This window comes from Macrosteles quadrilineatus, unplaced genomic scaffold (genome assembly GCF_028750875.1).
Source record: "Macrosteles quadrilineatus isolate MER2022 unplaced genomic scaffold, UCM_ALF_1.0 Scaffold_1__1_contigs__length_201487025, whole genome shotgun sequence".
NCBI lineage: Eukaryota > Metazoa > Arthropoda > Insecta > Hemiptera > Cicadellidae > Macrosteles > Macrosteles quadrilineatus.
The window spans coordinates 176777939-176922117 of record NW_026542594.1 but is presented as its reverse complement, the minus strand read 5'-3'; the positions used below and the strand labels follow the sequence as shown (position 1 = coordinate 176922117).

The window sequence follows — 144179 nt, the reverse complement described above, 5'->3', positions numbered from 1 at the left end:
TGTTGGTAAATCTTATAACATTTTAATGCATTTGCTTATCATAGAACCAACTTTTTAGTTGAAACAGCTGACTAAATTCTTTAATTCCCTTTAAATATGAATACTCATAAGGTTAACATGGGGAACTGCAGAGCCACTGGGGCAGAGCCCGAAAGGGTTTTTGAGATAAGAATATGTATATATGTTAATAGGGAATGTGAGCTATCATCTTGCCAAATTTCAGCCCAATCCGTCCAGTAGTTAATGCGTGATTGAACTTCAAACAAACAAACACACAAACTTTCACATTTATAATATTAGTAAGATAATCATAACTCATGTAAAATCACTATACAATAGCATTATTCAATTGTACAGTTACATACACTTTGTCGCGTAATTTAAGTTGGACATGAATAAGGGATGGGTGTAGAATAAAATGAAGTTATCTGTGTGGCTTTGTCACTGTAAAAGAACAGCTGATGTTTTGTCAGGACCATTTATTAGTAATGAAGTTATGATTGGATATGTTACCGGGCAAACCCGAATTTTGGTAAAACTAGTTTGGACTAGGGTGATCTAGTTTTCCCTGATCATCCTAGGATAAACTATTTTGGTCTTCTTAATTGATTTATGGAGTTATATGAAATCTTGTACCTAATAATTTAGTGACTCAAAACAATTTTGTACTCAACATGATTGTACAGTAAAATCTGTTACCAGTACAACAAGTAGAAGCAACAATCTAAACTAAAAAACGATCAAGATTTTTACGTAATTATGTTGGTTTAGGTGCCTTATATGTAATTTAAGGAAATAAGTTTATTATAAATATTGTTATTCTACATAACTAAAAAATTTCGCAAGTGCCTAGGGTTTAGTAAAAATTGTTGTAGGAGTATATTACTTTCATAAAAATTTAAAGGGTAAATTTTTTTTTTTTTTATACTTTCTTATCTTTTACTTTTTCCATTCTCAACCGAATTAAAAACATAAGTTATAAATATAACGTATGTTTAAAGCTGATATTCAAAATGTGTGAAATTGACTGTAAACACTGGAAGGAAGTTGGAATGTTTCCGAACAATTTACCTTGTGTTTTACACTCTAGCAGGCCCGACACAGTTAAATTATAAAGTTTGTACTTCTTCCCATCTTCCCTACACCATCAAAAAATATATTTCTCTAGGTTTATGTATGTACTTAATAAGACCTATAATTCATCTTCGTCTTGGTTTCAAAGCCTTTTAGTTTGTAACATTTTTACTACTTCTCGTTCTGAAACAAATTCTCAACATTATTCTCAAACAAATGCAGAGAAATTTCAGGTTGTTGATAAAATATGCTTTACAAGTTAATGTATAATGAATTAATATAATACTTTCATTAGCCAAACCTACTCTGATACATATTATTAATTTAGAAAAATTATTGTCAATAAACTATACTAACTACAACTAAACATTTGTCTTTTTTAACCTTTCATAGGTAAACTCAATTTTATCTAATGCAATCCTATAATTTATATATTTCTTTTATAAGTAATACGTATTTTCATATACTATTAATAAAAATAATCAAATGTACAGTTCATTTCAATTTCTACTCTTCTTTAGTATTCCTTTTATCAATGAAGAATTAAAGGATATAATTTATAGTTTATTCTTACGAAATGAGTGATCAATATAGGATTTAATTATTCACTCATACTCTCATTTTGTAGCTTAATAGAAATTTGTTTAGCTTAGACCTATATGGCATTAATTTAATGATGCAAATAAAACTTTTAAAACTATTTAAGATGTTAGAATTAAAAAGATTTACAATACCTGAATATAGATATCTTTGGTTGTTGTAGTGGCAATTAATTTCAGTTCTTAATCGAAACTATCATTAGACCTACAATGTGTCAGACACGGAAAAAAATTGATTTACTTTTACAAAAAAAATAAAAAATAAAATACTTGAAACAACCGGAGATACATTGACAAAAGGGAACGTTGCCGGGCTGAAGTAAATTCTAGACTAGTTGCCGTTACAGCAAACAGGGATTACTATATGCAGATATTATAAATAATTTTAAGCATAATAAAGTAATCGGGAGGCTAAATATTAAACAATTCTTTGGAAATAGGGTGTTAGATTCACAAAACCTTAGTACTACCATATTATGCACACATGGTGTTTATCTGTAGTTAATTTTATATCAATCATACATAAAAAATTGTCCTCTACTTGATAAATCCAATTCGCTTACTGAAATCAAAGTCATGTATATTTATGTCTCAATATTATTCCAATACTGTTTTTATTTCTATATGTATATTTTGAAAGCTTTTCAACATTATTAAAGGCTTAAGGTAGCGAAAATTGAATTTGTCACTTTTAATTCCTAGCAATAACTAGGTCCAAAATCACTTAATAATTGTTTACGATACTGAATTAATTACGATGTTAATACAGCGATAAGTAAATGCGGTAAATTAAGTAAGTCCTGTAAATTAACTTACCATAATGTCATTTTTAAATAAATGTTGAAAGACAGTCTTTATGAGATAAAGTTTTATTGCATCCCTAAAGAAATAAGACACTTAAAACAGGATATATTGTAGCTGGGAGCCTGTACCTTGTTAAGCGATTGAATAAAGTGCGTTTTCATTTAAATAGTAAAAAATGAGCTTCGAATTGAATACTCCAATATAAAAAAATAAATAAAACGTACGATGAAAGTACAAGTGATATTTTTTTATATCATAAAATAATTGTACAAATGTATAGTATTTTATTTCAAACTACTCAACAACATAATATTAACTAAAGAAGGTGTTTAAGTATAGAAAATGGTTCGGTTCAATTTAATTTTATTCAGAAATATATACATTACATATATTATTTAGAACAAGTACTCTGAAATATATGAAGTTATATTTGGGATATTAAATCTAGAAACAATATCAATACAGTAGTAAATGTGCTCCAAAAATAAACAAACAATAAGAATTTCAGTATACTTCTGACCCTACCCAGTAAAATGAAATGAAAGCGATAAAGAGAGATTTGCATGTTGGCTGAACCATTCTGTTAGTCTTTGTTTGCTGACTGAGATAATTATCTTTCTTTTGTCTAAAGTTAAGGAACTGTTAACCTTTTCATTTCAGAAATAATCTTACAGGATTTTTTTTTAAACCATCTTGTATCCATCTAATCAACAATTTTTCAATGGTTTACGTGATTCATTTAGTCAAAAACATAAAGAGACAGAGTTTTTTTTCTAGACAGCGTTGATATTAAAATTATCCGTAGAAGTAATTTTTTTAATTAAATTGAACAATGTAAACCTTAAACTTAAGTTACTAAAGACTGTCACTATAGTATATTTAATGTATTGTACATTCTTGACTTCCAAATAATAACAGTTTTCTGTTTTAGGATATTTTTTAGGATTCAGACACCAAAGGTGAGAAGGAAAAATTACAGGAGCTTCACAAGGAACTAGAAGTATTGGTTTAAATAAAATTAAATAAAATGTTTTTTTAATATCCCTATTTTTGGGTGAATTTGCTAATATTTAGAACTGAAACACTTTGGAACATAACCATAAACAAATGGCGTCACTAACACAAAATCAAACAAGTATTTATTATTACTTAAATGGAAGTGACACAAATTTTCCACATATAAGATTCAACCGATTACGTCATTTGTTTATACAGGGTGGGGCAATGAAAGCGCCCCAATTTATAAGTAGTACAAACTCAATAATATTCACCCGAAGGATATAAATAGCACATCAAAACACAGCTCATCTTTTGCCATTTCAACTTAACAAAGTCATTTTTCAATTTATTGAAAACAAAATCCTGCAATTTACGTCCTTATCCTACTTGACATTCCTTTTTAGTCACTTGAAAAAACAATTAAATACTCCTCCGGCATTTCTTCAGGAATCACTTTAGTTTTTGGACAATTCTTGGCTTCGGTTCAGGCAAATCTGTGGGATGACTTTGAAATACCTAAAACTTTAAGTAGCTTGTTAGAATAACCCCCCCCCCCTCCAAAAAAAAGGTGTCAACGTAAAGCTTTCAACGACAAATGCTTCGTGACAAATCTCTTTGGACTTTGAGTTACTGCGACTCACACTCTTTCAACATTTGCTGGTGTACAACGAGTTTTGTGGTACCCACCGATTAGTTTTAGGTTCAAGCGTTAATCCTAAATAAGTTTACCCAATTCACAATTGTTTTCCAATCTGGAACAGCGCCATGTTGACCAAGGATGGAATGTGGTCCAAACAATCTCTGGGTTGCACAAGAATCACTATTTTAAATATAGGTTTCCACATCAAAATCTCAGTGTTAATAGCCTCAGGCATAATATTTACTAAAATTGCATAGCTTAATTGATGTTATAAGCACAGCTGTTCATTCGCTGTTGCTTTACTTATAGTGTCACAACGAAAGAAAATTGGGGTGCTCTGACTGCCTCACCCTGTATTTATGGTTCATATAGTTTCTGTTCTAAAATCCGTTGATATACCTTTCTCTTTGTTAATGGATACTATTGTAGTATGGTAAAACTAAATGGCTTTTACAAAGTTAGTTATCTGGCATCCGAAACTTCTACATATACTGTAGGCTCTGTAAGCATCCTTACATTGATATATTACTAAGCCTATAAGCTTACATAAAACAAAAACTTATAAAATGTAGAAAATAAAAATAAATTAAATGTAACTAAAACCTTCTTACGTGTATACAGGGTTAGTAAAAAGTGTGGAGACCCCCTGTTATTTTTTTTAACGACCCATACTGGAAAAACTAAACCCGGCACATTGATGGCATGTTATGAAGTACTTTTTGGGCATAACTGCCACTTGGTGTACATCCCAAAAATAGGTGATTTTGGGGGAAACTCAAAAATGTCAAATACAATGACGCCATTTTTTACTGGATCGAGATAGAGACCTATAATTTGTGTTGTTGGTTTTCTTTTACCAGGATGGTTCACACGATGGGTCTTTGTATTTGAAATTTTTGAGTTTCCCCCAAAATCTCCCATTTTGGGGATGTGCACCAAGTGGTGGTTATGCCCAAAAAGTACTTCATAACATGTCATAAAGGTGTGCCGAGTTTAGTTTTTCTAGTATGGACCGTTCAAAAATAACAGGGGTGTACACACTTTTTACTAACCCTGTATATGAAGTAAAAAAAACTAAATTAAAACACTACTTGTTAAAATGGTAGTTTTATTTTACCAAACCAACAGATGTCCCCTATGCATACTGGTACATAACTTTATTATGATGTTTTGTATTAGTTGGAAGTAAAATATTTTATTATTTTTCTCATACAACTAAAATAAAATTCTGACTTTATTAATGAACCGCCTTCATTATTTGGATTAACTCAAAAATCTATATCTCTGTTAATTGCATTAGTTAAGGACGAAATCAAGTCAACCACGAAAGAAAAACTGTTTTGTTTACAGCTGAATATATTGTAAGACGTAAACAATGTATATAAGACGTATTAGACTTGCATTTGGATTGTAAATATGCGCATTTAAATTGGGTGTTTTCTTACATACCTTCCCGACAGTATTCATAGGTTTTCGAATTGTGATTGATCCCCTCACAAGACATACATAATAATGAAATCCATACGTTATCTTTTAAGAACTTAAACTTAAGCGATTTTAGCTGCCATTTAATGGTAATCGTTCTTTGTAAAATTACTGGGAGGGTGATAAATGTGTACTTTAAGTTTCAAGTTCATTGTTAGTTATGGATCGTTGTTGTTAAACAATTATTGCGAACATTATTCATCACTAAAATAAACCTAAAACTTTCTTAGAATTTGAGGGTCAAGATTCTCACCTTGATTTCAATAAAGAATACACCCAGAGTATTTAATGTTTTGAAGAAACTGGACAAAATTAAACTCATTGCACATCGCTGTAAGAGATAATACATTTTTTATTGTTTTTAGAATAATAATAATAATAATAATAATAATTCTGTTATTGCAGTCGACAAAGTAAATTGCATTACAAACGTCAATAAATAAGGTTTGTGAAAAAGACCATGTTAAATCTTACATTTTGTCACAATAAGTGTTATTAAACAATAGTATAATAGTATTTATAATAGTTATAATAGTACACATAATATTTATTATGTGTTAGCAGATTATTAGACATCGTACAGTAAATGATTGACTTTTAAAGCGCAAACACCCTTATTTGTAATTTGTGGAAAATAGTTCTCTCTTAACAAAGTATGCCTAAAGTTAGTTCACTCTACCCAACCAATCTATGCCGTTTAACCAAATGAAATTGAATAAAAATGAAAATTATAATTTAAATTTGTGTACTTCTTGTCCTAAAGATTGCTACTTTTTAGACAAGTTAAAGTAATTCAGTCACCTATTTTTTTCAGAAAGCTTGTTCCAAGGTTCCATTCAAGATATTGGGAAACTTCTAACGCCTCCCAATCACGTTTACGTTCACACGAATATTCGTTTTAGTAAAGATAAATTTAGTAGGAGAATAAGCAGTAAAATGTCAAAATACTTAAACTACACCTGTACCGTTAGTGTAACTATTTCCCCTCAAATTATTCTATAGATAAAATGGATTTTGAATAGAGTTTGATCTTTTAAATCTAAACACATTGATGAGCACAAGCCAAAAATATTTGGGTATGACCAAGTGCAATTTACCTAGTTGGACTTACAAAGGAAACTACGAACCAACAGGATAAAGTTCATACTCTCATTATTTCTCTGTAGTTTGAATTAACCTGGCAGAAAAGTTAACACAACGTTCTTGGAAACATCCGTTAATGTTTTTGAAGCTTTGCAGTGTACACTTTCACTATGAATAACAGTAATCACTTATCACTTTCATACAAATAACAATAAAAAAACTGAGACTTTTCATTTTTGTAGTAAGGTTTTGATCATTTTAATTCAAGTTTACTCACTAAGCTTCAATAATTTATCTTAAGCCGTTTCAGAGTTATAGAGTTTTAATTGAAAAACACAAACTGACCCACATATGGAAATAGGGTGAGACACACCCTATACATAAAAGTATAGGATGTACATATATCACCCTAATCTTCCTACAAAGCATACAGTCGAAAAATATAAGTCCTTTATACGTTTTTTTTTTTTTTGCCACACACGTTTGAATGTAGTAACTATTCGAAAATAACATTTTTGATAATTTTATCCATTAAATTGGCATAAAAATACTATATCTTACCTTAGCTAATCTTATCAATACATTTTTTATCAAAGGTATCTAATTGAAACTTATGTTTAAAGTATTGATCATTTTATGCATTGATTTTTACTTGATATAGTTTTTAGTGATTGAGCGCTTTTAATTTAAATCAATGGATGTAACGATATGGTGTAACATGGTGTAATATGATGTAACAATGAGCAAAGCTAACATAAATGAAGCAAAGGATGGTTTACGTTCACACCAAAATTACAAAAAAGAAATAAAACTCGTTTAAACATTTGTTATCATTGAAAACCTCAACATAGCTTTTGTTTATAGAATTATTTTACATTTATATTCATATTTATTTAATAATGTCTATAAATTGATTGGCAGCTTACGAAAATAAAAATCTTATAAACCATATTAAGTGTCAGAAATAACTTGTTATACGAATAGATTGCAACTAATAAAATTAATGTATAACAAAATGTCTAATGACTAAATAACTGCAAGTTGAGTTAAATGGAATATTATCTGAAAGCTTTTTGTTAAACATAAGCAGGTGTGAAATCTGTTAAAAACTAAATTACAGATTAATTATTTAGTTAAGGTAAAATAGGTAATCCATGGGCTGTGGCAGACTTGTTGGATTTGTAAGTTTAAATGAGAGAACACAGATGTTGATTGAAAATGAAATTGTCTGTTAAAAATTCAACCACGCGAGTAATGTGAATAGATTGTGAGGATAATTATCTTTATTGGAAATGCATTATTAAATTAAATATTATAATTTTTCACTTGAAGGTTAAAATGGAATATTTTAAATGTATATATTTTTTTACATCATGAACATTATATGAGTTATTCATATCTTACCGAATACAATATGAATCTACATTTTCCACTTTGAAAATTTTAAATAGCCGTTAATGATTAAATTAGGGTATTTTCGTGTTGTTTTAGTGCAGTTTTGTAATTTTAGAGCAACTGGGCAACTAATTAAGTATTTAATAAGGATATTAACATGGTAAACCTAATCCTAAAACTCTTGGAAAATCTTGGAATAATTATGTATTTAACAATGATATTAAAATGGTAAATCCTAATCCAAACTTCCTGGGAAATCTTGGAAATGAAATATAATTATTATGCCACCGTTTGAGATGGTCACCTAGGTGTGTGTTTTACTTAAAATGTGAATGAAGGGCGAGTGTAGAATGGCGTAAAGATGATCTGTGTAGCTTTTCTACTGACTAAAATCAGCTGTTCCTTTAGTCAGGATCATTTATTTGGAGTCCAATTATCAGAAAACAAATGCCAAATGATCGAAGAACCAGCTTAGAACCTTCAAAAACTAACCAACTATTCTTAGGAATGATCCAGAGACCTTTTGATTGTTAGGCGAGCACTATAACCACTAAGCTACCCCGCATATAGTTTCATTTAAACTCCCCTTACACTACAGTCAGCCCATACCAACATTATTTACATATTTTGTCAAAAAATTGGTTTTATTATTTTGCTTTTCTATAGTAGCATTAAAAGTGATGTTCACACTGAAATAATAGCCTGGTCAATTGGCTTATAGCTGCATAGTACGTAACAATATAGTAAAACTTACTGCTTGAAAAAAATTATTTGTTGTCTTTTCAAATAAATGATCTTTCACTATTTGAAATGTCTACTAGTATGTAATAGGCTTAGAAGAAGATCGAAAGAACATCCATCGATATCATTATGCAATAGCCTCTAGATCGTCATAATTAACGTGTATGGGCTTATGTATATATTATTTTGTTACTGTCTAAAACATTCTTTAGAACCGATGATGTGCTCCATAAGAAACATCTGTAGTCATAAAAAACTACAAAGAATCGTTTTGGAGAGTAATAAGGTAATAAAAGCCACTATACACCTGTGGATAAGTGATAAACTCAATTCACATAAGCTGTATTAAGACTATGAGTTAAGGCGAAGGTTAACATGAAGTTATGAGTTAACATGAAAAGGTTGTTTTGTTGCATATAAATATAGTTTGACCTCTTTTAGTGCAAGAACATAGAATAAGGAGTTCAGTCACCCCCGTTCTCAGACACCTTTGTTGCCGTTACAAGTTTCTGCTGAAGTTATTGGAAACTTCTGCTAACAACTCCTACGTCCCATTTACAGGAATATTCATTGTAAGTTCGAACCAGAAAATGGTTTTAGATGATGAATTTAACACCGATCAAGATACTTCATACTGAATTAGTATTTCCTTTAAAATAATCAAATAATAAATCAAGAAAGTGTTTAAAACTCTTGTGAATCTAATTTTTTTTACAAACTCTCTCTTACTGTTTTTTGCTTGCATTCAATACCTGATTTTCCAATTAGAACTAAAACTAATAATGAGAGAGTGTGAAGATTATAAACTAATAATTTTCATCTTTACGCAAGGCAAAATCAAGTTTTCTTAATATAAATCAAATCAATAGATTTTTTACTTTAGTTTTTAATTGTGCAGGCTAGCAGTTTTCAATGTTAAATATCTGTATTTTGTCTGAATAGATATCAAATGAACCTACTTTCAGGAATTGACAAAAACTCAAAACTTCAATCCCAAGACCGTATCCTATCGCATGAAAATATACATCTTTTTATTTGTGGTTAATTCGGTCCCTTAATAATCTTGCAGTCTTAGCCCTGGCAAGGCCTTAAGTTTATGACGGCCATTTGGGATAACGCCAGCATCTTGTATTATACTTCATTCTATAAACATTGTTTTACAAAGAGTAAATGTGTGGTTGGAGCCAGTGCTGTTCATGCATATTAAAATATTGTAAATTATTGGCTGTTTACTTCACACTGTTGGAACCTTTTCCTTTTAGCGAATATCCTAGGGAAGTAGCTTTTACCATAGGTGGCACGGTAGGAGCTGGAGTCGGGACTGATCTACTTTTTCATTTTGCTATGTATTATATACGTCCGTGAACGCGATAACTTGTCATTTTTGTCCGATTTTGATGAAGTTTGGCTTAGAGGTTTGGGATGGTATACTTGAATGAGTTGGCGAACCAGCATGATCGGCGTAAAACACTTGCCTACCAAATAAGTGGTTTTCTCAAAATTATTGTAATGTTAAAACCACTTTTAAAGTAACACAAGGTTATTTTCTTTTAAAACATTAAACTAACTCATGTTTGTTTACAAAAGTAACAATTTTAAAATAAACATATGAATTAAAACATGCGACTTGATTACATTTATCAAGCCAGGAGAACGAACACCTTAAAAGAACATTTTCTAATAATCGGACTATGGGAACGGGGTTTTATGGGGTAAAAGTTGGGTTTTCTCACTTTCGACCCTCAAATCATAAAAATTCCCAATTACTCTTTCAATATTTTTAAAGAGTTAAAAAACAAATAATTTAGTATATTGAAGTGTTATTTTACAATATCATTGGTTACGGATAAAATTCAATAAATTGTACATTTAAAATTCCCATGTTATTCTTTTGTAGAATAAGTAAACTGCTATAGTTTGCTTGTTTATGGATATAGTTTGACAAAACGTGGCAAATTTATTTATTTTACAGTTAGCTAACAACATTGCACGAAAAACAAACTTTATTAACCTCCGCGTTGCAGCAACCCTAGGTGCGTGTGGAACCTAATGTTATTTAAATAGATTTAAGTGAAATTCAAATCAGGCAAATGGAAATTTGCTTAGTCTACAGGTTTGCTATGAGGGGGGTATTTGTAATATTGTGATATTAAAATCCAACCTATGTATTAGCATTACATTTTTAACTTCAATATAGAAAGTTCTTCTCAAAACCTTCCCAGGAATGTTTGGCTTCATATTTCGCGGACTAACACATATTAGTACGATGAAACGTTATTAACGTGATATTACACGTAACCATGGAAACGCAAGCATCAGATGCACCATGTTATTAAACACGTTTACAATTTTCTTTCCTGCACACTATAAGGAAAAATAGTTATTTGCATAACTAGTGGGCAAAGGCCTTTTGCACTCGTGTTACACATTATATTTTTCCTACAGGCACTATAAAGCATATAAATATTTAGGTTTTTTAAACACTATACAACACGTTTTTAGGCTCAGCTGGCAACACGAATAGGTGCCCTAGAGAAAGTAGTACCCGGTCCGTATCACTCCGCTACTTTTCCTCGGCAAGAAATGAGCTCAGCGTTTTGAGAATATAGTTCCGTATGTGATTGTAATTTGAAGTGGTTTCCGGGCCCAAAAAAATGCTTTAAAGGTATTTTCTTGTTTATTAAGATCGTAGGAATGTTTTAAAAGCGTTTAGAAGAAAAATGTATTAAGTTCAGAATTACCGAAACTATAAACACGAAATGACAGGTTAAATCGTAGTTATAATGGTCAATCAGCTGCTCACAGTATTATTATCTTTAAGTGTTGCCAACCTATTTCCAAGCGTACACGGATTACGTGCATAATAAAACCAAGCTGTTTTGTGTTGTTTCGTTGGAATCCTGATGTGCGGCAAAGTATAAACCGTACGGCAAAGTATAAATATGCAGCAATTAGCAGCTTTCTGTACTATAAACAGTACAAGGAAGCCAACTTTGACGGGTGACTGTAGCAAAAGACACTTTTTTGACACCATTCGCCTATTTAGTCTGATCAATTGGAGTGTCCAATCGAAATCGATCACCGATTACCATATTTTTTTTATATTTACCATCTTGTGAGTAACAGTGTATACGTAAATGTATGATTTAAGTGTTATACGACGTTTATTTGATTTACTTTCCGTAATATAGTATAATAGGAGTAGTTCGTTTCTCCTCACCTACTTAAAGAAGAGGTTCCTTTTTATTCTATTTTGTTTGTGTTACTACTTTGTATTTTTAATATTAAAGCAGACCTATTCATCATATCTATATATAAAACCTTCTTAGAAACCCCTGGATGAGTTCATACCTTATCATTTTTAATTTTTCATTTAGCAAATGTACTTTTGTTAGATTAAAACATCCAAAGCTATTTATTGAGAAAAAAAACGAATCTATTAGGCCTTTAGTTTTTCCTATTAATTTTGGTCACAGTTAAAGGTAGTGGACTGGTATGTTCGGTTCAATAGAATGGTTGGCAGATCAGTGTATCTATTGAACTAAGGATCAAAGCATTCTGATGTTCATTACTTCACCAAGGACCAAGCTAATTATGTATACACAGTGTCATAGGGAAGAGACCCTGTCTATACATAGGTGCTAGAGTGTCTAGTACATAGTGAATTATTGTAAGACTGTCCTTGGAAAAATATTGACGAAAAAATAAGCAATAGTGCTTTTATTTTGTTTATCTTCTTTGATTGAACTAGAAATGTATTTTGCGCCTTGTGAATTACGCCATGTTCCGTGTGTATTTGTGTAATTGTGTGTACAAACCTTTTTTGACGGGAAATACATTATGTCACTGTAATCCGATGTTAATTCTACGTAATTATAGGCTTTATTGCATTCAAATGATCAATGGTTCATTTTTAAAGTGGTATTTATGGTTACTGTGGAATATAAGTATTTGTTTCATTCCTTGAATGTCATAAAGAACACAAATTTGATTTCATTTCTTATTTACTTATACATCAAGCATATTCATAATGTTTCAAAAAAACTAAAATGTGTCTTTGGTATCTTCGTTTCTATTTAAATGTTATGCATTTAAACTTTCCATTTTTTTTTTTATTTCGGCTAACTTTCCATTCCAGATATGACCAATTCCTTTTCCAAAGAGATTTATCTTAAATGTTAAATGTATCTTTGATGTTGAAAAGAGTTTTAGATAATGTTTTTTGCAATTTATAAAAGTGTTCAGTATAAAAAACAATTTAAATTAATTTGTAGCTGCAGGGCACTTATTTATAATCTTAATTTACCCGTTATTTATTTTTATAGTGGCATTGAACATTTGGATTTACTATGATGCAAAATATGCATTTTTGGTTATACACTTGTAGCCCATGTTATTATTTGTGACTTTAAATTGAACTTCAATGGGCTTATACAAAAGTTGTCAACAATTTTATATTTTAAGGCATTATCTTATGTATATTTTATATCTTAAAGTTTTTTATAACCCTGTTACGTAAACACGTTAAAGGTATTGTACTTATGTTTTTCCTAAATGTTTTTATATCTCAGTGTTGCATTTACATATTGCCTGACATTTGTTAGCTCCTCACATATTACCATATATTTGTGATCGAATGCTTGGTACACAATATCTATTTTATACACAATTCCTATGCGGACCACAAGAGGTTCGTGCCAACCTATATCACCATGTGGCTCCCAAGATGGCGCTTTGACATGCTACTTCAAGGCTTAAATTATGACTATATCTGAAAGCAGTACCCTTTAAATATATAATACTATTTCCACATTGCACAGTATGCAATAAAACATAACATTAAGTTAAACACGCACATAAATGTTTTATCCTGTTCTAAGGTTGATAAGACCAAAAATACACGTGAATTTAATCAAGAAATTTAACGCGCTCCTACAAGCTAGGGACGTCCTTATAACTTTTCATAAAAGATAGGGATGAGAATGATCTATAAGCAATAATTATTATTTTAAAACTCAATCTTAGAGGTGATATATAAATAAAAAGGGTATTATTGAAACGAATCAGTCTATGATCAAAATAAAACATACTACATTTAGCTTAAAGAAATGGCATTTAATTATTGAGTATGGGTAAACTAAATATTTACTTAAAAATTCTTAGAATATACTTATATAGTTTTGTTTAAGTTTAGTCAAAAATAAGTTGCCTGGAAAGAAAATATTCAGATGCATTCCAATTAAAAACAAGGTCAATGACAGTGAGTCCTGAATGTATAGCATTTTGTTTCAAGTAGTCGAATTCTTAAAGCTTTCCTTTGACACCAACCAAACTGTGTTAAGGTAGTTAACATTTTAAAATTAAAAGGTATCCCTAATGAATAAAAAATAAATTTATATTTACCTAGACAAAATTGTTAAGAAAGTCTACAAAAAAGTTATTTTGATCAGTAATACTTAAAAATATTGTTATATAGGCTTTCCTATAGATACATGAAAGCAATAAAAACATGCAATTCTATAAAGAAGTATCAATCTAACTTTAAAACCAATTAAAAGCGCCGTGATATCATGGGATTGCCAAAATTGGTTGGTTGGTCTCTGATGTCCATCGAATTTATTGCCTTCTATAACAAACAGTTTTATTTAGTGTGGTAAATGTTGGGGTTGTCAAGTGTGTACTTCAACAAGTTTATCTAGCTAATTACTAATTTTAAAGTTACCTAGCAGTCTTTTTGCATTACTTTTACAAATATCTTTAGAGTTTTAAAATATCTTCGACTATTAAAACACAAATTTGTATTTTCATAATAAACTAAACGGATCCTTTTTGCTCAGTGAACTTTTACACTAGAGTTTAAAAAATGCACATATTATCGTAGGATAATTAACATAAATTAATGTATTACAAAGTTCAATCAATAAATGCTGAAAATAGGTTAAGATTTAAAATAATTCACAAAAAAAGTAAATTAATTTCAGGAACAATTTGTATTCAATAAAGATATTATAGGGAAAATATGTAGTGTGTTTTTATTAATATTCCAGAATCACTACAATCATTCCATCACAGTGTTCAGAGTGAAGAAATAAACAAAACTTTAACTTATTACGACCGCAATTAAAGTCTGGAAGGATCGCGTTCCGTAAAGTTTAAGACGGGCGTTAAACCTTAAATAAGCTTAATTGTTTCACAACTCGCTGACCTTTAGGAACTTGCGTAGAATACAAACCTTATATTTACCTTATGAAAGTATATGTTTAGCAAATGTTTTCTTGCTTGGCTACTTTGTATATCCTGTACGTTAATCTATATTGACACTAATGTCATAAAATGTCAATAATGTCTGCATTGTTGTTTTTGAGGAGTTATTAAACATTAGGTTAAAGGTTGAAACCGTCATGTTTGACTTACAAAACTATTTTGCTTAAAATAAGTAAAGTTACACTACGGAATCGTAGTTTTTTATTTTCTCATAACAACTTATTAAAAAATTCCTAAAAATATTTTAAAATTATATTTATCATGAGGTTGCTGAAAAAATGCCTTAGAATAAGATGACACCAAGCCAAACCTAAAATATTTGCACTGTTATCAGAGAATTTATAGAGAAAAACTTAACATAGCATTTTGTTAAACTAGTTTTAGTAAATTTTCCTCATGGGGAGAAAGTTTATCGTATGTGTCACCTCATCATCGTAGCATTAACTATTGGATACAGAAGAAGACATCCCATCTATACGGATCAGCTATCGCAATTTTTTTACTAAAAAAGAATGTAGTTGTGTGAGCCAGTCACAGATTGCGCTAGTGTCTAAAAGTCTATTTTGTACCTTATTTTTTGTTACTGACATAGTTGCTGGGTCACAACAACTGCTATAGCTCATAATAAGCCGTTCCATCAGTTTTGACTTGGTAAAAACCATCGTGTAATCAGCAGAAATCAGTAATTTAGATCAGCGCAATCTGTAGGTGGCTCACATCAACTAAGAAAAATTTTATTAAAAACCTGGCTACAACTTTAACATGGGGATGGAATGTCTAATCGTAGGTATAAGACCTAGCCCTGGGACCGATTTATTTTTAATTTTTATTTTGATGTCCCCAGAGGTCAAAAACACTATTCGTCCAAACTGTCATGTATGTATAAACGTTCTTTTGGTATTGCAGTACTCATAAATATTTAGTATTGTAGTAGCTATATAAAGGAATATTCAAGCGGTTTTTTAAGTTCAGTTTGTTTTAAGTTTCTTTAAAAACCGTTACACCATTATGTTCAATCCTATGTTCCGTACAAAGTTTATCAAATCTTTATTGAAAGTTTTTTAATTAATATTTAGAAATAGGTGAAAAAAATAGTTAAGCATCAGAAATTGTTTGTGCAAAAGGATTTTCATATAAACAGATAAACTTGACCACACAGTTATCTATGCCCTCAGTCAGGAACACATCTTACAGATTGATATGGTTCATTTGTCACCCTTTTTAAGCAAAGGAACTTCGTACCTTTTTTCCTCCAAAATTGTAGAGTATTACTAACAATTACCTAAAGGGGTATTTATTGCAATTATTTCCCTATTCGCTTTAGCATTTTTTAAGTTATAATTTATTCCGTTTAAAAACTAATTGCTTATAATTTATGTCCATTCATTTTTTGCTTTCATAATCGATGTTAGTGACCTAATCTTGCTGTTACGTGTATTGTTTTATTTATGAAACAGTTTGTGTTTTCTAACTAATGTCAAAGTTACACCTTCTGACAAGAGCTCAAGTGAAAAATAAATGACAGAATAGGACATCATTACATTTAGATTATGTAATATGCTGTGAGGGAATTTTTATCTCACATATTGATAAGGCTCGTTTTCACCCTTTTTAAACAAAGGGACTTTTTATATCTTCTTTCTATTTTTTTGTATTTTCTAAAATTGTAACGCAGATATTTTTCCCACATTAGCTGTGGCACTAGATGTCTAATGATTTGATATATTTTCAAAATTAACTGATCTGTTCAAAAAACCATTTATGTTCGTTCCTTTTTTGTTTTTATAATCGGTTGCATTGCTGTTAAGCATCTAGTTTTATTTATAAAACTGATTTTTTGTTTCTTAATTGATGGCAACGTTACTCTTTTTGACTAGAGCTCAAGTGAAAGATTAGTGAGAAAATATGGCATTATTACATTTAGATTACGTTAAATACTGTATGGGTAGTAATTAAATGTTATTCATAAATTATATTAATAATAATGAAGGTCATTCACCTTAAGCCTTATTGCTATGATGATTTATTATCATTACAAACTAAGACAGTTAACTATAAAGGGACACAGGTAATACTCTGTACGCTCCCATGGCTTGAAATAATTAATGGACCCTAGATCTTGTTAGTTAGAGCCAAGGGAATGAATAATCTATTTAGCTAACGTTCACTGTTTCTTAATGTAGTACTCAACTGTGAAAAACTAACTCATGAATAATTGAATTAGTTGTTTCCGATAGCAGTTAATATGGATAAATAGGCCGATTTTTAACTACAATTTGAAAAATTTGACTTCATAAATTTACTTAAGGTAATTCCATGATGAATTAAAGAAAAAGAACGAACGTTTGCATTGAATCTAGTCTTTTCTGTTTGTTTACTAAAACATAATATAATATAATAATTATACACTAAGAAAGTTTTTTTTTTAATTTTAATGCGTTTGTGTGTGCAAACAAAACCTCAATACAAAATCTGTATATTACAAATGTTTCCCAAGAGGTTTTCCCTCTTATGTGTGTTGAAATTACCCGTCTTGCTATTTGATACAGTTTCTCCATTCCTTAAACAAAACCCCTGTAGTATTCTTTTTTTTAAAAAAAAACTGATATGATCTATTTTATTCAAGTTGTAAATTATACACAATCTAATATATTAGTAAAACCAAAAGGCTGATAAAAATGGACTGAACAAATCGTTTCACATCGATGACTTCCCTTCGCATAAAATGGGCGAATCATTGCAAAAACTTGAAAACTTTAATTTATTTTACAACAAACAAAATTGTCCTACTTGATCAAGTTCAATGTCATCCAATACAACGTGTTGAAAACGCGCTTGATGTATTGACAGTACATATACAATAAATTATGTTTACCTTAGAATATCATAAGTAAATAATGGACGTCAATTATTATAAGCCATTTAAGTCAACAATGTTAATTTTGCTACCATGAAAAGTTTCAGTTATAAGTTAAGGGACAGACGTATCAATGTGCAGTAGACCCCACAGTACTGAATATTTAATGAAAGGGAACAGGTCAAGTAAAAAGTCCTGTCTTCAATTGTCGAGTCTCTTTTATATATTTAACTTGAGATAGTAGTAATTTTCTGTATTATAATTTTCAGTATTATAATTTTTTGTTATTTTTAATTAGTATTTTTTTTATCATTTTTCTCCGTAGGATTTATTAAGGTATGATTATTTGTATTATGCATGCTGAAGCAATGTTTCACATGGATATCCATTAACATACTTTAATAATTACCTGACTAATTATACAAGTTGTTTTTCGAATTCACAGATTTGTAATAAGACGAAGGGAGGGTTAGCTATTATAAATAAAATTAAATAAAACATAATTTTGGAAACATATTACAGAAAAATAAAAAACAATAATATTATAAATCATGATATGATTAATAGTATTTAGATTTATATATTATAATGAATAGTGGTATTGTTTCAATGATAAAGAAAATATATATTTGCACATCTCATAGAGGAAGTAAAACTGATTTTTTATACAAATAAAATATGGAAGATATATAAAAAATACAGTATAACTTAAATAACAATGCTCCTATCATTAAATATAAAATCCATAATTGTACATACTGACTGTCAAATTCGAAAAGGAGCTTTTATGAATTAAAATTAAATTTTTTTAATTTTTTTTTCAACTTATTGAAATGTAATAAAAACGTCAACCCCCAAATTATTACTACCTACAGGAAATAAAATGAAACGAAGTTATTGAGGACGTAGAGATGTTCTTTGTAGGAAGGCACGAGACATAAGACATACATTCAGAATGTAAATATGCGCATTTAAATTGAATGTTTTCAAACATACTTCGACTTCGCTGACAGTAAATAGGTCTTCAATGTTTAACAAATTTCTTTAAGGGCGGAGATACAAAGTTTTGTAAGTAAAATTAAAAAGGGAGCTATTATGGTACTATTTATAATCAAGTAAATGAAGAGTTTTAGCTTGTGAATACTGAATAGTTATAACAGGAGAACAATTTTGAAATAGTATCTTTTCCATACATTTATGATTAGACAAAAATATATATTACAGTAAATAAATCCATTAAATAAATAAATGAAATATAACTTTCTTAAATGTAGCCATAACCAACATTACAACTACAACAATGTTTGGTATTTTGCTCTTTAAGACTCCGTTTTGCAATATATAACGTTTCTTTTACGCTGTGTTCTGTAAAGCTTTCTCAAGTTTGAGTCTGAATAATTTAGAACTCAACTCACTCGGCCTGGACTCCTTGCCTCTCCTCAAGATACCGTTTAAGCTTTTAACAACTGGTCTAGGACATTGCAAGAAAATTACAGTGAGTTATCTCTGGGATCATTAAAACACAATTAATACGTTTGTAGCGAATGTAACTGAATTAATTCGAAAAAAATAAAATGTTAATTTAAGTTATTATCATTTAACGTCAATTCCTTTTGGAAGTTTATTAAAATTTAGTTTAAAAAAATTATAGTACTAACTATACAGGGTGATTGATATAATAGCACCAGCTGTTTTTTTAGAAAGTTATAAGAGATATGAAAAATGTTGAATTGCAACTGCCTTTGATTTTGTTATTGGTCAAGTTAAAAAAACTATTAAATTTTTTTTAGTTTTTTTTTTCAAGACCATATGTTTTATATTTTTTTGGAAAGTAAATGAATTCAAAAACGTTTTTATTCTTTTCTCTCTAAACCTACTCGTTTAGGAGCTAGCTACATGACGCAGAATGTACACCGCAAGTCATTTTTCTTAGTTTTAACACTCTGCAGGCCTAAAAGGTTTAGAGAGAAAATGCAAAAAAAATAATTGCATTCACTTTCTAAAAGAATTATAAAATATAGGGTCTAACGTAAGAAAATCAAAGTTGGCGGCCATAATGAAAAAATGATGGCTAAAATTATTTTTCAACTTGACCAAAATTTGTTTAAATAAAAAAATTATATATATATATACAGGGTGATTGATATAAGTGTGCCAGCCGTTTTATTCGAAAACTATAAGAGATATCAAAAAAAGTTAAATGGTAAGTGCCTTGGATTTTTTATTTAAAAAATTATAGTCAAGTCAAAAAAATTATTTTAGCCGCCATTTTTCCAATATGGCCGCCAACTTTGATTTTTCTTACGGAATACCCTGTATTTTATGATGTATTCTGGTAGAAAAAGTAATTTTAAGACGATTTTATTCTTGTGATTTTTTTCATAAACCTAACCGTTTTAAAGATAATAATGGTTAAAGTTTTGAAATTTCTGCATGAGAAAGAGTTTCGGAAGCAAGCATGCCAGCTGTTTTGCTCGAAAACCATTCAAAATTTCACAACTTAAACCATTATTATCTTTGAAACGGTTAGGTTTATGAACAAAATCACAAGAATAAAATTGTCTTAAAATTACCTTTTCTACCAGAATACATCATAAAATACAGGGTGTTCCATAAGAAAAATCAAAGTTGGCGGCCATATTGGAAAAATGGCGGCTAAAATAATTTTTTTGACTTGACTATAATTTTTTTAATAAAAAATCCAAGGCACTTACCATTTAACTTTTTTTGATATCTCTTATAGTTTTCGAATAAAACGGCTGGCACACTTATATCAATCACCCTGTATACAGTTAGGTTTATTCATGGTTTTATAATAACGGTGTTAGGTATAGGAATGTACCGTTGTATTTAAAAATATCTTAAAGCAATCGGATTACAAGTTATAACAAGAAAGTAAAAATATGTGCACAAAATATTTTATACAAGTTGAATTCTCAATGGGAAAGTAACTTTTATTTTTTGGCAAAATGTAAAACTATCATAGCATAATCATTTTCACGTATATTTGCAGAACATTTAATACTGAAAACAATACTGAAAAAGCTGTATTGTTGTGGTGCGTCCATAAGCAACGTAGGATTAGTGGGACGACGGAATTCGAGAGAAACTAAATCATAAAAAATTTTGTATGACTCGCTACAATATAGAGACATTTTTTACATCAATATCAAAATTGTGCAACAATTTTACTTTTTGCGACACCAAAATAAACATATGACATACAAGTATGGACGGTTTACTAAGCCTGTTAATATTTATAGTAATTTTTACGCGCAGTCTACAACATTTTGTTTTATTTCATTATTTATCTAATCACTAAAAAGATTGTATAGTGTATAAAGGATTTAAAAATTAATGCATCATTTTAGTTAAATTTATGTATGTAAGTAATTGTAAAAAAGATAAAACACAACAAAAGGCTGTTAATATTTATTTACACTAACCAAGATTAGACATTAAATCCTAGAAATGTATCTAAATATAAAATTGAGATCAAACGAAACATCCTCGTACTTCATTATTTGTTTCGCTCTATAAATAACAAATTATACCATGATTTAATCCAGGTTGTTTGTGGAATACCAAGAACTAGATTAAATAAACACTACCAAATTAAGTTTTCGACCGAGTTTATCCTTTCTAGCTTGATTCTATTTCCGGCACTATTTTAATGGATTACATATAACACAATTTGTTCCAACCTACTGAATAGTTTTTCGTTCGATTTGGTATAGATTTTAAAAACGGTTTCGAATTAATAATGGGAAATTTATCATTGACTAAAACTCTAGTCATATTAACAGTATTGCGTATTTGTATAAAGATTGACCATTAATAGGCAATATTATCACCGATAAAAGTTGAGTATTTATAAGAATTTCGTAGCTTATTATAACATTATTTTAGTTCTTTTAGTATGCGTTGTTATTCGTTCTGCAAGAACAAGTAATTCTGAATTCTCTCAAATCCGTGTTACTGGTTGATACAAGTTTCTATTCAAGATTTCAGGAAACTTCTCCTAACGCCTTCTCGACTTCGTTCTTGTGTACCCAAATATTCATTGTGGAATAAGTTTCCTTCAGTTAGGGTATTTGTTAATGAATTAGTAGTTTGTAAATTTTTCTTAGATACAGTTAAGAAAGGTAGTAATCTTTCTGGAAAGGATAAATATTTTATTCAAACTAAATGACTCTTGTTAAATACTCTTGTATACTCTGTAATACAACTCTCTGTATACTCTCTGTATACTCTTGTATACTCTGTAATAGTCTGTAGTTTGGTACTTTGTAATACTCTGTTAATACTCTTGTTAAACAACCACAACAACACGCAGTATGGCAAAGGGAGTCTTACTTATGTTTAGAGTCTGGAGTATTTTATAACGAATTAATTGCTGAAATATTTTTTTTTTTTTAGATAACACTTTTTTCTCAAAGGGTTTATTCCACACATAACAAATTTTGTTTTAACTGCCCTCGTAAAGAGCTTTATTTATGTAAAGCAAATACAGAGGGGAAGAAACTTAATATTGTAAATGTTGATTTCATTTTTACTTTCTCCCCCTATACCATAGTATATGGAGAAAGTATTGTTTTCGTCAAAATTTTCGAGTTTGAGTTTTGAGTGGATATATTCGTTTTGGGCCCCCCTGGACCCAAAAAAGTGGTTTTTGAAGTGATGTCTGTGTGTGTGTGTGTGTGTGTGTGTGTGTGTGTGTGTTTGTATTCACCGAATAGTGGCATCCTTCACAGGCACACGGCCGTACTGTGGCACCTTCAAAAATTGTGGCACCTTTTTCAGGGTGCCACAGCTAATTCGATCATTTTTGAGGTTTTCCAGCATTATTACGTCGTTTAAACATCACATGCCACAATTGAGTATTTTTGAACTCGTTGATGTGAGTTTAAGTAGCGCAGGTACACACCGAATTGTGGAACACGAAACCATACAGGTAGCTAGCGCGCCTCGCGCCGTCCGCCGGAACTATAACTTTCCAAATGCTACGTTGCCAATTCTCGCGCCAGCCTACACTCGAAATAGTGGCACCATGCCACAATTCAGTACTGTATATATCAACAGTGTGTGGACAGGATGCCACTTAATGAGTTGTAGAGCTTGAGCAGTGTGTAGAACAGTGCAACAAGCAACTAATAAACTAATAATACTATACTGCCACGTACTATAAAACAATTTAAGTACCATAAATAATATACTTTTGCTCCGAGTGCTGAACAATGTTTTACATTACAAATAATTTGTGTAGTAAATAATAATTTAAATTGATTTTACCTAACCTGCCATGTTAAACTTCCCTATCCCAAGCGTGATGTATACAACTTCCTTACTTCTCGAGTGATGTAAAGTATCAAAAACTCACTCGGTGATGTAAAGAAACCCATTTAAATAACATTGAGTGCTTAACTTAAAAAATATGACTCTATGGAGCCAACGATGTTCAACGCTAGAAATCAGCTGTGCGCTTGAGTGTTATTATCATGCTTTAAAGTATTTTCCTACCTAACCTAGCTTTTGTTAGTAAAAGAACGTTACTGATAGAAGATGAGTGAAATGGAAAATGAAAAATATTGTACGTAAACCCATGTTTATTGTCGGGTCAGGTAAAATCTTGTACGTTACACGTTACGCAAGAGAGTGCTGTTTACATCACTTAGGTGAATTATGCAACTCGCTTCCGCTCGTTGCACAACATTCACCTGCGTGAAGTAAAAACGCTCTTACTACACTTGTAATGTAAATAGCTATTACGCAACCATTAAAAAAATTGATTTTTGTTTACAAACATAAATTGGTAACGTAGTTATTTTGTATCAATTGAATTTGTACACTGAAACAATAACAATGTTTGAGGTTAGAACGCCATATAAGTTGTCCTAGACTGTTTTTTTTATCTTACAAACTATTTCGTGCTGATACATCTATTTTTTTAACATTTTAGTCATGTTGACAAAATATTTTGCAATTACATTTCTGAATCAGTCAGTAAAGGTAGATTTCGATGCATCATTGCTGAAAGTTATGTTTTGCTTCTCACTCTCAGAGTATTCCAAAGACATCTAATGTTTCAATCCATGTTCAAATGTTATATGAGGTAAACATATAACCGAATCAATTAAAGTACTTAAATTAAAATACATATTATTATCAACACGCATAATCTAGTTCAGATTATAATATCATCTCACAATCATATTTGTAAAACCTACTGTGGTGTTTTAACCAGTCCCCACTAACAAAAGCATAAAATGAAAGGTCCTAAAGAGGTTAACATTGAGTCATAACAAAAGTAGTTTAAAAGTTGTAACCATGATACTGTAAATAATTTGATATTGTTAGATATTATACGATCGTTTTACAATTTTGTCAATCTATCTGTTACTTTCATACAAATGTATTAGCGAATTTCCCTATAGGGAAGTAGCTATTACCGTAGGTGGCACGGTAAGACCTAGACCCGGGACCGATTTACTTTTTCATTTTGATGTCCCCAGAGGCAAAAAACACCATTCGTTCAAATTTTTATATATGTATATATATATATATATATATATATATATATATATATAGACTTATATATATATACGTCCGTGAACGCGATAACTTGAGTAATTTTTGTCCGATTTTGATGAAATTTGGTTTAAAGGTGTAAAGCGGGATAAACTTGAATGAGTTCGCGAACCAGCACGATCGGTCGGACCATGGGAACGGGGCTTTACAGGGGGTTTTATGGGGTAAAAATTGGTTTTTCTCACTTTTGACCCTCAAAACACAAAATTTCCCGATTTCTCTTTAGACCTTTTTAAAGAGCTTAAAAAAACAAATAATTTAGTATATAAAAGTATTTTTGTTCGATTGTTAGTAACGGAGAAAATTAAAAAAATTGTAAATTTAAAATTCCCATGTTATTCTTATGGGGAATATTGTCAAATGTTGTAGTATGCTTGTTTATGGATATATTTTGATCAAACTTAGCAAATTTATTTATTTTGTACTAAGCTATCAATATTTTACTCAAAAACACACTTTATTAGTTTCCTTGTAGCAGCAAACCTAGGTACTCGTTAAACCTAATGTTATTAAAATATATTTAACTGAAAATCAATTCAGACAAATGGAAATTCGCTTAGTCGGCACGTTTGCTGCGGCCTGGGGTATTTTTATTATTCAATGTTTTGTTTTGTAGAACCTTTAGTATTCTCAACTTTATTAATAACTAGTAGAATACCCGTCCTTCGTACGGGGTTGGCATATAAGTAGAACATGATCATTGCAGTGATGGGAGAGGAAACGGTTTAAGAAAATATGGTCTTTTAATTTATACGGTATCCTATAGTGTAGCACACATATCCCTATAATAAAAGAATGTGTTTAATGGTTTGCACTGTAAACAAAAACCTATTACAATAGTTCCAAACATGTTAATAGGGCAATTTTCTAACATATTTTAGTGAAATTATAATCAGGCAAACGGGAATTCGCTCAGTCTATAGGTTTGCTGGGGCAGGGGGATTATATTACTGTTTACAAACAAATAAATCAAAAGAATATACCTCATAGCTCAGGATAAGGGCCTAGGTTGATAAGGCAATATAGAATGTTGATTATTTCCTATATCCATCGAATGATTTCTTTTACAATGAATTATTATAAAAATAAATAAATATTATTACAACATTTCACAAAATTAAGTATATTTAAGTATAATTAACAAACAGACTCAGTATAGTTAGATCATAAACAAATGAAGTACAGTTACCGAAACAATCCTATAATAATGAAATTACATTTACATATGGTTTGGCAGCTCCTTTAGGTAATGTTAAATAATGTTTACATTCAGGCTAGTGACATCATTATTTTAAATTTATTGAGCGGAGCGAGCGAAGCGAGCGAAGCTCTTATTCGTCGACTCTTATGCATTTCGTAATACGCAAACTCCTCCTAGACGGCTGAATCAATCGTTTTCAAATTTTGCATGGTGATAAAGACCATATCGGTGAGTGCCAACATCTATATGGCGTTAAAAAAGTCTCTCAGGAATCCGCCCCACTGGGTCTCAAAGTTTCAATGTAATCCTAATGGAAGCAGTATTTGACACATAAACAAAGACATATGATCAGCTGTTGACTTTTGAATGCAGTAGATAAAGAAATAGCTGATAGCATTATTCCACGGATACTAGAATAGAAACGGTATGGATTATAAATATAATCAAATGACGACACTAGCTTGAGATCCGTGAGGTAGGAAGTGGTAAAGGAAGTAGTAAAGGTGAGCAGTCTGGAGTGTGGAAAATGTCTATGACGATTAGATTAAGGTATCTGCATTCCTAAAATTCTATAGGAAGGGAGGAAAACGGGTCCGCGACGTAGGAGGTGGTGAAGGAAGTAGTCGAGGCGAGCTGTCCGGAGTGTGGGAACTGTTTATGACGATTAGATTAAGGTATCTGCAATCCTAAAATGCCATGGGAAGGGAGGAAAACAGGTCCGCGACGTAGGAAGTGGTGAAGGAAGTTGACAAGGCGACCTGTCCGGACTGTGGAAACTGTTGATGACGATTAGATTAAGGTATCTACTATCCTAAAATGCTATGGGAAGGGAGGAAAACAGGTCCGCGATGTAGGAAGTGGTGAAGGAAGTAGTCAAGGCGAGCTGTCCGGAGTGTGGAAACTGTTTATGACGATTAGATTTAGGTATCTGCATTCCTAAAATTCAATGGGAAGGGAGGTAAACGGGTACGCGACGTAGGAAGTGGTGAAGGAAGTAGTAAAGGCAAGCAGTCCGGACTTTGGGAACTGTTTATGACGATTAGATTTAGGTATCTGCGTTCCTAAAGTTCTATGGGAAGGGAGGAAAACGGATCCGCGACGAAGGAAGTGGTGAAGGAAGTAGACAAGGTGACTGGCGAGCTGTCCGGAGTGTGGGAACTGTTTATGACGATTAGATTAAGGTATCTGCAATCCTAAAATGCTATGGGAAGGAAGGAAACAGGTCCGTGACGTAGGAAGTGGTGAAGGAAGTAGTAAAGGCAAGCAGGCCGGACTGTGGGAACTGTTTATGACGATTAGATTTAGGTATCTGCGTTCCTAAAGTTCTATTGGAAAGGAGGAAAACGGGTCCGCGACGTAGGAAGTGGTGAAGGAAGTAGTAAAGGCGAGCTGTCTGGAGTGTGGGAACTGTTTAATACGATTAGATTAAGGTATCTGAAATCCTAAAATGCTATTGGAAGGGAAGGAAACAGGTCCGCGACGTAGGAAGTGGTGAAGGAAGTAGTAAAGGCGAGCAGTCCGGACTTTGGGAACTCTTTATGACGATTAGATTAAGGTATCTACAATCCTAAAATGCTATTCGAAGGGGTGGAAACGGGTCCGCGACGTAGGAAGTGGTGAAGGAAGTAGTAAAGGCGAGCTGCCCGGAGTGTGGAAACTGTTTATGACGATTAGATTAAGGTATCTACATTCCTAAAATGCTATGGGAAGGAAGGAAACAGGTCCGCGACGTAGGAAGTGGTGAAGGAAGTAGTAAAGGCGAGCTGTCCGGAGTGTGGGAACTGTTTATGACGATTAGATTAAGGTATCTGAAATCCTAAAATGCTATTGGAAGGGAAGGAAACAGGTCTGTGACCTAGGAAGTGGCGAAGGAAGTAGTCAAGGCGAGCTATGCTGAGTGAGTGCTGTATATGACGATTAGATTAAAGTATCTACAATCTTAAAATTCCATGGGAAGAGAGAGAGGGAAACAGGTCCGCGACTTAAGAAGAGGTGAAGGAAGTAGTAAAGGCTAGCAGTGTAGAGTGTGGGGAATGTGTGTGGTGATTAGATTAACGTATCTAAAATACTAAAATGCTATGGAAAGTGATGAAATCAGGCCCACGATGTAGGAAGTGAATTAGGAAGCTGTAAAGTATGAGCGTAGTGTAGAACCGTCCGTGGCAGTTAGATTAATGTATATTCAATCCTAAAATGCTATGAGAAGGGAAGGAAACAGGTTCCACGACATAGGAAGTGGTAAAGGAAGTAGTAAACGCTAGCAGTGCAGAGCGGGGGAACCGTTTGGGCAGTTAGATAAATGTATCTAATACTTAAATGCTCTGAGAAGGGAAGGAAACAGGTCTATGACGTAGGAAATGGTGAAGGAAGTAGCAAGGCTTGCAGTGCAGAGTGTGGGACCTGTCTTTGGCAATTACATTAGTGTATTTGCAATCCTAAAATGCTATGGAAAGAGAGGGAAATAGGCCCACGACGTAGGGGGTGGTTAATTAAGTAGAAAAGGTTAGCAGTGTTGAGTGTGGGAATGGATCAATGTATCTGCAATGTTAAAATGCTATGGGAAGAGACTGTAGACTTTAGGTTAAAATGATTACGAAGCAAGCATCGATACATATTTCGATACATGCAATCGTTTACAATAGAAATTTACAACTGAGTTGACAACAGCAGATTTTTACTCCATAGAGGCTAAAAACGATTTTTACTCCCTAAAGAGTAAAAATGCTATTTTGGACCCGCAACGCATGCATTAAAAACTACTGTTTTTACTGCCGTATGATAAAAACAATATAATATGAACCCTTGATGACTCCGCTCAATTTGTGGATGCCTCTGCGAACGCCACCTAGTAATCCTTACCCCCTCTGTTCTAATATTCGTGCAGTATTTAATAAGGTTTGAACCAGCTGTGTTGAATTGTGAAATCAAAATCAATTTGACAGTTGGTTAGTTCTGCTTGTTTATATTTTTAAACTTACTAGGTTTGTTCTTTGTTACCATGGATACCATCAATCAATATTTACTTTTAAATCTCTCATCTCAGATTTTTGAAAGCCCACGGGGCAAAGCCCTAGGTGAATATCGAAGCGGCAATAGTTCCATATGTATCCTCGGAGCTGTAGCTTCATTTGTGTGCAATTTGAGCATAGTCGGATCAGTATTTTTTGAGATTAGCTCATACAAACACACACACAGACACCCCCTCTTCTTTATAATAGTATAGAATATAGAATAGAATAGATAGATAGATAAACCTATTTCAACGTACAATATCAGTTTTAGGAAATTCCTAGTAAGGTTGTTAGAAGTATATTGGCATCCGTGAAGTTTGTGTACTGTAATGTTTTTTAAAATCACTGTGGGATATATTTAACTTCACTTATTATTTATTTAATATGTTTTTACTTCTTGAAATTCTCAGTTAACTGGGAGGCGGAGCAAACAGTTTGTTCTAAAATGAACTTGAAAATTTTAAACAATCTTTTTCTGTTGGTTTACTTAAAGTATATAATGTTCTACTATGAATGCAAATCTTTAATATAGTCTAAATTTCCAGTCCCACCCTAAAAAACTATGATATTTAACAGTTGAATCTTTATAACGTATAAACACATTATTTTTAATCGGTCATCAAACTGATTCTTGAATTAGTAGTTGCAAGAGTACGCAAAACTGCAGAGAGTCCTTGAAAATGCTTGTGCAATGATATAGTTTTAAATTATAAAAGAAACCCTTCAAAAAATTGTATTAACAGGACCAGAGGACCAATATGCACATGGTATTTCATTTGTGTAAGGCAAAAAGTTCAAATCATTTTAACTTATGATTGCCAATAGATTTTGGGTTTCCTTAAAACAATTATATAAAACTGTCTGCAAACGTCAATAAAACAGATTTTATAAGAAATTGTAGATTCTTCTGTTGCTCTGTAGGCGACCATTTTGGTCACACAAGGAAGTCCAAACTTATATCTTAGTTTGAACAACGTCATCTTGATTTTACATTGCTCAAGATACATAACCGACACATAGGCTTTCAAAAAAAAGTAAAGAAAGTAACTAGTGATGGACCGCGCAGACATAGGAACAGTCTAGACTTGCCTCTTACTGACGTTTTCCAAACGAATATAGAAGTTAGATCTACATTCTTCATTTTTGGCTTGAAATAAATTTGTTTGTGGGTAAGAGCGAATGAGTAAGCATGAACAATAATTTTACCCTTCTCCCCGACGCGCTACCATACCACAGCATCTTACTAGCAGAGCTCAAGGTCATTCCATTGACGTAATTGTAATGAACTAAATTTAGACTTCCACCCTCCAATGTCACCAATAGGCCCTAAAGGTTTGTATGTAACAATTCATGACGGTTGAACAATGGCCTTTAAAATACGCTTTTAATTTGTTTCCTAGCGTTTACCGTATCTTAGAAAAAGTTTGTTTACAATAATTACAAAAACCTGTTGGGCGAAAGAAAAATTCTAAAAAGCCACAAATTAATTGATAGTATATGTATCTATATCGTATTAAAGTGTGTTAAAGGTTTAGCGTTTGGTTTACAATGTAAAAATTTTCAAAGTCATAAGATGGTTTCTGAAACTCTTTATACAACTCTCCTTTATAAAAATTAAAAAAAAAATATTATCCAAGAAATTGAGCTCTTTAGCCACAAAATCCACCGTTTTTTTACTTACCTGACGAAGAAATAAAAACAGTAGCAGCCGACGAACTTTGTTATGTCATATTTAAAAACTCATTTAAAAGTACCGACTTAATTTCAAGATTTAAAATAGAAAATATAAACTTTTAAGCTTTTAATTAGAACCAATAGTGTCCTAGACTAATTGACATCTTTCACACGAAGTTTCAACGATTTACCTTTAGTCTAAATGTCAAGTTATTTTGAAGCTGGATATTGAGTTTTGGTGCCGTTTTCATTGGCATCTACCACTTCTAACCTGCACTAAGATGGCGGACCTGGCTTCAACTGCTTGTATGTGAGTTATATAGATGTGCTCCATCTATTGGTCTTATGTGATCGTTGATTTAAACTAACGGAATTCTGATGAAAATTTGATCATGAATTATTAGCAGTTTTGCAGGGATGATTAACAATAGTTTTTTTTATTTGAATTGCTTGTTAGTTGGCAACAAATCTTAGAGATGTGTATACATTTTTTAGGACAAAATTGAATTGGCAGATGCCATGGTAAAGAAGCGTAGTAGAAAAAGTTACTGTCGCCTCATCCAATGTTTACAGCAGTCAGCTGTTGACATGCTAGGCGAGCAACCGCGACAGTGAGGACGGGGAACAGCTGATTTCATGTTCCTAGTTGGCAAATTGTCTGCTAGCTACTAACGTACACATGCATAAGCCATCAGCGGTAGCACCAGTAGCCTCAATGAATATATAAACACTTGTGTTAAGGTTTAAATACAGTAGTCAATGTTATTACTGAGTTTGATACTATACATATTGTTACTAATATATAAAATGGAGAAAAACGTTACCTTAAAAATACAAAATTTCCCAATTTATATCCAGACCTTTTTAAATAGCTTATAAAACAAATAATTTAGTATATCAAAGTGTTTTTGGACGGTTATTGATAACAGGACAAATTCAAAAATTGTAAATTTAAAATTCCCTTGTTATTCATATAAAGAATATTGTAAAATGTTGTAGTTTGCTTGTTTATGGATATATTTTGATTAAACTTGGCAAATTTATTCAAACAATTACAAAACTATTTGGATCATGAACGGTACTCTAGTTTTCCCAAGGTAGGACACGTGAATTGGAATTTTGGCGTTACAGGCACAATGACAGTAAGAATCAAACAAACGTACAGATATACACAAGACTCGTTTCGGCTATCTTATTATATACAACGTAGAAATAACCAAACACTTCATGAGTCTACGCAATGTACAGACAAAACAGTAAAGACTTTATAATCTTATAACTAACTATCTGCCCATGCTTCGCAACGGGGTGAGAATCTTTGGGTCTCTAAATCCACCGTAAAAAAATAGTATATTTCGTACCTAGAGCCTACAGTGAGGTTTTGCCGACTCGATATCGGGTTTTAAGTTCGGGACGAAGTCGAGAACGTGAAACGATCGAGAGCTGCAAACCCATTTTGGCTCGTGGTACGAGCGCTATTTTTCACCCAAGTATGTTTTGCAATATAACGTCCCTCTTATTTATGTGAAATATTTTGAGGAATCAGCAAAATCAAAAATAACAATAAATAGTTGTCTAGGCAGCTGTGACAAAAAACAAGTCTATTGCAATGCCATGGATACAGCTTGTGCATTTAATATACATTATTGTTTTAAGTAAATAGGCGAACAAGTGATTTTGCGGCCCTAGGGATGTAAACCCCTGCTCGGTCCCCATATGACGATGACAGCTGACATGGCCAGCAAAACGTAACTTTCAGCCACCAATATAAACCAGCTAAATGTATGTAAAACAGCTAAAAACATCATAGTGAGGTGAAAAATTCGTTACGCATACTTTTACATTACCATGAATTAATTATATGCATACAGAAAAAACGGAGTCATACTTATTGCGTATTTTAACGTAAACTAGTGGCTTGTAGGGACATAGTCCCTAAAAAGCTACGGAAAAGGAATTATTGTTGGAATATTTAAACAAACTCAGAATCAAATTATCTATATGTCAGGATAGGCCTAGATATCCCACTACAACATATCTTTTGTGCAAAAAAAAAACAGTTTGTTGTTTGTCTTTGTTTGCTTTTGTTGATAACGTTATGTTCAATAAAGAATTTGAATGATTCCAGAGGTTTAACTGCTAAAGGCAGCAAACATGTTTATGAATAAATATTGGTTTATTAAGGTAGCTTTGGTTTTAGCGAATTTCCCTATAGGGAAGTAGCTATTACCGTAGGTCTCATGGTAAGACTTAGGCCCGGGACCGATTTACTTTTTCATTTTGATGTCCCCAGAGGCCAAAAACACCATTCGTTCAAATTTTTATATATGTATATATATATATATATATATATATATATATATATATATATATATATATATATAGATTTATATATATATGTGTCCGTGAACACGATAACTTGAGTAATTTTTATCCGATTTTGATGAAATTTGGTTTGAAGGTGTAAGGCGGGATAAACTTGAATGAGTTCGCGATCCAGCATGATCGGACCAGGGGAACAGGGTTTTATGGGGGGTTTTTTGGGGTAAAAATTGGTTTTTCTCACTTTTGACCCTCAAAACACAAAATTTCCCAATTTTTCTCTAAACCTTCTTAAAGAGCTTAAAAAAACAAACAATTCAGTATATCAAAGTGTTTTTGTACGGTTATTGGTTACGGAGAAAACTAAAAAAATTGTAAATTTAAAATTCCCATGTTATTCTTATGGAGAATATTGTAAAATGTTGTAGTTTGCTTGTTTATGGATATCTTTTGTTCAAACTTGGCAAATATATTCATTTTCTACTAAGCAATAATTATTTTACTTAAAACACACACTTTATCAGTTTCCTTGTAGCAGCAAACCTAGGTACTTGTTAAACTTAATGTTATTCAAATAGCTCGATTGAAAATCAATTCAGCCAAATGGAAATTCGCTTAGACGGCAGGTTTGCTGCGGCGGGGGTATTTTGGTTAATGCTGATAACAAGGCTTCCCCGATTGAAATACAGTATTGGAAATTGTCTTCGTCAAATAAGAAAAGGCAAAAAATGGTGTGTTGAGATACCCTACCCAGTTATTATTTCTAAGTCTATGCTCATTTTGTAAAGGTTTAACAAAATTATTCTTAAGTAAAGGCATCCCATTGACAGAACTTGGACCTAAATTTGTTTGTGATCAACATTAAAAAACCACTATTAGCCTAGTGTAAGTATGTGGTGTTAATCCTCCTAAAGGTGCGATTGATTTACATATTCTACCAAAAAAGGGCCTGGTCAACGTCTAATTACCAACTATTTTGCGGCTAGTTAGGGTTCCATTACCCAGTTATCGAAACTAATCACGACATAAATATTTTTGGTTCGTTTAAATACCTGTACGAACCTACTTCATCTCTATTCCCAAATTGTTTTCTAAGAGTAACCGTTGAGGTTATTCCACTTCATACAAAATATTGATTAAACACTACAATAAATCTCAAATATAAATGTTAGCAAATAAAAAAAAAATGGAATAAATCTTTTACATATGTTTTTAAATAAAAACAAAGAAGATCTTCTTTTAATCTTGAATCGTTTCTTAAATCTTGAAAACAATTTATTTCAACTTTGACATAACTAAAAAGTCTTGATTATTAAAGGTAACGTTATCCCTTTATATAGTTGGTTTTATAAAGTATACATTACATTGCAGAATTGACTGGCAAATGAGTAATCCAAATGTAAGCTTACTTGCTAATGATAAAATCACGATCAGCTGGATTGAAGTAAACAAAAATCAGCAGTAAATGCCTTCTAATGCTATTCTCATGGAGAACACTGTACGTTATATCTAATTTTGTGTTAAGATTTTGGGAATTTCACTATTTTTCCCGCCGTCACGGGATAAAGACCATTAATTTGAGCCCTCTCACGTCGTTCTACGACTTCCCAGTCGCCCACAATTTTGACGCAAAGAATTGGCTTACGTAATTAATATATAGATAGAATAGATTTCTTGTATATTCCCATGAAACTGATAATTTACCCAGCACATTAAGGCCTTTATTCCAAGTATCTCAGTTCGTAAACCATACATACAATGTGACGATAAAATATCAACAAAATAGCATGTAGTTCTATGTAATCCTCACGACATTTCATTTGGTCCATTGACTTTAAATCCAATAATTGTAAAAATTATTGGAGCTTTGAAAAAAACTTCATATAAAATCCTTACACTAATAAAAGACGACGTCATGAGCGCGGGAAATGAGCTACAGCGGCTAGGGCATAGCCACATGAATACAGAACGGAATGAAGGAACTAGAACGGAGAACTGGCAACAGCGCACGCGAGAAGTAGGGGGGGGGGCGCACACACCGCTCAAGCACTACAACGCATTAGTGGCATCCTGTCCACACACTGTTGATATATACCGATTTGTGGCATGGTGCCACAATTTAAAAACTGGAATGTTAGATGTTAAAATGGAGTGTTCATTAAAAATATCGATGCAGACATGTTTCTACCACCTTCCTTCATCCACTGGTGGCCGCAGGTTGAAAGATGCCACAATTAGGTGTTTGCGAGTATTCGGTAAAACCCCGTATGTGTGTGTGTGTGTGTGTGTGTGTGTCTGTGTGTCTGGATGTGTACAGAGCTAGGGACTACACCTGTGGTCCGATTTCAATGAAATTTGGTATGTAGGTTCTAATCCGTGGTATCTCCAGGCGTTTTTTTCATTTTTTTGAAATTTTGATTTTTTATGGGGATTTTCCCATAAAAACCCATAAAAAACAGGAAAAATCGGATTTTCTCAAAAATGGCCCGAACGATTTTGATAAAAATTTAGTATGTTGTAGCCCTTTAAATTCTGAACAAAATGCTACAAATCCCATTTCTGTAAAAATTACGGTTCAAAAGTTATGGTAAATTATGTTATTTTCCCATAAAACCCCCATAAAATAACAAAAAATAGGATTTTAGACAAAAATCCGGTTTTGATTTAACAGAGTATGTTATGATCCTTACAATTTTGATAGTTTTTGTCATTTTTTATAAAATTTTATTTTTTATGGGGATTTTCCCATAAAACCCCATAAAAAACTGGAAAAATAGGATTTTCTCAAAAATGGCCCAAACGATTTTGATAAAAATTTAGTATGTTATAGTCCTTTATATTCTAAACAAAATGATACAAATCCCATTTCTGTAAAAATTACGGTTCAAAAGTTATAATTAATTATGTTATTTTCCCATAAAAATCCCCAAAAAATAATGGAAAATCGGATTTTCCCAAAATTGGCTAGAACGATTTTGATAAAAATTTAGTATGTTATAGTCCTTTAAATTCTGAAGGAAATTGTACAAATCCCATTTCCGTATATTTACTCTCACCGCTTACTCATGAAAAAGGTTGTTGACAATCTTATGGGAGAAAGTATGTGTCAGAATGCTGATACCGTTTATTTATTTGAAATTTTTAATGAATTGTACAAATGTAAATGCTCCTTACTGCATATTTAGATATAAAATTATTTTATACTTGGCATGAATTTAATTAATACTTATTTTGGACATATTTTACTTTTAAAAGACGTTCAAGGAATGGTATTCAATATAACGTATTGCATTCAAACAAAACATAGAAATTACCAACTATAATATTAAAATTAACTGACAAACTAAAACCATTTTTAAAACTGAAATTATTATATAATCGAAAGAATAATATGTACAAAACATAAATTCAGGAACATTTTCTGAATATTATAACTACTTTTATTAGATTTCTATTACTAGACTTAATGTTCATCCCATTTTTTATCATAGGATACTGAAAAACAACTATAGACCATGTTATGCCATTATAAAATCTCATTTAAAGAATCTGGTTTGTTGTCAGACTTCCATATAAAGAAAAAAAAACACCTAATTTATGATCAAAGCGTAAATATAAGTGTATAAATCAATATGACGTTCTTCCCAAATTCCCAAATTTGCATGTTTAACCAAACCAGATATTCCCAAGTTAATATGCGGCTAGACACAGTTTATCATGAAAAAAGGTTCATAGTTTTATTGGATAATCGCAGTAATGTAATTTTTATAGAATGTTATATGGGCACCAACAATATACTTGTTAAAAACCCATTATTGGCATGACTTAGGAGAATATGGTACTTTTTTCAGTTAGTTGAATAAAAGCATATTTTATCTACCAATTACATTTCACATTGTGCTGATAAAAAAAGTGTGTTGTAGATGCAGAAGTTAAAAAAATATAAGTCACTTTTACTAAATGTTCGATAGAGAAATTATAAGTGCGACAATATACGTGATACAAGCTCTATACAATTTCGACAATTTTATATCCAACATACATATTGAAACTGTAAAAGAAAAAAAATTATGGGACCATTTCAGAATCGTATTTTTCTGAAGTGAGTTAATTATTATTTTAAAAATGGGCATGGTTAGTTTTAAATAACTTTATCTATTTCATCTATTACAATATGAATGAATTATTTTATAACAAAAATATTGATAATAACTCCTTAGACCACAGAAAATATTCAAAAATGAATTCCTGCGAGTCGATGATCATTGATTTTATTAGAAGGGTTAGGTCCATCCCCATGACACATAGGTTATTGTTGACACTAAAGGTGATTAATGATATTTACAGTGTTTTACTGACAATTTTAACTTCAATAAACAAATTATATATTAGCAGGCCTCACAAATGTCAACGCAATTACGTTGGCACTCATAAGCTCTAAGTATGCAAATGAAGTGATGTATTGGCTAAATATGTCACAATGGAATCCGATTCCATCATCTGCAGTTGGGGGAACGAATTTAAATATTTACTGTGCAATTGTAATATGCAGTATGTGAAATCTACATCTATCTTTGCAGAGTAGCTATTGCTTCTTAATGCCCTGGAAAATAGCTCAATTAACATTATTTGTTGATGTACATACCTTTCTCCATGTGAGCTATTGTTATGTAAGCATATTTGTATGCGAATCCTAAAAATACAATCATAGAGTTTAAAAATTATATGTGTATACACAGGGTGTCAGTATGTTAGTAGTATCTGTAAGTAAGTAGAAACATTTTGGTATAAAGCTTAAAAACAAAAATGAAATACAAACATTTGTTTCCTAAAGCGTCATGTTGCCGATATATCCACATTTTCCTATTTTTATGCTTTTAAAACAATATTTAACCTAAATACCAAATCCTGTGCCAGATTTTATAAAGTTATCTTGAATATTTTTACGAAATATGCCAAAATAAAAAACACAAAATTGGCAGTAGTTTGCTAACGAGTTATTTGTGCTTTTCTTTTTATTTCGATCCATAAATCTATTCCAACCCTTTTTGTACTTAACTCCTGGACACGCTGTAAATTTAAGCTTATCTTTATCTAAAATATCAATTTCATGATTAAACTTATTTTAAATTTCAGTTAAGAGCCAATGAGAAACATTAGCAAACATAGAACTATATCGTTGTTAATACCTTACGTTTACTGTGCTTTGTAAACCTAAAAAAAAAAAAAAAAAAAAAAAATAAATAAATAAGGTCTTTATTTGCAAGCGTTCATCAAAGTACAAACTCTGTTTTTCATGACAACTTTTGTCAAATTAAGTAAATAAAACAATACAATAGTCTATTCATAAAATCAAAAATAAAATTATCTATACAGTAAAGGTAAACGTGTCCTTTACACATTTCTTAAACCTATTACAACTGTACTCTTTTAAAGTGGGTGGCAAAGCATTGTACTTTTTTGGGCCAAAGAAACTAAACCCCTTCTTCCCCGTTTCCAGTTTTGTCTTTGGCAAGTGCAACAGGCTGTCCTGTCGAGTACTGTGTTCACTTATTTCATGTCTAAATACCAACTTTTCCTAAGGTATTCAGGTTTTCCCGTCTAAAGAACTTTGTGGACCAGATTTACAGTTTGTATGTCAGAGTACCCCATGATTGACAACACCTTGGCACTCAATCTGTGCTCACTAGTGTGATCAAATTTTTATCAGATTGTAGACAAATCTAAGCACTCTGTTCTGCAGCCGGGTAAGGATCATCAGATTTTCCCGAGTAAGGCAACAGGAAAAAGCAGGAAGAGCATAGTATATAACAGGAAAAATGGTTGAGCGGACAATTTCCAACTTAGAAAGTTCTGGCAAAATTGAGCTTAGTGTGCGAAGAGTTTTCAAACGTATTGTTACTGTTTTACAGATAGCTTTGACATGGTGAGAAAAATCAAGTTGTGAATCGAGAGTGACACCGAGAATCTTAAGAATATTACTTGAAATCAGGGGTTTTCCATCAACAAAGATACACTGTTCAACACAACTATTCACTGAGTGGGCACCAGAAGATGGCCTATCTACAAGCAAGACAGAACACTTAATAGCAAACTATGGTCATTCGACCATCTATTTACACTCTCTAAATCATTGTTGGTACAATACAAATACAAATACAAATGTATACCCAAATAAAACTATGTAAAACACATCTCAAAATACTCTTAAATATTTTAACAAACCCATAAATAAAATATAGTTAATTTTAATTATTAAATGAGAACCACGCCAAAGAAATAATTACTATGACATTTACTACAGCAACTTATCAATTATGTGCATAAATGCGTAACCTTATTTACATAATTATTTTACTGTCGCGGTCATTTGGACGTCAATCTAATTATTCTCTCATTCGTGGGTAAACAAATTAATAACCTATCATTTTAGACAGGCAATTTGGAAAACGTAATTTAATTTACATTATACAAGGGCGTATTATTTATAGGTACGGTACCAATTAAATATTCTCTTGATTTAACATTTGATTGATGAAAAAACATTATACTAAAAAGCCACCTTAAGCCTTAGGTAATTTACCCTATGTGATAATGTAGTCGGATACTATAGGTAATTTTTACACCTTCGTGCGATTTTTTTAGTTTTTTTCATATTATGATTTGCATTTATCTCAGCGTGAGATCCTTGCTTCGTAGGGAACTCGTAGTAGTATTTAAGCTTTTAACAATAGATTAAGTATGTTTGCTCTATGCTTCTAACAACAAAATTAAAATACCTATGTCCAAGCGAACCTAAAACTGGCGAAGTTGTTAGTTGCTGCTTAGATTTTTTAGAAGACACTACTTAAACAACTAACTAAAATACCTCTGCTACATATTTAAATTCTTAATTGGTATCCTAATTTGTCATATAATTCAGAACAATCCTTTTCAATAATATATATTGAACCAGGCAAATGTAAAGGACACTTTCCTATAACCAAAGTACAAGTTTCCTATGGTTAAAAGTACAATTAATTATTGCATAATATATCTATGTGAATACAATGATTACTAATACATATGTTGTTATTGTTGTCACTGATATTTAATGTTATTAGAAAACAGTGTTATTTATAACGAAGTATTTTTCAGAGACAGCGAAGGATTAGTGGAGCTGAAGTGTAATCTAACATCTTATCCCACGAGCTTTGTAAATAAATGTCTTTTGTCTACCTCTTTCTAGAAAGCATTTTTCTAGAAGGATATAGTATGTACAATAGAATGAGTTCTAATGCATCAATGAGTGCACATTTTCCTCAAAATATACGACTTATTTTTTCCATTTAATACAACGTTGACTAGCCAAGTACATTAAATGTAATCTTTATGTATTTATTTAACATTGTACGCGTTACAATTTCCAGCAAATGATGAGCTCATAGGTGTATACTATTATATTATAAATAATTTCAATATAGATTGTAACATTGTTATTACGCTGAAATTGGAAGTGCATGTTTTTATGCCTCCTAGAATTGCGTAAGTTATTAACCAAACTTTTATAAATTTTCAAAGACATGGCAATAATTCTTCAAACAGCTGTATTGTTTCAGAACATGTGATATTTTATGTGACAAATAGAGTACAAAACCTGGTTAAGGACCTAAATACATTATTTGGTAATGTCATTTTGTGTTAAAACAATTCTACTATTACTTCTCTATTCGTTCCCCTGATTATAAGGTTTTGAACTAATGTAATAAATCAATTACCAATCTGAGGGCGAATTTATGAGATTAAGAATATAAAATAATCTGTATAGTATATTCCAAAGGACAAACTTGAGCAACTGAATAAAGCTAAATAAATATTTTTTGTCAAAAGTGAATGTCAAACATAGAGTAACAAAAATAACCATAAATAAAAAAAGTTTAATTCAATAGTGGACTGTTTATTTATTTTATTTTTTTATTTTTTGGCCATTCATAGATACTTCTGGTATGAAATATTAAATTGAACAAGAATCACAAGGGGTTGAATAGCCAAGCTGAAAAATAGTTTGTTTATACAAGGACTGAGGAATTCTGGTTGAATCTGCTATTTTAAATTAGAAGAAAAACATGCGTGGGATTAAAGTTAAACCACATTTAAAGCCTTTAATTGTGAACAAGAAGTGTAAAACAATTGTTACTTCTTAATTGCAGGAAAGTTGTGATGGAATAATACTTAAAACGAAGTTCAATTTTTTAAGAGTTTCGGAAACTTCTGTGTTTTTGAGAGTAATGTTGGTTTTTAATTCTCGTACGAGAAATTTACACATTTTGGTGTAATTTCAGAATAACACATGAAATGAAAGTTTTAAAGACAAAACTTAACAGACATTCTTAGAGAAATAAATATAAGCAAACAATAATAAAGGGAGCTTTTTCTTTAGTGGCTTGGCAGTAAATGGAATTCTTGGTTAATATTGATTTTAAAATAATATTAGATGCGTTATGAAGAACTCTTTTTATTCGTCAATAAACAATGTGCAAATTAACTGTGCCTTGGGTAATGGGTAAGCTGTTACTTCATTTTTCCACCATATAAAGAATTCACTATGAAAAAGTCTTCCCTTGCCACATAAGTACTCATGCATCTGACAGTTAGTATTTAAAAAAAAACCTTATCAAGTAAGATTAATTAATAACACCTAATATTTAAAAAAAATGGTCAAATATTTATTCAAAACTGAATAACTATCAACACAATGAACTATTTTAATGTATGATAATATGTATATTTACAAATTTGTTTCTTACATGAGCTTTGTTTGATACTCTATGTAAATTACCATCACAAATCACAGCAGCGTGCAGACTAAGCACACCAGGTAGGTCGTGTTGGTTAGCATTATCCTGGTTGTATATTCAATGCTCACTTCCTCAATATGTAAAATACTTTCTGCAAATTTCAGTGTATTTAAGTTATCATACTCTCAAGCCGGCTTTGAAAATATGATTAAGAATTAATTAAGAGTGGTCAATTAAATACGAAATACTCTAAATACCTAATAATTTAGTTTAAATAGATGACGAATTTTTATATTTTGTTTATTTCAATATTTTGATAAACATCATCGTAGTATTTTATTCGAAAATAATACAGGGTGGCGCAGATGGATCGGGTGGTTTTAAAATACTTGTCAAATTGTCAATTTTAAAGGTATTGGATTGAAATAAAGTGCAAAACGTGTACTTACAATGGAAGTTTATTGACAAAAAAATTGTTAAGTTAGTTTTTAAAAATTACATCCATCAAATGCCTTCCTTCTCGAGCGACGCATTCTTGGAGTCGGTCCTTGAGGTTCCGCATTGCTCGCTCAAGCACATCACCAGGAATTGATGTGATTTCGTTGTGAATTGCAGCCTTCAACTCCTGAATGGTCCGGGGTTTGTTCATGTAGACCCTTGCTTCAGGAGTTGAAGACTGCAATTCACAACGAAATCACATCAATTCTTGGTATGTGCTTGAGCGAGCAATGCGGAACCTCAAGGACCGACTCCAAGAATGCGTCGCTCGAGAAGGAAAGCATTTGATGGATGTAATTTAAAAAAAACTAACTTAACTAATTTTTTGTCAATAACCTTCCATTGTAACTACACGTTTTGCACTTTATTTCAATCCAATACCTTTGAAATTGACAGTTTGACAAGTATTTTAAAACCACCCGATCCATCTGCGCCACCCTGTATATAGAATTAATAACGTGAAAGCTTCGTTCCAAACGTTAAATATACCTCAAAATAAATTAATAGTAATAAATCTTTATTACTGAAACATTATATGTGTCTCCGCCAATTTAATTTTGTAACAAAATGGCGGAAAACACTTTATGTTTTAATTAATATCACATTGCATTCATCAACACAAATATAATGACAAAATTGAGATTTGTAAAAAACATTATTGCGACGCTGCTCAATTTAAAAGACAATATTAAGGACTTATTATATTCAAGACCTTATTACAGACTTTATTAGAGTTGTATAGTGCAAAATTCGGATACTTTTCGGTAATTATTTTAACTACTGAGGTAAGTATGTTTATTTCCATTGTGTTAATTGTTGTAATCATTTATTATGCCTACTATGGGATAAACAACTTTTTTTTCTATCCCGTAGTAGGCATAATAAATGATTATAACAATTAACACAATGGAAATAAACATACTTTCCTTTAGTAAACACTCAGTAAAAACTGTTTTTTTTTTTAAGTTTTTCAGCTGATTCACTATCCACAGAGGATTTTACAAATAACTTTTTCCTTGTACCTAAAGTATGATTGGTATAATTTCCTTAAGTACTGCTCAATTTAATTACATTATTCCACTTATATGCATTTTTAATCAGTGAGGCAAAAAAAATATAAATATAAATTTGATTATTGTTTTTTCTGCTTATTAATTTGTAGCTGTCAACTTATAATAATTATTAGAGCAATTGCACAAGGTCACTTGTAAGTTCGTTTGTTAGTCGCAATCCTTTTTCATTTTGAAAATTTAAATACGACACTTTCCACAATTAATTTTCGTACTGTAAAAACAATAACATTTGATTTTTAAACCATAATTTAATAGTATCCAAGATAACATTACATGCAAAGGAGGAAACAAAAAAAAACATTGTAAAGGTATAAGTTAGCCTAAGTGAACAAATCCAACGCTCAATTGTACTGTTCTTTTATAGACTCGAGTAGTGACGTTGAAATCAATAATTAAGTTGCAAAGTTAGAACGTCTCTGGAGAGTACAACAGGTGGTTGAATGGTGAGTTGGGAGTAAAACATAGGGAGAAGGACTTATACAATGGGCAACACTGATACAAAGATTGTTTTAACAATATTAATACAACTTTAAAACTAAATCATTATGTTTTACTACGTTTTACTTAATTGAAATAAGGTAAACACACCAGTAGCTGACAGTATAAGAAACTATACGCACTTAATAATCCGTGGTTTTGAATAAATAGGAACTACAGAGATATTACGGATTTTATATGATTCTAAATTTTGTGTAGTTTTCAAATTTGTCATACAAAAAGGGTTTTTTTAATATATTTTATAGCATTTTTAAACTTAATTCAACATTTGTACGTGTTCCAGTGGCTGACAGTGAAAAAAGTGCTTGTACCAGTAGCTGACTGTCAGTTGTCCCAGTAGCTGACACTGGAACTATAAATGTACTAGCTGCTAAACCTAAGGGTTTTATAATTTATAAGACGAATAAAATCTAACTTAATAATTAAATTATAAAATCGTGTAAAACGTTACTAAGAAAATTTATTTTACATATTTTAAAATAAAAAATATTTACATTTAAAAAAAAATATATATATTTTATATATATTTAAAGAAATATAAATTTTTTAAATAATTTGGCTTATTAATTAAAAAATTTAAATCATTTTATAAAAATGTGAGATTACATAAATTATAAATAGCATGCAAATTTCGACGGGTAAAACCAATTTAATATTGTGCAAGTAGCAAATATCCCCTGTCAGCTAGTGGAACTTGTATAGCTTTTGTGTACCAAAGCCTGACATTGATATAATTTTAAATCCAAAACCCCTAACACCCCAATTTTATCATGAAATTGTCAACAAAGGTATAATTGATAAAAATAATTAGCCTAATCATTAATACTATTTAAGAAATTTAGCGAAATGACAAAAAACCAAACTTACCTTCTTAACAAGTTCATTAAGGGAATCGACTAAATGTGATGAGTACAGACAGGGTCGCTTTCAAACCACCACCATTCAGCGAGTATGAGCTAAATTTCACTGATTTGTTTGTTAACAAATCAAGAATAAGCATATGTTCTTCTAACAATGCAATCATGTGTAAATATTTTTAAGAGACCACATTATAATGTAAAGAAACTCAAACTGTCAGCTTCTGGAGCACTGTCAGCTACTGGTGCATTTACCTTACAAGGTCAATTACTTGGCCATCGAAGTTAAACCATGTTGTCATTCGGCAGTAATGGGTATACATGTTCAAACCCACGATTATGTGCTAAACTTCTAATGTGTAATATTTTTGTATAGGTTGGCGGCCTCTTTTAACCTTGCATTTGCCCACCCACATAGACTACAGATCTGTGCTTGGAACGTATCCACAAATGCTAGGGGTGAGTCGGTACAGTACAAAGGTGCAATGTACTGATAACATGTTTTTAGCATTTACCAAGATCCGAACCCAAGACATCACTGCCTTTGGCCCGAAGTCCGGGACGCTACCAACTGAGCCACTGGCTCACCTGTTTATTATTGAGTTTCATAGCAGCAAAGGCTTGTTTTGAATAATAAGTAAGGTTCTTCTGAATACTTCTAGGGCTAAGAACTTCTAATCTAGTATCTGCACTAATGTTTTGTAAATTCTTTAACGATACAATATAGGCAATTTTTGGAACAGGCCGAAAATAATTTTTCAGGTTCTAAATTTGTTATGTTATTGTAAAAAAAATGTATAAAATTTATCACATAAAACAAAAAGCAATCTTCTTTACCTATTGGCATATTTGTAGTATCGGCCACATAGCTAATCAAACTTAGAGGTTCTTTTCTTCAAGAAGAACTGTTTTTATTGGAATTAATACTAATTTGAAATAATAACTTCGCCAATATATCTGAATTTTTAATTTTTAGAGGTTCCTTATTAAATCAAGATCCGTCGAAAAGTTTCTATACACTAAATAATAGTAGGGAACTTCAATCTAGGCTTTTCATCATTGCTGATGATATTTCTTGGAATGATAACGTAAAATGTAGTTAATCTTTATTTGAGGGAATTTCGCATATAGGAAATAGGCTATTACCGTAGGTCTCATGGTAAGACCAGGGGGTAAGGGAGTGATTTACTTTTCGTTCTGTAGTCCATAGAGATCGAAAACCCCATCCGGTAAAATACATAAATGTTCGTAGCTTATAGGGATGGAATAATTAACAGCTTAGAGATGCAATGGAACAAAATATCAGAGCATTATATTTCTCTATAGTTTCTTACAGCTGATGAGTATATTGTGTATAAAAAGAGTCCTGAGAATGGAAACTGATACTACATACATTTTCAAAAGTATATTGTTCAAAATCAGCCATTTTGTGTAGACATTTCGCTGCAGTGTAATCTAATTAAATCAAAAATCACCAAAAGATATTAAATTCGAGAGATTTTCCTTGGTAAAAAAAAACTTTATCTACTGACAAAGCTGTATATTTATTGATACATTCATGTAATACAAACCATAACTAAGGCGGGTTAAACATCTTACTTTAATCATCTATACCAATTCTAGTGATTTATGCAAATAAGCTGTAACAGTATTTAAAACTATTTAATGAGGGTTCTTAGTTTGTAAATTCTGTGTAAATAACACTAAAGATTATGTTTAAGACTATGCAGTACAATTGTATGAACTAAATCAACTGATGATTGAGTTTTCAGAAACCAGTATATTTTAGGCCAAATATATATTATAACCTGCGTGTAAATATATCAATATTGTTTGTTTAGTGTCCAACGAGAATAACACAACTGTATTTTGATGTGACAAACATTCTGTCCCTGTAATCTGACTCGCTTTCCACATAATTCCAGGTTTTATTGCATTCCGGTAATGAATGGTTCGTTTATAAACAACAGCAGTATCTATGGTTACTGTGGTGATGTTTGTGCTTTCTGTACGTTTGTAGAATGGATATACGATACGAAAATAAAATTGGGATTTACTTTACTAACTGAAACCTAATTCTAAATGTTAAATTAAAGTTTTTATGTTTAAAGATTTTGTTTGGTATCATGTGTTTTTTTTTATATTGTGTATTATAGCAAAGGAATTGATAGACACAATTAATATCAATGAATTAAATGCACACATATTATTATTTTATATCGTAGATTTCAGAATCAACCAGACTAGATTTTCAGATTATAAGATGTTTGTTACGAATCTATTTTGTAATTTTTTTCTTGGTTAAGTGTGCTATAGAATTTCAGGACCGATTCATTTATTTAGTTTTTAAGTCCCTAGAGACCAAAAACGCCATACGTTCAAACATCATTCATGTTTTACTTTAAAATAAGCCTAATTCCCTAACATCTTTTATCGAGTAGATTTTTCATTACGAACTATTTATAATTTCAAACTCTAGTTTTTGGCCTAACGGTGATTGTGAAACTGGGTCAAGGAACGATCCTACCTCACGGGCCAATTGATCATTTAAATATTTGATGTGAGTGCTCCAACCACTCTGCTAACCGGGTTGACCATGAAACATTAAGAGAAGCTAGGAAAGCTAACTTAGTTTCTCGTGGGTTCAAGTATGTTAAGTATATCACACATTGGCTGCCTTACTCATGCTTTGAGCCAATCGTAAAATAAAAATAAGGAAAATTAGATGAAAATAAGTATCACCCTATTTTATTTAACCAGCTTTGTAGGCGTTGTATATAACTACACTAATTAATTCTCTTAGAAACAAGAATAATTAAAATTTAAAAAGTAGGGGTTTCTTGTTGTTTCTATACTACAAAAACCCAAATATAATAAATGTAATAAATGTAAATACAGTTTAAAACCCCTTTACAATATCCAATGGCGTTTATTTAAAGTATAAGGCCGATACCTTTTGATTTGGATCCATCACCTGTAGGTTCAGCAAAAAAATGTATATGAGGCAAGGAAACTTTAGTATTTAACGTTACTGGAAGCCCGAGGGAAAGAATTTTGGGCTAGTATCAGAACACGAGATTTCTTAAAGATTCCTAAGACAATAATTACCTAAAAGCAGGCTTACACTTTTTTACTTTTACTGGTCTTAGTATTATAAAAAATTTATAATATGTACAACAAACAACTTAAACATTACTAAAATATTATTCGTATTATTATAAATCACTGTTATCTAAATAGGAAATTAATTTGACAATTTTAAGGGAATATTTTAGTATAAATCCTGTCGGGTAAATGGAGCGCTTAGTGTGCATGTTTCGTTTGCTGCAGTGGGGGTATTAATTGGTAAAATTAGGTTTGTATTAAATTTTACATCTAGAAAAAAACTATTTCTATACTTTGATTCTAGGTTCTCATTATAAATCCTTAACTAAAATAGTTGATCAGTAATTTAACTTACCTATATATAATTACAATGCAATATATAATATCCAATATATTTGCTGTTTTCTCCGCGTAAGTTGCAAAAAATATTTCATGCAACAATAAAATAAGAAGAACTTTAAATCATTTTTAAAAACAAAGTAGGCAGCAACTGTAGTCATTATGGTCCACTTATCAAAGACGTTTCTTCTTCGATAACGACCTGACGTTTTATTTAATCTATTTGATTTATTGCTCATTTCTTTTATCAGCTTCCGCCTGTAATTGTAATATATATCTTTTCTGTATTTGTATTCAACAAAATTTAACGTTGTAAGCTGGTTTAATGTCGGTTTTTTTTCTTTATTTTGAAACCCATTTTATATTTTTACTGTGTAAATGCTTATTTAGTATTGGTTGCTGAACAGTGTACTAAGAATTATGTTGGCACTAATTAAAGATAGGTGTATAGGCCTCACTATGTTTTTTTTTTAGTGTATAATGACAAGTTTCTTCCCATATTTGAACTTACGATAACTGGAACATTAATACATTTATTTGCAGCAGAGTAAAAAATACAATTTTTTTTAATTGATTCTTTCATCATTTAAGTTTGGATGCATTATTACTAGGCATTCTTTTGACACACATTACACATCCTTAGGTTCGACTAGTTTACTTTCAATTCACATTTTACTATTCATAAAACTACATAACGGTTTTTTAAATGAAAAAGAAATTTCATAAAATGTTACTTTTATTATTCGACTATTTCCCCGTATTAATAGCATTTAATTACATCAGGGTATATTGTATGCAAATAACTACCTATTTTGACGAGACAAACATTCTGGTATTAATCTGATTCGCATTCCACGAAAATCCTGCTTTTATTGCATTCAAGTAATGAATGGTTTATTAATAAACAATAGTTACATTGGTGATGTTTGCGCTTTGTGTCCTTTTCTGGGATTCAAAGGATAATGAAATATAAAACTATATATCGAATGAATAGAAAAAGTGCATACTTTAGTATGTTGTTTTCGTTTGAGTACGTTTCCTGTAAAAGCCTTCACTAAAAAATTATCTTTCCTAAATTATTTTAACAATATACCTTGTTTTATGTATACCTAAATTATTTTAACAATACCTGCCAACCTGGCTTAGTTTTTTTAAAGCCCACTAAAAACCGTCTAGGGTATGTAAGAAATTGATCCCTGTAAGGGAAGCACTCGATAAAAATGCATACTGAATGCATTATGTTCCTTAATTAAACTATATTGGATCTTGGATAGCTCTGCTATTAATTTAGCACTGCGTTTTTATTTCACTTTTCACCAAGTGTAAAGAATTAAGTCTTAAATTAAACTCAAATTAGTACCTTTAAGTGTTTATAAGTGTATTCTGAGTACATACATAGACATAGACAGGGACATACTTCATTTGCACAAAACATTCCATACATGTCATAACATTTAGAATAGGTGCATTGTCAAAATTAAATCCATACATAAAATATTTAACATACAGTACACGTACTTTACATTCATACTTTAGGTTAAGTGTAATACTTAACCTACTTACAAGTAGTACTTTAGGTTACCAAATTGCACATATTTAGGTTTTTTACAGCCGTTACACTATTGGTATAAAAATTGTAAAAATACCTTAGAACAGTTCAAGTTTACACCAATAACTGAAATAGATATAAACTAACCGTTCACCAATATGACTTGTAAACAATCATTAATCAATAAAACTTAAATACAAAAAAATAAAATAAATAAATAAATTTTATACAAAATGTTATATATAAATCTTTAAATTTTTATACAATTACAAACTAACCAGTGAAGACCATTGTTTATTAATACTAACGTTACCTTTTATAATCCCACTTTAACGAACCAATTTCGCTTTAATTAAAGGCTGTATTAAGCTCAATCTAAAACCTTAACACAGGGGAAATCTTCCAATACCTATCAAGCCCTTTATCAATCGTCGGTGACTCATCAGCAGTTTGAAGTATTAAAATCCAGGTAAAATTAAATATACATCTTTATTTGATATTTTCACAAAGAATATAAAGTATTAGGAGAAATGGGAACTTACTACACCAGCTAACTATATATCATTTTTAAACAGAAAATCTAGGTATAGGTTAAGTATAAGCTTCAGCCTGGCTAAGTTGAGGTATTTTCCCATCATGTGCATGAAATGTATTTTCATGCACATGATGGAAAAATACCTCATACGTTGTATTGCCAGAATACTTGAGGACTTAAGAAACGTCCTAAAATCAACAAAAAATAATTCCAATAATGTTGGAGGAAAAAATGTTTTTACAATGAATCTATGTAAACAATATACTGCACAGGGTTTCCCAGAACTCTCTACCAATATTTTGGTCACGTATCACTAAAGCTGCCATATCTCAGTTAATATTCGTCCATATCTTAAAAACTAAGGTCTCAATCGATTTGTCAATAAATAGCCTTAAAAAAGTTATTCTTGTAAAACTTTTGTAAAATCAATGGGTTGAGTTATTTAAGAAATATAATTATAAATTGCCGCCATTTTGTTTTATGCATTTGGAAAATGTTCATAATTTTGTTTGTAGGTTTGTCTAGTTGTCAAGTGTTGTGCAAAGTTTCAATTTCGTTTGTTTAACAACTTTTCAGAAAAAAAAATAAGTGAAAAAAACTAAATGGCAGCTGTGTAAGTAACTATGGACTTCCGGACAATTTAAATATGATATTTAGATATTTTCCTTACCCAGGAACAATGCCCTAAAATACTGGTATAGAGTTCCGGTACACCCTGTACGTTTAAAGAGTTTAAAAGCCAACGATGACACAACTTAATTGTTTTATGTATACCATCAAATATATTTTAGAAAATGAGTAAGACATTGATTATGTTTCTGGATTTTAAAATTGTTTCAGTTCCTTTCTTAAAAAATACAAAAACGATTATGTACAACGCAAAAACTGTATAGTGTATAACATTGTACCTAAAAAGTAATAATTGTAAAATGAATGTGTCGAATTCTGGTGGTAAAATGTTACACTAAGATAAAATATTTAGTACGGTAAATAGAAAAGGAAGAGCCAACTTAATCAGCGTTTTGACGATAAATAAAGTCGGCGCAACGAACGTGAACGCCTCCAAATTGCCTCACTTGTTCGTAAATCTTATCTAATAGGAAGCTTGTTGGAATTTCACGTACAAAGAAAAATCCTATAATTAGCTTCTATATTTTACAATTGAAAAATATATGGTTATAATGGTTTAAAGCTACGCAGTAGCTGATTAAGTTTCAAATTCAACATTTTATTGCATTCATGTGTTTAGCAATTTGAAAATGCCGGTTTTTTGGAATACGTTGGAGCTGAGAAAATTATATAACTTGTGATTATCGACATATACTAGAATTGTTTTGTTGTTTATAAACCTCATTACGGGGATGTAAATACAGTTTAAAATCCCGTAACAATACCCAATGGTGTTTATTTATGGTAAAAGGCCAATACATTTTGATTCGGATCAGCAAAAAAATTATATATGAGGCAAGGAGACTTTAGTTAAAATCTTCAATCAAAATTAGTAGGAAATTATATCCTTAACAACTCAATTTTTTAGACAGCACAATACACACACATTCAAGTAAAATTTGTCCAAATAGATACGGGACTGATTACGTTATAAAAGCAGTTTCTTTTTCATTTAAAATATAATTAGAGGACTTTTAACTTTTTCACTGAATAATAACTATTTAAATTAAGTAAAAAGTATTTGAATGACTGAGATTTTTACGATATAATCTATTATAGTTTTTGAACTCATCTTAGCGACAAATTCATTTTCAAATTGAAAAGAGTAATAAAACTATAGTTAGTTACTTTTTTGAATGATAGAGGTTACCACACAACAAACCAGTTTTTACAGAAATCCCTCATCCAAAATCATGACGATCCACAAAACTATCAATCAACTGTTGAATAACAATGTTTAATGGTTCTTCTTCTGATAATGAATATTTTTCATTAATGAGTAATTGGTTTATAAATTATGGTAGATTAAAAAGTTAAAATTAAAAATAGGTGACTTAAGATCACAAGCAAGCCTGTTACTTGTCTATAATAAAAACTGAATGAAGCACTTGTTTAGTTTGTCATAAGTTAAATTGATACAGCAATAAACATTTTTTCGAGTCGTTTTAACAAATAAATCTATAAATTACATATAATTAGATCAAGATCATTATCATAATAAATTGATTTCATATTAAACTATGGAAATATTTAGTAAATTGCAACAAATGTTTTCATTTGGTTTAGACAGACAAGTTTTTAAAACAAGCAACGAAAACCTCAAAAACACATATGGAACAATTATCCCTTAAGTTGAATACACTCTTCATTAACTTTTAATTTAAAACCCGTATGTAGGGCATTGTCGTGTGTTTAATATAGTGTTATACCTTTCCAGTGTTTTTGTCATCGAGAAAACTAAGGAATGCTGCATGATGTAAAGGACCACAAAAGTGATGTTATGGCTCAACCAACATTTTATCTTGTGACAGAAAGCTGGCAAGTTTAAATTGTTGTCTACAACTGTGGGGTGACATCCATTGTAGCTGTCAGCCATTCATATTCATTTAGAATGTAGTGAGAGTGGGTCGATAACTGACTTCCTTAAATAAGCTATGTTGTAATGGGGTTAACGTATTAAAATTTATAAAGGAAATAGTTTGCTTGATATCAATGATCTTTGAAGTTGCGAAAATTATAAACCCTTGATTAATACCATAAAACGGTTTAGAATCGACTTGTTTGTAGAAATAATGTTTTTATAAATAAGGTTTGAAACTAACCTTAAGAAACATTAAGTTTAATATGTTTTAAAGTGTAAATTAATTATGTACGTTGATAACAGTTTTTCTTCTACAGACGAAACTTGTGTAGGTAAACTAAGTTACTAACCAACCCTAAATTTTTGACGAGTTAACTTCACAATGACTTCACAAAACACCCTTTTATTCAATTTAGATTTCAAGCTTACCTATTTGTATTTATCAATGAGGAAAATTATGTTGTACAATTAACGGTATGACGAAATCAATTTCTAAACGTATTTCCAAACCATCAAAGAGCTCAGGGCAAACATTGATCCAAACTTTGTGATTATTTAAAAGTGTTTGATTTGAACTCTTTTGAGTTAGGGTAACATCAAACATGCAAGAGTTTGTTTTAAATACGTTGGCCTAAAATAATGTAGACAACGTCCAAACAAACCTCACAGCTGTATTCGAACACCAGATTTTAAATCATGTTTGCCATTGGGAGGTAACATAGAATCTTCATGATTAAAAATAAATTACCAAACACAGCTATTACATACTAAAAAACAATCAGGTCAGCAATAAGAGAACTCTGCGCAAATAGCTACGTTTGAATAAATATTGGAGAGACGATTTCATCGCACTTAATTATGTGAAACAATAAACTAACATAAATTAAAGTTTTCCAAATGTAAATGGTTTGAAAACGGTTATTTTGTTGCAGGTTTAACGTTTTGAAAAATATCACAAGTTTAGGCCTGAGATAGACTGTATAAGAAAAAATAAAAATGAAATATAGTTGCACAACAAAAAGAACAACAGAACAGAAACAAATAAAGTGATGATTTTACGGATTAGTAGCTCTATTAAAGGCGGTTTCACACTGGCGTCCGCGGATTATTTCTTCGTACGCGGACGGATGCAAAAATAAATCGTTGCCCATGTTATCAGATGGGACCGTTCACACCGCACATTGATACGTAGCGTCTATCCGCGGACGCAGAAATTCATCCGTGGACGAACTGGAGGAATCACTCCAGGAGCGATTTTTCTAAAATGTCCGCGGACGTCCACGCTCTCACGCATGCGCACTGAGTACCAAACCACGTTTAGCGCAGCGCGGCATCTGTCCCTCACCTCGGTGTTAATTGTATACATTCATATATTCATATATACTCAGTTGTATTCATATATTTAACTTTACTTAACTTAAAACTATTGTACTGTGCTACTACTACTTGTTGCCTATTTTTCATATTTTTCAGTAACTATAATATTTGTTAAAGGGTATAATTTTTTTTTTTTTTCAATAATTTCTATATCGTTATCAAACAATTTTTTGTAATAAGTTGGTTTTACTCTCATGGTTTTTCCAACAATTATGTTGTTTCAAAATATCGTTGAATGATTTTCAACGACCTATCAATTAATTGATTCCAGAGCTAAAACTATTGGCATTGACGTATAGTATTATATATACGAAAAATCGCGCCCACCTTTAAGCACATGAGACAATGTGAGATTGCATTTCCATATTACCATTGCTCGGTACATTTATTTAATCATCCCAAATAAGAGATAAAAATCATCAATAAAAAATCGCTCATTGGAATTCTACAGTTTGTCTCGGTTATCTTTATTTAAACATCAATCATTTTCAACACCTCTTCAAACTGATTCGGAGCTAATCTAAAGTATGTTGAGAATCTGTCTTCATCTTGCTCCAGATCGTTCATTAGATGATGGAATTCACAAAATCGCTACCGCTTGCTGTTAATCGGATAAACCCACTTTCTCATTTCTGGTAATGAGTACAAAAGTACAACCTCGTCGTCACTATCATCACTACTGTACTTGAATTAAGCCACGAAACAGAAAATCCAGACTGATACCATGTGACAATATGCACAGACAACCGAGTTGTAGGAGGAATGGCCAACTTCCCTACAATATTTGCATTTGCGAATGAGTGGACGTTTGAAACGTAGCTTGTACAACGTTTCGTTTTAGCTCGTAATGTGAAGGGGGTGGGTATAGCATCCATCCGAATCATTTCATCCGCCCGCAGACGAAATTATCGTCCACGGACGCCAGTGTGAAACCACCTTACTTTTCAATTGTCTTTTGTCAGAGGTTTACTATATAGGTCAAAATAAATTGTATAACTACTGTTCCCTGTTACTAAATGCCGAAAAAAATGTGCAGATCAATTTTATTATTTTAACACTTACTCAATGGATAGCAAATATTTTACAAGGTTGATAAAATTCGTTTTAAGTAGATTACGTACATAATTTCCAAAACAAATTATGAATGTAATCACGTAAAGCATATTGCATATTCACAACCTTTTTCAAAATGTTATTAACATGACATTAGGACGACTTCAGCTGTTTATATTTGCAAAACACTCTGATACCGATAAATTATTTAACATATCATGGATAATCCTTGCCTGTCGTTGTTTATTACAGCCCGTGGTTTGGATTACCGACGATTCGGACGGTCAAACAACGGAATTAAAATACTTTGCTTAGGTGTTTACACTAAATGAGAATTGATCCCTGATTAGATTTGTTAAGATAATGTTTGTAATAATATTATGTTACAGGTCAGTTTACAGTGGTAAAAAGGTTTTGTAATATTGAAATATATTTTTATGAATTTTCAATAATTTGATTATCCTTTAAATTACAATATTGAACTTTTATGGTGTTTTAGAATGAAAAAGATATAATTGAAATACAAGCTCATTAGTGGCATATGAAATTATATTTTTTATGTAATTATAATACCGATGAAGTATGTCAATGGGAATGTAGTGTAATTAGTGGCAGAAAATCATGATAAATTCAGCATCGCATTGGTATACACAGAGGATACAGACAAAGATTATGTGGTAAATTTCACTGGTTATGATAGTGGATGAAGGATAACAGTGGTTAGGCTCAATTCGTGTGTAAACTCATCATGACTGTATAGGTATAGTTTAAAGGATACATACATAATAGGACTGTTCAAACTATACCATTACTGTATGTAGCTAGATAATACATTCATACATAATGGTACTGTTGCAGCGATCGTATTGCACAATGAAGGATATCAACAATGAGAATATAGTGTAATTGGTCTCTACATGGCCTCATTAACTCATCATTACTGTACGTAGCTGCAGGAAAGACACTTTCATAATGAGACTGTTGCAGCGATCGTATTGCACAATGAAGGATATCATTAATGAGAATATAGTGTAATTGGTCTATACATAGCATCATTAACTCATCATTACTGTATGTAGCTAAAGGATACATGCATACGTAATGGTACTGTTGCAGCGATCGTATTGCACAATGAAGGGTATTAACAATGAGAATATAGTGTAATTGGTCTATACATAGCATCATTAACTCAGCATTACTGTATGTAGCTAGAGGATACACTCATACATAATGGAACTGTTGCAGCGATCATATTGCACAATGAAGGATATCAACAATGAGAATATACATAGCATCATTATCTCAGCATTATTGTATGTAGCTAGAGGATAAACTCATACATAATGGGACTGTTGCAGCCGTCGTATTGCACAATGAAGGGTATTAACAATGAAGGATATAAACAAAGAGAATTTAGTGTAATTGGTCTATAAATAACATCGCTAGAGGCTAGACACACACATGATATAACTGTTGCTGCATCAAATTGCAGGATGAAGGGTATCAACGACGATATTATAGGGTAATTGGTCTATACATAGCATCATTAACCCAACATAACACGGATGTAGCTGGAGAATACATATGGCTATAATAATAATATATATCAGTCGTAATTCTGTGTTCTGTTTGAGGATATAAACAAACCAACATAATGAAACACAGTCTAAGTAATCGTGTTGAATATTTACTATACCGGGTGTCCATAAAATATCCATTCGTTTTTTATTTGATATAATTTTGTTTTGTTCCAAGACACTGTTACTCTTACCTGGTCAAGGAAATCTTTCCAAGTTTATATATTCACTAGGTGTACTTGCGGGCTTTGCCCCGTTTTACTTCATAAGTGAGCTCGTTCGCATGGCTCAATCACAACCTGGTTGAAGTTCGTTCGCTACGCTCACTCATCTTTAGGTTGGTACTCGTTCGCTGCGCTCACTTTCCTTCAGGTTAGCTCGTTCGCTATGCTAACTCGCCTCCAGGTTGAAGTTCGTTCACTACGCTCATTCACCTTTTGGGCGCAAATTAGCTGTTGTCATAAAAAAAAATAATTGTGCTGCACCCTGTTGGTAATCCTTGTAACTTAAATGCTATTGCACATCATAGAACAGAACCAACTTGTTTAATTGAAACGGCTGTTAAGATTCATTTATTCCATTTAAATATGAGTACTCATAAGGTTAACTTGGGAAACTCCAGAGCTACTGGGGCGGAGCCCGAGAGTCCGATCACAATAAAAACAACTAACTTAGTTTTCCTATTTTATGCCTAAAGAATCAGTGTACCAAATTTCAGCCTCCTAGGTAAATGGGAAGAATTAGTGATGAGTGAGTGAGTGAGTGAGTCAGTGAGGGCTTTGCCTTTTATATATATAGATTGTTCTTTGTTTCCCTTTTGCTTGACTTTCAGTAGTCACACATCAAAGCGTGAATAATAATCGTCTACTATTGTTGTTGCTATAATTGAAGAAAAAACTCTCTGTGTCTTAAGATATGGTAACATTTTTACATTAATGTATTTTACAATAAATGTCCAGCGTGATTTCTTAAGAGAGTCCATTCCTGGGACCTTACTCTAATGTGATTTCTTTCTCTGGGGCTATGTAAGAAAAGCTATACATCCTGCTATTAGCTCAAACACTGAAAGAGCTCCCAGAAGAGATTCGTGTTGCAGTGACATCAGTAAACCAGGAGAGGTTTGCCAAAATTTGGGCAGAGTTGCAACTTACACTGGAAACATGTTTCGATGCAAACGTACAGCACATTGAGTCACCTTAGTAATAACAACCCAAACTTGAAAGCTTTCTCTTTCAACCTATGCAACTCGTAGTGACATTTATGTATTTCTTAGTCCAATAAAGCGTTTTAAATCCCGATGAATATTTCAATAACATTAAAAAGTAACTAGGTTTGCTGCTACATGGAAAACATAAAAGGTGTTTTAGCAAAATATTAATAGCTTAGCACAAAATTAAAAATATGTGCCATGTTTGATCAAGCTGACCCCTTAAAAAGCAAACTACAACAGCTCAATCATTGTCCATGGCTTAAAGAGAAATTATGAAATTTTATGTTTTGAGGGTCAATATTGAGAAACCCCAACATTTACCCTATAAAAGCCCGTCCCAAAGGTCTGGTCATATAGATTCGTGATTTGATTCAAATTTATCCTGCTCTACACCTCTTTAAGCCAAATTGCATCTAAATCGGATCATAATAACACATATTTTCTGACGTAGTTATACACATCTCTTTATAGGTACATTTATAACAATTGTTACAAAAAAAATTGTTTTTGGCCTTTATGGAAATTAATATGAAAAGTATATCGGCCCAGATCTAACCGTGACACTTTACTTTCTTAAGGTAAAATTTACTAAATGATGTAACTAAACTATAGCTCCTACCCTGTTATTCATCATTGCATCATTATGTGGCAAAATTCAAAATCTTGTAGGCTACTTAAGACCATATGCAGAAACTAATTCCAATTCAAATGTTCAAAAGTCCCCATATTTTTTGATTAAAGGTTACACCATTTTAGGGTTGGGTTATAGTGGAAGGGGGTTAAAGTTTAAAATTCTGTATATTTTGGAGTTTTTATGAAACATCTCGATAACAATAATGCGTTTTAGATTTTTGTAAATAGCGAGTTTTGTGCTTCAACCGCAAATTTGTCATGAAATAAAACAAAAACAACTACAGATTTTTCAGCTTAAAAAAATCCGAATATTAAAATGGGGTATCTGTTTACCATACAATAAGGGGACTATATTGAACAGTTAAGATTCATAAATTACTTTTCACTTTATATGTGAGGTTAGGCAGTTTTTTTTTTTTTTTTTTTTTATTTTTTTTTTTTTTTTGTAATTAAACCATACTATACTATGAAAACTTCATATATACTTCTATATTCTCTATGAAAACAGTATGACACGAGTTGACTAAGTTAACACTTTAACCACAATCTAAAAAATCTAATATAATACAAAACATAGCTTAATAGGTTGTTCAAGTTTTATAATGATTGGTATTCTACTCAACTAAGGTATTAAAGCTTTAAATGGCAAACTTCATACACAAAACTTATCTTTCAGCAAAATTTAAACAAGTTTCATAGGGGATTTTACTTTTGGCGTTCAAAAACCGTCATCTCAAATTTAAGATTTCCTTCATTGATGACATTATGTAAGGTGCTCTGTGGAATTCTCATGCAATTATCTTCATCATCTGAGTCATCGTTTCCCCATCTTTCAGAACACTTCACCACAGAAGCCTTCAATGTAGATGCATATAAAAACTTATCTTTTTTTATCTCTACTTTTAAAAAATATTCACTTTTTAACTTTCCAATTGGAGTTGTTTCAAAGGCAAGTTTAAAATGTTTCTGATTTAAGTTTTCGGTAATCCAGAATATATTGTCAAACCCAGAGATCAAATGATGTTCAATATAGTAATTCTCACCATTAAAACCAAAACAATTCCAAAGATCAGATGAATCTGCTTTGCATTCATACTGATAATCATAATGCTTTTTCTCATAGTGATCCACCAGTTTTATCAAAGGAATCACAGTGTTGCAATCCTTTTGCCTACACTCTGCAGGTCTAAAACCACAAAATTCCTCATGGTCACTCCCGAGCTCCAAAATCTCTTGGCAACCATCTCCATGGTACTTGCAATGACGAGGCAGGGCTTCCAGGAGATTTTTCAAACACACAGGATTCTCTATTATAAATGGACCTTCACATGTTGGGCAATCCTTTAGCTTCTCGCAGCAGCAGTTGCACACCCCATGGCCTCTGCTGCATAACTTAAATGCAATTTGGATTGAGTTCAGGCACACGGGACATTCTACAATCTCTTGCAGATATGATGTGATGTTCTTCAGTATTTCATAGTTTTCCTGAAAAAAAAAAGATTTTGGTTTCACACTTTGCTTCGATCAGTTAGTAGTTTAAGCAAATAATATTAACATTATCATGTTTTTAATATTTTGAAGAAAAAAAATGGGACAGCTTTTTGTTTAGTTGCAGAAGAAAATGGTGTTTACAATACATTCTTTGCAAGCCAAAGTAGTTTTCCCCCTAGTGAGAAATCAAAGTTTAAATTCATTATTACGTTGACAGAGTAATGCCATTGGATACTAAGGTAGACATCCCATATTATATGGACCAGTGGTCATCAGTTTATCAAAGAAGACCGTAGTTGTGTGAGCCAGTCATATAATGTGCTAGTGTTGTATATTCTACTTTCTAAAAATCTTTTTGTGCTGGCATAGTTGATCTTGATGTATCATAACAGTTGCTTAGCTCACAATAAGCTGCACCATAAGTTTTACATATAAACAAGTTCGTGTATTCAAAACAAATCTGTAATTTGCATTAGCACAAACTGTTGGTGGCTCACATCAACTACAACGATTTTGATCAAGAAACTAGTGACAACCTGGGACATGGGGATGGAATGTCTAGTTGTATTAATAGTCAAAGGTAATACCTATGGCATCTAATATGTAAGTCACGGAAAGAGCTGTTAGTTTATTGTAGTAAACCACAATATAAACCATTTCGAGAGCTAATACTACTAAACGCAAAACTGAGAAGCTAACTTGTTTTTAGAGTGTCTACAAATTAAAAGTTTGCTGAGAAGGATTAATCTAGAACCCACTTCCCATCTCTTATTTGCTCATTAATTAGTAATGCTTTCAAACAAAATGTTGAAATTAAATATTAAGTAACAAGAAGAGAGCCAAGACTTCTAAAATGTGGGTTGGGTTGGGTTATGTTTTGAAATTTACCGCAGGATTCGGATCAATGCATTAAATGGAAAAGAGAAAAGAACTGTTTCAAATTCAATCAAAATCTTTGATGGAGAACAGATATTCTTACACATAAATAATTTTCTTAAATAAATAAGTATTGGCCCCTAATACGGATCATATGGATATCCATATGATCCTGCCCTCCCCTTTGAAAATCCCCAAAACTGATATACATTTTCTGGTTAAGCTATTGCTTATTATTAAATATTAACATAGTTGTAAAAAGTGACCTATTAAAGTTTTTTTAACCTAGTTCACTTACTTTTTTAATTTGTTGAAAAAAAAAAACTAGCAAATGCCAAACATTAGGAAGGTTCTTACAGCTACAAGAAAGACGCACATAACACCAACATTTTGAAAATCACACTCAACTCTTCTTTGCTTACTATTTTGATTTTTACTGCATTAAATAAGCAAAACACATGGATCTCTTTGTAATTTATCAGTTTACTGACAATAGTTGATTCCCACTTTAACAACTGCAAAAATGTTGGGAAACGAAATTTAACACTTGTTTAGACTAACCATTTTCTGTATAACAATCACAATGATAGCAACTCAATCTAGTCTGAACGAATACATAAAATTATTTGGTAACAATGCGAAAACCCATGAAAAATAAACTCACCGAAGTTGCCATAATTTGTCCACAGCAGTTATATTTCTTCCACTAGGCTGGATTGTACTGAATTGGTTAGAAAACACATAACTTTTAAAGTAGACGAAAGCTTAATGTACCACTTGCTAACTTATTGAGAAGTAGAAGGCCCGCTTATCAGGTATATAAGCTTTTAAGGTGGGTTAGTTGATAAGTCGAGTGTTTTGATAACACAACTGATAAGTTAAGAGGGAATGACTGGCATTTATATTTTTCAATTGCATTATCATAAATAATGAACTAACAAGTCTCCACGTTTTATCTTGTCTCAGTTATGATGAGATCTACCTAATATAATCAATATTAACTAACCAAAACATAATTCAAATTTTTTATTACAATTTTATTTACAACCTGTTTAGCTTGTTGAACTCATCAACAGATCTAACTTTAAAATATTTCAATGAAAAAATATAACAATAAAAAATTAAAATTACTTAGTCAGTGAGAACTGAGGTCTATAATAAGAGTTATATTTTAGTCTGTACGTAGGGGTAGGCCTACTATCATTGATGTAAGCTGTTTATATCGTTTGGTATGAGAAAACACAATTTTCACCCCATAAATCCCCCATAAAACCGCGTTCCCATGGTCCAATCATGTTGGCGCTCGAACTAACCCAAGTTTATCCCGCCCTACATCTTCAAGCCACATTTCATCAAAATGGGACAGATAATACTCAAGTTATCGCGTTTACGGATGTATAACACTTTGAATGGATGGTGTTTTTGGCCATTGGGGACATCAAAATTAAAAAGTGCATCGGTCCTGGGCCTAGGTATTACAATGAGACCTACTGTAATAGCGTATTCCCCGTATGGGAAATTCGCTAAAATGTAATATGATGCCTTAGTAATTTTAATGAATTTCTAATCCATTTTATATACAAAATTGGATGTGATAAATGTTTTGGTGGATTTCCAAGGGAAAAGCCAAATCAATAAGAAGGCAACGAGGCTGAGTACTTTACACGAAGCCACTGAAAGAAGCAACAAGTCATTTATTTTTTTTAACTCTCTTGATTAATGATCTGGTTCTAAATACATCTTGTTAGCTTCTTATAAAGATTTATTTCCCATAATGGCGTAGAAGTTAATTATTAGCCTAAACAAGTATATTTGTTAGAATTAATCGTAATATTAAGTAATGGTAAGACGTGTTAAATGTGTTAAACACGTGCAGTTTAAAAAACCACAACAATCTTAAAATACAATACAACGAGTTGTTTAAAATTAATTATAGAAATGCATGGCAACTAAAAAAGAAAAGTTGTACACTTTTAGTTATTCAATTTTTCTAAATCCAAAATAGAGTTCATGCTAATGCATGACTAATTTATTTTCAAAGGGAATTGCTAGCTACAAATCAGCTGTTATGCTCAGGCTGCTTTGGTAGTCAAATAGAGCGACCGCGATACGATCACGATGTCTGTATCCACGTGGATTTTCCTACATCTTAGCGTCCCTTAGTTTCGCAAAATCAATGATTAGGTGTTTTAAGTAAGGTATAATAATCTCTATTTACTTAAAACTGTCTTATTGAGATCTTAGTTTCAGTTTGACTTACATGATATGATTTTTATAAATTACAAAGCAATTCTTTTTAACTAACTAATTAGTAAATAAATTAAGTTACTTGCAAGGTGATTACCATTGGACTATAACACCAAAAGACTGAGGTATGTTTGAGTCTTATATGCAATCAAGAAACAAATAAGACTAGTGGCTTGTAGGGGCAATAGCCTATATATATATATATTCCAGTAATTATTTTTATATAAATTATTAGCCTCATGGGTTACCCTAACTTGAATTATTGTTTAACATTTTTGTATATTATAATATGTATAATAGTTCATACACACCTGCATAATGCATTTTGATGTCTGCTCTGTTTAAAATAAAAATTCCAAAGGACACGTGGTGTGTTTATAATATAAACTTTCTAATCATAATACAACTACAGTACAAAGATATCAGCCATTTACAGTTATTAAATACACCCAATTACCTTCATGAATTGTATCACCGTTTACATTGCACTCTTTTTTTTACAGAGGTTGGTAGCCTAACCTCACCTTGCATTTGCCCGTCCACATAGACTAAGCGCCCGTGCGTGGATCGTTTACAGCAAAGCAAGGAGTGAGCCGCTACAGTACAAAAGTGAACTGTACTGATAAATTTTAGTGGCATTGACCAGGATCCGAACCCAGGACATCGCTGCCTTGGTCCCGAAGTCCGCGACTCTACTGACTGAGCCACCGACTCACTGAACTCTGCTTCTAAATAGTAACAAATCAATAATAAAAATAAATAATTTTAAATAATGAGCAATATTGACGTTTTGTCAATTTTGAATAACCTACCATACATATTTGATTGGTTTCTCACCAGTGAAGAGTATAAGTAGTAAGCAGTAGTTATGTAAAATCACTTAATCTTATGATACATTACGATTCAGGTGATAACGCTTTACAAAATCAATAATGAATCTAAGGAAGAATTTCCAAAACCAATCATCAGTTAGCATATAAAAATAATTTATCATTGAGGCATAACTATTTACAAGTCTTTCAAACATTTTTCAATACATAAATTAAATTTAACTTAGACATCAGGTGTCTAAATATTCATACATAATTGCAAATTTACAGCTACAGTTGCAATGTATGTTATGAAAAAATATTCAGTTATGTTTTACATTGATTAATTTTTATACTCTACTGGTATGTTTTCTCAAAGGTTTGCTACACAAAAGTTGACATTGTTAAACTACCATGGTAATTAAACGCATATTTATCTGCAGGCGTGTTAGTGTACGCACAGAGGAAATATTAAACAGATTTACAGTTACCTGTTGGTACATGGTCGTGGGCAGCGAACAACGATCAGATTTGCTTCAAAGTCTTTGTACACAATGTAACGTAAAATAGGCTAATTTAATATTTTGTAATATTTTTTAATAATTCTAATTTGCATTAAACTTGGTGAATTATTAAATTTTATAGAACGCTATGTTATGTAATATATTATAAGTTTGATTTGGGATTACCAACAATCATATCTCATTGGCCTGCCTAAATACAAACTTTTAAAATGATACATCTACATCCCTTTTAAGTAAAAACAGAGAATAAAATATATTTGGTATCATATTAATTGCTCTCTATTAATATTTTACTCGGTTACGATATTATATAATAATTTATCTTGGTTTTTCATCTATCAAGAAGTTGCTCTTGATATTAATAACTGTAGGGTAATAACAATATTCTTGTTTTATCCTGCTAATACTGCAAAAGGTTAAACTTTCGGCGATTGTGTTGCTAAGTTAACGAAAATATCTTAAAGTTTTTTTCCAACAGTTTGTATAAAAGTGTGATATTGTCATGACATGAAATTATGGTTGTTCAGAGAGTTATTTTTTGTATGTTCCCTCTCATAAAAAAGGATGACAAAGTATTTTCTATTTATTTTCTACGTGTGTCCATAACTTAGTTTCACAAATTTACATATTGACTGACATTCGCTAGCTCCTCACATATTACCATATATTTGTAATCGAATGCTTGGTACACAATATATATTTTATACACAATTCATATGCAGACTCCTAGAGGTTCGTGCCAACCTATGTCACTATGTGGCTCCCAAGATGGGGCTTTGACATGCTACATCAGAGCTGAAATTATGGCTAAATCTGAAAGATATGCTCTCTAAAACATATTACACTTGTTTTATAGCTCAACACAATAGGAATACACCAGTTAAAAAAAACTTATTCTTAAATATATTTACTACGAACTAAGGAGTACTCTATTATACCAATCAAAACGAAAAGGAATTAAATGTTTCTAAGAACTTTTTTATCGCTCTTACAATCTAGGGCTAATTTTAATGAGATTGTTTTTTCATTGTTAACAATACAAAAACAACGTCTATGATGTATACAAATATTTAAAGATGGTAACTTGTATAATTTGTATTATTCATCAATAAATATTAAATATCATCAAACTATTGTTGTTTGTTTTGATATAATATAATTTTTAAAATTGCCCATAAAATAAAAAAATCATATGTAGAGACAAAAAATCTATAAATCTAAGAAAAATAATAATAGTTATTTAAATTATTTGTGTATTTTTTTATGGGTTATGAAGAAACAGAACTCAAAAATAAATTATCAACCCAATCTAGTCAGTCTCCATTTAAAATTGTGCCAACATTATCAAAGAATTTTTGTATTATTTGTATGTTATTGCATGTAGTATATAAAGGCATTTGATAACATACAGATAATCATTCTCATATTGGGTATACTTTAAGATGGAAGATTTCAAGTAATAGTTTGTCCAGACAGAAAAAAATATATATGCATATATATATATATATAAACAATGCATTAAATGATAATATACTGTATAAAATACTGTATAAATATATCAGTATAAGCATTGTTTTAAGTTACTTTAAGCGGAGTCTACATCCTCATCTCATTAAATATTGACATTGTTGAAACAGTTACAAATTTAATAATAATAAAGCTTCTTAAAAATCCAATATTGTTGTTAAATCATGTATATAACTTTTTACTTAAAGAAGAATTTTTTATTATTATATATATATACAACGAACTTTGAAACACATTTTTAATGTAGTCTTTGCTGTCTTAGCTACATTGCAACAGTATTTAAATATACTACGTATAAAAGCAATAATACCCAAATTCAATGCTGTAAAGACGTAACAATCTATTTTCAAACCAATTAAAAGCGCTGTGTTTTCATGGGTTCGCCAATATTAGTTGGTTGGACTCGGATGTCAATAAAAGTTATTGCCTCTCATCCCAAACTGGACAGTTTTAATTTAGTTCGATAAAAGGTTAGACCTAACAGGTTGCAGGCCAACCTTTAGTATCGGTTAAGTGGTATTGTTACAGCTACTTGGAAACTAAAAGATTAATTTTAAGAAAAAGTATATGTCCTTTTGTGAACAATATATCCTATACTGTGTCTCTTTATCTGTCTGTCGAAATCCAGTGGAAAGATTTTGACTGAATTTTGGAATTATATACTTATAGTCCTAAAAAAGAGATATCAGCAAGTACCTCAGGAAGTTTCACTACACAACTCATTTGACATTTTAAATTTCAACATTGGACTTATGGGTTGCTATAAGTAACTATGTTGGTTAAACAAAATAATGAGGAAAAGTTAACAAAAGAATGGTCATCCCTAAAATGTGTTTATAACAAGGCATCAACAGTATACTAGCAAATTTCAAAATACAGTAAAATTGAAAAAAACTTCATTTGTAACTATTGGGCAAAGATTAAGATTACACTGAAGATTACTCGATATATGGGAAATAGTTTCGATCAAATACTGCTTATTTTTTCTTAGTCCTCTCCCATCAAAACTTTATTTCTTAAGTACTGAGGCATTTTAAGTAAACTAATTACATCTGGGGGTTTTAATTGACATAAAAATATATATTACGTATGCCAAATCCCAATGAAAAAAGACAGAATCTCAATTTTTTTTCTACAGTCACCCGAAAAAATGTGCAACCTTGCACTGATTATAGTACAAAATCTTCTAATTGCTGCGTTTACTTACTTTTCCGCATTTACTTACTTAAGATATTACGACTACGATCAGCTGGTGCAGCGTTTCCCATTTCGTTCCTATGTTTGCACTTAACCTAGCCTAAAAAAACGTGTTTTATAGTGTTTGAAAGACTAATTATTTATATACTGTATAGAAAAAATTTAATGTGGAATACGAAAGCAAACTGCCTTTGCTGCACTCTACTAGTTACATAAAATAGAGTGGTAGTATCAAAGAAGCGAATAATATTTGTCACAAGCCATTTTGAGATTTTATTTGTATGATTGTATAATTATTCAAATTCATATAGTTATATATATATATATATATATATATATATATATATATATATTTATTAAGGATAGGGTTGATTTAAGAAACTTGATTTTGATACAAATATCTTTAATACAAACATTCATACATTTATACATATATACAAAGCATAAAACTCACTACATAAACTATTTTTTTAATAAATCATACATGTTTATTTTAAGAAAACTTCTGAAATTGAAATTATGTATGTCGTTAGGTTCATATAAAAATATACTTCTTGATAAAAGTTTTCTAGTAATAAATGAAGATAAGTATTCTTTATCCAAATGCATGTTAAGAAGTTATATACTAATATGCCTTATTAAACTCACATAAGAGTTGTGACTAAAACAGTTTTAACTTACAGATGTCGTTACAAAAAATCATTTAAAATTTTTTATTTTACTTTACTTACTACTTCAGTTGTAATTTGTAGGTAACAATCCACAAACAAATTGTTAGGTGTCAAGTAAAATACTAATATATTTCCAAAGACAATACAAAATCAGCTCATTTAAAAAGCTTAGCTTTATGAGAATAAAAAACACTCTGTAGTATACCTAAACATTCGCCAATCACAGAAAAAGTTTTCGAAATGTCAGACCATCACACTCAGTTTACAAATAAAGTACAAAACTCTTATCTACAGTATTTACAATATTCATGACGAATTTGTTGGTCGAGAAGCTATTGTCACCTTAGTTTCAGTATTAAAATAGATGATAGTATAAGGGCTAACGAAATGTCTAATGAAGATGCGGAAGAGAATAGGGCACTCGGTGCTGAAGCAAGACAGTTGTAGAACTGACCAGGATCCAGCCTTGTGATGGCACAATAGTGATTATGGGCTTGCTGCATGGACGCCATCACTCCTGACGTGCTGACAGAGTTCACTAAGTAGTATCTGAAATTCAAAAGAAGAAGTGGATCAATAGAACCAAAAGTAGAGAAGATTCTGTGGAATCAAATTAAATGTGTGAACACCTCAGTATCCATAACTATACTGTGTTCAATGTACGGATTTTTGGATCTTTATGAACTAAACGAGAAAATAAATTACCTACAAATATGTTAATTTATGTCATTATTCTGTTTGAAAAGATGTAAATAAGTCTCAAAGAATACATGCGCTTAAATAAGGGAAATTTTCTATGCGAAACCATTTAAAATTGTATCTAGGAATAGTAAACAGAATCCAAACACCATTCTTAATAGCAGCACCTCACTTTATTGGAAAACAAGAGTTTTTGGGGTATTTTGCTACAATCATTGTTGTTTTTCGAATAAATATTTTTTCAATATCTCCTTACTTAGAATAGTTGAAACTGTATTTTAACAAAAAAAATTAATAATTGCGAAAATGCTTTATTAGGAAGACATTATTAAGAAAATCTTCTATATTGAAAAGAGCTATTCAGGCTAACTTATCAAAGTGTTTTTAAGTTAAAATTTGAACAATATAAGGCCATCAAGTAAAATAACTTGGTATCCTGCCAAAGAACAAAGACCCGTCAAATAAACACTGGAACATCCAAATCCTGAGGTGGACGGTTATGTCATATTTACATAACAAGTTATAACTCATAATTATACAATTAACCACACGTAACAACAATCCAATCCAACTGCTGTACCTGGCAAACAGTGGAAGACCGTCGGTGACTGTGAAGCTTTCTGCGAGGTCATGGAACTCCCCGGCCGAGACACCCCTATGGAAGCCGTAGTAGGATGTGAGGTTGTACTCCACCGTCCAGTCAGCTGACTCCCTCTGGTTGGCTGTGGTCAGGTCCAGGTAGTATTGTACGTAGTCTATCACCTTGAAAACACAACCACCATGTTAGTATGATGGCAATAATAGCATCATAGTATCGCATAAGACTTGATGATAAATTAAGGGGATTTGCCACTGAAAGTAGGTAAAAATCATGAAAAATTTTAAAAATATTTTGTTCTATTATTTCTTTGTACATTGGACCCTCTTACATTCAAAAAGTATGATATAATCCATGTATGAATGTTATTATATGCTATATCCAACGGGTTTCGCTTTTTACGATAGCTACAAGATTAAAGGACACCTTCTTATTCAAACGCGGTTTTCCGCAACATTGAAATTTCACGTTTTTCAAGACAAAATTTGATATATCTTGAGAGCCACTAAAGGTACATTGTTGAAAGTTTTACTACTTATTCTAGACAACATTAGGAAAATATTTTGGTAGAATTAGGTATCTAAATTGATTAGGTACTAAAAAATATTTTTTTAACTAATTCTTTTTTCTAAAGAAAAATTATATTTTAATTGTCACAGCAAAAATATTATCTGATATATTATTAAGAATCTACCTTAATATTAAGTTTAGATAACTGTCTTTAACAAACACCAAATTTATCAAAATCCATAAAGAACTCTCTTCAGAATATTGACTTACAAAAACCCTTACAAATTGACCGAAAACCTCTATTTTATTTTTTACCACCTATAATTTATATTTAGAAGTAAACCAAATTTTTTATATTTTTCGTTAAATTATACCCTACTACAAAAAAAATAGTTTGACGACTTTTTTAATAAAAAAAATCATCCTTTTCAGTGGTGAATCCCCGTGTGCACGAGCTTTGATTTCCTATTTAATGGTTGAGAACTTACAGTAGAAGATTAGGGAGACAGGATACATCTGATACGATGGCTTGGGTAAATTTAAATACACAAACTAAGAAAAGGAATCCACCTGCCTACTAGTCTTTGTAAATCTTTAGGCTACTTTCCTAAAGACCTCACTGCCATATTCAGTTTCAGTGATTCAGTAGCTTTGAGCCTTGAACTAATTCTCAATACCCAATGAAACTCTCTCCTTGAAAAATAAATCTGTTTAGGTTTTAGCATAGTTTCCTTATGGAGGTAGCTATTAACGTAGGTAGCATGGTAAGACCTGGACCCGGGACCGATTTATCTTTTAATTTTAATTGTCCTTAGAGACTAAAACAACATTCATAATAGATTTTATATTTGTAAACACGATAATTCGAGTAATTTTTGGTCCATTATTGGTTAAATTTGGCATAAACATGGCATAAATATACACTTAAATGAGTTCGTAAAACGGCAAGATAAATTGGATTTATCTTATAAAAACTGTGTTTTATAAAATATTTAAGTTAAAAAAATCTTTTTAATGTTTGTGGCCTTAAAAGATAAAAACCATCTTGTGTTGTTGTTAACAAACACATAATTTTAATAATTCAAAGCGTTGTTGTAGAATTAAAGGATACAGATAAAATACCAAAATCTGCACATTTAAAATTCCAATGTCAAGTTTATGATGAAAAAGTAAACTATTGTAGTATGCATGATTACGGATATTTTCTTTTATCAAATTTGACCTATTCATTTATTTCATACTATGCTATTGCGTTTTTCATTAAAAACATTTCCTTTCCTCTTCCTGTAGCAGGGAATAAAAGTACTCGATCATTTTGTTTTTACCAGGAAAAAAGTTTAAAGATATTATAAACAAATCCAATGAGGCAAATGGAAAGGTTATTACCTTTAGGGGCACATATTTTGGCAGGTAGAAAAAGTTATAACAATGCTTACTGGTATTATGGATTTCAACTTGATCTTACAAAAACAAGAAAAACTCTAACTAAACTATAATCATCAAGTCATCAACTCTACGTTATGTTACCTGTCCTGTGTCACTGTTAAACTTGTAAAGTCTTATAGCAGGATTGTTGAACCCACTGGAAGATCTTTTAGGTGTTACTGAAGGAGCGATAAAGATGTTGGATACCGGTCGTCCTGTAAAAGAATACATAAAATTTAAAGAATAAAATAGAATAACCACAAATGGTGTTATCAACAAGTTTACCTACAACCGTTTTTTTTAAACTGGCCGTTTCGGTTCAGTTATCAGAATTTTTAAGGTTCTCTTTACAGCATTGGTTACTTACAGCATGGATGTTCCTACAACACGAGTAACAGACCAACGAGGTTTAAGGATTGAGAGAAAAGAAGTAAAATTTAATTCTTTGAACGTCAAATAATCAGCTGTTAAGACCAATGTAATTTATTGAACAATGAGTAAGTAATTGAGACAATCAGTGGCTATGGGAGGTAATAAACGAAAACATAACCTCTCTTGAAAGTTATGAGTAGTGATTTTTAGTAATTAAGAAACAGTCCTAGTTAAATTAGTGTACGTAGCTCGCGTAACTAGCCTAAGCGACACTCGTAGACGTTTTATAGGCACTCGCCACGGCTCGTACCTTAAATTCCCCGCTCGTTTCGTTAAGATAAGCCTTACTTGACCGTTGCGTAAACTACTATAGTGTTCTCCTTATGTGATTTTCGCCCAAACAAACTAAGAACATTTTGAAAACAGTTGCTTAAAATGTTTTTGTTATAGAAGCCACGGTGAATGAAGTTAATTTAGTTAAAACCCTAGCTGGTGTCCTAGTTTACATGGTTGGTTATGTAACACTGCATCAATGAGAGAGACGTCAGCTAATGATGTGAGCTAATGAGAGACTATGATGTGAAGGTGACTGAATCGGCGGTGGCGGACCACGACTGTGCAGTAATCCTTAAGGTAAAGACAGACCAGGTAACATCCAATAGTGTTTCTGATAGCTACGTAGTACATAAGAGATCTGTAGATAAAGATAATTTGCCTTTGCTTAGAAACGAACTTTCAAACGTAAATTGGGACAGCTTTAAATCAGTGTCAGATCCAATCTCAGGTTTCCATAACTTCTCTACACTGTTTCAGGAAAAATTTGAGATATTCTATCCTATTAAGTCATTTAAATGTAAGTCAAATACAGTAAAACCTGTGATAAGGGACAAATCCTGGTACACCCCTGATCTGAAAAGACTGCGATCCTTTATGACCTTTGCTCATGACCACTACAAACTTGCCCTAGACTCTAACTCTAAAGAGAGGTACTTCTTGCTTTACAAGAGAATAAAAAGTTTTTTATAGTTCTAGAGTTAAGATAGCGAAAAAATCCAGCAATGTTAATAAGATAGCTGCTGCTCCCAACACTTGCAAAGCAGCATGGGAGCTGGTCAATGAGTGCAGAAAACCCACCCCTGCACCCAAGGTAACAGTGTCCCCTGATACTTTTAATGATTTTTTTGTGAAGGTAGCGGATGACATCGTGTCTAACCTCCCTACCCCGAAGCAAAGAGGGACTGGGACAGTGGATGTACCAATAAACCTCGCAGGAAATAACAAACTAACAACTTGGACTGAGGTGAATGAAAACTATATCCTAGGGTTAGTGAAAGGTTTTAGGGACTCCGACAGTCAGGACATCAATGGTTTGTCATGCTCTATCTTAAAGGGCACAGTTGATATGATAATCTTGCCACTGACAAAGCTTATAAACCTCTGCCTGACTAAGGGAATCTTTCCGGATAGCTTGAGATTGCCAGGACTATTCCCATTTACAAGAAGGGTTCCTTCCGACCCGGCAAATTACAGACCCATCTCTATCCTGCCAGTCTTTTCCAAGGTGCTGGAGACCATAATGAAGAGGCAATTGTCAGCATATTTTGAAAGCAACCAACTATTTTCAAATGCTCAGCATGGTTTCAGGAGTGGGCGCTCAACATCTTCTGCTCTCTTGAATCTAGTCACACCGTCAATGAGTGACCGTGTGCTTTCGAGGAAAACGAGTCGGTTCTTTTGAGGCTCTGCGACCTGAGCAAGGCCTTCGATGTAGTCTCACACGACATACTGTTGGCCAAGCTTAAGAGGTATGGTATCGGAGGCACAGTTTTGAACACCCTAAGTAGCTACTTGGCAGACCGAAAGCAGCTTGTGTCTTTAAATGGAACTTCTTCTAGGGTGCAGATTATCCCGCACGGGGTGCCTCAAGGATCGGTGGTCGGGCCCCTGTTGTTCAGCATAATGATCAACGACCTGGACCCAAATGGACAAACCTTATTGTTTGCTGACGACACCACCTTGTTCAATAGGGGGAAGAACATTGAACAATTGAGGGCAGAGGGAGACAACCTGCTGGAAATGGCTAAGGATTGGTTCATAACAAACCGCTTCAAAATTAATGAGGTGAAAACCCAATCCCTAATCTGCACTCTGCGATCGAGGATAGAGCAGGACGAGGCTGTAAAGCTATTAGGATTCTGGATTGACCCTAGGTTAGGCTGGAACATACACACAGACAAGGTTTGCGTCAAGTTGTCAAGAGTACTCTACCTTCTCAGGAAGCTTAGAGAGGTTATCACTAAAAACTACTTGATTACCATCTACCATTCCTTGTTCCATAGCCATATACTGTATGGAATAGTACTCTGGGGCCAATCTCCTTCTGCCCAGGATATACTGTTGCTGCAAAAGAAAGCCTTGAGAGTAATAACATCCTCCGGCCCAAGAGTACACTGCCGACCCCTTTTTAAAGAATTAGGGATCCTCACCGTTGCTAGCCAGTATGTCCTGAACAGCCTATTACTGCTAAAAGAGAACCTGACCAGCTTTAATAGCAGAAGTAGCCATCACAACCACGGAACACGCAGAGCTCATGACTTGGACATGCCTCGCTGCCGTCTAAGTCTAACACAAAAGAGCTACCCGCACTCTGCTATAAAGATTTTTAACACCCTGCCCGCAAGAGTCAGGAACTTAGAAATGAAAGCTTTTAAAGCCACAGTGAGCAATTCTCTCTTGCAAAGGCCCCTCTATAGTGTGCAAGAGTTGTTAGAGGAACCTCTCATGCCGGGTTGAAATTTCCGCCACAGCCTTAGTATTTAGTATTTATGTTGTAAATATATGTTTCTATTGTATAGTATTAAAAATTTGACGCTATCAATCCGTAACCACGCTCAAAGATAAAGAAGACAAGTATCAAGTAAGTAAGTAAGTAAGTAAGTAACTCTGAAGTGACATTTTAATGTTGTCGTCTCTCTTGTACATGTAATTTATAACCTGTGTTTGGCGTTCTACACTGTCTTCATCTGGAGCAAAAATTCGGTACAATTTTAACGTGTACAGGTTGTACGTTCAATATTTTATGCTGCTTTATGTTACCAGATCGTTACTCAGTATTTTAATGTGTGATTGAAATTTGCATAGTCGTATGGATACACTTTTAAAAATCAGGGGGACAAATTAGTCTCAACTTTAAATTTCAACGACTTCTTATTTGAACATTTTTACTAATAATGTATGAACCCCATTGATCACATGATCAATCGAAGAATCATTGAGATGGGGACGCTACCTAGATGTGTATTTTATCCCAATATGAGAGCAAGGTTAGGTGTAGAATGGTATGAGATGAACTGTGTGGCTTTGTTACTGACTAAGATCAGCTGCTCAATGGAGCAACAATGTTAGACTATTCCTTATATTCATGGATAATTTTTGGTGGTTTGTGAGATTTGAACCCGAAGCCTCGCACTCTTCTATTAAACCAGGTCTACTATTACTATACAACAGTTATTCATGTACAAACCTGCTTCATTGTAGACTACCCTGAACGTGTCAGAGTGTAGGTGGCCGAAGAACTGGCCTGTTATGATGTCTGCGTAGCGACGCACCAATCTCAGGTAGCGGCTGTTGTGACGTGGTGCCATGGAGGTACGAGAAGGACTGCCTAGCCGCTCGTCCGTGCCTGGGGCCATGTGACCCACCAGGTAGATCTGGAGATGAAATTGTATTAGAATGTATAAAAAACTGAGGTACGTCATTCAAGAAATACTATAGTCCGTCAGATTGGCGAAGTACTCCGAGGGATAAACGTCCCTTCCACCAACGCACGCGCACTCGCCTCTATCTTAAACAAAATTTTATTTGTCTATGGCTCCACCTACCCCACGGCACATGACCCATGTGTCACTGTGTAGGTGTGTCTCTGTGTGTGTTAGGGCTGTAATCCCTTAGTGTCCTTCGCCTACCTCATGGACTATAATGGCAAACGGTTAACATTGGTTACATGTTGTAGGCCTACATAGCGTATTATATGTTATCATACGACTTCGTGGAAATGATCACATTGCCATAACTGTAAACAGTCTGCGACATAGCTCTTTGCCGCTCTAGAGCGGGAACTACTCGTTCCTGATCGAAATCAGATGATTTCCCAGTTTTCTTTTCTATACCATCCACGGCCGTGGATCGCACACGTAAGTTAAAACCCGGTGAGAAAATAATATAACTATAAAAAAGTAAGCATAACCTGAAATACATTTTATATAGATTTAGAAGATAATCTGTGTGTTATTAGAAGTTAATAATTATGTTGGTAGAAAAAATCGTGTGTATATTACGAGCATAAATAGTCTTTGTGCTTTTTTGAAAAAGGATAGCCACTATATTTTTCATTATAACACATTTACAATGAAATCAGTTAGGCAACGCAAAACACGTTTGACTTAGTCCAAACACTTTCAATCAGCTTCAAAGTGAATATCTTGAAATATTATAGTAATTTTAGATGGAATAGGCTATCTAAGTGACCTTGCAATACATTTGTTCGTATGTTTTATTAGTTCAAAGTACTTACGGTTTCTTTGAGGCGATACGACTTGGCCATGAGAGTCTCTAGCCACTGCCACTGCCCGCCAGGATCCTCCCCGCCCTCCTCACCGGTCCATAGGTTGGTGTTGAGAGCGACCAGCCTTAGTCGCCGGGACTTCTGCTCGATTGAGTAAAACCCTCCTGCAATAACGTCAGAATAATGAAAATGTGGAATCACCCCATCTATACTCGTTTTGGTAGCTTTTTTTACAACATCCATTTGAGTTCTCTCATTGCTAATACGGAGTTATAGTATCAACTATTTAATAGTCTGATCACAATTTAATATTGGTAAATTTTAATGTATATTAATAGCATAGTTAAATAAAGAACATGTATCCTGCTTGGGTACTTAAGGAAATATATACAGGGTTAGTAAAAAGTGTGGAAACCCCCTGTTATTTTTTAACGGCCAATACTAGAAAAACTAAACTCGGCACACCATTATGGCATGTTATGAAGTACTTTTGGGGCACAACCGCCACTTGGTGTTCATCCCCAAAATGGGGGATTTTGGGGGAAACTAAAGAATTTCAAATACAAAGACCCATCGAGTGACCCCTCATTTTGAAGGTCCTGGTAAAAGAAAACTAACAACGCAAACTAGAGGGGTCTATCTCAGTTCAGTACAAAATGGCAGCCAATTGAAATTCTCATAAGTTCCCAAACCCAAAATGGGGGATTTTGAGGGAAACTCAAAAATTTTAAATGATAAGCCCTATCGAGTGACCACTCATTTTGAAGGTCATAATAAAATAAATCTAACAACGCAAACTATAGGTCTCTATCTTAACACAGTAAAATATGGCAGCCAATTGAATATAAAATTGCAAGCTATTTCCGATTTCTAAAGATTTCAATCAGCTTCCATTTTTTACTGGATTGAGATAGAAACCTCTAGTTTGCATTGTTAGTTTTCTTTTACCAGGACCTTCAAAATGAGGGGTCACTTGATGGGGCTTATCATTTAAAACTTTTGAGTTTCCCCCAAAATTCCCCATTTTGGGTTTGGTAAGCAAGTGGCTATTAGGCTTAAAAAGTACTTCATAACATGCCAAAAAGGTGTGTAGAGTTTAGTTTTCCTAGTGTGAGCCGCTACAAAATTTACAGGGGGTCTCCAGACTTGGAAAGCTACAACTTCTGAGAATTTTAATTGGCTGCCATTTTTTACTGGATTGAGATAAAGACCTCTAGTTTGCGTTTTTGGTTTTCTTTTACCAGGACTTTCAAAATGAAGGGTCACTCAATAGGTCTTTGTATTTGAAATTTTTGAGTTTTCCCCAAAATCCCCCATTTTGGGGATGTACACCAAGTGACGGTTATGCTAAAAAAAAGTACTTCATAACATGCCATAAAGGTGTGCCGAGTTTAGTTTTTCTAGTATGGGCCGTTAAAAAAATAACAGGGGGTCTCCACACTTTTTACTAACCCTGTATATTAGTATGCAATGTATATCAATATTATATACAATTTACCCTGACATTTTACAATTGAATATCCAAGTACATTATAAAACCTACTATGATGTATTTAACTGTAACATATTTGCTATAAGACTTGCCTTATTATTATCATACATTTAAAGATTACATATGACTATAATAAGAATTTATACAAAGTTTTAATGAAGTTATACCTGTAAATATATGGTGTGCAATGTGCAAAAATAACCCCTACTCGTTGTATAATGTTGCTTCAGTATACACGAGTAGAAATAAATTATATAGATATCCGTAGCAAAATAGTATATCCGAACCTAGATGGTTTCGTACTTAAAAAATATAAGAACCTTTTGAATAAATTACGCATAATTTTGTTCTTGCTAGTTGAAGGAAACATGAAAATTAATACAGTTCAACTGCATGCAAGTAATATGCGTCTCTGGTCATCACAAAAACCAGGTAACCATCCAACGTAAAAGTGAAGCAAGAAGCAAAAGTAACATTTCTTTGACATCAACCTATTGTTGTACCTTTGTTGAAGGTGTGTAAGACCTCTGGTGGCAGCCAGTTCCGCCACATGGAGCTGAGGTGACGGTAAGGTTGCGTCTCGGCAGCGGCGGACTTTGGGTCGTTGTGACCGAGGACTGGGAACACAAAACTGCTGGAAAAGGCGTGGCTCAACAAGTGAGTCAGGTTCCTGACAGCGGCGAAGTTGTCTGCTAGGTGTTGACGGCTGGGGTTGGACAGTGCATCCCTGGAAAATAAATGTTAACATTTATTCTAATGGCTACTAAAATATAAGTTGTAATTTTTTTGTTTTTGAATATTGGTTGCCTGCTCAATTGACCCTACATCTGGCAGCTACAAATCTCTGAACTGGAATCCATTTTTACTTTCTCCCCCTATACCATAGTATATGGAGAAAGTATTGTTTTCGTCAAAATTTTCGAGTTTGAGTTTTGAGTGGATATATTCGTTTTGGGTCCCCCTGGACCCAAAAAAGTGGTTTTCGAAGTGATGTCTGTGTGTGTGTGTGTGTGTGTGTCTGTGTGTCTGTGTGTCTGTGTGTCTGGATGTGTACAGAGCTAGAGACTACACCTGTGGTCCGATTTCGATGAAATTTGGTATGTAGGTTCTAATCCATGGTATCTCCAGGCGTTTTTTTCATTTTTTTGAAATTTTGATTTTTAATGGGGATTTTCCCATAAAACCCCATAAAAAACCGGAAAAATCGGATTTTCTCAAAAATGGCCCGAACGATTTTGATAAAAATTTAGTATGTTGTAGCCCTTTAAATTCTGAACAAAATGGTACAAATCCCATTTCTGTAAAAATTACGGTTCAAAAGTTATGGTAAATTATGTTATTTTCCCATAAAAGTCCCATAAAATAACGAAAAATAGGATTTTAGACAAAAAAATCCGTTTTTATTTAACATAGTATGTTATGATCCTTACAATTTTGATAGTTTTTCTCATTTCTTAGAAATCTTTATTTTTAATGGGTATTTTCCCATAAAACCCCATAAAATGACGGAAAAAAGATTTTCCCAAAAATGGCCTGAACGATTTCGATAAAAATTTAGTATGTTATAGTCCTTTATATTCTGAACAAAATGGTACAAATCCCATCTCTGTAAAAATTACGGTTCAAAAGTTATTGTAAATTATGTTATTTCCCCATAAAAACCCCATAAAATAACGGAAATCATATTTTCCCAATATTGGCTCAAACGATTTTGATAAAAATTTAGTATGTTATAGTCCTTTAAATTCTGAAGAAAATCTTACAAATCCCATTTCCGTATATTTACTCTCACCGCTTACACATGATAAAGGTTGTTGACAAACTTATGGGAGAAAGTATGTGTCAGAATGCTGATACCGTTTATTTACTTTATGTACATAGGTTACTTTATAGGTGTATAAATTAAATTCTACCATACAAAAGTACATACTATTATTTATTTCCTTTTTTTAGGACATTACAAGGAACAAATTTAACTATCGGCGGATCCCAAAAAATAATATTGTATAACTGCTTAGTTGTAAGAACAAAAAAAAAAGAAAATGGGCTTTAAAATCTTTCCAAAGTAAAGGCTTGGGAAAAATACAAAAGATTTTTTAATTATAAATTCAAGATATACAAAACTCTTATAAAATGGTTCTTTGAATTTAAAATGTTGTCATATTTATTATTATTTGTATGTAAAATTATGAAAGTGAATTTAAAGTCAATTGAATTTCACGCAGTTGCGTCATTCTAAATTTGTATTATCAACTTTCAATATATTGTTACATCACGGTAACTAAACAAACTATACAGTATATACAAATAAACGTTAGAACTTCTGTGTAAAATTATATAGTCTAATGCAATATCTAATGCAGTGAGTTTTTCTGTTAAATCTTAGCAGTTAAACAAAGATTAGTTAAACAAAGAACTTAAACAAAGAAATTACTAGTCGTTTGCCAGTTTAAGAAATAATTTTAGCAACTAGTCAAAAGTTGTTTGGAGATGCAGGGTTAATGTGTCCACGACCTCGTACCACAGCAAATAAGAATAATACAACCGGCTGAAACTTGAGTTAAAAAGATTTTTCTTGGCATTAGCACGTAGTAATGGTAGCATCCAAATGAATGTCCAGGACATAAATCTTAACATAGTTATATTTTAATTCTCATACCTAAAACAATATTGTTTAAGAACGATAAGTCTCATCAAATAAATATTTTATTCAATCAAAAAAATTAGAAACTAAAGATTTAAACAATAATATTATTTCCCTGGGTATATAGGAAAACTATCTATCAAAGTTTCAAACTTCGCAATAAAAGTGTAAAACTTTCAGTAAGTTAAAGTTAATGTGCCAATTAAATATGTATTAACATATTTGTACCGAAAATAAAAATTTCTACGGAAAATATTGATTGTTCCATCCAACTGTGAAAGAAAAATTACAAATTTTTTTTATAAAAATTTAATCGTTCTACAACAGTTGAAAATCAAATAAAATAGAATACGTCCATGCGACAAGTATGAACTTTTTAATATACAATAACATGCTATCCATACTATCCAGTAGAAAAATCTGAAAAGTAAGGTATTAAGAATATATTCAACTTCTTATGTCATTTATATTTGGTCAAGGTTTGTAAAAAATATTTCTAAGACTTACCCAGTCCAGAGTACGAACTCTATGTTCTCTCCATGTTTGGCCTTCATGGCCAGGACGGCGGACTCTATAAGAGGCCAGGGTGAGTCACAGTTGTAGTCCCCGTACTTGCCTAGAGTCAGTCTGCTGGTGCCTCCTCGCCAGCAATCTATAGGGATAGCATATGCTTAACATAGTAAAAGATAAAATTTCCACTCCTTTCTTAATTTTTCTTATTCCTCTGTATGGCTAGAATTGATTACTCAATACTTCAGGCTGGATCTAGAGTGGGTCGCGGCATTATCACTTAGATAAAATCCAAGGTGGTTGGTAGGATTTGAACCCGGGGCCACGAGTACCTAGGTCCCGCGCTCAACCAGACCAGCTCACCCCCGATCTTACACTATTTTACATTATATAATGAGAATATTACTAAGGGGTCGTATATTATAGAATTGTCGTAACAAATACGAGAAGTTTTATTACGTGTTCTTTTAGTCGTTTGACGGCTCAGTAGGAAAACGAACAAACAGTTTGTGTGACTAAAGAATTTATGAACTTGTTTCAAGTTTTGGTGTAGTATTGGTCAAGTAGTGGTTATTCTTATACTCTACCAGATTATTCCTTTCTTGGCTTGATAAGTACCTCGCACAGACCTTTGAGATCCATATGGTCTAGAAAATATAAGGTTTAGAGAAAGCAATTAACTAGATATAAAAACGTGATAATATTTATAACAGGCACAGTAACACTGTAATAATTGAAACTTCATTACAAACAATAAAGTTGATAGTTTAGGTAGTACCTGTTATATCCTTTTACTTTTATCCACATAACTTTTAATTAATTGAAAAATTCCCATTGTTGGTTAGGTAGTTATGATTGTAAATTAATTAATCAGATTAATACGGAGCTGTGATTGTAACACCAATTAAGAACATAAGCACATTCAAGTATGTATATACTTCACGAAAAAACATTATACGATCTAAAGGTTGATAAACAGTAAAAATATACAAATACATTTTATGTTAAATGTGTATTTTTTGTTTGCACAAAGCTGGAACGTGAATCAAAATTTTCAAACTTACTAGTTGTAGGTAATTATAGGTTTGGATACAACGGAGAAAGATAAGTTAGTAAATATGAATTTCAAATATCTATGATCAGAGAGATACAAGCTTACACAATGATAAAAACGAGGGACTGGAGAGTGGATATCAGATTGGAATCTATTAAAATCCAGTAAAATTGTATTTGTTGCGCTACCAGACCCTCTACCAGCTCTCATCCCATCCAAATCTGATCATGAATGGCTAGTCAAATTTAAATATATATATATATTAAATAGTTAAACTTATGATCTCTTTATAATAAATTGAATTAGATGTTTGAAAATGGTTTGATTAAATCTACCATTAAAGTTTCAAAACGTATTTCTTATTAATTGAGGAAGATTCCGTCTATATGACAGCTACGGATAGCATGTAATAAGTTTAAGCTATAAAAGGTCCAAAAATATCGAATTATTAACATTAAGACACACCCTGACTATATATATATACTATTCATATTGTTTACACACTATTGTATACACTCAAATGATTAAAATCTACTCACTATTGTCTTTGTAGGAGTGGTAGTGGGTATCTAGATGAATGTCAGTTATGTGCCAAAAATAACCTGTAACACGAATTAATTATTTGGAAATCTCATTGATAAGAACTCTTTTGTATTACCTACTCACAGTTAAGTACTTTATATTCAAAAGCTGTAATGGAAATTGGTCGAACCTTAACATTAATTCAAGTTTTAGCTGAAACAAAACTTTAGATGATTTCTGTTGGTTTGTTATTTTCAGAGGATTATACATCATGTGGAGAATTAATGAGAAATAAATATTTATATTTAATCGAGCTCATTTAACAAATAATGTTTAATATATAAATAATGCCAAAAATTTCATACACAGGTGCAGTTTAAATACTTTGGAAACATAATCAATATATCTTGGAGTCTTTGGAATCGTACCAGAACCACCAGTAATATGCAGAACATTTCTTTTCTAACAATACCTATGGAGTAAACTGTTTTTGAAAATATATTAAGAGCATTCAAAAAATGCAAGAGTATAACTCAATGTACTTTAAGGTTAGTTTTATTGTATGAATCAAAACTATTATCATATTCTTTATAGTATTCTTTTGAAGTATATTAATTTGAGCATTTACTTACCTATCTTAGCAGGCGACACTTGTGAGAGGAAATACGTCAACAAAACTATTTTCCACAGCATTTTCTGCAACAAAATAAAATGCAATGTATTAATATGCAATAATTATTACAGGTTTATTAAATTTCAACCATAATTCAAACTTAATTTATAAATAAACTTCAGATGTAAATATAATATATATTTAACTTTTAAAACGTAACTATTCAACATGACATGTAGAATTATATGTATATGTATATGTATGACAAATTTATACATTTTCATGATATTAGAGATTATGCTTTTGTTGGATTACGTTAATCATGAAGTTCTGAAATAATGATAAAAAAGAGTAATTTGTAAAAGTAAAATACAGTTTTGAGTCACACAGTTTTTATGGCTTCAGTCAAGAACATATCTCACACATTGATGCGGTACGTTTATCACCAGCTTCCCTTTGCAAAGAAAATAAACTTTTCATTTTATCATCTCTCTTCTCAACCCGTTTTCACAATTGCAGCTATTGAGCTGAAAAAAAAATTGTAAAGTAAAAAGTATTGACTTACAAAAAAAAAATTCGGTGTATTAGTTGTAACAAGGTATATTGCTTTTATAGATTTTAAAATCATAATCACTTAAAAGAAATTTAAATTTTTGTTTATATGATTGTTGCTTTTATGATCGGTGATGGTGACCTTACCTTTCGGTAAAGCCTTTTGTTTAATTTATGATAAAGAGTTAGATGTGCACATACCTGCACGTACATAAATTCAAATATTCACTTGCCATTCAAGCTAGGTAAAAAATGAATCTTTTTGACATCTCATATGTAAAAATAGATCCGACTTTTGCGTTCAAAACAATTCACTATATGCTGCCATAAAAAATAAACAATTGAATATAAATTTCTAAACGTAACATACATGATATTAATAGCGAAGCTTACATAATCCTTATCGCTTAGAGGATTTATTATTATTACAAACTAAGTCAGTTAACTATAAAGGGACACAGGTAATACTCTGTACGCTCCCATTGCTTGTAATAATTAATGGACCCTAGATCTTGTTAGTTAGGGTTAAGGAAGTGGATAATCTTATTATGCTAACGTTCACTGTTTATAAACATGCTCAGCTGCACACAATTGAATGATTTAATAATTGATTTATGACTAAAGTCATGAATAGTCATGTTTTCATTATTTTTGATTTTTAATACATTTTTATAATTTGACTTAGGAAACTGTATGATAGCAAAAGAAGGAAGGAGAAACATAAATAGTAAACATGTTTCCTATGTTCATCAATTTATTTTTATATTTTGAGAATTATTCCTTAGAGCTTAGCTATGTTGTAAATGTCTAGGGTAGAATAAATTTATAATATTAACGAACTTGGTATGATTTATTTTAACATGATTTTACTATGGGGACGAATATAATAGCAATACAAAACTGTATTGACAAAGGTTCCCTGGAGGATTTTGTCAGGTTTTCTGGTACGTGTTGAAATTGCCCGTCTGGTTTTAATGCAATCTCTCTTTAAAATACAAAACTTAATTGTGGAATATGTTATACATGCACTTGAATATGATTCAATTTCATCGCATTGCTCAGTAATATTTATAGTAAGTATACTTGCGGACATGTTCAAAGTAATCAAGCTTTATTTTCTATCTGGAATGGATAATGACAAAGTTATCTTAACCAAATTTGGGTTTGTTTCAACTAAAACTGTCAAATCCTCTAACGATTTTAAACAACTGTGTCATTTTTAAATGTTTTTATATAGGCTTTAAGTTAAATATAAATATACACAAAAGGAGTAATCTTTCAACCATAGAGTAAACTTGCAATAAAACTTAATTTTGTCAATTATTTATTGTATATTGTTATGTTTTAGGTACCGTTAGGTGTTTTAGGTAGGTTGACCTGAATACGGGATTTATATCAGATCCTGAAATATCATGAAGTTTTTCTTTACAATCGTAAAAGAAATGTCATATTTTTTTCTTAATTAACACAACCTCGTCATAAGTTATTAAGTCGAAACCAATAATTAAAATTAGTCTTTCTAGCTTTAACAAATAATATTTATAAAATGCTGAATGTTTTCTTAGATTATTTATTTTTCTAAAGCATTAAGATAAAAGGGATTGGAATTAAGATGTGGCAAAATGAATGTACACTAACTCGTTTAAAAGATGTGTTTATAACTCCTTAACTTTTCCCGACTGTTTGCAGTGATATATGGCATTGTTACAACTCGCAAAAAGAACCGAGAAGTGATTAAACTGGAAATGATTGGTTTTTATCAAGAGTACCATATTATTTATTGAAACAGATAAAACAAACGCACCAGACCAAACGTGTACACTCGACACACATAGCTAGAGTTGTGGGCAATACAATAGTTATTGGCACTTTTTTCAAAGAATTGTACACCTAAACACAAAAATTGGTGGAAGAGGGGATTTAGTTTCTGAAATGCCCACATGAGTTCTTTGTACTTCAGTGTGTTACTCCAGAGGCCATGCTAACTTGCACGGAATGTTTTTTTTTTTTTTTTAAGATAACCAGATTTAAATTGAATATTTACATTTTCTTAAGAATATTACAATGATTTGAAGACCTGTTTATTGTTTTCTGCTCAAACAGAATGTATAAATATGTTTTCATAAATATAACTAATACTATATATTTTGTTAATACATTCCTTAATGCCCAGTACATCCTCCCTCATGTAAAGAAACTCAGAAATTAAAAAAAGGTATTACAAAGTAGCTGCGGTAGATTTTTCCAAAGCTCACGGTTAATGTGACAATAACTGTAGAATTTACCATACAAAGGACACATATTTCTGTCCTTCTGTCGTACTCAGCTTCTAAACACAGAGTGATAATATTTACTGAAGCAATCTTGAACTAATTATTGGAATCAAATGAAACCTTTAGCATGAAGATCGTTCTATTTCTTAAGTTTTATTTTCATTATAGGTGTTTACCTCCTACTAATCAACTGACAACCAATTAGAAAAAGGGGTGTCATTAATAGAAAATACGCCAACTCAAAACTTAAAGTTGCTAAATTTCATTAAACTTAATTTATATGAAGCTGTTGCCCATTCATTTGCTACTTAATGCACTCAATACTACAGTAAAAGTTGAATGGTAGTTAAATACGCAAAAATAAAACGAAACAAACATATACTTAGGTCCATGCTTATAATTTAACTCGTCTCATTGTTTTGAAACAATATACTACGAAACTAGCTTCAGGGGATTCCTCCTACTACCGCAGAAATGTTAAATACGAAGGAAAATAGCTTGAGAGCGATGGGTACAGTGAGATTAAGTCGTTATTGCAAATCGAAAGAAATAAGTTTGTGAAATGGGCCAAATATATTTGTGTTAATCATTATATAGTTTTATAACCTGAACTCAAATAGATTGCCAAACCATATTGATGAAGCTCGTAAAATTATATATTTGATAAGTTTGAGCTAATGATAAATATTTTCACATCATGTCACAGATGTTTTCAGTGATTGATTTAAAATTTTAGAGGTTAATTGTAAATATTTTTTTAGGTAAGTCAATAACCAAAGCATAGTGTCCAAAACAATATAAAATTATGTATTTTTTGTATTCTTTTTGCTTCCTATGAACGTTGCCTACATGCTTTATAAAATTAAACGTAAAACAGATTCTTGTAATAAAATTATCACTAGATTACAATTTTATTTAATACATATTTCCCACTATAGAAGTCTATGATGTAGATTCTTAAGCAATACATCAATGTAAGGCTGCTTACAATGCGTACAATGCATTATAGAAGTTTTCAAATGGAGGATGATATTTATCTTACTTTGTAAAAGACATTTATCACAACTCCACTACCTTCGTATGCTAAATTAGATACAATATCTGGAAATTTCCGTTTTCACCGTTATAGTTGTTTCTCCCTTACATGCTGAGTTTAAGGGTGAATCCCAATTTAAAAAATACATATGTCATGGATATTATCAATAGTATATTTATTACTGCATTTAACTCAATTTCGCGATATATTTATAACATTAATTTTCACACTCTAATCGTAAGCCGGCTTAAAAAAGATTTTCTTCTTGATTTTCAGATAATAGGGTATTAGCGGGTTTATTTCGTAAATGAAATTTCAGTAATAATGGTACTTATTGATATTTCATTTCTAATATTAGGGAAGAAAAAACTGACGCAAAGTACATTCCAAGACTTTTGAATTAAATACAAACAAAAAGTACGTAAACAGTTCTTCAGCTTGAAACAAAAGAAAATAATTATCTCCGTCACCAAACAAAGCGCTGCAGCAGACTAAATGTAGCCGGCTTGTAGATTTGCCTTTGTAACTTTATTTTTCTTATATTGAACTGAAAGTTTTCTTTCAATATAAAGGGGAAAAAATGTATCCAAAGGTTATATATGTTTATTTTATTTATGATTCTAAAGAAGCTATATCTTATGAACGTTCCCAATTCCGACTAGAAGAAACGTTCGTAATCTTTTTCTGTTTTACAGACTTATGGTGTAACGTTTTTAAGGTTATTAAGATAATGTAATTAGACAATCAATCAGTCTACATTCTATGATTTTTTATGATATTTAAACATTTGTTTAAGTATTTGTTTTTTTTAATTCACATATACTCACGTATGTGATAATACAAACTAATAATTTTTATTTTAAAATTACGTTTTAATTAATGAGCTGTTCGGCATAGTAAAAGATAAAATTACTTACGTAATTTCTATCAGGCAACTCAAAAACAATCTGTTCATTTTGGACATGTTCAGAAGTTAAATACCTTTGTAAATTTAGGTACTTGTAAAGAGATGGTCAGTTAATTTTTAGGTCGAGTACAGAAACCAAATTGGTTCATATAAAGTATTATAATTCCTTAACTTTAAATATCACAATCTATCAATAAATGTTGGGAGTTATAATTTGTTATGTTAATTTAATTTTAGTTCATGAGTTAAGGCACAAACGTTACAACGGAGCGTAGGCTCAACGGTCAAGACGTAGGTTGCTGAATACTTAATGAAAGAGAACAAAACAAGTAACAAGACTAAACTTCCATTGGAGGGACGCCATTGTACTTTTAGCTTAGGCTAATATAGATTTTACGTTACTAAAATTGTTTAACGGTTTACCAGAAATCATTGTCTTAAACTGGATATTGGTGTATATTAATTTAGAGTATTTTGCTACTTTGCAATATACTTAGATGTTTGTTCTAGCTATATTATTGTCGTGACTTCCACATATTCAGATGTATCTTTGATTTTTGATTCCCTATATATAAAAATAACATTGTGCACAAAACACTTGTTCACAGATTCAAAACAATCAATGTACATTAATGAGGCGATTCACCGCAGACCCAAATAAACATACACGCACCGCAATTCTGTTCTATTAATGATCACTTGGTGTGGGAAAATAAGTTTATTTGTAACCGTTTATAAAATATTCAATGTAAAATTGTATATGAAAAAATTTAGAAAAGAACCCGGAGATGTGGCAGTTGCCACAAATTGTGTAGAACCAGACTTAAAAAGATATTTTTAAGTTACAAATAATAAGTAAATTTTTTTACTTTTAAATTTATGTATTTACTATATATTTTTAAATTGGTCGTCTTTTTAGTCACCTTCAATTATCAATAATCAATTATCAATTATTTAAGATGGGGACGCCACTGTAGGCGTATTTTAACCCAAATATGAATGAAGGATGAGTGTAGGATGACTGGCGCGATCTTGTTGTTAGTGACTAAGGCCGACATGTTCCTTAGACACAGCTGTTAATTAATAGCCCATACAGCTAATGGCAACTTAGGGACCTACAGTTTATAGTGGAATCCGAACCCCATTTTTTCCTTGTAATTTACGAATTTGCCTAACTATCAGGATAGAACTGCGGATAGTCGTTGTACTCACTAGTGCAGACGCTAATCCACACCAGGGAGCATCGCATCCACAGTGCATCCCTATAAATATCCACAATTCGTGACCTCCTAGTAGCTGGATTACAGGACGACGCCACCCGTCCCAGTTACTACTCTCCCTTTTTTACTACTCTCCAATTAAGCCGATTAAATATTTAGAATCTATTTAAATTAACAATATTACATGAGTGGTATTCTAAAACGCATTACCATGATTTAAGTAAATGTAGAAGATTGTTATTAAACAGGAAAAGTATTGGTTAAATGTCAGGGATTCTCAAGAGAATTCGCTACCTGTATTGGATATAAAATACCCCCGCCGCAGCAAACCTGCAGACTAAGCGAATTTCCATTAACCTGATTGGATTTACACTAAAATGCCTCCATAAAAATAGCACATTTATTTCCTATTTAAATAGAATTAGTTTAACGAATACTTAGGTTTGCTGCAACAGGGAGGGTAAAAAAGATTTTTTTTTTATAAAATGATAATAGTTTAGTAAGAAATAAAAGTATTTTTTCAAAATCGATCAAAATATGTTCATAAGCAAGCAAACTACAACAGTTGACTTATTCTCCATAAGAATAACATGGGAATTTTAAAATTACAATTTTTTTGAATTTTCTCCGTAACAATTAGGCGCATAACAACGCTTCAATATACTAAATTATTTGTTTTTTAAGCTCTACAAAATGGTTTAAAAAGAAATTGTGAAATTTTGTGTTTTTAGGGTCAAAAATGCAAAAAACCTATTTTTACCCCATAAAACCCCCCATAAACCCCCGTTCCCATAGTCCGATCATGCTGGTTCGCGAACTCATTCAAGTTTATTCCGCCTTACACCTTCAAACCAAATTGTATCAAAATCGGACAAAAATTACTCAAGTTATCGTGCGGATGGACATATATATATATATATATATATATAAAATTTGAACGAATGGTGTTTTTGGCCTCTGGGGACATAAAAATGAAAAAGTAAATCGGTCCCGGGCTTAGGTCTTACCATGAGACCTACGGTAATAGCTACTTCCCTATAGGGAAATTCGCTAAAACGTGGTTTATTCAGGACACAAAGATTGTTCTTTGTGACAAAGTATGAGACTTACATTCGGAATGAAAAATATGTGCATTTAAATTGGGTGTTTCTAATACATTATACTTCAACTTTGCTGACAGTATTCATAAGTCTTCGACGTTTGACTGATGTCCTTAGTGAAGAGGATTCAAATTACTGTACAATAAAATAAATGAGATCATTTTATTTATACAAGTAAAGGTTTATAAATGAATGTATAGTATGAGAATTGACTCACTCATTAATGTACATCGTAATTAAAGAAGAATTTATTATTTGAGTTAGTGTTTTCGTATGGTCTCTTGTTGCATCGTGTGGGTTTAATAAATATTGTTATTTTCATAGACTATTTACTTTGCTTTTGTGCCATTGTTATTATTATGCTTACTAATTTTTCTTGGATTTAAAAGAATTATCTAACTATTTGCTTCATTTGAAAATCCCTATTCTTGAATTTGTACTAAGGCTAGTCAAATTCAACTATATGATTATATACCATAATTTCAAAAAGTTACATTATACAAATTTGGTTAAAAGCAAATCACTAAAAAATATAAATTTTAATTCGATACTAAAGTATTTTAAACCCATTAAAAAAAAATCAATAAAAATTTTTAATCCATCTCGGGTAAAAAAAAGAGTTAATATTAATTAAATATGCAACTATAATAATTCAATATTATTATTCACTAGCTGTAACCCACGGGTTTTAACCCGTTTGACATCATAAGTATTAACAAAACTATGGATTTGTTAAGTTAAGCTGAAAGATACAAAAGAGAATACAGTAAGACAAAAACATATTAACACCTGATTTAATAAGGTATTAAATTGAAATAATAACATACAAATAAGTACGCAAAGTGTATTTTTGTTTGTTATAAAATGGTGGTTTATTATAAATATACTTAATATTAAAATTTACATTCAATAATGTTTATAATATGTTCAACATTAATTATTAATTTTCTAATGTTGATAATTTTAATACCAAGCAAAATTTAACTGTCTCACTAATTTATAAACCTAAATGTCAATAATATTAGTTTAAATAATCTTTAAATTTTATTTAATATATAAATTAAATGGTGGTTTACACCATGCAAAACGTAGCCATAAATAAATAACAATATTGATAGTGTGTATTCCTTCTGATTCCATTCCAAATTATACAGAATATTGTGTCTTTGTTGCTATATTGTGAAGCGTCCTCAAGTTTCCTACTGAATAATTGAGAACTCAACTCACTCGGTCTGATCTCCTTACCTCGTCCCAAGACAGCATTTAAGCTTCTTACAACAGAACTAGAACATTGCAAGGAGTGAAATTGTGAAAGTGGCAGAGTGAAATTTATGCTCATTTACTGTGATCGCAAACAAATTTACATCGGTAATGGACAAAACAATTTGAAAAACAAACTGTTAAATCAATTTAATGACTTACGAGATTGGCCTACTTAAAATCCCTACTTAAAAAGCTGTGTTTACCTTAAACACTTCAAGTACTTTGTTCCAGACTTTGTTTAAGGATCAGTTTTGGTGATGTTGTTTTATGGGGTTTTTGGTTTGGAGAGGGTTTAAGGGTTTTCTTACTAATCTTGTTATAATTTAGGTTCTTCTTCACCTGAAGACGGGATCAGATTTCAGAGCCCAAAACGTGCGAAAACCTGTTTCTTTTTACTTATCGTAATGGGAAACTCCGTGGCAATCCTTCAAAAACATTTTCTAGCAATTGTACTTTTAAATGTAAAAGACAGAAATAAAATGTTTATAAAGAATGCAAATTATTTATTTGCAAACAGAATTTTTGAAAACTATACCTATAAAATAACAAACCCTCACTGACTGACTCACTCACTCATCACTAATTCTCCTACATCCCATTTAACTAGGAGGCTGAAATTTGGTACCCTGATTCATTAGGTATTAAATGGGAGAACAGAGTGGTTGATATTCTGATCGGGCTTTCGAGCTCCACCCCAGTGGTTCTGGAGTTTCCCATGTTAACTTTATGAGTATTCATTTTTAAAAGGATTTAATTAATCTTAACAGCTGTTTTAGTTAGACAAGTTGGTTCTATGATGTTTAATAGCATTATAAAGTTGCAAGGTGCAACAGCTGATAATATTTTAACCTAATAATGGACATTTTGCATGATACTGTAACATACCGTTACTAGCATAATATTGTTATGCTTAAAGGTACTAGGAGCTATAGTCATGAGGAAGCATTTTTCTCAAACATTTAATTTGTTAAAATATATTGCTATGATTTTAAATAACACGTAAATAAAAAACCATTAAATCCGAGGAACTTTTCTATTATTAAAAGTAAATAAAGCAACCAAGAAAATTGCCAATCAATTCTAGGATTATTTAAATCCAGGGTTTTAGAGAAATACTAAAACATAGATTAAATAAACATTATCAAATGAGTGACCAATCAAGTAAATCCTTTTCAGCTTGATTTCCATTTCCGGGATTAGGACAAAGGATTACAAATAACATTATTTTGTTTTACCATAGCATTCTAAAACACATTTAAATTGGGCTGTTTCCTAAAAAAAAAAATATATTTAGACCTAGGACCATTTTGTTACATTCAATACAATAGTTTTCAGCTATTTAAATGCAAAAAATATAATAATTATATAAACCAAATAAGTATTTTGCAAACCTTCTAGCAAAAACCTCAGTCAAATAGGTATAGTTGATGTAGGTAACAACAATAAAAACAAGATCACATAGATTTTGGTTCAAAAGGTTGTAGTAGATAATTTACTATTCATAGTTAGTTTGTAAATATTTATATAGTTTTTGTAAGACCTTTACTTATCTTAACATCTTCTTCTGTGTCAGCTCAAAAGTGAGTTGCTAGACTATTTATTTATTTAGTGGTTTTAATTTACGTATATATTAAACTGAATATTTGTATGCCTCATGCTAACTAGTTAAGCTGTTAAGTAAAGACTTTATGCGCTGGTTATATTCGATTCGCACACAAATAATTTCTTTTAAATATCCTAATGTATAACTTAAGGTCTGCAGACTGACACAAGTTGAGTGTTTTGTATTGTGTAATAATTTTGGTTAATATGGAGCATTTGACTATGCATTTACTTAATTGTGAACCAATTTAATAATATAATCGTTTTAAATATATTATTTTTTACAGAAGGATTTCATTATTTACAAATTATTTACATACATTTTAGATGATATTATTATTATTAAATGATAATATTTTGATTTATTAGTCGTGCATAGTGTATTTAATTCATTTTACCTATCGTGAAAAGCAATTATAAATTTGGTTCGATGTTACCCAAACGTTGACCTCTTAGACTAGCTAGTACACTAATAAGAAATTAGATAAAATAATAAAAGAGTTTCTGTCAGAGAAAGAATTGAAATGCCGCCAATCGCTGAGGTGTGAAAAGGGCTTAACCACTCGGAAATATTCAAACAACTGAAGTACTTCACAGCGAATTAAATTAAAAGAAAGCTAATTAGTTGGTAAGACTGTCAATTGCTACGGTTCTACTGGTATTTTTGAGCTAATTTTCAAAAGGGTTAAATATAATTATACCTAAAATTATTTATGGTCAACTTAGACCATCAAATAATTATCATTTTGTTAGTAAAGTATTAACAGATTTTTTTGTGGTAAACATTCTTCATTTGTTCTGTTATAAAATGATTAATTATACAAGTTAAGTCATTTTTTGTGTTAGTGACCGAACAATTATACCTTAATAAGATTCTTACCGTAAAGATGTTGGATTTTGTTTAAGAATTTTTCAATCTCACGTCAAATTATACCAAAGCATGGTTGATAAAGTCTGACAACTTCTAGTATACTTTTATTCTTAAAAAGATTTTCATCATGCCAAATGACATTGAACATATCAACCAGTATACTACCGAAATGTTTTATGAGTTTATGATTTAACTTTTGAGAAGTATATGATTATTTGGTTGGTAATTACATTGATTTATATTAAAAATGCTAAATATTCCCTGAATTTGGCTGAACATTTTGTCACACTAAAGTTTTTTAATCATTTGTGTACACACAGATCACACAGTAAAATTAAAAATAATATTGTTGGGAATAATAATGTTACATTTTCCTTAATAATATTTTTGATATTACCATATAATATTATAGTATTAGCAAGATTTGGAGTTTAATATATTTGAGGACCAGAGTGTTAAGTATAAGAAATAGTGATAAATGATGTTTAGATAACACTTAAACTAAAATACAAAAAGTTACATTTGGTATTTTAGTTTAAGAAGGGTTATCCAAATGGTGGTGTTAATCAAATAAATCATAACTATGTCATTAATGTAGGCAATTTTAATACATTTTCGGAACTATTTAAACCTTTGTCGTTTGCCTTTAAGAACAAGCTATCTAATTTCCACAGTTCCTGGAAAGCCTTGTTACTGGTTGTTCCAAGTTTCTATTGAATATATTGGCAAACTTCTCCCAACACCTTCTGATCACGTTCACACGAATATTCATTGTTGAATAAGTTAGATTCAGTTTGGGCATTGATTCGTGTTTAAGTATTTAAAGAGTTCATATATTATGAAAATGAGATAGGAGCATTCTTATTGATATTACACTAAGTTACTGTATTTTTTATTCGTTGGCCAAATAAAAAATGCATTTTAAAATTACTAAACATAATGCATACTTTAACTAAGTAATAATAATGAGCACGAGTAACCAGGAAGGACATTTAAAATATTTTAGTTGTTGGAGTATTTTATAAATTCTTCTCTTCCCATAGGTATTTAAATATTTAAGTTAATGCCTGTCCTCTCAAAGGATTCGCCCCTAACAAAACAAATCTCATTTTAACTACCATATCCCTTAAAATATGCACTTAATAATCATTAAAAAAATTAGAAAACGTGTTTAATAAATTAAATGTTGAAAAAAGATCATTTAATTCTTTGTGTGCAAAATCATGATTTTATTTTGTAAGTAAAACAAAAAAACAAACAAAAATATAGGCTCATAAATCATCATAATTCCACACTTGAGTAGAATATACTATACTTTTGACGACATTTTGCTACTAAGACATCTTCAACAGCTAATATTCAGTAGAACACGTTCAACATTATATAAGTGTGGTAGTGATAAGGAAATACATAAGTGGAAAAACATCAGATAAATATGTTTGCCTTCATCCTTCACTACCAAATCGTATTTCAAGGATCAGGTTGTGTTTAGGATTTTCTTATGCAATAAAACCGTCCATATAACACAGTTTTTATGTTTATAGGGTAACTAGAAGCTTCTAAAACAATGCAATGAGTTTACCGAATACCCAGATTTACATGTTTAACTAAAATAGCTAATGCCAAGTTGATATGCGGTCTGATACTGTTTGTCATAATAAGAGTTCGTAGTTTCATAGATAAATATTATATGTAATTTTACCTAAAGCTATTTAACTGACTGCTTACTTTTTACTTCCTTGCACGTTTATGACTTGAGTCACAATATAGTCATCGAATAATATTTATGGTATAGATAAACACAAGTATATTTAGGCTACCATTAATACTTTACATTGTGTTTCAATTATCGTGTAATGGATTCAATATGAAAAAATTCTGTTACCAATAGAATTGTACAACAATTGAAGTTGTCAGTCTGGTAATGTGAGTAATTTAGAAGCCATGTTAAGTTTTGTATTTTAAATGCTTACGTGTAACTATTACAATTTTAATACATACATTTTGTTTTGCAATAGTTATTTCTGGATCATATAATTTTGATGTAAATTAATTCTAATTTTATAAGTAGATTTTGTTAATTAAAAATAATGTATTCTTTTCTCCCAAATATGATTAACTTGTATATGTCTTATTATGTCAAGTATATTGTAGGAAGATACATTACAGATAAACCTTATTAAAAAGTTGATACAGCTGAGTTTCAGTAAAACATATTATTTTGACGCAAAAGGGTGGATTTAAAGTCCAGGCAAGTCAAACATAACTATTCTCTTATACAACATATTATTTTTGTGTTTAGTTATATATTTACATATTTATTTCAAATACAGCTTGATCAGTTCAAACGGGACTATTTTCACATAAGCAGACCTCAAATGTCATCATAATCATGTTTGGCACTAGTTATATATGTATGCTAATGAAGTAATGTGCTATCGAAACATACTGCATGTTTGTCGTTGGAAAATTCCCAACATTTAAATATTTACTGTGCAGTTTTGTTATTTACTACTTAGTTAAATCAATATTTACCACTGTAGCGTAGTTTTTGTGTATCATTAAATTTAGTATCATTTGATTTTCGTGGCTGTTGAGTATATATTCGTAAATATACTTAGTTTTATATTACATGAAGTTTTGCTGTTTTATTTATTTCAATAAAAATTTTCCTAGGAGCTATTAAACTTATTAACATTATTAAAACATTTATTTGCAATTTTAATAAACACTTTTATTAGGATCATAGATACAATTTTATATTATTTAATGTATTTCAAATTTACGCATGGTTAAAATAAACAAAAAAATTAAATAACCAATGAGAAAAATTACTGTACGAAGATTTAAAGTTTATTTTATATTTACCGTAATAACATGTCAAGGAACACTTAAAACATTTTAAACTAACACATACAAAATATGCAGGCTACATTTAAATAATTACAAATGAGACCCTTGTCAAACCAAATAACTGAATTTGTATTTACCTTGCTGAATTGATTAAATATGTGATTAATAATCACCTCTCTTCTGCATATTTTGCTGTGACGGTCACTATTTAATCGTCAATCTAGTTATTTTCTCATTTGAGCGCAAACAAAATTATTGAGCTGTAATTTTGTACAGTTGATGGGATAACATAATTAAGTTTACATGATGAAATATTTGTTTCATTTAAAAGTAAATAATTCAATAATTTTGCTTTTTGAATTAATGTTAAAAATAATTTAAATGTGTCAACAATCGTCGAGTAATATTATTTCACAATATTAAACATTTAAATATATGATATTGTAAATTCCTAGTTCGTCATCACCAAATAAAAATCTTTGTGACGTTGAGATGAAACGTTAAAAATGTTGAATAAATGTTTGTTAAAAAGGAAAAGCAAAATAAATGTCCGGAAAAGCAATAAACAAATTCAACTATGTATAACAACTAAATACATAAATACAACTTATGATCTGTTTTTGTTTCTCAATACTAGTGTCAATTTAGTTAGATATAATAACTAAGAAATTTCTTTAAGAAAAACAGTTCTGAGATTCCTCATATTTTAGAAAATTATTATGTTTTGTTTTGTTCAATCTTTAAAATAATTATAGTTTTTTATTTCACTTATTTTATTAATGTTATACGTTAGTAGATTTTGAGACGTTTACTGGAATATTGGTTCTGAATAGTTGATGCCCTTGGCACTCTGGCTGAGCTTCTTACCACGTCCCAAGATAGTGTTTAAGCTTCTTACAACAAAATGCCTCTGCCGCAGCAAAACTTCCACGAATCACTTACATCAGTGGTTCCATTGAGTCTGTGATTGTATTCAAATAAGACTTGTTTCCTGAATAGTACGTTCCCAATTAAATAACTTTGGCCCAATTGTCACTTAGGTTGCTATGAACTCAAACTTTTGTTTTCTAGGGTTTTAAAATGGTTCTCTAGCCGTTTTAAGTATTTTCAGTATCTTTCGTAAAAGAGTAGTGAACGGAATGGTGTTTAAATTCTACAACTTACATGTTTTTATATTTTAGATTATAAATATAGTTTTCGGTTGTGTATGAACATATTTTGCAAACAAATTAATCTACTAATTTTTGACTATTGATGTTTCTAATATAATACACAAAATGTATTCATTGTTGAAAAGGAGACAAAATATTCACCTAAAGTGTCAGGTGAAATTACATAAGACCTGTAATCAATAGGAATATCATGTAAACATTGGGAATCTTGCGTAATTAGATAATTTTTAAGTAAATTATCTTATAGTTCAAAAAATTAAATAACGTTTTGAATTTGTATGATTTAAATCAATCTTTGGTCATAATTTCAATTTTATTTTGTAAATTAAGTGTTTTACATAGACTATTTATAAGAATAATTGTAATATGTATGAAAAAAGTGTGTAATATGCTTTGTATGATTTTAAAACATCGTTAATACTGAAGGATGTTCCAGAGACGGTGCAAGATTAGTGGAGCTGAAGTGTAATCTAACATCTTATCCCACGAGCTTTGTAAATAAATGTCTTTTGTCTACCTCTTTCTAGAAATAATATTTTAAGAAGACAATGTTATATAAAATTTGATATTTTTGCTCTTTGAGTTTGAACCAGTGAGAACAGTTTTTACACGTAAATATAGCTATAGCATTTAAATAAGTCAACCGAACGAAACGCACATTTAACAAATGCATCATGAACACCAAATAAACGTTTTTACTTTTTATACGTAAAAATGTAAAACATAAATACGTTTAACTTTATTTATTGACCAAACGGAAAAAATAAATAAGGGGTACACTTTTTGAAATAAAGTCTTCATATGTGGTCTTACATAATATAACATGTATATTGATGACAATTATGAGGTCGCTTAGTACAAAATTCTTTACAAATTTAAAATTTTAAGCTAATTATATTTTCTAGCATTTAAAAATACTTAAAACAAAATAGAAAGTAATAAATAGAAAAACGTCTTAAATAAATTATGAAGATTAATTTTCTTAGTTCTAAAAACATTTTACATCTTCACCGTAGAGATGCAGTCAATACATTTATGGAATAAGATTATTACGTGTGCAGTATGCTTCCTAGCAATGTGTAAAGCATACACGAAATAGTGTGTAAAATGTATCAGACCTAGCTTAATTTCATCAATACATTTTCTTCAAATAATTATAAAAACATAATAGTATATTTTAAATATATTTCTTTTAAATAGTGTATATTTTTGTGTATTCTATCATTTTTAGCACAATGACATTGTCTAAAAATTGTGCATATTATTCATTGTTGTAATTGTGTAACACAAAAAGAAAGGATAACTAAGGATTTTCTTGGAAAATGGGGCCTTTAATTAATACATGGTATGGACGTTTAACGAAAATGAATTGTTTCATTAACATTATTACCAAAGTGTTAGATGTATCGCAAAGGAGAATTTTCCTGAATTTGTTCAAGGAACTTGAATTTATACTTTTCAAAAAAGAGTTTTACAACATGAAATGAAATTAAATGAAAAATGAATTAAAAATTATTTATTTAAACAGGCAAAGTTAGGGCCAAATGACCCTTTTATTACACTTAACCTGCATACACAATTATAAATATGACGAATACATATTATAACATATTATAATGGAGTATGCGATTGTACCGTAGAGTAGAATGAAGCACATAAATTCAGTGTTAGGTATTACAATTATATGTTTTACAAGTGGTTAACTAACCAAACTGGAAAATCCGCAGTCTAATGCAGACTGGTTGGTTCTTCAAGTTTAAATGAGGAAACACAGGTGTTGAATTAAATTTTAACTGTCTGTAAAACTTCAATTTAACCAGAATAGTAAAACCTGTGTTACTTTGTTTGCAGGAAACTCATTGGATGGTTTTTATTATAACATATTTATACTTAGAGCTATATTTTTTTAATGTATTGTGGTTATGTAAAATTTTATCTATTTCAAAAACATGCAAAGGTTTTTATCGTGATACGGTTTACAATACAGCTTTTTAGAAAATTACCTTAAAGCAACCTATAAATAAAGTCGAATTTGTATGTGTAAATATATTAATTGACTATCGAAACCACTATGAAAGTCACAAGGTCGCGTTGATATGCTGTTATAATTGTTATGAATTGTTACATTTGTCTAATGTAACGTATGATATGCTAATCATTACATTTTACTCATAAGGTTAATTCATTGTTTCTTAGGTAATAAGTGTTTTTAAATATTGCTATATACTCTACCAAATACTGATATTTATGTGTTATTGGAAAATATATTAGGAGATTTGAGCATGATAGAGTATTGTTAAACACAATATCGATAGTAATATAATTTTTTAGAACGTCGTGCAGCTTTAGAATAAGTAGAGCAAGGATGTAATATAATAAAAATATTATAATATATAAAATATATTATAATATATAAAATATTATAATATATTATAATATATAAAAATATTATATTATATTATTATAAGGATGCGATATAATAAAAACATGCTTTTTTGTTGACAGCTAGTTTATCAAACAATAATTTCACAGTTGTTTGATATTCGTTGTTTATGAAATACTTCACGAACTTAAATAATCACCATTATATAGCGAAAATCACTAAAAAGAAAAATATTCGTTTATATGAATCTATATCACGTAGCATGATAATTTAACATCTCTATTCAAAGTATTTTTCATTCGTTTCTGTACTGCAAAAGTAATATATTTTGATTAAGTTTTGGTTTTGTTAGTGCGTGAACAAGAAGTTTAGTCTTTCAGTTCTCCAGCCTTGTTGCAATTACAAGTTTATACTTAAGACATTGAAAACTTCTGATGTCGCCTCCTATATCCCACTAACACAAATATATTTGTTGAAACTTCAGTTAGACAATAGATTTGCTATTTTGAAAACCTATTTTTGTAAACCCTTTAGACCGGATTCATAGAACTTATTCATTAATTCATATATAAAGCAAGGCCAAATCACAAAATAAAAATCATACAAAAAATATATAATGAGATTTAAAAAAAATTCAATAACCTACTTTAAACCATAAAAAATTTTCACATATCAACTTTTTTCAATTTAACCTAAGCCTAACACATCTGAACTGCGAAAAAATTATCAAAATATTAATTTACGATACAATTTTCAATGTATTAATCATTTTCGATACAATTTTAAAAATTTAAATAAATAAAGGTAGAAATGTTATATGAAATAATTAGAGCAACATTTGTTATCAATAGGATCAATACTTTAGTACGATCAACTGTTTTCATAACATTTTGTTTCATTCCCTAATTTAGACAACAAAAATAAATTTAAAACAAAATGTGTTGGCAATCAAAACATTATATATGCTATAATTGTTGACCTCATAAGCGAATTAAACCCAGCCAATGAATGTCCTATTTATTTATTTTTGATACGAAAAAGGATGGGAAGTTGATATGAAGGGTAGCTATTTTTCACCTACACCAAATGTTATATGTAATAATAGGTAAAGGCTTTACTCAAATAAATCTTCTTTTACTATCTGAACACACTATTATATTGTAATATATTTGATTCCATTAGCCAAAATATAAAACCTAAAAAAATATTTGCAAAGTAAATGATACGCTATGAATGTTTTTTTTTTTTCACAAGGGTTATCAATATATTTATCTCAATGTTTAGATAGGTAGAGTTTTTAAATATTGCTCTTTTCGATTTGGTTTGAATTTTACTGTTGTCTGTTGGTGATGGTGAGTTGACGTTGTTTAAAGGTTTATTTCGGACATTTTCCATCACGATGATAAAAAACAATACACAACGTTTCGGGATCTGGAATCTGATCCCGTCCTCAGGTGAACATAAATTAACTAACACATTATAACTAACAGTACACAAACGCCCAACCCAAGTTAAAATACACTACAGAGAGTAGTAGTCGAAATTTACAGTGCATATTATTTACTGCTACTCTCTGTAGTGTATTCCAACTTGGGTTGAGCGTTTGTGTATTGTTAGTTGTAATGTGTTAGTTAAGTGTTTACTTACCTGTGCACGGGATCAGATATCAGATCCCGAAACGTTGTGTATTGTTTTTTACCGTTGTGATGGAAAATGTTGGCACACCTTTTCGATTTTGTTTTTGTGTTGAAAATGTTTATATATTTTAGCTATCTACACATATAGTTCTATGATTCAGTTTATGAATATTGTATTATTTTATTACACTTGTAAAACGATATTCAGGGTGGTATTTAAAAATTATATTTATCCAAACACTGTGGTTTTATCACACACAAGTTCCCTCATTCGAAGAGTTTTCGAAACTTTTGCATTTATAAGTGTAATGCTTGTTCTTAACTACTCTACATCAGAACTTCACACATTCTGGGTTAATGTTAGAACAACATGTGAAATGAAAGTTCTAAAGAAAACACATTACAAAAATGTGTTAAACTTTATAACTAAACTTCCAGTCTTATGCTAAATAAGTATCTGCAAACAATACTTAATTCAGGAGTTTTTCTCTTTAGTAACCTGAGGGTACCTGAGTACCTGAGGGCTCAGCAGTAACTGGAATCCAATGGAGTATATATTACGTAAAATTTTTTGGTAATTTATTACGAGTTTGCGTAACTCATTACCATAGTTCAAATTAACTGTTCCTTAGGCAAAATTTACTTCTCAGTTAGTTTTAAGTTTTTATCTCAATTGTTATGTGTCATATGAATTATTGAATTGCTTTTTCTTTTCAGTACATAACAAAGGGGGTTTTTATTAACCTTCATAGATCTATGGGTATTATTGCTTTACCTATGCAACTGCGATGAGTTTCCGTTTTCTAGATACCTTCCAACACCAGGATAAATAAAAGTTGTATTATACATTTACATTTCTCAATCTTGAAAATTGGCAATTTCACTTTAAGACAAAAATTATTATTGACAAGAGGAATATGCAGCAGATTTGCAGAGTATGTGTTTTTTAGAAGTTTAGTGTTATTTATACTTTTGAATTACATAAAATCTAATTTTAAAACACTGCTTTTCATTGTATACAATATTTTAACAATACATTAATAAATATGGATTTTAGATAAATCTTTCTCACAACGATGTGTGAATTTATTACAGATTAAAGAATCGAATGTAACAAAATATGCCTTCCAAAGGAAAAGGGATACCTAAGAGTTACAGCTTTAGATGGAAATTAACCAATTGGTGATGTCAATATAAAAAAGATAAAAAGTTGGTGATTAATTAGATTTGAACTTGCGTTTCCAGAGCTGAAAACCTGTGCTTTCCCCACCATATCAAGCGTTAGATAGTTTTTCTAGCTTCCCACTAGTCATATATAATACAACAAATCAGTTATGGCACAATTATATGGCAAATTAATACATTTAGTTTTACAATTAAAGTTACTACAATTATTACATTCCATACTGTAACATATTGTTTGCAATGTGAGTTGTTGTATTAATGTATAAATCCATCGAGCTGTAAATGTTCCCAAGTAATAATCCACCAGTCTTATCCCTGGCAAGGCCTTAACTTTATGACGGCCATTTGAGATAACGCCAGCATCTTGCGTTATACTTCATCCTATAAACATTGTTTGACAAACACGAAAATTCTCAATAAGTTTTTTATAGCTTATACTACGCGCACAGAAAAAAGTACTTCATCTAAAAAGAAATCACCATATTTAAACGAAGATGGATATGTCAAAATCCAACCAGATAAAAGTTATGATCTCCTAAATTTTATGTAAGATTTTAGTAGATATTCTACCATTTCTCAACGTAAATTATAAGTGATTATGCTTTATTATTTGATGGGGTTTACTTGCGAATAATAAATGGTTAGACTGACTAAAGTAATAGGTTCTATTAGGTATTTTGATAAACATGAGTCGTTCTTATGTACGTGCTTAGTAAGAAATATGCACGTTTGAAAGTATGAAACCAATTTACTATTTAACAAGTATCTTGTAGCTACAGAAAATTGTAAAAATATTTTCACTAATTATTAAATTAAAATAAAGATCATTATAAAAAAACTATCTTTATATGCGTCCCTGTTCGTAGTAGTGTATATGCGTATTTCGGAAAATATGTCCAATCAAATGTCAGATCGTTATCAAAGACGCCATGTCTCTAGGTAAATAGAATAAAAGGTCAGGCTTTAGCTTCTGCCTACTATCCTAAAATATCTTTTAACCAGATGGTTAATCTATAAAACTCGGTTAAGTTTTCGGCTTATTAGATATCAGTTTTGCAGTTTGTGTGTAAAATGTGGTATTTTGAAGAGGTATACAGAGTTTTAACTACAATAACTACAATTACAATAGATACATTACTTTTACCATTGACTTTATATCTCTACCTTTTACCCATTGAGTAGTACAGTTAGTTCTACTCATGAAAATATTGCATTATTCCTATCCTGTGAAATGTATTGATAAGCATTAAGTCAGCATTCAACATATATACTTAGTTTAATAAAATACTGTATATTTGTTGAATGAATTAGAGATAAAAAAATTATGGATAAATGATTTTTTAAAGAAACCTTTGCAAGAAACTAAAAATATGGAAAGCAAAGCAGGGTTGGTTTTCGTATTACCTTTTTATGTTTTAACGGACATCGGGTTTAAATATCGTTTAAAATTAAAATTTACTTTTTATTTGTTATCTAAAACTGATTACAGAGTATAAATACTTTTCATTAGGTTATTTAGAAGAATAGTCATACACACACTGATACGGTCAAAGTCAAAATCCAAGTATCAAACCAAACAGGAATAAAGTTTTTTGGTTCATACTAAATCGAAAAATGTTTTGACTATTATTTAACGCAAGAATACAAGAATATGTTTCCAATAACACCAAATGGTAATGATGGATTGGTGGTGATGTAAAAAAAATGTCCTTAACATCTAGGATTGATAACACTCGATTGTGTTTATTTTAAAGAATGAAACTTTCAAGTAACTGGTTAAAATATTGTGTCAGAGCTCAGTAAGTATCAACATTTTTTTCTTACATAAGCTTCGTTTTATCCTCTATGTAAATTACCACCACAAACAGTAGCGTGCAGACTAAGCACACCAGATAGGTCGTGTTGCTTAGCATTATCCTGGTTGTATATTCAATGCTCACCTCCTAGGTTTGGGTGTATTAAAGTAGTATTCTTAAAGTTGTGTTATGAATAATGTTTAAGTAATAGTTTTTTTTTTTTTTTTTTTTTTTTTTTTGTAAAACAAATACGAAATATTCAATATAATGTAGTTATACAGAATTTTTACAAACATTTAATATTTTAATGCATGGTATTATTTTATTATTTTTATTTTATGGGAAGCTCGTGTAGTTTATGTTGAATATAAGTGTAGAGAAGAAAAGCAAAAACTTTTTATATCCACTAAGACCAATACCCCATATTTAGAAAACTCAACCACTTTTGACAAATTAGTGACTATTTAACATTTGATTATTAAAGACAAGTCTAATTACAATGTCCTAAGCAAAAGAGTAGATAGAAAATTTATAAATTATTTCTACATTTTATTGATTTCATTTTGAGTGTACAAGTATTTCCTCTTATTAACTAGCTATTCGACAAATAACCCACTTCGTTGTAATAGAGTATTTTGTTTTTTTTTTGTATTTTTCTTATTAAACTTGACTGTTAAAATTAAAATATAATATTTCTTTTTAGGTATCTACTCTAAAATAAAAATAAAAACAAAATATCCACACATTGGAAAATTTTTGGAAACTCCTTAAACATTTAAGCTAATAAATGACTGAACGAAATAAAACTTGATTGTAACAAAACAGAATCCAATAGTGGCAATAAATTAAATCTCGTGGTAACGTTAGCGTACTCGGGGTGTCTCTAAAGAATACAACAGGTTGTTAACTTTTGGGTTGGGGTTCAATAGCAACAATACGATATAGAACACTGTTCTGTTTTTGTAAGAGTTAAAAGTTTAACACCATACCAATATGTTTTTACCTTATCGTCATAAAAATGAGCGTACGTCATTGGCAAAGTACCAGAAACATATATTCTATGAAATTACCACAAATTCTATACATTTTCTAAAACTTTTAGGCAAAGTGTAAATGGATTGATAATAATAGAAATGCATGAACTTTATTGTGTACAAAATATTTGACATTTTGTAAAATATCTACAGCTGTGTGAGGCACGGTTAAATGTATTTAACCGTGCACATTATTTTATCCTTCCAAAAAACTTGTGCGAGCTCCTGATTACATCTATGTAAAAAAGAAAAGAACGACTTTAATACTTTGAAATGATTCTACTTTGTTTACTGTTTTACCTTCAGAACCTATAGAACATAGCCATGATCAATTATCGGTTTATTTTCAGCCTTTTATTAGTGCCTCTTATAAATGGTTAAAGCCCCACGAACTCGTTAGAAAGCTTGTTATCCGTTGTAGACACTGAAAATTGTTTGCATGTTTCCTAACCTAAGTAAAACAGTTTAAAAGAAATAAATACAATGTAATGAATAGGTTTACATACCTTATAATCCGACAAATAGCTGAATCATCACACATTGTTTTTTACATGTTTCAGCTTGTAGCCGCCATTGACAAAATATTGCAGCTGGATGAAGAAATCCTTGTCATTGTTTACTTACAAACCTACACATACATACACTACAGTGCAAGCACGGGACGAAGACATTTATGGAAACGAATAAAATACTCTAGAGAGCTTTTAATTTAGATTTTTTAATTCCCTATCAAAAAAATACCAAGTTCAAAAACATCGAATAAGAAATAGCTGAAATATTACGATTTTCTGTTGTAAAATGGGGCAAACCTGACTAGCTTTTGCCTTATTTCAGCCCATTTTACGACTAAAAATCGTAATATTTCAGCTTGTCTATGGACATATTTTAATGAAATTTTTTTAAATTCATACTAAGCTATCAATATATCAATTAAACCCCCCCCCCCATTTTATTTCCTGTAGCAGCGAACCAAATTACTAATTAAAATTAATGGCATTATCATTAAAAAGGAAATAAATCTGACAATTTTAAGGGAATAATTAAGTATAATTCCAGCCAGTTAGATGGAAATTCACTTAGTTTGCAGGTTTGCTTTGGCGGGGGTATTTTTTATTCGCTTTCGTAAATTTCTTCGTCCAGTCCGTGTATGTGTGTAAATTTATGACTAAAAAATGAAAAGGATTTATTCATCTAACTGAATTTCTTAGGCAATGGTAGATACAAGCTGAAACATGTAAACAACACTGTTTCATAAATAAGCTGTTTTTTTTTCGGATTATAAGGTATGTAAACCTATTCATCACAATGAGTATAAAAGCTCAGGAGCGGAAATGAATAAAAAAAATATATTTTGTCGTTTAACAAATTAAAGGTACTTACTCACCGGTAAGGGAAGTAAATAAGAGGAAACTATCTCAAATTGGCAAACTCTTCAAGTATCTGAAATCACACAAAACAAATCGTTAAGCCTATACTTCTTTCTCTAAAACACATATTTCTTTCTCAAATGTTTATAAAGAAAAAAATCATAAAACGTACTGCTATTGTAATGTAAGAAACTTCATAAGCAATACATTAAATACCAAGCAATAATACTTAGTGTGCAACTGTCTAGTAAATTATACTGTTAAAATTCTGCAAAGACATACTTACGTTATAAAATGTACATCTTTTAAAAGTTAGTTATATTTTGTACAAATAACCGGTAATTTTAATACATTCTTATTCAAATGTATAACTTCTTTTGGTTCACTTGGTAAAAAAAATGAAATTATTTTTTCAAACTATCATTGTTTTAGGAGCTGAGATGGTTTTTTTAAAATCTTTACCATGTGTTTACAGATTGAAGCAATGAAGATTGGCCATACAACTGGATAATGACCCAACTCGCCTGGCCTGGGTATGATTAGTCGACACGCCATAGTAATCTGTGATGGTAATTTACATAGAGTATTAAACCTCAAACTTGGAAAGGAACATTTTGATAGTGTAATACATAAATAAAAAATGGGACCCTTTATTTAGCATGGCTTTCCTCCAAGATGTTTTTGTTATAACGTATCATTTGGATAAACTGTAGTTTTTTTTTACATAGATCCAGAAATAATGTCTGAAAGATTTAATTATTCATTCAACCTACTTATAGATTACCAGGAAAGTCCAACAACCCATTAGCTTTCTAAAGGATAATCAGTCTTAAAAATGTCTTAATTATATTAAATTTGTTTTGAAAATTATGTAAAAATATAGTCTGAGAAAATAGCACCATTTTATTTTACTATTTTGTAACAAAATCAGAAATTTATTTACGAAACCGTCAGAATATGAACCGATACTGATTGGAGTAGAGATACTGATTGGGGTGATTATAGAACCTGCACAACGTATATAATAATGGGTGAATTCATATTAGCTTAGATAGATTTAGAACATAAATTTCCTTTGACTCATCAGGGTTATATTGCACTGAATAGCAGTTATATTGCACTGAAAGGTTATAATTGGTATTGGGTTTTAGTTTTTCCATAATTTTAAACTATTAGTAACGGCATGCCTACACTTTTTATAAAACAGATCAACCATGTTTAAGAGTGCTGGAGTCCAAGTCATGGACCGAGATACTTGGTGAGATGGATAAATAAGTTCAGAATATATAATAAAATATTTTATTATCCAAAGAATTGCATCAACCATATTTTTATTCAGAACGATTTCTATATTAATTGGGGTTTAAACAGGTTAGAGAAGCAATCGATCTAAACATCAAAGCTCCATGTTTCTCATTAGTTTCTCCCGTCTATTGAGTGTTTTGTGTATAAACATATCCTGTTAAACAGACACTCATTATGCATTTATTATAGATTTTACATTATGAATTTCTGTACGTCGAATGTCTACTTTTTGGTGCTGCTCAGTCCATTGAAATTGCCTTACATATTGTACTTCAATAAGTACAATTAGGTCTGAACTCTCGTTTAGGCTTGATTCTCTAGATCGTCGAAGAACTAACTACTTCGGTAAACTTATATCGATATTGGAATATGTCTTTCTAGATTCCTACCTTATTGAGATATACATATTGTAATGTTTCTTGCGATATACACCATCGTCATTTTTCACGTTGTTTTTAAGGAATCAGTCCAATTCCTGGTCTTTTTACCAGGCTACCTAGCTTTGACCTTTCTGCTAGATAGCGATGCAATCAAGGCTAAATGACTTCTTGGTCAGCATTGTACTTTCCGACAATCAAGGCACCACTGATAGCCCGATGAATAACGACATTTGGTCACTGTAACAACCTCACTTTATATTGAACCTCCAAATTTCTGATTTGAAGGTGAGCACTTTAACCACTCAGCTACCCAAAACATCTTGAGATTTTCTACTGATATATTCAGATTAAAAGTAGCCTTTCTTGAAAAGTTCAAATATTAAATTCAGTTCAAGTGCTCTGTATCAATAAGATAAACTAATTTGAATAACATAATCTAATTTATTTATGATAAAATCTGATCTTGAGGTTGAACAACTAGAGTATTCATAGCCCAGTTAATCTGAGTCATGACTATGTATTTATATTGTTTTTTTAATGTACAGTCGGCATAATGCAAGTGATATTGATCGAACACATATTCTGCCACTGTAATCTGACACGTATCCTACGTAATTACAGAATTTATTACATCAACGAAATTTATGGTTAATCGACAAACAATCGTGGTAGCTATAGTGCATTGGTGTTAGTTTTGTGCAAATTCCTAGAATGACATTGAGTACATTTCGATGAAAATAACAAATTTACATCATAAAACTCTTTGGCTGTTTTAAATTTTACAAAGAAACTTAATATCCTTCTAATTTTGTGTTGTGCAAAATGTTGATAGTACAATTTCTAATAATATTATTTTGAGGAACACTTTTATATTGGTGGATAATTTGACAGTATGTATCTATAATATTGATTATTTATGTCGAGCACATTCTTACCATGTATTTATATTAAAGGTTTTCATACAAAAATATTTTGTTTTTTTTTATGGTGTGCGGGAGGGATTTTTTTAACGCTAATTGTAATCTATCGGCTGAAACTCTAGCTTTGTCTTCAAAACTCGATATTTTGATTTTACATTTATTATTGATATCCCACTTCAAGCCTACTTTTGCACAAATGATGACTGGGTCAAGAGGTTATCCTCCTACGGTTCAATTGATCATTTTAATATTTAAGGCAGCACTCTAACCACTGTTATACCCGGTAAGCCATTGATACTAAAGGGAGTCTAAAAGGTTAACTGATTTTCGGGGGGGGGGGCTATTTTTATAAACTACCATAATTTACCTTACCTTAATTTGCCTTGCCTTACCCGTACAACTCAAGATGCAAACAGAAAAAGTGTCTACTTAATTTCCTAATTGTCTCAACTTTTAGTGGTGAGAAATCGTCTTTGAAAAAAAAGAAATCGTCGTAAATTATAAAAATAAGCATTCTAGTTTTGTGTATTTTATACTTCAAATAGGTAACACAATCCGAATTTCCGGAGATAAGAGTTTTAGGTAAACATTGAAAAATATTTTGTCCATTAAAATCCAAACCAAATACAATTTTTGGACAAATATAACCATGAAAATAACTTAAATTGTTTTTATTTACACTTTTTAATAGGAAACCCCGTTTTTTATGGAAATGAAGTTTTTTTAATAGAAAACATGTTTTATTTATGAAAAGACAGACATAATAGCCGCATAATCCTATACGTACAGTACTAAGTTGTACAGATAACTTAGTTTACATTTAATATCGGCCTGTTATCCCTTTTAGTCACGATCAGTAGCTTTAGCATTTTAAATGCCAAGAATATGATCCTATTGATATAAATAATTAGTGTTAATTAAACCACCATCTAGGAATTCCGGCGAGAAATTTCCTTTGAAACCCAGAGGTAGCTTACTTTCTGCGGAGGCTTGTTATGCGTTTAACAATATTTAACAAACAATTATTGTTTTTAATAACTATTTTGTTTACGTTATATTATAAAAAAATATGTGTGATTTAATTCAAACCCCTAACGAAACGCCAATATCAAATCTTATTTCATAATAAATTTCATTATATAAACATATTTCAAAAATAAAAAATGGAATTAAACTCTCTTCAACCATGTACAGGTTTCAAATCAACAAACCAAAAGCTATAAGGTTTTACATTTGATTTAATATTAAATGTTTAACCTTTATGACCATCCACCTTTAGTTTTGTAAAAATAAATTCTATGTTTTCATAACTAAATTCATAACTAAAATTAAAAAATGGATGAAAATATGTAAGTTGTGTGGCATTATGTATTACAACAAGGCAATGTACGTACATATTTTATCATTGTCTTATGTAACGGTAGTAATGTTTTAAAATATAATATTTTATTTAAAGATAGAGTAACCAGAACTCTCAATCATGTTTAATATCAGGGTAAACGGAAAGTGTGTTCATTACGCTTCACTTATCAAAGACGTCTTCTTCGATAATGACCTGTCATTTTATTTGATCTATTTTATTTATTGCTCATTTGGTTAACAAGGTTCGTCATTAATTACATATTTTTATTTTTATGTTATTTAAGTAATCATTTATTTATAGTTTTTAAAACATTTTTACAAAATTCAACGATGTAGCTCAAGCAGTTTAGGAGCTATGCATGTTTTTTGTAAAAATCACATACATACAGATATACTGATAACGGAATCATGTTATGTTACATTTTAAAACGTTTTTATTAGCTCACTTTCTTATCCGATACAAATTTTGCAATCAATTTTATACTAACTTCAGAGTTATACTAATATAACCCGATGTGCTAGAGACTTGAAACTTGAAACATAGCTCACAAATGGATGACAATGCAATATTATATCATTTAATGTTTATACTTCTCTCAGGCTACGCCCCATGGGCTTGTTTTTATTATCTCGCTTTCTTACAAATTTTGATATAAATTTTAATCCAAGTTCCTGATGAGCTAGGGACTTGGAACTTAAAAAATAGCTCACAAATGGATGACAATGCAATATTGTGTAATTTAATTTTCATATTTCCCTTGGGCTACGCCCCATGGGCTTCCGAATTTTCCAGGTTTACATTTTTAAATAATGTAAATATATCAATTAATTTAAGTCAGCTTTAAATACTTAAATTTGACAGTAAGAAGAGCAGAGGTTAAGAGGTACAGGTTCTGCTCCCGAGATATTCTAAAATATAAAACAAGCATTTTAAAGTAAAGATAAAGCAACTGATTACATATGATAATGTTTCAGTTATGTATTAACAGGACATATAAAATAGATTTAACATATTTCCACATTAAAGACTGAAAATTAGAAAATCATTTTAAATAAAAATACTTTTTAAAAATGCAACGTTTTTAAACGCATTAAAAAGTATAAAATAATTCATTAATATGTTGAGAGAATAAATAGTTGTAAGATTTAAAACGCAATAGATCATAACAGTTCAATAGGTGAAGTTAATTGTAAATTAGCATGTGCCCCACGATGAATCTGAAATGAACGTTAAATCTTACAAGTATTTATCCTCTCAATATATTTATAAATAGTTTTATTCTTTTTATTGCGTTTGAAAATGTGGAATTTTAAAAATTTTATTTTTTTACATAAATTATTTTGTATCTATTAACATGCTGAAAAAAGTGACTAAGTTTCTTCATATGGTTGCAGGACACCCTGTATAGTGATAAATGTTTCACTTTGGTCATAATGGTTCATAAGGGTGTTAAAAAGCATTATCGTGTAACGTAATTGTTATTGCGTGACAATACATTATAAATATTTGATTACAACAAGGTCTGTACTCGTTAATCAATTTTATCAATTAAAACGAACCTTTATAGTTTGACATTGAGTAATTTGACCATCATAGCCGGACATGATATCGTCATTTACACTTGACGTTGATTACATAACCATAGACTAACTTTTGTGAAGGCGTTCATAGCTTATGTGAAAATTTAAAACGACAATTATTGATAAATAACAATTATACCAGCTTTAATCGCTATAATTCTGGATTATTTAAATTCAGTGATTACCTAATAAATCCCTAGACAATGGGGTTTCATGAAATTGTCAGTATCAAAAAGATTTCTAAGGTCTTAAGAAATATTATAGTTTTTTATATAATTGTAAAAATTATATTTTGACTATGTATATACTAAATAAATGTCGACATACTTTTTTACCAATATGAAAAATACATCCATATATTATTTGCAGTGACCTATTTTAGTGGGACAAACGTTCTGCTATTGTAATCTGACTGGCATTCCACGCAAATCAAGAATTTATTGCATTCCAGTAATGAATGGTTCGTTTATCAACAACAGCAGTATCCATAGTAACAGTAGTGATGTTTGTGTCATGTTCCATCCCTAGAATTTATAGGAAAATTACGTATAACAATGCGAGTTATGTATCCGGCTGGTTGTGCTAGTGGCCGCATGCTAAATTATAACAGGAAATTTAAAATGTTAAAATATTTGGTTCCAAATTCCACTAAAACCACTGAATAGACCAAAAATTGATTCTTTTAAGGATTGCAATCCCTACACAATGCTTATTATAATTATGTACGATTTAATCAAGTTGCCGGTACTTCTTTCTATTTTTTACTTTAATTCTGTTACATTGGACCAATCTTCTATTTATTCCTATATTTAATGGTATTTACATTTAACTAATCATGGAATAAATAAGTGTTAAGAGGCCTATAACTCCATTATAAATTTATAAAATTAATTGTATCAAAAGTAACCAAACTGTACCAATGACTTTTATTTAGAACCTGTAGACTACCAAGCAATGCGTACCAAGCAATATTTGTAACATCATTAACATGTTTGACATTTACAGCACGATTTAATTGGGATAAACTTAACAATATTAACGACGCTAGGCACGAGCCTTGGATTGTTTATTTGATTACCATTACCGGTACCAGTGCTAAATAAATCGTTAGCCAATACGACCTTCACGATTCATTAATAAAGAACCAAAACTAACCCATATTATAATGCCACATTATTGAACCAATATCACTTTAATATTGTTAGTTTTGTGAAAAGCTCGTCTAAAACCTCAACCCAAATGTGATTTTGCAGACCATTATCCACCTAGTTGACGCATCAAGTGTTTTAAACACAAACATACAATAAAGTTTAAAATCACAATTTTCATTGAAAAATAATACGAAAAATAGTAACCTACTACCTACTAGCCGACAAGTCAACTACACAGCATTGTATATATTTATTTCTGTAATTTTAAACACTCTTTTGTGCTCACCATTTATTTGAGAATTTTGTTTGAACGAAGAAAATAAAAAAAAGTTGTTAATAACATTAAATACAAACAGCAATTCTAAATACTTGTAATAATCTTTTAAAACTTAAAATCTACGTCAGTCTAGTCAATGAGGCCAAATAAGGATTTAATGCCAGTTTTAAGGAAAAAATTAGTACAGAAATTTATGCTTTTCTTATGTGCAGTGCTAAAGGTTATCAAAACATGTGTTTAGCTCCCTTAGTCCATTTTTTACAACCAAATACTTACTAATCCGTAGCTCTTAAAACTTAATAAGAAACATTAAAAACAACCAATATTAACTTATGTTAAAATGGCACATACAAAATATACCCTGCAGTAAAGAAGAAAGAGACAGCTTAATCAGCGTTTTGTAGATAAATAAAGTAGGCGTAACGAACGAGAACGCCTCCAAATTGCCTCACTTGTTCGTAAATCTTATCTAATAGTAAGCTTGTTGGAATTTCACGTCAAGAGTGACATTCTTTAAGCAGCTTCTACATTTTGAAATAGTAAATTTACAGGGTGAATTTCTTAAGGTGCCATCAAATCAATTAAACTGGATTTCATACATCTATTTCATATACAGGGTTAGTAAAAAGTGCGGAGACCCCCTGTTTTACTGCATTGATATAGTGACCTCTAGCTTGCGTTGTTGGTTTTCTTTTACGAGGGCCTTCAAAATGAGGGGTCACTCGATGGGTCTTTGTGTTTGAAATTTTTGAGTTTCCCCCAAAATCTCCCATAACTTCTTAACTTTTCCCGACTGTTTGCAGTGATATATGGCATTGTTACAACTCGCAAGAAGAACCGAGAAATGATTAAACTGGAAATGATTGGTTTTTATCAAGAGTACCATATTATTTATTGAAACAGATAAAACAAACGCACCAGACCAAACGTGTACACTCGACACACATAGGGTAATAGCTAGAGTTGTGGGCAATACTATAGTTATTGGCACTTTTTTCAAAGGATACCTAAACACAAAAATTGGTGGAAGAGGGGAGTTAGTTTCTGTAATGCCCATATGAGTTCTTTGTACTTCAGCACTGGAGTGTGTTACTCCAGAGGCCATGCTAACTTGCACAGAATGTTTTTTTTTTTTTTAAGATAACCAGATTTTAATTGAATATTTACATTTTCTTAAGAATATTACAATGATTTAAAGACCTATTTATTGTTTTCTGCTCAAACAGAATGTATAAATATGTTTTCATAAATATAACTAATACTATATATTTTGTTAATACAACCCTTAATTCCCAGTACATCCTCCCTCATGTAAAGAAACTCAGAAATTAAAAAAGGTATTACAAAGTAGCTGCGGTAGATTTTTCCAAAGCTTACGGTTAATGTGACAATAACTGTAGAATTTACCATACAAAGGACACATATTTCTGTCCATCCGTCGTACTCAGCGTCTAAACATAGAGTGATAATATTTTCTGAGACAATCTTAAAATAATTATTGGAATCAAAATAATACTTTTAGCATGAGGATCGATCTATTTTTTAAGTTTTATTTTCATTATAGAGTGTTTACCTACTACAAATCAACTGACAACCAACTAAAAAAGGAGGCCTCAAAGAAAATTCGTCATCTAAAAACTTGAAGATGCTAAATTTCATTAAACTTAATTTATACGAAGTTGTTGCCCATTCATTTGCTACTTAATGCACTCAATAGTACAGTAAAAGTTGAATGGTAGTTAAATACGCGAAAAGAAAACCAAACAAACATAGACTTAGGTCCATACTTATAATTTAACTCGTTGCTTTTATTTGAAGCCTTAAACTAGGAAAGTAGCTTCAGGGTTTTACCCTACTACCGCAGGAATGTTAAATACAAAGGAAAATAGCTTGAGAGCGATGGGTACAGTGAGATTAAGTCGTTATTGCAAATCGAAAGAAAGTTCGTGAAATGGGCCAAATATATTGGTGTTAATCATTATATAGTTTTATAACATGAACTGATATAGATTGTCAAACCATATTGATGAAGCTCGTAAAATTATATATGTGATATCTTTGAGGTAGTGATAAAGATTTTCACATCAGGCTGTCACAGTTGTTTTCAGTGATTGATTTCCAGTTTTAGATGTTAATTGTGTTAAGTCCTTAGCCAAAGCATAGTGTCAAAAAATATAAAATGATGTTATTTTTGTATTTTTCTTTCTTCCTATGAACGTTGCCTACTTGCTTAAAAATTTAAATGCAAAACAGAGAGTTGTCATAAAATTATCACTAAATTATAATTTTATTTAATAAATATTTCCCACTAAAGAAGTTTATAATGTATACTCTTGAGCAATACATCAATGTAAGGATACGTACAATGCGTACAATGCATTATAGAAGTTTTCAAATGGAGGATATTTATCTTACTTTGTAAAAGACATTTATCACAACTCTACTGCCTTCGTATGCTAAAACAAATTAGATACAATATCTGGAAATTTCCGTTTTCACCGTCATAGTTGTTTCTCCCTTACATGCTGGGTTTAAGGGTGAATCCCAATTTAAAAAATACATATGTCATGGATATCATCAATAGTTTATTTTTATTTCTAATATTAGGGAAGAAAAAACTGACGCAAAGTATATTCCAAGACTTTTTAATTGTATACAAACAAAATGTACGTAAGCAGTCCTTCAGCTTGAAACAAAAGAAAAATAATTATCTCCGTCAGCAAACAAAGCACTGCAGCAGACTAAATGTAGCCGACTTGTAGATTTGTCTTTGTAACTCTATTTTGTATATTGAACTGTTAGTTTTCTTTTAATATGTAGGGTAAAAAGTTTATGCAAAGGTTATAATATTTTTACTTTATTTATGATTCTAAGGTAAGCTATACTTCATAATCGTTCCAAATTCTAATTAGGAGAATTAGTTTTTTTGTTTCTTTTTTGTTTTACAGACTTATGGTGTAACGTTTTTAGGGTTATTAAGATAATGTGATTAGACAATCAATCAGTCTATGTTCTATGATTTTTTATGATAGTTAAACATTTGTTAAGTATTTGTTTTTTGTGAATTCACAAATATACTCACGTATGTCATAATCAAAAGTAATAATATTTATTTGAAAATTACGTCTTAATTAATGAGCTGTTTGGCATAATAAAAGATAAAATTACTTACATAATTTCTATCAGACAACTCAAAAACAATCTGTTCATTTAGGACATGTTTAGAAGTTAAATACCTTTGTCAATTTAGGTACTTAAGATATGGTCATAAACCCAATTGGTTCATATAAAGTATTATAATTCCTTAACTTAAAAGAGCATAAGCTATCAATTACTTTTAACAGCTATAACTTATTATTTTATTTTGTTAACTTAATTTTAGTTTATGAGTTGAGAAACAGACATTACAACGGAGCGTAGACTCAGCGGTCAAGACGTAGGTTGCTGAATATTTAATGAAAGAGAACAAAACAAGTAACGAGACTAAACTTTCTTTGGAGGGACGCCATTGTACTCTTAGCTTGGGCTAATATAAATTTAACGTTTCTAAATTTTCTTATCGATTTACCAGAAATCATTGTCTTAAACTGGATATTGGTGTGTATAAATTTAGAGTATTTTGCTACTTTGCAATATACTTAGATGTTTGTTCTAGCTATATTATCGTGACTTCCTCATATTCAGATTTATCTTTCATCTTTGATTCCCTATAACATTGTACACAAATTACTTGTTAACAGATTCAAAACAATCAACGTACATTAATGAGGCGATTCACTGCAGACCAAATAAACACATGCACGCACCGCAATCCTGGTTCTATTAATGATCAGTTGGTGTGGTAAAATATGTTTATTTGTCAACGCTTTTGTGCCATTGTTATTATTATGCTTACTAATTTTTCTTGGATTTAAAAGAATTATCTAACTATTTGCTTCTTTGAAAATCCCTATTCTTGAAATTGTACTAAGGCTAGTCAAATTTAAACCAAGTGATTTTATACCATACTTTCAAAAAGTCACATTATAAAAATTTGGTTAAAAGCAAATCACTAAAAAATATAAATTTTTATTCGATACTAAAGTATTTTAAACCACTTTAAAAAAATCAATAAACAATTTTCAATTTATCTCGGGTAAAAAAAGAGTTAATATTAATTAAATATGCAACTATAATAATTCAATATTATTATTTACTAGCTGTTACCTACGGGCTTCAACCCGTTTGACCTCATAAGTATTAACAAAACTATGGATTTGTTAAGTTAAGCTGAAAAAAAAAACAGAATACAGTAAGACGGACAGATATTCACACCTGATTTAATAAGGATATAATTGAAAGAATAACATACAAATAAGTACAGCTAAGGTATTTTTAACATTAGGTTTATGGAAAGTTGCCTTTAAAAAGGAATTTCAACCTTAAAGGGCATTTTATGAAATAATGGATAGTTTTCTGTAGGTTTCTTGTCATGACGAACATTTTAAGTTTATGGTTTATGGGGGTGTGACTTGTAGTTTTCTCAAAAAATCATGGGTACTTTGAGGTTTATATATGGATTTTCGTTGGCGTCCACCACACACACGCAAAGTGTATTGTTGTTTATTATAAAATGATGTCGGTATAATAATTACAATTCGTCATAAAATATACTTAATATCACAATTTACATTAAATAATGTTTAAAATATGTTGAACATAATTTTCTAATGTTGATAATTTTAATACCAAGCAAAATGTAACCGTCACACTAATTTATAAACCTAAATGTCAATAATATTCGTTAAAATAATCTTTAAATGTTATTTAATATATAAATTAAATGGTGGTTTACACCATGCAAAACGTAGCCATAAATAAAAACTATCTTGATAGTGTGTATTCCTTTAGATTCCATTCCAAATTATACAGAATAATGTGTCTTTGTTGCTATATTGTGAAGCGTCCTCAAGTTTCCTACTGAATAATTGAGAACTCAACTCACTCGGTCTGAGCTCCTTACCTCGTCCCAAGACAGCATTTAAGCTTCTTACAACAGAAATTGAACATTGCAAGGAATTGGCAGAGTGTGAAATTTATGCTCATTTGCTGTGATCGCAAATAAATTTATATCGGTAATGGTCTGAAAAACAAACTGTTAAATCAATTTAATGACTTACGAGATTGTCCTAAATAAAACTTTTAATATGTTTTACGGTGTTTAAGGTCTTCAAAGTACTTTGTTCCAGACTTTGTTTAAGGATCAGTTTTGGTGATGTTGTTTTATGGGGTTTTTGGTTGGAGTGGGTTTATGGGTTTTCTTACTAATCTTGTTATAATTTAGGTAATTCCTCGCCTGAAGACGGGAACAGATTTCAGAGCCCAAAACCTGGTGAAAACCTGTTTCTTTTTACTTATCGTAATGGAAAACGTCTCCGGCAATCCTTCAAAAAGTTTTCTAGAAAAATTGAAACCCGTTAAGTTATGTTAATGTTTTAAAAAAGATTAAATTCATCACAAATAAGAAATATTATATCGTTGTACATGGTGGTGAGCCAGGGAAGTGAAACGTCCATTGGTCACGCTTATAATTATTTCGTTTTTATGTTTTCCTATTGTATTTTATTTTATGGTCTTTTAAAGGGAATGTATTGAGGTAGTTCTTACTGATTGAGTACATGAAATAATATAGTGCTTTATTAATTACAACCCATTACTAGCTAACAATATTAGATATCACGCATTATTTGATAATATTTTAAACTCATAATAGACACTTTCTGTAACATACCGTTACTAGCCTAATATTTATATGTTTAATTAAAGTTACAAGTGGCTATAGTCATTGAGACAGCATTTTTCTCAAAAACTTAGTTACTAAAAATATATTTCTATGATTTTAAATAAAACTTATAATATATTTATTTTAAATAACCATTAAATCCAAGGAACTGTTCTATTATTAAAAGTAATTAAAGCTACCTAGAATATTGTCAATCAGTTCTACGATTATTTAATCCAGGGTTTTAGAGAAGAACTAAAACATAGATTAAATAAACATTAGCAAATGAGTGACCAATCAAGTAAATCCTTTTCCGCTTGATTTCCATTTCCGGGATTAGGACAAAGGATTACAAATAACATTATTTTGTTTTACCATAGTATTCTAAAACACATTTAAGTTGGGCTGTTCCCTAATAAAGAAAACAAATATTTAGATCTAGGACCATTTCTTTACATGCAATACTATAGTTTTCAGTTATTTAAATGAAAAAAATATTATAATTATCCAAACCAAATAAATATTTTGCAAACCTTCAAGCAAAAACATCAGTCAAATAGGTATAGTTGATGTAGGAAACAAGAATAAAAACAAGATCACATTGATTTTGGTTCAAAAGGTTGTAGTAGATTATTTACTATTCATAGTTAAGTTTGTGAAGAGTTATATAGTTTTTGTAAGACCTTTACTTATTTAAACATCTTCTTCTGAGTCAGCTCAAAAGTGAGTTGCTAGACTATTTATCTATTTGGTGGTTTTTATTTAGCTGAATAATAAACTGAATATTTTTACGTCTCATGCTAACTAGTTTAAGCTGTTAAGTAAAGACTTTATGTGCTGGTTATATTTGATTGACACACAAATAAGTTTTTAAATATGCTAATGTATAACTTTAGGTCTGCAGACTGAAGTTGAGTATTATTGTATTTTGTAATAGTTTTGGTTAATATAGAGCATTTGACTATGTGTTTACTTAATTTTGAATCAACGTAGTATTATAAAATTACAATGTTTCTAATAATAATAATTACTATTATAATTATATTATAATCGTTTTAAATATATTTTTTTACAGAAGGATTTCATCATTTAAAAATTATTTTCATACATATGGGTTTATTGGTGCTTAGTGTATATTTAATTCACGATACCTATCGTGAAAAGCAATTATAAAATTAGGTTTGATGTTACCCAAACGTACACCTCTTAGACTAGCTAGTACACAAATAAGGAATTAGATAAAATAATAAAAGAGTTTCTGGCAGAAAAAGAATTGAAATGCTTCCAGTCGCTGAGGTGTGAAAAGGGCTTAACCACTTGAAAATATTCAAACAACTGAAGTACTTCACAGCGAATTAAATTAAAAGAAAGCCAATTAGTTGGTAAGACTGTCAATTGCTACAGTGCTACTGTTATTTTTGAGCAGATTTTCAGAGAGGTAAATATAATTAATTATACGTAATATATATATTGTAAATGTAGGCTAACAAGTAATTATCATTCTGTTGGTAAAGTGTAACATAATTGTTTGGTTATTAATAGATTTTTTGTGGTAACAATTTTTCATTTGTCCTGTGATAAAGTGATTAATTATAAAAGTTAGGTCATTTTCTGTGTTATTAACCGAACAATTATACCTAAATAAGATTCTTACCATGAAGATATTGGATTTTGTTTAAGAATTTCACCTTCACGTCAAATTATACCAAATCAATGTTGCAACCTAAGTTTGAAAACTTCTAGTCTACTTTTAATCTAAATTAGATTTTCATCATGCCAAATGATATTGAACACATCAACGAGTACACTACCGAAAGGTTTTATGAGTTTATAATAAAATTCTTTAAGAAGTATATGATTGTTTGGTTGGTTATTACATTCATTTATATTAAAAATGCTAAATGTTTCCTGAATTTAACTGAACGTTTATTCAAACTAACATTTATAAATCATTTGTGAACAGATCAAACAGTAAAATTTAAATGATTTTGTTGGAAATAACAATGTTACATTTTGTTTAGTAATATTTTCGATATCTATATAAATAAAATTAGAGTTTTGTCTGTACATTGCTTAGAATAATGAACTTTTTGGTTATTTTTACATTTCATAGGTCAGAGAAACCGAATCAAACCTTATCTCAATTTCTGTCTGTCTGTCTGTCTGTCTGTCTGTCTGTCTATCTGTCATTCTCTTGGTAACGCTAAAATACGCACTTTATTACAACTACTCCTCAATAACTATAGCACTGTCCCGCCTGAAACTTATTTTCCAAATACTATACATATATGCGATGGTTTTAGACGTATTTCATCGAATATGAGACAGTTAGATATTTAACAGTAAACCCTTGAAAATCAAGTTTTTGTCGATTTTTGACGTGGAATTTCTGGAAGCCCATGTTAACCTTATGAGAAATGAAATTATTGAATCTTAACAGCTGTTTCAATTAAACAAGTTGGTTCTGTTCTGTGATGTTCAATAGCATTAAAGTTACAAGGATTACCAACAGGGTGCAGCACTAGCACTATTATTTCTTTTACATTTATGACAACAGCTAATTTGCAACCTGGAGGCGAGTGAGCGTAGCGAACGAGCTAACCTGAAGGCAAGTGAGCGTAGCGAACGAGCTAACCTGAAGGAAAGTGAGCGCAGCGAACGAGCTCCAACATACAGGTGAGTGAGCGTAGCGAACGAACTTCAACCAGGACGTGATTGAGCCATGCAAACGAGATCAGATAGTAAAAATAAAAGTAAGCCTACCGTTATAGGATCGACCGGCAGACACAGAGGTAATTTAACCTTTTATTGATTGTCATACCGATCCGGAACAACAAAAAACAACATAAAATGAAGCTATGTATAATAGTTTGGCCAGCATATCTTAAAATATGCAAACCAACTGCTGTTCGTTATATAAGAAGGTTTCAACTGAATATTATAAGATCCCCGTGCGTAGAACGGGTACACAGCTAGTTACCATATATTATTATAGTATTAGCTTGGAATTTTATATATTTAAGGGCCAAAGTGCAGTATAACAGTATAAGAAATAGTGATAAATAATGTTTGGATAACACAAACTAAAATACCAAAAGTTACATTTTTTGGTATTTTAGTTTAAGTGTTATCTAAATGGTGGTGTTAATCAAATAAATCATAACTGCATCATTAATGTAGGTAATTTGTATATATTCTCGAAACTATTTAAACCTTTGTCGTTTGCCCTTTAAGAACGAGTTATCTAATTTCCACAGTTCCTGGAAAGCCTTGTTACTGGTTGTTCCAAGTTTCTATTGAATATATTGGCAAACTTCTCCCAACACCTTCTTGATCACGTTCACACGAATATTCATTGTTGAATAAGTTAGCTTCAGTTTGGGCATTGATTCGTGTTTAAGTATTTTAAGAATTCATATTTAATGAACATGTGATAAACGCATTCTTATTGATACTTCACTAAGTTACTGCATTTTTCATTCGTTGACCTAATAACAAATGCGTTTTAAAACTACTAAACATAATAATACCGTAATTATAATGTTGGTGTTGTAATATCATGATTGAAACTAATGATACACAAATCAAAAAAATGCTACAAGCTTTACCAATTATTCCTAGTCAAACTCTGCATTAATTTAGATCGATACAAAAGGTTTCTCGTTCGTTTTTGTCGAAAATATATATATAATACCGATATCTACTACAAATAATTATTTTTGTATACACTCAATGCATACTTTAATTAAGTAATAATAATCAGCACGAGTAGCCAGGAAGGACATTTGAAATATTTTAGTTGTTGGAGTATTTTATAAATTCTTCTCTTCCCATAGGTATTTAAATATTTAAGTTAATGCCTCTCCTCTCAAAGGATTCGCCCCTAACTAAACAAATCTCATTTTAACTACCATATCCCTTAAAATATGCACTTAATTATCATAAAAAATTTGTAGAAACCGTGTTTGATAAATTAAATGCTGAAAAAAGATCATTTAATTCTTTGTGTGCAAAATCATGATTTTATTTCGTATGTAAAACAACAACAACAAAAATATAGGCCCATTAATCATCATCATAATTCCACACTTAAGTAGAATATACTATACTTTTGACGACATTTTGCTACTAGACACGTTCAACAGAAAATATTTAGTAGAACGTGTTCAATTCTTATATACAAGTTATATACAAGTAGTGATAAGAAAATAATTAAATTTAAGAACATAAAATAAATGTGTTTGCCTTCATCATCCACTACCAAATCGTATTTCAAGGATCAGGTTGTGTTTAGGATTTTCTTATGCAATAAAACCGTCCATATAACACCATTTTTATGTTTATAGGGTAACTATAAGCTTCTATAACAATGTTATGAGTTTACCGAATTCCCAGATGTACATGTTTAACTTAAAACGCTAATGCCAAGGTTATATGCGGTATGATACTGTTTGTCATATAAGAGTTCCAAGTTTTATAGATAAATATTATAATGTAATTTTACCTAAAGCTATTTAACTGACCGCTTACGTTTTATACTTCCTTGCTCGTTTATGACTTGAGTCACAATATAGTCATCCGATAATATTTATGGTATAGATAAACATAAATATGTTTAGGCTACCATTAATACTTTACATTGTGTTTCAATCTTCGTGTTATGGATTCAACATAAAAAAAATCTGTTACCTATAGAATTTTACAACAATTGAAGTTATCAGTCTGATAATGTGAGTTTTTAATGAGCCATGTTAAGTTTTTTTTTTTTTTTTTTTTTATGTTTACGTGTGTAACTATTACAATTTTAATACAAACATTTTGTTTTGCAATAGTTATTTCTGGATCATATAAATTTGAAGTAAGTTAATTCTAATTTTATAAATCGATTTTGTTAATAAAAAAAATTATTCTTCTCTCCCAATCACGATCAACTTGTATATGTTTTATGTAAAATATATTGTAGGAAGATACATCACGGATAAACCTTATTAAAAAGTTGATATACCTGTGTTTCAGTAAAAAAAAATATTTTGACGCAAAAGGATGGATTTAAAGTCCAGGCAAGTCAAACATAACTATTCTCTTGTACACCATATTTTTTTTGTGTTCAGTTATATACTTACATATATATTTCAAATACAGCTTGACCAGTTCAAACGGGACGATTTTCACAAAAGCAAACCTTAAATGTCATCATAATCGTGTTTGGCACTAGTTATATATGCATGCTAATGAAGTAATGTGCTCTCTAAACATCCTGCATGTTTGTCGTTGGAAAATTCCCCACATTTAAATATTTACTGTGCAGTTTTGTTATTTACTACTTAGTTAAATTAATATTTACCACTGTAGCGTAGTTTTTGTGTATCATTAAATTTAGTTTCATTTGATTTTCGTGGATGTTGAGTATCTATTCATAAATATACTTAGTTTTATTTTACATGGCGTTTTGCTGTTTTATTTATTTCAATACAAAATTTCCCTAGGAACTGTTAAACTTTAACATTATTAAAACATTTATTTGCAATTTTAATAAACACTTTTATTAAGATCATAAATACTATTTCATATTATTAAATGTATTTCAAATTTGCGCATGGTAAAAAAAACGAAAAAATTAAATAACCAATGAGAAAAATTACTGTACGAAGATTTAAAGTTTATTTAATATAAGCTTCAATAACCAAATTCATAATCAAATATAAACCATGCGTAATAACATGTCAAGGAACACTTAAAACATTTTAAACTAACCCACACGAAATATAGGCTACAGGCTACATTTAAATAATTACAAATGATATCCTTGTCAAACCAAATAACTGAATTTATATTTACCTTTGCTGAATTGATTAAATATGTGATTAATGATTACCTCTCTTCTGCATATTTTGCTGTGACGGTCACTATTTCATCGTCAATCTAATTATTTTCTCATTTAGGCACAAACAAAATTATTGGGCTGTAATTTTGTAGATTTAATGGGACAACATAATTAAGTTTGCATGATGAACTATTTGTTTCATTTAAAAGTAAATAATTTATTAATTTTACTTTTTGCATTAATGTTAAAAATAAGTTAAATGTGTCAACAATCGTTAAGTAAGATTATTTCACAATATTAAACATTTAAAAATGTGATACTGTAAATGCCTAGTTCGTCATCACTAACTATCATCGTAACACTAAATACATATCTTTGTGACGTTGAGATGAAACGTTAAAAATGTTGAATAAATGTTTGTTAAAAAGGAAAAGCAAAATAAATGTCCGGAAAAGCAATAAACAAATTCAACTGTGTATAACAACTAAATACATAAATACAACTTATGATCTTTTTTTTTTTGTTTCTCAATACTAGTGCCAATTCAGTTAGAAATAATAGCTAATGGATTTTTCTAAGAAAAATCTTTTTTTTTTAATTATTATGGCTCGTTTTTTCACAATCTTTAATTTTTATTTCAGTAATTTAATAATGTTATACGTTAGTATATTTTGAGACGTTTCCTCCAATATTGGTTCTGAATAGTAGATGACCTTGGCACTCTTGCCGAGCTTCTTACCCCGTCCCAAGATAGTATTTAAGCTTCTTACAACAAAATGCTTCTGCCACAGCAAAACTTCCATCACTTACATCAGTGGTTCCATTGAGTCTGTGATTGTATTCAAATAAGACTTGTTTTCTGAATAGTACGTTGCCAATTAAATGACTTTGGCCCAATTCTCACTTAAGTTGCTATGAACTCAAACTTTTGTTTTGTAGAGTTTTAAAATGGTTCTCTAGCCGTTTTAGTATTTTCAGTATCTTCGTAAAATATATTACTGAATAGTGTTTAAATTCTACTACTTACTTTTTTTCTATTTTAGGCTATAAAAATAGTTTTTGCTTATGTATGAACATATTTTGCAAACAAACTCAGAAACCAATTTTTGACTAATGATGTTTTCCAATATGGTGAATAAATATATTTATTATTCATACAGAGACTAAATATTCTCCTATAGTGTGAGGTGGAATTACATAATAGTTAGTAACTGAATATTGTTTTGTTCCGAAATATATCTTGTAAAACAAAGATGTGTGTGAAACAAAGAGACTAATAAGTGTAGCTTTAGTATGTGTATTATGATTATGACAGATTTGCTAAAATGGCTGAGTACAGGAAAACAAATATTAATTAAACTACGTTCATTGTCATACTTAAGCTAGCAAGTTCTGTAAGGCTACTTTGGGAATTGTTTGTTGTACTGTTATAAGTAAATTAATTCTGGTAGGTTATGGTTTGTCAAGCTTAAGTTGGCAGGACTTTTAAGGAGTTGGAAAACTGAAAGCCTCTGATAGTACAGTTTTAAGATTTTAATCCTTGCATAAGATTAATCGTTTTGTCCTGGCTAAATAAATGGCTGATTTAGTTTGTAAAAATCTACAAAACTACACTGCATCCTGCCCTTACGTATTCGTATTTATATTTACGTACACAGGTTACATTTCTGACTTAGGTAACGAAATTCTACTTGTGATCAACTAATTTAAGACCAAGCGCTGCAAACTCAATCATAATTATCAATTTTTAGTTATCAAGTAATTAAGATTGGGACGCAGCCTAGGTGCGTATTTTAACCCGGATATGAGTAAAGGCTGAATGTAGAATGGTGTGAAATGATCTGTGTAGCTTTATTGCTGACTAAGATCAGCTGTTTCATCAGTCAGAATAATTTATTGAAAGCCAGTATCACGATCAGGTTTCAAACCATCAAAAACCTACTAATCTTTCTCAGGATTAAACTGTCGCCCTTTTGATTGTTAGATGAGCACTTAACCATTTCAGTTATTTCCATAAACTGCACGTCGTAGTGGCCTGTAGAAACCAAACTAAGAATGTTAAAGTGCAAAATAAATTTTAGTAATACATAGAAGTTCAGAGTATCACATTTTATCAAAATCTTTTAACTTAATGATTTTTCAAAGTTGTAAATCTAAGTAAATTAACTTATAGTAAAAAAAAAAAACAAATTTCTGTATGAATGTTTATGATTTAAATGAATCTTTGGTCATCATTTCAATTTGTTATTTTGTAAACGTAGTGTTTCATACAGACTATTTGTAAGAATATTCAGAGTTAAGAAAAAATGTGTAATATGCTTTGTATAATTTTAAAACATCGTTAATACCGAAGGATGTTTCAGAAACGGTGTAAGATTAGTGGAGCTGAAGTGTAATCTAACATCTTATCCCACGAGCTTTGTAAATAAATGTCTTTCGTCTACCTCTTACTAGAAAGCATTTTTAAGAAGACAATGTTATATAAAATTTGATATTTTCGCACTTTGTGTTTACCAGTAAGAACAGTTTTTTACACAAAAATATAGTTATACGGTTTAAATTATATAACCGAACGAAACACGCATTTAACAAGTGCATCATGGACACCAGATAAACGTTTTTACTTTTTATACGTTACAATGTAAAACAAAAATACGTTTTACTTTATTTATTGACCAAATGGAAAAAATGACCAAGGGGTAAACTTTTTTTAAATAAAATCTTCATATGTCTTACATAATACAAAATGTATAATAATGAAAATTAAGGGGTTGCTTAGTACAAAATTATTTACCGCGTTTGATACAATAGAAATGTGTTAAGTTAATTCAAAAATACTTAAGAACAAGTAATGGACGAACATCTTGAAAAACTTAATGAAGATTTATTCTTGAATTCTAAAAACATTTTACATTTTTACCTTGGGGATTCAGTCAATACATTTATGAAATAAGATTAATATGTGTGCCGTATGCTTCCCAGCAATGTGTAAAGCATATACGAAATAATGTGTAAAATGTAGCAGGCCTAGCTTAATTTCCTCAATGCCTTTTCTTTTAATAATTGTAAAAACATAATAGTATATTTTAAATACATTTCGGTAATTCTGAGCGATTACTTGGTCAACCCCAATTTTTTTCATATTTTACTACGGTCATCAGGAGGTTCTCAGAAAGCAAGAAACATATAATTCAAGCCCCGCAAGGTTAAGTTAGGTTAGGTTAAGTTAGGTTATTAATTAACCTAACCTAACCTAACGTAACCTAACCTAACGGTACTGTTACAATTGGCCTTAGAGATGTATTTGAGACTAAAAAATATAATAAGTTAGGTTAGGTTAAGTTAGGTTATTTTAAGTTAGGTAACGTGTTTTCACACCCGTCACATAGAAAAGGATTGTCGGAGGAACCACTAGCCATAGCCATAACGGTACTGTCACAACTGGCCTTCCGCGCGTCTCCCGCAAGCCACTGTTATCGCTTGGACTTTGAACATTCTTATCGCTCGGCAACCTGTACGATGGCCTTGCGGGCCTTAAATTATATGTTTCTTGCTTTCTGAGAACATCCTGATGACCGTAGTAAAATATGAAAAAAATTGGGGTTGACCAAGTAATTGCTCAGAATTACCTATATTTCTTTTAAATAGTGTATATTTTTGTATATTTCTATCATTTTTGGCACAATAACATTGTCTAACAATTGTGCATATTTTCTTCCTGATTGGTATTGTGTAACACAAAAATCAAAAACGAAATCCCATAGCTCAGGCTTTTCTCGGAAAATAGGGCCTTAAATTAATACATGGAATTAACTTTTAACGAAATTAAATTGTTTCATCGACGAAATTATTACCAAAGTGTTAGATGTATTGCAAAGGAGAATTTTCCCGAATTTGTACAAGGAACTTAAGTTTATACTTTTCAAAAAAGAGTTTTACAATATGACGAATACATATTATAAAATATTAAAATTGAGTGTGCAATTGTACCGTAGAGTAAAATGAAGCACATAAATTCAGTGTTAAGTATTCAAATTATATGTTTTACAAGTGGTTAACTAACCAAACTGGAAAATCCGCAGGCTAAAGCAGACTGGTTGGTTCTTTAAGTTTAAATGAGGAAACACAGGTGTTGAATTAAATTTTAACTATCTGTAAAACTTCAATTTAACCAGAATAGTAAAACCTTTGTTACTTTGTTTGCAGGAACCTTATTGAATGGTTATTTCTAATAACATATTTATACTTAGAGCTATAAATTGTTTAATGTATTGTGGTTATGTAAACTTGTATGTATTTTAATATTTAAAAACATGCAAAGGTTTTTATTGTGATCCGGTTTACAATACAGCTTTATAGAAAATTACCTTAAAGCAATCAATTGACTATTGAAACCACTTTGAAAGCCACAATGACGCGTGGATATGCTGCTATAATTGTTATAAATAGTTACATTTTTTTAATGTAACGTATGATATGCTAATCATTACATTTTACTCATAAGGTCAATTTATCGTTTCTTAGGTAATAAGTGTTTTTAAATATTTCTATATACTCTACCAAATACTGATATTTATGTGTAATTGGAAAATAAATTAAAAAATTTGAGCATTATATAGTATTGTTAAACATAATATCGATAGTAATATAATTTTTTAGAACATCATGCAGCTTTCGAATAAGTAGAGCAAGGATGTTACTTCGATATAATAAAAACATGATTTTTTGTTGACAGCTAGTTTATCAAACAATAATTCCACAGTTGTTTGATATTCGTCGTTCATGAAATACTTCACGAACTTAATTAAATAATCATCATTACATAGCAAAAATCACTAAAAAAGAAGAATATTTGTTTATATGAATCTATATCACGTAGCATGATAATTTAACATCTCTATTCACAGTATTTTTCATTCGTTTCTGTATTGCAAAAGTAATATCTTTTGATTAAGTTTTGGTTTTGTTAGTGCGTGAACAAGAACTTAGGTCTTTCAAGCGTTGTTGCAATTACAAGTTTATACTTAAGACATTGAAAACTTCTGATGTCGCCTCCAATATCCCTCTAACACGAAAATGTTTGAGGAAACTTCAGTTATGATAATAGATTTGCTATTTTGATTTGCTGTTTATTTGATTTACTATTATATTAACTATTGTTGTAGACCTCTTTGACCGGATACATAGAACTTATTCATAAATTCATCGGAAAAGCATGGCCAAATAATAAAGAAAAATTATTTCAAAAACATATAATGACATCTCTAACAAAACATAATTTAATAAAATAAATTATCTGCTTTAAACTGTAAACTATTTTCACAATATCAACTTTTTTTCAATTTTACCTAAGCCTAACACATATGAAATGCGATAAAATCATCAAAATATTAATTTACGATACGATTGTCAAACTATTAATTATTAAAGAAACAATTTTAAAAATATGAATTCATGAAGGTTGAAATGTTATGAAATCATTAGAGCAAAATTTTGTATAAATACCACCAACATTATCAACTGTTTTGATAACATTTGTTCTATTGTCTAATTTAGACAACAAAAATAAATTAAAAACAAAATCTGTTGGCAATCTAAACGTGTATGCTTTATTAGTTGACCTCATAAGCAAATTAAACACAACCGAGGAATGCTCGGTCACCTGGTATTTATTTATTTTTAATACGAAAAAGGTTGGGAAGTTGTATAAAGAAAGTACCGTAGCTATTTTTTACCTAAGCCAAATGTTATACGTAATAATAGAGAAAGGCATTACTCAACTAAAATTTATTTTATTATCTGAACACACTAGGATATTGTAATATATTTGTTTCCATTAGCCAAAATACAAAACCTTTAAAAAAATAGTTGATAAGCTTTGAATATTTATTTTTAGGATTTCACAAGCTGTATCAATTTTTTCAATTTTTTTTGTATCGAGTTTTTAAATGTTGCTCTTTTCGATTTGGTTTGAACTTCACTGTTGGTGATGGTGAGTTAATGTTGTTCAAGGGTTTATTGCGGACATTTTCCATCACGATGGTAAAAAAACAATACACAACGTTTCGGGATCTGGTATCTGATCCCGTCCTCAGTTGAACAAAACTTAACTAATACATTACAACTAACAATACACAAATGCCCAACCCTAGTTAGAATACACTACACAGAGTAGCAGTTAAAATTTACAGTGCATATTTTGTACTACTACTCTCTGTAGTGTATTCCAACTTGGGTTGGGCGTTTATGTATTGTTAGTTGTAATGTGTTAGTTAAGTTTTTTTTTACCTATGCACAGGATTAGATTTCGGATCCCGTAACGTTGTGTATTGTTTTTTTATCATCGTGATGGAAAATGTCTTCAATAAACCTTTTCGATTTTGTTTGTGTGTTGAAAATGTATATATATTTTAGCTATCTACACATATAGTTCTATGATTCAGTTTATGAATATTGTATTATTTTATTACACTTGTAAAACGATATTCAGGGTGGTATTTAAAAATTATATTTATCCAAACACTGTGGTTTTATCACACACAAGTTCCCTCATTCGAAGAGTTTTCGAAACTTTTGCATTTATAAGTGTAATGCTTGTTCTTAACTACTCCACATGAGAACTTCACACATTCTGGGTTAATGTTAGAACAACATGTGAAATGAAAGTTCTAAAGAAAACACATTACAAAAATGTGTTAAACTTTATAGCTAAACTTCCAGTCTTATGCTAAATAAGTATCTGCAAACAATATTTAATTCAGGAGTTTTTCTCTTTAGTAACCTGAGGGTACCTGAGTTCCTGAGGGCTCGGCAGTAACTGGAATCCAATGGAGTATATATTACGTAAAAATGTTGGGTAATTTATAACGAGTTTGCTTAACTCATTACCATAGTTCAAATTAACTGCTCCATAGGCAAAATTTACTTCTCAGGTAATTTTAAGTTTTTATCTTAATTTTTATGTGTCATATGAATTATTGTTTGCTTGTTCTTTTCAGTACATAACAAAGGGTTTTTTTACCTTCATAGATCTGTGAATATTATTGCTTTACCGAAGCAACTGCGATGAGTTTTAGTTTTTTAGATACCTTCCAACACTAGGAAAAATTAAAAATTGTATTATAAATTTACATTTTTCAATCTTCAAAATTGGCAATTTCACTTTAAGATAAAAATTATTATTGACAGGTGGAATATGCAGCAGGTTTACAAATATGTTTTTTTTTTAGAAATTTACTCATATTCATACTTTTGAATTACGTAAAATCTAAATTTAAAAACACTGCTTTGCATTGTGTACAATATTTTAACAATATATTAATTAATATGGACTTAATATAAATCTTAATTTATCACAATGTGTAATTTAATACAGATTAAAGAATCGAAATTAACAAAATATCCCTTCCAAAGGAAAAGGGATACCTAAGAGTTACACAGCTTTAGATGAAAACTAAACAAACAGGTGATGTCATCATAACAAAGATTAAAAGTTGGCGATTGATCAGATTTGAACTTGCGTTTCCAGGGTTGAAAAGCTGTGCTCTCCCCGCCATATCAAGCATTAGATAGTTTCCCTAGGTTCCCACTAGTCATAATACAAATAAATAGTTATGGCACAATTCACTATTTTGCCAATTAATACCGTTAGTTTTACAATTAAAGTTACTACAATTACATTTTATACTGTAGCATATTGTTTGTCATGTGAGTTGTAGTAAGATAATGTATACATCCATCGAGCTGTTATTTTCCCAAGTAATAATCCGCAAGTCTTATCCCTGGCAAGGCCTTAACTTTATGACGGCCATTTGAGATAACGCCAGCATCTTGCGTTATACTTCATCCTATAAACATTGTTTGACAAACACGAAAATTCTCAATAAGTTTTTTATAGCTTATACTACGTGCACAGAAAAAAGTACTTCATCTAAAAAGCAATCACCATATTTAAGCGAAGAAGGCTTTGGGGATTTGTAAAAATCTAACCAGATAGAAGTTATGATCTCCTAAACTTTTATGTAAGATTCTTAGTATATATTCTACCGTTTCTGAACGTTAATTATAAGTGATTAAGCTTCATCATTTGCTGGGTTTTACTTGTGGATAACAAATGGTTAAACTGACTAAAGTAATAGGTGGTGTTAGGTAATTTGATAAACATGAGTCGTTCTTATGTACGTGCTTAGTAAGGAATATGAATGTTTGAAAGTATGAAACCAATCTACTATTTCACAGGTATCTTGTAGCTACAGAAAATTGTAAGACTATTTTCACTAATTATTAAATTAAAATAAAGATCATTATATAAAAAAAAATCTTTATATTTATACGTTCCTGTTCGTAGTAGTGTATATGCGTATTTCAGAAAATATGTCAAATCAAATGTCAGATCATTATCAAAGATACCTTGTATTTTCATTAATGGAATAAAAGGCCAGGTTTTAGCTTCTGCCTACTATCCTAAAAACATCTTTTCACTGGATGGTAAATCTATTAGGCTCGGTTAAGTTTTTGTCTTATTAAATATCAGTTTTGCAGTTTTTGTGATAAATGTGGTATTTTGAAGAGGTTTACAGAGTTTTAACTACAATAACTACATTATAATAGATAAATTACTTTTACCCATTAAGTAGTACAGTTAGTTATACTCATGAAAATATTGCATTATTCCTCTACTGTGAAATGTATTGATAAGCATTAAGTTTAGCATTCAACATATACTTATTTTAATAAAATACTGTATATTTGTTAAATAAATTAGAGATAAAAAATGTATAGAAAAATGATTTTTTAAAGAAACCTTTGCAGGAAACTAAAAATATGGAAAGCAAAGCAGGGTTGGTTTTCGTATTACCTTTTTATGTTTTAACGGACATCGGGTTTAAATATCGTTTAAAATTATAATTTACTTTTTATTTGTAATCTAAAACTGATTACAGAGGATAAATTACTTTTCATTAGGTAATTTAGAAGAATAAACACCCACTGATACGGTCAAAGTCAAAATCCAAGTATCAAACCAATCAGGAATAAAGTTTTTTTTCGTTCATACTAAATCGAAAAATGTTTTGACTACTATTTAACGCAAGAATACAAGAATATAGTTCCAATAACACAACATGGTAATGATGGATTGGTGGTGATGTAAAAAGAAAATGTCCTTAACATCTTGGATTGATAACACTCGATTGTGTTTATTTTAAAGAACGAAACTTTCAAGTAACTGATTAAAATATTGTGTCAGAGCTCGGTGAGTATCAACATTTTTTTTCTTACATAAGCTTCGTTTTATACTCTATGTAAATTACCACCACAAATCACAGTAGCGTGCAGACTAAGCACACCAGGTAGGTCGTGTTGGTTAGCATTATCCTGGTTGTATATTCAATGCTCACTTCCTAGGTTTGGGTGTATTAAAGTTGTATTCTTAAAGTTGTGTTATGAATAATGTTTAAGTAATAGTTTTTTTTGGGTTTTTTTTTTGTAAAACAAATACGAAATATTCAATATAATGTAGTTATACTGAATTTTTACAAACATTTAATATTTTAATGCATGGTATTATTTTATTATTTTTATTTTATGGGAAGCTCGTGTAGTTTATGTTGAATATAAGTGTAGAGAAGAAAAGCAAAAACTTTTTATATCCACTAAGACCAATACCCCATATTTAGAAAACTCAACCACTTTTGACAAATTAGTGACTATTTAACATTTGATTATTAAAGACAAGTCTAATTACAATGTCCTAAGCAAAAGAGTAGATAGAAAATTTATAAATTATTTCTACATTTTATTGATTTCATTTTGAGTGTACAAGTATTTGCTCTTATTTACCTAGCTATTCGACAGATAACCCACTTAGACTCGTTGTAATGGAGTATTTTATTTTTTGTATTTTACTTACTAAACATGACGGTTAAAAATTAAAATATAATATTTTTTTTGAATTTACTCTAAAATAAAAAAATTTTTCCACACAATGGAAATTTTTTTTGGAAACTCCTTTAAGATTTAAGTTAATAAATTAACTGAAAGAAATAAAACTTGATTGTAACAAAACAGAATCCAATAGAGGCAATATATTAAATCTCGTAGTAGCGTTAGCGTACTCAGGGCGTCTCTAAAGAATACAACAGGTTGTTAACTTTTGGGTTGGGGCTCAATAGCGACAATACGATATAGAACACTGACAACACTGTTCTGTTTTTGTAAGAGTTAAAAGTTTAACACCATACCAATACGTTTTTACCTTATGGTTATGAAAATGAGCACATGTTATTTGCAAAGTACCAAAATCATATATTCTATAAAATTACCACAAATTCTATACATTTTCTAAATTTTTGGGCAAAGTGTTATATGGATTAGTAATAATAGAAACGTATTAACTTTATTGTGTTAAATATTTGACATTTTGTAAAATATCTACAGCTTAGCGTAACAAAGCATTAATGTATTTAACCGTGCACATTATTAACGTTATCCTTCCAAAACAATTGTGCGAACTCCTGATTACATCTATGTAAAAAAGAAAAGAACGACTTTAATACTTTCAAATGATTCTACTTTGTTTACTGTTTTACCTTTCTAACCTATAGAACATATCCATGATTAGTTATCGATTTATTTTCAACCTATTATTTTTGCGAATGTCATCTTATAAGTGGTTAAGGCCCCACGAACTCGTTAGAAAGCTCGTTATCCGTTGTAGACACTAAAATTGTTTACATGTTTCCTAACCTAAGTAAAACAGTTTAAAAGAAATGAATATCTAATGTAATGAATAGGTTTACATACCTTATGATCCGACAAATAGCTGAATCATGACACATTGTTGTTTACATGTTTCAGCTTTTAGCCGCCATTGACAAAATATAGCAGCTGGATGAAGAAATCCTTGCCATTGTTTACTTATAAACCTACACATACATACATACAGTACATGCACGGGACGAAGACATTTTTATTAAAACGAATAAAAGACTTTGCAGAGCTTTTAATTTAGCTTTTTTAATTCCCTATTAAAAAATAACAAGTTCAGAAACAGCGAATAAAAAATAGCTGAAATATTACGATTTTCTGTTGTAAAATGGGGCAAATATGACTAGCTTTTGCCTTATTCCACCCCATTTTATAACTAAAAATCGTAATATTTCAGCTTGTCTATGGACATATTTTAGTGAAATTTTGAAATTTTGTTTACTTCATACTAAGCTATCAATATATCAATTAAACCCCCCCCCCTATTTTATTTCCTGTAGCAGCAAACTTAATTACTCATTAAAATTAATGGCATTATCATTAAAAAGGAAATTAATCTGACAATTTTTAGGGAATACTTTAGTATAATTCCAGCCAGGTAGATGGAAATTCACTTAGTTTGCAGGTTTGCTGTGGCGGGGGTATTATTGATTTGTTTTCGTAAATTTCTTCGCCCAGTCCGTGTATGTGTGTGTATAAATTTATGACTAAACAATGACAAGGATTTCTTCATCGAACTGAAATTTTTAGACAATGGTGGATACAAGCTGAAACATGTAAACAACACTGTGTCATAAATAAGCTGTTTTTTTCGGATTATAAGGTATGTAAACCTATTCATCACAATGAGTATAAAAGCTCAGGAACTAGAATGGAAATGAATTATAAAAAATCGTTTATCGTTTAACAAAAAGGTACTTACTCGCCGGTAGGGGAAGTAAATAAGAGGAAACTATCTCAAATTGGCAAACTCTTCAAGTATCTGAAATCACACAAAACAAATTGTTAAGACTTTACTTCTTGCTCTTAAACACATATTTCTTTCTCAAATGTTTATAAAGTAAAAAATCATAAAACTTACTGCTATTGTAATGTAAGAAACTTCAAAAGCAATAAACATTTAAAACTAAACAATAATACTTAGTATGCAACTGTCTAGTAAATTATACTGTCAAATTTCTGCAAAGACATACTTATAAAATGTACATCTTTTAAAAGTTAGTTATATTTTGTACAAATAACTAGTAATGTTAATACATTGCTATTCGAATGTATAGCTTCTTTTGGTTCACTTGTTAAAAGAACTGAATTTTTTTTCAAACTATCATTGCTTTAGGAGCTGAGATGGTTTTAAATCTTTACCATGTGTTTACAGATTGAAGCAATGAAGATTGGCCATACAACCGGATAATGATCCAACTCGCCTGATCTGGATATGCTTAGTCTACACGCCACAGTAATCTGTGATGGTAATTTACATAGAGTATTAAACCTCAAACTTGGAAAGGAACATTTTGATAGTGTTATACATAACTGAAAAATGGGACCCTTTATTTACGAGTAGTATGGCTTTCCTCCAAGATGTGTTTGTTATAGCGTATCATTTGGATAAACTGTAGTTTTTTTTAACATAGATCCAGAAATAATGTGTGAAAGATTTAATTTTTCATTCAACCTACTTAGAGATTACCAGGAGAGTCCAACAACCCATTAGCTTTCTAAAGGATATTCAGTATTAAAAAAGTCTTTAGTATATTAAATTTGTTAAAACAATTATTTAGAAAATACAGTCTGAGAAAATAGCACCGTTTTATTTTACTACTTTGTAACGAAATCATAAATTTATTTACGAAACAGTCAGAATATTAACCGATACCTATTGAAGTATAGATACTGATTGGGGGTGATTATAGAACTTTCCTGCACAACGTATATAATAATGGGTGAATTCATATTAGCTTTGATAAAACCTAAATTTCCATTGACTCATTAGTGTATATTTTTGGTTGGTAAAATATATGCTAGGAAGTGTAGTTATATCCGGTATATTGTAAATGTTATGTGACAAATTGACTGGACAAAAAATGACTTTGCGTTTGTTTTTTTTTTCTTAAAATTTAATTACTAAAGAAATAACCATGCCTTGATACAGTATGAAACGAATTAGAAACAAATATATAACGAACATCTCTGATAGTGCAATGGTTTTATGGGAAATTCCTTTCAAGTGTTCTAGCAGTCCTTTTAAACTTATAGCACTTGTATAGCAATGAAAGGTTATAATTGGCGTTGGTTTTTAGCTTTTGCATAATTTTAAACTATTATAAACTGTATGTCTACACTTTTTATAAAACAAATAAATCTTCTTTCAGAGTACTGGAGTCAAAGTCATGGACTCAGATACTTGGTGAGATGGATGTTAAACAGGTTAGAGAAGCAATCGATCTAAACATCAAAGCTCCATGTTTCTCATTAGTTTCTCCCGTTTATTGAGTGTATTGTGTATCCTGTTAAACAGACATTCATTATACATTTATTATAGATTTCACATTATGAATTTCCAAACGTCCAATGTCTACTTTTTGATGCTGCTCATTCCATGAAAACTTACTTACATATAGTACTTTAAAAAGTACAATCAGGTCTGAACTCTCGTTTGGGGTTGATTCTCTAACTCGTTGAAGTAAATAATTCCGTAACTTATATAAATAGTGGAACATTTCTTTATAGATTCCTACCAAACCTAACTACCACTGGTTATATATATCGTAATTATATTATTGGGAATTTGTACGTTCTTTTTAAGGAAACAGTCTGATTCCTGGTCTTTTTACTACCTAGCTTCAACTTTTTGTTAGATAGCATCATGAAATGGTCAAGGAATAACTAATAGTCCAATTACAAATGGCATCTGGATTCGATAACAATCTTACTCGCAATTGAACCAGCAAACATAAAATTTGAAGACAAGCACTATAACCTTCAACCAAACCCGACCTTGTCTACCCAAACAATCTTAACATTTTCTACTGATATTTTCAGATTAAAGTTAGTAGATTATTAGTAGTTTCAGGTTGACAGCATTTACATCAAAGGTAAAAATATTAAATTCAGGAGCTTAAAAATTTATCAATAAGAAAAACTAATTTAATTGATATGACGTAATTTATTTATGATACAATCTGATCTTGAGGTTGAACAACTAGAGTATTGTTAGCCCAGTAAATCTGAGTTATAACTATGTATTTATATTGTTTGTTTAATGTACAGTCGGCATAATGCAAGTGATATTGATCGAACAAATATTCTGCCACTGTAATCTGACACGTATCCTTCGTAATTACAGAATTTATTACATCTACGAAATTTATGATTCATCGACATACAATAGTGGTAGCTATAGTGCATTGGTGTTAGTTATGGCCGAATTCCTAGAATGATATTGAGTACATTTCGATGAAAATAACAATTTTACATCATAAAACTCTTTGGCTGTTTTAAATTTTACATAGAAACTTAATATCCTTCTAATTTTGATGTGTAAAATGTTGATCGTGTATATTCTAATAATATTATGTACCAAACTATCACCAGGGTTTGAGGTACACTTTTATATTGGTGGATAATTTGACAGTAAGTATTTTTAATATTTTTTTATGTCGAGCACATTCTTACCTTGTATTTATATTAAAGATTTTCATTAATTTTTTTTGTTTTTTTGATGGTGTTAGAGAAAGAATTTTTGACACTTATTGTAATCTATTGGCTGAAACTCTAGCATTGTCTTCAAAAGTCGATATTTTGATTTTACATTTATTATTGATATCCCACTACAAGCCTACTTTTGCACAAATGACGACTGGGTCAAGAGGTTATTCTCCTACGGTCCAATTGATCATTTTAATATTTAAGGCCAGCATTCTAACAACTGTGCGACCCGGTTAGCCACTAATGGGAGTCTAGAAGGTTGACTCAACTTCGTGGGCCCTATGTTTAAACAACCTGACAGCCTTACCCGTACATTCAAGATGCAAACAGTAAAATGTGGCCACTTAGTTTCCTAATTGTCTCATTTAATTTTACTCAACCAGCTTTTAGTGGTGTGAAATCATCTTAGAAACGCAAACTAATAAGCATTCGATCGTTTGTAGTTTTTATTAGATACTTCAAATAGGTAACCCAATCCAAACGGCAAAATGCCTGGAGACAGAGTTTTAGGTAAACATTGGGAAATTTTGCCTACAAAAAATCCAATCCAAATACAATCCTTTGGACGAATATAACCATGAAGCAAACATAAACTGTTTTCATCCACAAGTTTTGTTATGGAAAACATGTTTTTTTTTATGAAAAAAAACCAGACGGAATAGCCACATAATCTACAGTACTAAGTTGTACAGATAACATAGTTAACATTTAATATCTGCCTGTTATCCATTTTAGTCACGATCAGTACGTTTAAAATTTTAAGAACCAAGAATATGATCTTATTAATCTAAAGTACTGTATTAGCGTTAATTAAAACACCATCTAGGAATTCCAGCGAGAAATTTCCTTTGAAACCCAGAGCCCAGCTTACTTTTTGCGGAGACTTGTTATGTGTTTATCAATATTTAGCAAACAATTGTTGATTTTAATTACTATTTTGTTTGGGTTATATTATAAAAAATGACGTGTACTCTAATTCAAACCCCTGATGAAATGCCAATATAAAATCTTATTTGATAATAAATATGATTGTTTAAACATATTTCAAGAATAAAATAAGTAATAAAACTCTCTTCAACCTTGTACACGTTTCAAATCAACAAACCAAAAGCTATAAGGTTTTACATTTCATTAAAATTAAGTGTTTAGCCTTTATGACTATCCACCTTTAATTTAGTAAAAATAAATTCTATGTTTTCATAATTTAGAACAGATGGATAAAAATATGTAAGTTGTTTGGCATTATGTATTACAACAAGGCAATGTACGTACATATTTTATCATTGTCTTATGTAACAGTAGTAATGTTTTAAAATATAATTTGTTATTTAAAGATAGATTAACCAGAACTCTCAATCATGTTTAATATCAGGGTAAACGGAAAGTGTGTTCATTACGCTTCACTTATCAAAGACGTCTTCTTCGATAATGACCTGTCATTTTATTTGATATATTTTCTTTATATCTCATTTGGGTAACAAGGTTCGTCATTAATTACATATTTTTATTTTAATGTTATTTCAGTAACCATTTATTTATAGTTTTATTCTATTACCAACCTAAAAATATTAAACAAATTATGATTGTGTTGTGATACAACTGTCTTTTTGAACTACAAAGAATAACCTTTCTTCAGATACAGCAATAACTAAGATTAATGAAAGAAAAAAATATAATTTGATTTTACCAAACCATTGGTCCAACTAACTGATACTATACAGCGTGTCTTGCAATTATATGATCAAAATTTGACAGGTTATTCAGCATGTCAAAAGAAACAAAAAATGTAGCATAACATGTGTCCTATTTCATTCCGTTTTCGGTCATTTCTGTATGTGTGTGATTTTTACAAAAACATTTATAACACCTTAATTATTTTAGCTACAACTTTGCAATTCCGTAAACGTGTTCATCTTGTTGTTCACTATGTTTATGCAAAATGTGTAAAACATTCTTTAACCGTTTAAAAATGATGGCTTTAAGAGTCTTTAGTTGCCAAATTCTATGAAACCAAATCATTTTACCAAATAATATTTTAGGGCAACGAAAAATCTATATCTCTATCCATCTTATAAGCTTAGTTAAGACAAAGATTAACTGAGAAATTAATTTTTTTCTCGTCATAACTTTAGTTTTCTCCATTTAAACAATGTTAAAAAGTAGTCTCATCAATTTAACATTGTTTAAATGGAGAAAACTGTAGGTATGGCAAGAAAAAAAAATGTACTTCTCAGTTATTCTTTGTCCAAACTAAGCTTATAATATATTGTTCTAATTTGCATAAAATTTACTATATTTTACATGCCCCGAAAATAGTTTGTAGGGTTAAAAGTTTTCATTAAATTTGGCATCTAATAATTTTTACCGCCAATTTGAAACGGTTTAGGACTTTTTATTCATATTTTGCACAAACATAGAGGTCAATAAGAAAAAAACATTTTTACGAAATTTCAACGCTGTAGCTCAAGCATTTAAGGAGTTATGAATGTTTTTTTAAAAAATCACATAGACAGATAGACCGAAAACTGAAAGAGATGGGACTCGCGTCTTGTATTTTTTTTTTTTTTTTTAACAAACGTGACAAAGTTTGTTCATATGGTTGCAGGAGACCCTGTATGGTGATAAATGTTTCACTTTGGTCACGATGGTTCATAAGGGTGTTAAAAAGTATTATCGTGTTACGTAATTGTTATTGCATGACAATGCATTATACAATTTTGATTACAACAAGGTCTGTACTCGTTAATCAATTTTTTCAATTAAAACGAACCTTTATAGTTTGACATTGAGTAATTTGACCATCATAGCCGGACATGATTTTGTCATTTACACTTAACGTTGATTACATAACCATAGACACTTTTGTGAAGGCTTTCATACTTTATGTGGAAATCAAAACCGCCAATTATTGACGGTTTAATAGATAGCTTAACTTAATAAACAATTAATCGTATATTGGTCAGATAAATGTTGATACGAGTCAGTTTTTTATTATATCATTTATTTATCCTGTAAAAAAATAATTTTAAAATCTTCCGATTATTCATTTATGAAGCTATATTTTATCTTCAAGTATATATAAATAATATGTATATGTTTATAACAACATTAATCGCTTTAATTTCAGATTATTTAAATTCACTGATTCCCTTGATCCCTTGACGCCCTGATCCCCCCCCCTAAATCCTTTGATATTGTGGTTACATGAAATTGTCAGAATCAAAAAGATTTTGAAGGTCTTAAGAACTATAATAGTTTTTTTTTATAATTGTAAAATTATACTTTTACAAATGGATATTGAAAAAAAATTCGACATACTTTCTTACCAATATGAATAATACATCCATTTATATTAATTGCAGCGACCTATTTTAGTGGGACAAACATTCTGCTATTGTAATGTGACTGGCATTCCACGAAAATCAAGAATTTATTGCATTCCAGTAATGAATGGTTCGTTTATCAACAACAGCAGTATCTATGGTTACTGTGATGATGGAAGAAGAAGAAGTTGGCTGAGCACAGGTCGTCTCCTGTGCAGCTCCTCAGTTTTTAACAGTTTATTACATTTCCTTTTCAAATTAAACCATAAATACAGTCTCAAAGTGATTTAAAAAGTGCATTTTATCTGAAAAACTCACAACTTTATAATATACCGGCATTAATTGACACGAAAAAGACATCGCAACATATTGGTAAGACCAAGCCATTTTCTCAACCATAGGAGCTTCACTCAGAACTTTTATTCGCATTTCTAAATAAATATCTGCAAATTTTGTATTACTCAAGACTCTACAAACTCAAATAAACCAAAACTCTGAAAATTTAAAGTGCTTTCTGTGATTTCTGAACTTATTCATCATTAACTTCTATTTAAAAGTTAAATATGTAACTGTGATCCGCCATCTTGATTCAATCAAGAAGCCAAGCTCAGAAAGCAAAAGACCTCGACCAATCAGAGGACAGCTTAGGAAAACTTCATCAAGCTCAGCCAACCAATCACACGTCACATACATACATCATTAGACCATACACAAACCATTTCTACAGAACACGAATCTACAGTTTTCTACCCAATTAACCAAAAAACTTCCAAAATCACATGAAACACACAATTAAACCTACATACAAACACATAAGCAACTCTTCCCCCACCAAAGTGACATTCTACCTAGCCTACCAATCTCTGACCCCCAAGC

The 144179-nt window shown here is 30.8% G+C and overlaps 1 protein-coding gene across 3 annotated transcripts; it reads right to left on the bottom strand.

The window, feature by feature from the left end:
* Positions 1–67776: 67776 nt before the first annotated feature.
* LOC128983242 (acid sphingomyelinase-like phosphodiesterase 3b) lies at positions 67777–137253 on the bottom strand. 3 transcript variants are annotated; one of them, XM_054402474.1, is made up of 11 exons: positions 137195–137253; positions 106962–107017; positions 82713–82776; positions 82098–82160; positions 80502–80646; positions 77854–78077; positions 75868–76022; positions 74818–75004; positions 71025–71137; positions 68970–69151; positions 67777–68239 (listed from the first exon to the last, which is right to left on the bottom strand). In XM_054402474.1, exons 3-11 carry the CDS (start codon positions 82771–82773, stop codon positions 68029–68031), a joined length of 1341 nt encoding a protein of 446 aa, XP_054258449.1. In that variant the 5' UTR covers positions 82774–82776; positions 106962–107017; positions 137195–137253; the 3' UTR covers positions 67777–68028. The 3 variants fall into 3 exon arrangements, with proteins under 3 accessions (XP_054258449.1, XP_054258450.1, XP_054258451.1); XM_054402475.1 differs by lacking the exon at positions 106962–107017 and having other exon boundaries at positions 137195–137236; XM_054402476.1 differs by lacking the exon at positions 137195–137253 and having other exon boundaries at positions 106958–107007.
* Between the last annotated feature and the right edge of the window lie 6926 nt (positions 137254–144179).

Coding starts and splice junctions, on each gene's coding strand:
- LOC128983242 (XM_054402474.1), bottom strand. CDS start 82,773: ATGCTGTGGAAAATAGTTTTGTTGACGTATTTCCTCTCACAAGTGTCG. Junction 78,078..80,501: donor GAGTTCGTACTCTGGACTGG/GTAAGTCTTAGA, acceptor TTTATTTTCCAG/GGATGCACTGTCCAACCCCA. Junction 71,138..74,817: donor GGTAGTCTACAATGAAGCAG/GTTTGTACATGA, acceptor ATTCTTTTACAG/GACGACCGGTATCCAACATC.